The 121,896-nt window shown below is 34.7% G+C and overlaps 3 protein-coding genes and 1 pseudogene across 8 annotated transcripts; 2 read left to right on the forward strand and 2 right to left on the reverse strand.

Moving 5' to 3' along the window:
• Nucleotides 1-26,543: 26,543 nt before the first annotated feature.
• SHOC1 (shortage in chiasmata 1) lies at nt 26,544-83,454 on the forward strand. 5 transcript variants are annotated; one of them, XM_036238935.1, is made up of 28 exons: nt 26,544-26,591; nt 29,798-29,871; nt 32,145-32,268; nt 33,938-34,025; nt 37,893-38,077; nt 43,229-43,376; nt 43,579-43,702; nt 45,050-45,176; nt 46,088-46,204; nt 47,291-47,399; nt 50,349-50,443; nt 51,171-51,404; nt 54,775-55,188; nt 56,474-56,602; nt 57,522-57,698; nt 60,511-60,615; nt 63,372-63,550; nt 64,629-64,701; nt 67,213-67,282; nt 68,361-68,539; nt 70,223-70,340; nt 71,387-71,498; nt 72,854-72,975; nt 73,731-73,824; nt 77,440-77,571; nt 79,172-79,321; nt 79,975-80,938; nt 83,266-83,454. In XM_036238935.1, the coding sequence occupies exons 2-28, from the start codon at nt 29,827-29,829 to the stop codon at nt 83,364-83,366; spliced, it is 4,515 nt and encodes a 1,504-aa protein (XP_036094828.1). In that variant the 5' UTR covers nt 26,544-26,591; nt 29,798-29,826; the 3' UTR covers nt 83,367-83,454. The 5 variants fall into 5 exon arrangements, with proteins under 5 accessions (XP_036094828.1, XP_015985527.2, XP_015985524.2 ...); XM_016130041.2 differs by lacking the exon at nt 26,544-26,591 and adding an exon at nt 27,219-27,402; XM_016130038.2 differs by lacking the exon at nt 26,544-26,591 and adding an exon at nt 27,602-27,771.
• Nucleotides 83,455-87,640: 4,186 nt separating this feature from the next.
• On the reverse strand, nt 87,641-94,113 carry GNG10 (G protein subunit gamma 10). Of its 2 annotated transcripts, XM_016130043.2 has the most exons (3): nt 93,964-94,112; nt 89,651-89,782; nt 87,641-88,616 (listed from the first exon to the last, which is right to left on the reverse strand). In XM_016130043.2, the coding sequence occupies exons 1-2, from the start codon at nt 94,042-94,044 to the stop codon at nt 89,657-89,659; spliced, it is 207 nt and encodes a 68-aa protein (XP_015985529.1). In that variant the 5' UTR covers nt 94,045-94,112; the 3' UTR covers nt 87,641-88,616; nt 89,651-89,656. The 2 variants fall into 2 exon arrangements, with proteins under 2 accessions (XP_015985529.1, XP_036094829.1); XM_036238936.1 differs by lacking the exon at nt 87,641-88,616 and having other exon boundaries at nt 89,650-89,782; nt 93,964-94,113.
• Nucleotides 94,114-105,319: 11,206 nt separating this feature from the next.
• LOC107502630 (dnaJ homolog subfamily C member 25) lies at nt 105,320-121,546 on the reverse strand. Its single transcript, XM_016130042.2, has 4 exons — nt 121,160-121,546; nt 109,298-109,450; nt 107,472-107,942; nt 105,320-105,756 (listed from the first exon to the last, which is right to left on the reverse strand). The coding sequence occupies exons 1-4, from the start codon at nt 121,478-121,480 to the stop codon at nt 105,634-105,636; spliced, it is 1,068 nt and encodes a 355-aa protein (XP_015985528.1). The 5' UTR covers nt 121,481-121,546; the 3' UTR covers nt 105,320-105,633.
• Nucleotides 108,567-108,686, forward strand: LOC118600671 (annotated as a pseudogene).
• Nucleotides 121,547-121,896: the final 350 nt, after the last annotated feature.

The raw sequence follows: 121,896 nt of genomic DNA on the forward strand, positions 1-121,896 counted from the left end.
TTTACGTCCGATTGAATCTTTCTGTGTATTCTCTAGAAATTTCCCGTATGAAAATGTCAGTGAGGATGAAAGGAATATGTTTACATTCAGGAGAAAGATTTATCTGAGAGATAAACATCAGTAGGACTAATGTGAGGACTGACTGGGTAGAAACCAGAAGACTCATCACGAAGTCTGAAATCCAAGGTAGAGATGTATCAGGAGCTCCAAAACAAAAACAAACAAACAAATAAAACCCCTGGTCCCAGGCTGTTTCCAAGCAGAGGAACTGTTGTGGATGGTGATGTCCATTCTGTACCTCGTAAAGCCTGTGCCTCTCCATGCAGCCTGTGGTCCCACTCTGGCTTATAACTTCTGACCTTCTGACCTTCCCACAAGAGGACAACAATCAGAGAACACAGATATACTTCCAACGACATACAGAACTTTCGTGGGAATGAGAAAAAGGTGCCTGTCTTCTGCACCTCTAGTCTCATGGCTTAGTGAGCATGGGCCAGATTTTTGCTCTGACTCACCTCCACCAGGTACTCCTAGGCACGGCCCAACTTGCACAACCATACTGTGCAGTGGCTCTTTCTGTTCCTCCTTCCAAGAGCCCAGAGATTTGCATCCAACTGCCCACAGAATCTTACCGACTAAATCAGGTATGGGTACAGGAGAAGGTGTTACTCAAGCAGATGCAACTCTGATGGGAATGGCTCGATTTTAGTTGCAGTTCCTTCTGCTTATTTCTGAGTCAGAGTCTGACAAAAACCCACTTCACCTCCTGATGCTGGGGTCTTTCAGACTTTCCTAAATTTAAAGCTGGTATATTATTCTTAGCACTTTTTTATTGGAGCAGTGTCTGGTACACATAACTCAAAGGATGTCTGGTGCGTGAATGAAGGAAAAAGGAAAGAAGGAAAAGAGGAAGGGAGAGAGGAGTGGAGATGGAGAATCCTCTGTGACAAAGATCATGTCTAAGTGATGAAAAATGTAGAATTCCGGGATCAGCCTTTGACCACACTGTATTCAGACAGCTGATGCATGATTAATTGGGCTAAATAGTATGTCTAGGTGACAATGATCTATGTATGTCTCTCTCCCTACCCTTGGACCACAGGTGTGTAATTGCCAGACAATACTTTAGTGGATGTGTTTGGCATCTAAGAGATAAGAATATATCACTTAATAATATGCTTTATTTGCATGAGGCTTTGCTTAACTAGTGAGCACTTATGGCTTCCTGAAAGGTAGGTTCCTCCCTAACGCATGGGGCACTCTCAACTGCAGCATCAACCACTGAGTGGAGAGAATCCCTAGGATCAGTGCTGCCAGACCTGATGATGAGATATCTGGAAAACCCATTTCAGGGACAGAATAATATACTGAGAGAGTACAGAAGAGAGACTCTTTACAGAAGGTTGAAGTCAGGTCAATGGTAGTGTCCAGCCCTGAGGAAAAGGAGTGATGGCATTGTTGGCATGCCATTCTGGGGAAATCAGAGGGTTGGCTCTTGACAAAGCTCTAGTGCTTTGGCTTGCGCAGTGACAAAATTGAGTTCTTGCTCATCTCATCGTTGGCACTATCATAATCATTATCAACAATAAGACCAATGTCAGTAAATATTTATTGGGTGCCTTCTCTGTAAAATTGTCAACAGGATCTTTGGGCTTAGGTTCTGAAATCCCTGCTTTTCTTAAAAACCCTTAGAGACTTAAACATTAGAAAGATTATCAATTTAAGATTTAGAGATTAGTCTATGGCCATGCCACTCTGAACAAGCCCAATCCCGTCTGATCTTGGAAGCTAAGCAGAGTCAGGCCTGGTAAGTACTCCTGGATAGGAGACCACCTAGGAAGACCAGATACTGTACGTGTAAAAAATAAGAGATTGTAAGCTGACAAGGTCCTTGCAATCTGTGAGGTCAATCAAGGTTGCCTCGCCTAAAAAAAAAAATTTAGGGATTAAAGCAGGTGAGTTTCCATAGACTCTATGAATAACAAAGAAAACCTATGCCTCAAATTTAAAAGGTATAGAGAAAAGTAAGTCTCCCAATTCCTATTCTTTATGGGTAATTTTACCTGAGAACAAGAGGAGTATTCTAGTGAAACAATGAAAACTCTAGTCAAAATTTTTGCAATGATACATATTTTCTGGCCAGGGTTCTGTGTGTTAGGGGGTAAAATCCTAATAACTTGTTAACTGCTGTCCTGTCTGACAAGGAAGCAATACCACTGGCCTCGATGTTAGCTGATGTGAGAATTTGTGGTTGTAACTGACAGTGGGTAAAACTGAAATTCCAGTGTCAAAGCTAATACCAAAAAAGTACTCAGAAATCCCATGGCGATATGGCTCCTCTCAAGCCACACACCCAGTGGCTCCAGTATATACCCCTAATCATGTGTTTGAGTTGCACAGATTCTTCTTAATGGGAAAATGCAGAGGCTCAGGCCCAAAGAGTAAGAGTTCTTTCATGGTACAGCTCCTATATTTAAACTGTATTTTAATTTTGCTTTTACTGAAGTAATTTATGGATATGGAAACATATCGAATAGTTCTACTTATGATAAGAAATAATAGTCTCCCACACTACCCCCACTCAATTCCCAGTTCTGTTCTTAGGAGGCAGCCTCTTCTAAGCGTTTAGTACTTTTATTAGTTATCTCCATCATGTTATATTTACTTTCTTATTTCTCTGTTTCTTGATTTATCAATTTTAGGCCTTATCTATCAACTCCCATTTATGGAAGTTGAAGATTTGGTTCACCATTCCCTTGGATAATTCTATATTATTATTTTTAGTTCTTTTATTGATTGTATGTTTAAACGACATGCTTAAACCTCATTTCTTATTCCATCCACTTTTGACAGGGTCTCTTGACTCCCTACAAGAATTATATGAGAATGGTAATTCTCATACACTTTCTTCCCCTTTCCATGTGCCACCACTGTCAGCACATTTTAATTTGACTTCATCAAGTTATTGACATACATTCTGCCTGCAACTAAAAGCAAGACAACAACTACCTCTTCTTCTTCTTCTTCTTCTTCTTCTTCTTCTTCTTCTTCTTCTTCTTCTTCTTCTTCTTCTTCTTCTTCTTCTTCTTCTTCTTCTTCTTCTTCTTTGAGGTGAATTTAAAAGTTTCAAACCAATCAACAACATTTACATTAGTATGGTAGTGTAACTATTGTCCAGTGCTGGGCCAGGTGGCATATTAGGGTTACATTTTCTCCTCTAATGTCATGATCATCCAGCTGTTTAAAATAAATTATTCCTAAAATCAAGGTCAAATCAAGGCACCTATTTTCTTACACTATCAACCATGTAAAAAGCATACTACATTTTAACTTGTTTATTATTTGCCCAAAATCATATTTGCCTTATATTAATATTGCTACCCCAGCTTCTACAGGGTTAGTATTTAAATGACCTAATTCCATGCATCTATTTCCCTCTTTTCGGGGTAGTTTTTAGAGGTGTCTCTCAGACACATAGAGCTAGGTTTTTTTAAAACCAAATTTCATAATTTTCATATTTATTTAGGTGAGTTTAATTCATTTATATGTTTTGTAATTTTAACTTAATTCTACCATTTTAATTTATGTTTTATGTTTACTATTTTTTTCCTATATTTCTTAATTCTTCTGGAATTTCTAATGGCTTTTCTTTCTTCTCCATTTATTTGTATTTACATTTTCCTCAAATTTTCTAAGTTGTCAAAAATACTTTCTTTACTATCAGGTTCCCTTTATTTCTGTACACTTTCCTCCAGAAACTCTTAATTTCCAGCTCTTAATTTCTTAATAGTTGCTCTAAAGATTTGCTAATTAACTTTATCCAGGAAATTCTTTCTGCTACTTTCTTGAGAGTGGTACACTATTTTCTGGACTTCATGTCACAACTTTCTTGGTCTGTTCTTTAATTTTGTTGGGGTACATTCTCAAGTAAGTTCTAAGAATTGGTGTTTGGTAGGTAAAAGTTTAGTCTTTCTGTGAAAAGATATGTTTCTTCTCTTAACCTTGATTAATAGTTTGCTTAGTGTTATAGTTTGAAAATAATCTTTTTTCAGTACTTTAGAATTCTGGAAGGACTTTATATGGAGGGACATGTTTTGGAGGATGTCCCATGGACATTCAGGATCGGAAATGGGTGAGGAGTTCCTTAAGCCTTTGGAGGTCTTTGCATGTGGTTCAAGTGTCATTAGTGTTATACATTAGAAGGGGCCCATTTAGGATAACAAATGTCTCTGTGGGGAGTGTTCAGGATTTTGGATAGCCTGGAGAGGTTGGCTATGTTCATTTTAAAGCAAAGACAAAACATCTGGAGATGGGCTTCTCTGCCCTGGATTTAAGTGGCTGTTCCTGGTTAGAACAGTTCACCTCTGAAGTCTGCATTTTGAGGAGACAGCTCTGGATGGGGTGGGGTGGGGAGGTAGGGAGAGGGGTCATGATCAAGCTCAGGTACAGAGCATCTTTCATGCTTCCTGTACCAGACAGTGCCCAGTCATCACCAGGGCCGGACTGCAGAGATATTACAAGGCAGAGGGAGAGAGGAACAGAGAAATGTCTGTACTTTCATTTCCCTTGTTTGTGAGATAAGTTATTAAGTATTTGTTGGCCCATTGCCCACCGGACAGAAACAAAAAGCTGGGCCATTTTATATGACATGAGGTAAAACTCTAGATCCATCTCAGTTGCTTCACTCTCACTCCCTGAGGTTTAGCCTTCATGCTTCTAAGGTACCTTTAAAACCATCAACTCTCATTCCCGCATGATGTCATCGTGGAAGTTACCATCATTTGTCGGTGACTACGATAACCCTCTACCAGGGAGACAGAAGTAAAACTTCCAATAATACAGGGTGTGGGGAAGGCTTGGGATGGTGGGAGTTTTCATGGCTTGAAGATGGCATTACATAATGTGTTCTCTTTTACGATGTGATTTGGATAGAATAGGGGGTATAAATTGCCCTTAGACTAATCAACCCCAAGATATGCTGCATGCTTTCCATAATTTTGAGAAAGCCCTGTTTCAAGACTGTTGTTAACTTGTTAAGTAAGTATCATGTGGAAGCCTTGTCTGTTTATGTAGACCGGTAATCAACATGCAAGTCCTCGAACACAGATCTAATGGTAATCCAGTTCTTGTTATACTGCATTCAGGAATATCCCTGTTAATGAGTAGTACGAAGCTAATTTTTTGGAGTATATAAGGAGGATGTCCCAATAACAATAAGCAATGTAGTGTCGTGATTCACACTTGAGCTGTGAAGTCACATTTTCAGATTCTTCCTAGCTCTGTTACGTACTAACTGTGTGACCTGGAATAAGTTATCTGCCTTAACTAACCTTCAGTTTCCTTTTTTGCAAAATGTGACTAATAGTAGTACTTACCTCATAGATTTGTTGTGATGCCTAAGTGAGATCATCATGGAAAGTAATCAACACAGTGCCAGCATGGAATATGTATGTAATACAGATTCGTGATTATTAAGAGCTATTAGGTCGGGAGGCCCTTCTAGATCCTTATCATTAACCACTGGAAGATGATACTGGGAGGATTATCTAATAGTCCAAATAGTGTAAAGGTATTCTCGAAGGCTAAGGTATAACACAAGACCCAGAGAGCCATGTTTGCTTATTGCTTTAATTATAGCAATAAAGATCCAGTTCCATGAACACAGATATTCAGGGGTTGGTCCAGAGGTTGGCCATCAGTGAAACTGTGTGGCCATCTCAGATAGTGAGTCCAAAGAAGCTGCAGTAATCTTAAACCAAGCAGAACTCCCTGTTTCTCACAGAATAGCTTCAAGATTGCAACACATTTGAGGAGTGCTTTAGTTTTAGGGTTGGACAAGGCACTTAGCAATGTAATGGGAATACATTTTACAGTTATGCATAGTCATGAATGAAAAAAATCAAAGAATTTTCTCACAATTCAATTTACTTTAGCTCTGGAGTCCTTATTTCACTGATATTGGGAAACCAAACCCTGTAATCCAAAGTAATCTTGGTAACTTCAAATTTAAACTCAATCTTTTTTTATATAAATATATATATTTTCTTCCTTTGCTGCTTTCTGTCCCTTTTTAGTTTAAGTTCTGGATTATTTAGGCCCTGAGTGGTCTATCATCTTGATTTTGGGGCAGAGGAATATGGTTCACCATCATCAAACCACATGCTGGCTTTTGTTGAGAGAAACAACCCATCTCCCTTGTTCTGGTTGCCTGTTCCCACTATAACCATAGTAAAATGTCTGACTTGCGAAGTCACCAAAACGTCACAAGTCATTCTATAGCCTCCTTGTCCTGACCTCTCCAAGTCCTCTGGCTTCATTTTTAGTCATTTCTATCCAACTGCGGGCATGGGAACTTTTTTTTCCTCCTTGATTTGAAAAAATGTGGCAAAATATACATCACATCTAAACTTCCATTTTAACCATTTTTAAGTGTACAATTCAGTGGCATTATTGCATTATTGTGCAACTATATTGATGTGCAACTATCACCACTACTACCTCCACAAATTTTCCTTATCCCAAACTGAAACCCAATATCTATTACACAATAATTCCCTATTCTCCCCACTCCTGAGACCCTGGTAACCACTATTCTACTTTCTGTTTATTCAACTATTCTAAATATCTCATATAAGTGGAATCATACAGTATTTGCCCTTTTTACATCTAGCTATTCCACTTAGCATATTGTTTTATATGTTTATTACTATTTCAGCATGTATCCAAATTTTAATCCTTTTTAAGGCTAAATAATATTCTGGTGTATGTACATACCACATTTATTTATCTATTCATTTGTCAGTGGACATTTGGGTTGTTTCCACCTTTTGGCTATTGTAAATAATACTGCAATGAACACGGTGATATGGTTTGAGTTTGTGGATGAAAAAGGGGTTCTATGGAAAGTAATCTGATCCTAAATTCCTAAATGGACAAATCATAGTGGATAGTAACACCCCAGGCACAAAACTTCCATCGGAAAAAGGCTTATCTGTGCCTTAAATAAGCCTTGTTCATTGTTTCTGTGCATCTAGGTTAACACACCTTTGAAACACCTCTTTTCGGACTCCTTCTAAAGAGTGACCACCCTCAGGAGAGCACATAATCTCCATAACTATCCTGTGAACTGTTCCTCACCTTGCTTTCACCCACCTTCGTGTAATCTTCCTTACATTTCCTCAATTCCAAATGTATGAAAGGAGCTGCAAATTGTCATTCTTAGAAGCATTTGTCTCAATCTGTTGAGATTTTGCTTCCAGGCACACTCTCTGTTTGACTCGAATAAACTCTTATAAAAATTCTCTACAGGTTTGGATGTTTCTTATATTGACAAGTTCCTGCTTTTAATTCTTTTGGGTATATAGCTAGAAGTGAAATTGCTGGATCATATGCTAATTCTATGTTTAATTTTTTTTTGAGGAACTGTCAATCGTGGCAAAGGAATTTTGAAAGTTCTCTCATACCATGCACGGGTATGCAGAACTCCAAGAAGCCACCGCAGGCCCATCTACCTGGTTACCTCATTTAGCCAATGCTCCTCCTCCATTCAGATGCCTCTCTTAGAGGCTGAGCTTTCACCACAAGGTGTGCCATTTCACCAGGCAACACTCTGGGGAGTCTGATGATGGTTCTCCTGCTTCAAGAGCTCCCTAAATCTCAGCAGAATAGCTGATGTATTCCTTCAATATTCCTCTTGGAACTCAGCCTGAAAAGTGCAAAGGATAGAAACTAGATCCACAAAGCCAAGTTCCTTTCATGTTCCCTCCAGTTTTCTTTCTCCTGCCAAGCCCTAGGAATTTTATTTCCTTTTGGCTAGGAAAACTGCTCTTACATCATTCTATATTGTTCCAAAGTCTGATAATTATGGTATAAACTTATCTTGGGATTTTGACTTTTAATTTTCGAAGCCAAGTTTTTTAGCTTAAAAATACTTTTACTTTCAAACAGCCCAACTCTTGGAATTTAAAAGTCTGCTTGTAAGCCTATTATCTCTGCTATCAATTTCAAGAGCCTGACTTAGAATTCAAAGCCAAGAATTTGACTTTTTGTTCTTGGCTATATAATCCTTCCCTTCTAGGGCAGTACCTGTAGAAGCTATTGCTGCCACCCAATAACTTGTTCAAGAAGGCTGAGAAGAGGGTTGCTTGCTCAAGAAAATACAAGGGTCAATAATTTCAATATCTCAATAGCTGTTAGCTTGTCTGTAGCAGAGATAATGGATGCAAATCTGTTATTTGTAGTTTCTGGGGGGTATGAAACCAGTCAGCCAGAGAAGACCTCAGATAGTTTCTCAAAACCAGAGTATAATAGAACACTAGCGAGCTCATGGAGCTGAGAACTCAAATGAACAGGATATTAAAACATCCTGGGAGTATCCTGGTATTTGCCCAGGATCATCGAATGAGTCTGGGATGATCCTGGGCAAATATCAGCATTGAGACCTGGTAGTGATTGACTTTGACACAATCTCTATGGGCTGGCTAAATCGAAAGGGCCAGGAACAGGGTAACACACATAGCATGGAAATGAACCACCTTACATCCTAAAGTGTTCCTGATACCCCTATGTATAGCATCTTAGCCTATAAGTACCCCCAAAGGAACTCAGCAGGACCAGGTACTTCTGATGCACTTATCCTTTTATTAATCTAAAAGTACGTATGACAGATGACATAATTCTCTATACAGAAAACCCTAAAGACTCCATAAGAACACTACTAAAAACAAGCAAATACAGTAAAGTCCCTGGATACAAAATCAGTGTTCAAAAATCCATAGCTTTCCTATACTCTAATAATGAAGTGTCAGAAAAAGAAGTGGAAAAAAATAATTTCTTTTGCAATTGCATCAAAAAGAATAAAATACCTAAGAATAAATTTAACAAATCATGTGAAGGACCTATATAATGAAAACTACAAGACCTTATTTAAAAAAATCCATAAGATACAAAGAAATGGAAAGATATTCCGTGTTCTTAAGTTGGAAGAATCAACATAGTTAAAATGACCATATTACCTAAAGCATTATACAGATTTAATGCAATCCCCTTCAAAATCTCATTGGCATTTTTTAAAGAAATAGAACAAAAAATGATCAGATTCATATGGAAGCACAAAAGACCCTGAATAGCCAAAGTCATCCTGAGAAAAAAAGAACAAGCCTGGAGGCATCACTCTGCCTGACTTCAAATTATACCATATAGCAACAGTAACCAAAATGGCATGGTACTGGCAGCAAAACAGACACATGGACCAGTAGAATAGAATTGAGAGTCCAGAAATAAACCCATATTTTTATGGGCAAATAATTTTTAACAAAAATGCCAAAAATATACAGTGGAGAAAGAAAAGCCTCTTCAATAAATGGTGCTGGGAAAACTGAAAAGCTACCTGCAAAAGAATGAAATTAGACTGTTGTCTATCACCACACATCAAAATTAACTCAAAATGGCTTAAGGACCTGAATGCAAGACCTGAAACAATAAAATGCATAGAAGAAAACATAGGAACAAAACTCAAGGATCTTTAGCCTAAAGAGGATTTTATGAATTTGACCTCAAAGGCAAGGGAAGTAAACACCAGAATAAATGAATGGTACTACATCAAACTAAAAGCTTCTGCTCAGCAAAAGAAATTGTCAACAAGGTAAAGAGACAACCATTCAAATGGGAAAATATATTTGTAAGCAATGCCTCCGATAAGGGCCTAATATCCAAAATATACAAAGAACTCATACAATTCAATAACAACAAAAAAATAAACGATCCAATCAAAAAATGGGCAGAGGACCTGAACAGACACTTCTCCATTGAGGACATACAAAAGGCCAACAAATATATGAAAATATGGTCAACACCACTAGCTATTAGGGAAATGCAAATCAAAACCACAATGAGATACCATCTTACACCTGTTAGAATGGCTATAATCTACAAGACAAGTAATAACAAATGCTGGAGAGGATGTGGAGAAATAGGAACCCTCATACACTGCTGGTGGGACTGCAAATTGGTATGGCCACTATGGAAAGTGGTATGGAGGTTCCTCAAAAAACTAAGAATTGACCTACCATATGATCCAGCAATCCCGCTATTGGGTATTTATCCCAAAGACATGAAAACTCATATTCAAAAAGATATTTGCACACCCATATTCATAGCAGCATTATTCACAGTGGCCAGGACGTGAAAGCAACCAAAGTATCCTACAATAGATGATTGGCTAAAGAAGCTGTAGTACATATATACAACGGAATATCGCTCAGCCATAAGAATACGTGAAATAGTGCCATTTGCAACAACATGGATGGACCTTGAAATGATCACACTAAGCGAAATAAGCCATATAGAAAAGGTTGAAAATCACATGATATCACATACATGGGATATAAACCTAAAAGCAACAAATGAACAGGACAAACAAACAGAGACTCATGGACATGGACAATGGACTAGTGGTTACCAGAAGGGATGGGGGAGGGAAAAATAAAAAAATAAAATGTGTAAAAAATTATGTATATATAGTATGAAAAATAAATTTAAAAGATAAATAAATTATATTTTAGCTGTCAAAAAAATTTTTTTAATTGAAAAAAATAAAAGTACTTGTGACAGAGATGTCATTGCTTAGGAACACATTTTCTCAATAGATTTTGTGTGTGTGTGTGTGTGTAAGAGATAAAGATAGATGAGGAGGAAGGGAGGGAGGGAGGGGGAGAAGGAGGGACAGAGAGGGAGAAAGACAGTTTTAAATACAATTTGTTTTGTTTGTTTATTATACATACCAAGGAGCAACAACAAAGCCCACTCCAAATCCCACAGGCACAGCTACTAAAAAGAGCCATAAAATTGTTGACGATGTAAGAGAAAGAAACTTTCCTCTACCTCCAAGATTCTTTTAGCTGGTCTAATAATCAAATAGACATGAGACAGATTAGCAAGAGAAAACAACCAAATTTAATTACACATATATGTATAAGAACCCCACATACATAAGAGAGTCAGAGACCCCACATACATGAAAGGTTTTAAGACAGGAAAATTTGGGTATATATGACATTCTTAGTTAAGGATCACTTTGGGGCTTCAGAGGGGAGGAAGGTCATTGTAGGACAATAAGAAGGGCAGATGTTCAGCAATTAGAAGTTTGTCCTGCTCTATAGATAGTTCACAAAAGGTTATCTCTAATAATCACTCATTCGGCAAAGCCCCAAATTCAAATACTTCTAGGTAGTTAAGCGGGGCAGGGAGAAAAAAGTTTCTTTTGAACCTGCAGGTTCTTGATTGCCTTAGCTCAAAACAATCTGCATACTACAGAGGCACATTTTGGGTGATTCATTCTGAACCTCCACAAAGGTCAACAATCATTGATTGAACAAAGTGTTGTGATTTGAGATTCAGGGTTCATTGAATTCTAATCTTCATTTTTGCCCTTAACTAGATATGGCTTACCTAGGTCATGTCTCTTTCTGTGCTCATGTTCCTTCCTTCACTTGCAAAATGAGGTTAATTATAAGGATAATCTTACTCCCAAAGTGTTTCGTGGTTGTTGACTATTAACAAGCGAGTCTTTAGTACTAAGAACTATCAGCATCAACCAGCCATACTCTTTACTGATAATCGTGTGGGTGGGAATGTAAATATCACATATCAGTTTTTTTGCAAGGAATCCAGGTAAGGGTCACTCTCTTTTAACAAATGCCAGTTCAGAAGAAATAAGTGTTTCTGGCATAGTGCAGACATTTAGATACCTCTATAAATTCCCCTCTTAGAAATATATACTTTTAAATCTTAGGACCCAGAAAGGAAATGTACATTAATTTCACCATCTTCATAGTAGATATTTAATCTTTTCTATTCTTGTAATGTCTTCTTTGGCTTTGGTGAATCCTACAAGGCTCTTTGCTTCCAAACTTCGTGTGTGTAGAAAACAGGCCATAGAAACAGGGACCATTTTTCCCAAGCAGAAAGAGGAATATAATCCTCTTGTGCCTTGACACTGGTCACCTAGCGCCAATTTATGGTTCACAGGGTGACTAACATAGAAAAAAGCACCATTCCATGCCAGCACCCTACTGATATTTGTACATCCCTGATCTTTTCTATTTCCACAATAACGCTAAGAGTTATTTTACACTTGAAGAAAGTTAATATTAAAGCTTAAGAACCTTCTTTCTATGACTACATAGCTATAAAGTGGCAGAGAAGGAAGCTCAGGTTTTTCCTGAGATAATACATGAAAAGTGTTCAGAGCAGTCTCTGATTTACAGTAAATCCCATGTTAGCTCTTCTTTAAGTCATTAACTACAGTGTTTCTCAAAGAATGCCTCTTCTCTCTTCTGGCAATGATTCCCATGTGCCTGGGACAAATATGGAGACACTACTTGAAGGTGACTTCATTACCAGATCCCATTCATACCAGAAACTTGAGACCAAGTGTTTGTTCAATTTATAGGTAAGGATGCCCTGTTCCCCACTTTAAAAGCCAGTTTCCAAAACTTATTTGAGAGAACATCTTCCTCTCATATTCTGTCCTGCCTCTGACCTTTCTGTCTGATGTGAAGTTGCTGACCTTTTTTTGAAGTCCCCAGAGGCACATGGCCAGCCATCACAGGTTTACCTCTTTCTTTAATCTTATGAAGACATGACTATGTCTTGTGACATGGTCGGTTTATACATCTAAAGGATTTAGCACAGATGCACAAATTTATGAATAAGTAAGACTTGTTCTCTCTTTGCTTGAGGGAGAGATGAAAAGCCATGTGAATGCCACATAGTACTTTTACCACTGTTGGGGAAATTTCCTGGGGCTGAAAGACCAAAGGAAGAGACTGAGAATTCTGTCACTACATTGAGAGTTTATTAAGGGAACTTACAAAGGAGGTACAGAGGAATGTCCTAGATGGTGGCAAGACACCAGGGATATCTTCCATGCAGTATGGCAGATGCTAAGGGTTTATATAGGACAGGGCAGAATGGATGGGGTCCTGGAGCATGATCCACCCCAGACAAGGGAAAACAGCTATTATGCTTGCCCGGGGTGGGCAACAGCCTGTTCCAGGAACCAGCACAAACCAGCACACTAGGAGGTATAGGGGAAATGGCAATCAGACAGTCTTTGAGGGGACTTAGGGAGGCAATCTCTGTCCTGCCCTGGATCTAGCTGGCAGGTCTAGCAGCTCTCGGGCAGTAGTCACTTCATGGAATAGTCTTTCCTCCACAAACACACACACACAAATGATAATGATGTGATAATTACAATAGAGATGTTAGCTAACACTATGGAGAGAGTCATATTGCAATATATAAATGTATCAGAACACTATGTGTACACCTTAAACATACACAATGATATATGCCAATTATATCTCAATTTTTTTAAAAAAAGAATAGAGTACTTTATTGATCTACAAGCTACTCTGCATAAAACTTCATTCAATTTCTAATTAACATTCTAATACCGTTGACTTTTTATATAACATAATGGAAGCATAAAGTTCTTTCTCTAAAGAAAAACAGGAAATATAGGCTTATCTTTTACATAAATGCTGTTCCTCCTCAGCAGCCATACTGGTAGCCGCTTTGGAGTCTCCCCCAAACTACAGCTGTTTTGATGCTGGGTATAACTAGCTGTTGAAGTTCAAGTATGCATGAAACTAGTTTTAATGTTTTATTTGAATGTTGAATTCAGCTCAAATTCTAGTATACAAGAATGAGAAAAAGGTGGCTGGGGATGGATATTAGAGGAGATGTTAGGAAACCCAAGGGAAACGAGGAAGGAAAGTGAAAAGGTACATGCAGAGAGAGAAACTGTTCAGAAGTCCTGTTGCCTCCACTTTGCTAAAGCCTGAAAATGGTTACACAAAATGTGGTTTTATAATTAGGGTGACTATACTTTCTGGTTTGCCTGGGACAACCTCAGTTTTTTCCTGTTGCCCTAGATTGATGATTAATTTGCTTCTTTCATTCTCAAAAGTTTCGGAATTGGAAAAGAAATCATATGTTTACTCTATTTGTAATCTAGTCTCCAAAGTTCTGGTTTTATGTCAATACAGTATTATTTAACTATAAAGGATTTTATTTCGGCAAGTCAAGATTTTTATTCATGTCTAACCTTTCTCTCAAAAAGATATATGCAGCCCCATGTTCATTGCGGCATTATATACAATAGCCAAACGTGGAAACAACATAAGTGTACATCAATGAATAAATGGAAAAAGAAACTGTAGTATGTGTATGTACACACACACACACACACACACACACACACGAATATCACTCAGCTATAAAATGGAAGAAAATCTTGCCATTTGCAACAACATTGGCATTATGCTAAGTGAAATAAGTCAGACAGAGAAAGACAAGTACTATAAGATCTCATTTATATGTGGAATCTAAAAAACAAATAAAGCAAAACAAACTCATAGATATAGAGAACAGATGGTGGTTGCCAAAGGCAGGGGTGGGGGTGGGGGTGGGGTGAAATGTGTGGAGGATCAAAGGGTACAAACTTCCAGTTATAAAATAAATAAGTCATGAGATATAATGTAGAGCATGATGAATATAGTTAATCATACTGTATTGTATATTTGAAAGTTGATAAAAGAATAATAGATCTTGAAATTTCTCATCACAAGATAAAAATTATAACTATATGTGGTGATTGATGTTAACTAGATTTATTGAGGCAATTATTTCTCAATACATACAAGTGTTAAATTATTATGTTGTGTACTTGAAATTAATATAATGTTGTATGTCAATTATATCTCAATAAAAATCTATACATACACAAACCATAAGACCTAGCCATTCACTGCTATGTATTTACCCAAAATAAATGAAAATACATCCACACAAAGACTTCTACACAGACATTCAAAGCAGCTTTATTTGAAATAGCCAAAAACTGAAAATAAATGTCCATCAACAGGTGAAAACAAATGATGATATATCTTTTTTATTGAGATATAATTGACATATAACATTGTGTAAGCTTAAGATGTATAATGTATCTATTTGATATAGTTATATATTGCAACATGATCATCGCCATAGTTTTAGCTAAAAACTTCTGTCACATCGCATAATTATTATTATTTTTTGCAGCATTAAGATGTAGTCTCAGCAATTTTGCAGTACATAACACAGTATCGTTGACTATAATAATTATGCTGTGCATTAGACCCCCAGAATTTATTTATCTACTAGTTGTATTGGTAATAGAGAAAAAAGCGACTGTAGTAAATGTTAACTGAATGCACTTATATTTCAAGAATATCCTCATTCTCTTACTTTTGCTGGCCCTCCCCTTGTCTGCCAGTGTTAGCAGAGCATGTTATTAGGTTGAGTAGATCCAGGATGCATGGAGATGACAATTCTTTCTTATTCGATTTCATGAGGCTACACAAGAAACAGTTCACCTAATTAAGAGTGCCTTGAAAGCAATGTTTAGTACATTAACTTTAAAAACAAAAAGTACAGAGAACACAAAAGAATGCAAAAAAAAAAAATGTTGAGGAAATTTTATGTGGTTTTGGTTACTATTTTACCCTACCTATTCCAGCAGAAATTTGAGAAAGTGCACAAATAAAACTATAAATTAAGGATTGAAGACTTGCTAATTAAATTAGAGGACTTAGGCTAAATATAGTGGCTGCAACTGAAATTTCTCTCTGAAATGTTAAGCAGTTAGGTCCTAAAGGAAAACATTATAACTTACGTAGCCATTACTATGGAGTATCCCCTATATGTTTCCACGTAGAACTTCAGCTAGAATATTCGTGGCCTTTCTCTTCATTCCTCACCTACCCATAGGAGGAGTGGCTTAATTGATTAGTACATTTAGGAGAAGAAATGAGATGTGCATGGTACAGCAACTTCTAAGCTCTCCACAGAGAAGGTTAACACTAGCCTGTTCTCTGCCATATGATAAGAAGCTGTGTCTTCCAAGGACGCCTGAGGTTACCCAGTTTGGCTGTAACAGGATAGGGAAGTTTAATTTTAAGTTGATGTATGAGTAAGTCCAGTCTAAACATACATCAAAATCATGTCCTCCAATACAGCTTTTATCATACATAATTAGCTAACATTTTTACTTGAGGTCTGGTTCTTTGTCTATTTCTCAATTAATTTTGCCAGATTTTTGTGTCAGGCTTCCAGAAAACAGAAATAAATTGACTCTATCTCAAGAGCTCACAGGTTGGTAGGGGAGAAAAACAAGTTAACTAGCAATTACTAAACAGTATGATAAGTATTGTAATAGAGGTAAATACAGGGTATTGTGGATGTACACAAGAATAGCATCTTCTTAGCCTCAGGTAGGGAGGAGTCAGAGAAGGAGACCCAGATGTGACATGAGTTGCATCTTTAAAGAGAAGTAGGAGCTTCCTGGATCGAGAAGAAAGTAAGAAAATGTTCTAGGCAGGGGTGATCAAACAAAGTAGCAAAGTAGGATAATATTTGAAGGAAAATTATATAAAATATTTAAAGATTTACTCATTATTTAGTTATAAATCACGAGAGGCTCAGTCTTAATACACTGAATTATTTTTGCATTCCTGGAATAAAATCTAGTTGATCATGGTACATTTAACTATTAAAATGCAGTTGCATTCAATTTGCTAACATTATTTAGGATTTTTCATTTATTTCATTATTAAGATTTGCCTATCGTTTTTTCTTTTTTTCTGCTATTACTCACTAATTTGGTTTCATGGTGATGTTAGCCTTGTAGAATGAGTTATAAAGTTTTCCATCTTTTTCAATGTTACATAAATAACATTATCTCTAAAAGTTTTGAAAGTCCCCATATTTAAAAGCATCTTAACCTGGTGTATTTTTAAGAGGTAGAACTTTAGGAGCATTTGCTATTTCTTCTATTGTTGATCAGTTCAAGTTTTCTGCCACTTTTTGTATTATTTCCTAACTTATATTTCTTAGGTGATATCCTCGTTTGTCTAAATTTTCACTTTATTTACAGCTTAAACTTTGAGTAGTCTTACAATTTTTAAACTTCTTGAATATTTACATTCTTCTGTTAATTCTTCTTCTTCTTTTTTTTTTTTTGCATTTTCAGCTGTTTTTTCTTTCATCAGTTTTGCAAGAGTATTGTTTGTTCTGTTAGTACGTTCAAGGGACAAGCTGCTGATTTTCCTTATCTTACTTGACCTTTCAAAAGTATCAGACATGCATTTTCTGTTTCATCATTTGGCTCTAATTGACACAAAATTCTTAAAAAAGAAGCTATGGGAAATGACGGTAATTCATGAGAAAGGGGAGCCCTCTGGAGGCTGAAATTTCAAAGTTTAGTGTTTACTGAGATTGCCATAAGCAAAACCAATAAAAATAACAACCAATAAAAAGATAATAGAAAAAAACATCCCACTTGTAGTAACAGCATATGAAACAATAAGAAACATGAAATGCATATAATAATAGATAATGCTATATGGTACTTACTACATGCTAGATGCTGTTTTAAGAACTTTACATATACAAACACATTTAATCTTCATAATAACTCTGGGAGGCACTATCATTATCATCCCTTATTTTACAGAGGGGAAATGAAGTACACAAAGGTGAAGGAACAGGTTACATGGCTAGTAAATGGCATACCTGAATTTGGAATCCAGGCAGTTTGATTCTTGCACACGTGCTCTAAAGAACTAATGCTCTATTAAAGTGTTGCACATGTACATACAAATACACAGAAATTGTAAAATTATAAAACTACCGGGAGAAATGAGAGAAACCTTGAGTAAATGGAAAACCAAATCAGGTTTGCTGATTTTGAAGACTCTTTGTTAAAATATGTCAATTCTAAAATTATAATTTTTATTCCATCTTCGTCAGAATCCTAGTTTTTAAAAAAGTTGGATCTTGACAAAATATTTCTTATGTTTATTTGTAAGAATAAAAAATACTAGGAATTTTTCTTTTTTAAAAAAAAAACAATGATTAAATCTGCCACCTCGAAATTAAAACTTTAATAATTAAAACAGTATAAGTAAACCAACGAAGACAGCCCACGAGTGAACCATCAGTGGAACAAATTACAAATCTAGAAAGTTTATGTATTTATATTTATATAAGAATTCAGCATATGGGAGTATATGATAAAGATGTTACATTAAAATTAGAAGGGAAAATCAATAAATAACTCACTAAACTATATAAGAAAACTATTAAATTATAAATCTATTTCATGCCTTACATCCTTACACATAAACATGCACACACACACATATATACACATAATCTCAAAGATTCTAAATGCAAAGAATGACATGATAAAACAGTAGAAGAAAATATATTCTTTAGGACAGAGGTGGCCTTTCTAAACATGACTCTGAAAGCATAAATAGTAAGGAAGAGATAATAAATTTAGTTACATAAGAAAAAAAAATCAAAAAATTATTCTCTCAATTTTCTTCCTTCACACTGACTTTATATAACATATAAAAACTTGTTTGTTAAAGGTGTGTGGCACTGGTTTCTTAAGTGAATACTACAGACTTCAATCTAATGTTGCCTAAGATATTTTATCAGAATGGGAGGGTTTGTTTTCCTTCTGCCTAAAGGAACAATAAATACTATGTATGAGGATGAGTCATATTCTAAAGTGCTTTTATTCTTGGTGGCCAATAAATCTCTCATGATTCTCGACCTGGAAGTGTATGTTCTTAACAGACATTTACTCATTCATTCAGCATACATTCAATAACTACCAAGATCAAGATATAGAGCTGGGATACAGTGGAGAACAAAATTCTGAAGTCACAGGTGCAGAAAAATCCTCTTCTAGAGACAGAATTCTTGGGTTAGAGTCTTGATCATGCTAGAGCACTTCTGCTCTTTGGCAGGTCACTTGATCTCTCTGAGCCTCAGTTTCTTTATCTATTAATAAAGTATAATAATATCTTGGAGAATTGCTATGAATGTTAGAACCGAACAAACACGGATTTATTGAGCTCCTAATCTTTGCCAGATTCTTAACACATAGGAAAGAGTGTTTGCAAAATTCTACACAAAAATATGTTACTATCACAGAGTGAGTTTTCTGCTATATAAGAGGTATGAGTAAAGGAAGGACAAAAAAAGCATATGTGTGTGTGTGTGTGTGTATATATATATATATATATATATATATATATATATATATATATATTTGAGAGTGACAAAAGCTTCACCAGAAAAAAATAAATAAATAAAGGATCAGGGAAGATTAGGGAATTCAGCTGAGAAGGTATAAAATGTGGGTAGGTATTTAGACCTCTAGAAGTATGTGAGACAGATAACATAGAGAGTATAATATGAAGGGAGGCAAACAGAACAAAAAGCAGAGAGAGTACGCAGAGAACAACAGTACTTTAACTAAAGTGTAGGGTGGATGAAAGTCAGCAGTAACTGGCAAAAGTTTGGAGCCAAATCACAGAGTCCTGAAGGACAAAGTAAGGAGTTTAGACTTGATGCCTTCAGGAATGAAGAGTTCTGTAAAATATATGGACTTTGGCCTACAACTGACTTGGATTTTAATCCTAGCTCCTCACTTCCTAACAACATAGTATTGAAGAAGTCACTTAACCTCTCTAAGCCTCATTTCTCATCTATATGATAAAGGTACTAATACTAATTTAAATGAAGTTCTAAGCATAGTACTTTGTAAATACTTGATACTTGGTTTGGCATAGTTATTATGTATAGGCATTGGTTGACGACTAAAGGACTTTGATGAGTGTAGTGGATATAATTTAAATTCTACAGAACTATGTAGATTAAATTTGAGGCTAGGAGAGCAGTTAAGAGAAAATTACAGTAGTTTAGGAGTCCTAGGGATACAGAAAAGTTGAAAATCAGAAGAATCGAAATAAGTTTTAGAAAGAAAAACACATTATAGGGAAGAGAATGAAGATGAACATGAGAAGAAATAACCTAAGAACTAATTTGTGGAAGTGAGTAAGGATAAGACAAAGAATCTAGGGGAAATAATACTTCATCTTATTTCTTCTTTTTTTTTTTTTCCGTGATACAGAATGCATTTTTGTAGGCAGCATAAATGATTTAGGAAGTAAGATAGAGCATAAATATTGAAAGAAGACAATACTGGAGAAAAGAGGAATACTTATCCACAGAAAGAAGAGGGTAAAAAATGCCAAATGAGTCTACATAGACATTTTGAGATGAAAAATGAAGAAACACAATTTCCCATTCAAGAAGAATGTTAAGTCATCTGCAGGGAATGGGGTAAATTTTGTATATATGGCTAGAAAAATGTGGAGAGTGTGGAAATAGTTTAGTCTTTGGTTAGTTTAGATGAGGATTTTTCAGCCTTGGGCCTATTAATGCTTTAGTTTGGATTTTTTGTTTTTTATGGGAGATGGGGTGTTCCTCCTCATTTTAGGATGATTAGCAGGACCCTGGCTTATACCTAGTAGATGCCAGCAGCACCTTTTCCCCAGTTGTGACAATCAAAAATTTCTCCAGACATACCCAAAATACCCTGGGAGGCAAAATCACCTCCACTTGAGAACCACTGGTCTAGGTATTGTTTGAATATGATAAGGGGCTTAACCATATGGACGTTGTCTTGAGACTCTTTCTCACGTCTAGAACATTACTGGCACACATTAATTCTGTCTCTATTGGTATTGAAGGCTTAGCTGAAGCTGCATAGCATATATTAATAATAAAACCAATAAGCCTGAATTTTATGGTTTTATAATTTTCTTTAAAATTATGAAGAGTCCAGATGCAGAACAGGCAAGAGAAACCAGGAAGCTAGAGGCCAAAAGAGGGGAATTTTTAAAGGAGAAGTTGGCTATTAGTGTCTATTTTTCTTTTTTCTTTTCTTCCCATAAGAGACAATACAAGTTATCTAACCTGATATTAAATTTGCACATATCGAGCATATGGTAGGTGTTCAAATTTATTTTTTAAATTAATTTATATCCTGAAGTACAAGAAAATATCTAAATGAATTATCTAATCAATTATTTTTCTGTATCTCTAGAATTTATTTGTTAAAATAATAAAGCAGTACAGTCATGCGCTACTTAACAATGGGGACACACACTGAGAAATATGTCATTAGGCAATTTCTTCCTGCAAACGTCATAGAGTGTATTTATGCAACCCTCGATTATTATAGCCTGCTACTCACCTAGGCTATATGGTATAGCTTATTGTTCTTAGGCTACAAGCCTATCATGTTACTATACAAAACAACAGAAGATTAAATCAAGCACAAGAGAAAATGATGCAATCAAGAGCCACAATTTGTATGAGGCTGCTGCCGGCTTAACACAGATCATTATTTTACAGCAAACTTCTTTCATAAGTAGAAAGAGTATGCTCTACAAAAAGCGATAAAAAGTATAGTAAATACAAAATCAGTAACAGTCATATATTATTACTATCAAGTATTATGTACTGTACATAATCGTATGTGCTGTACTTTAATATGACTGGCAGCACAGTAAGTTTCTTTACACCAACATCACCACAAACATGTGAGTAATGCATTGCACTATGAGGCTATGATGGCTATGACATCACTAGGAAATAAGAATTTTTTGGCTCCATTATTATCTCATGGGACCACTATCACATAAGTGGTCCTTCACGGATCAACATGTTATGTGGCACATGATTGTATTTCCTTTTTATACTCTCATAACTCATGACAATTTCCTTAGGAAATAACTAGTTATTTATATAAACATCTTATTTTCCCTGCCACACTGACAGAGTAGAATCATTTGCTCTCCCCAGCTAGCATAGTTCTTTGCACATATTATGTGCTTAAAAATAATCAATGGATAAATCAATGAGTGAACAACTACATCTCACTGGATGGAAGTCAGAAGACCTGTCTTCTAGATCTACCTATGTAATTTTGGGCAAATTGCTTAACCTCACTGGACCATCAAATATGAGAGATGTTAAGTCAAGTGTTGCTCAAGAAAATATTAAAGTGTAGAGTTAGCCCTTCCATTTTGCCCAAGGAAATGGACTCTAGAACATAACTGTTCTTTGGGGGTACAGAGCCCAGTCTAAGCATGGATAAATTTTTTATCCTGGCCAAAAGCTTAGCTTAAGTGAATTTTTCAATGTGCGTAAAAGACCCATAAACATGTGAGGTATAAAATGGCTCAGAATCGGAAAAACATTGAGAGACTGAACATATGGAACAGAGAACAACCATACTGTTTATAAAGACAAATATTGCAGAAATAGGCTGCAATGACATCTGGCTTCTTTATTTGAAAAAAGGTAAACTATATAAATATGAAATGTTAGGTTTCTCTTCTATACTTGTGAAAAATTTCCTTACATGCTGATGCTACCACAACTCTTTTCTAGCATTATTATCGAGTTTAATTAGATTAAATATGTGTGTTAAAATGTTTGCTCTCAATCTATTAATGTAAAATAGTCCTTTACTGATCAAAAGATATTATGTGAGGCTACACCCATAAATTAGCAACTATAAGATGAGTTACTTTTGCAACACATTTGAGCAATATTATTTCATTCCATATATCTAGATTTTCTGCATGATCTGGTTCAGACTGCAATTTTGCAATTCTCTCTCAAGCTGATTATTTCCCATATTCATGCCATGCTCACTTTGACTGATGTCTATGTGTGTGTATGTGTGTGATAACTCATACACATTAATACTCCTGCTAAAACACTAAAAACTGACATGTAATAGACAATGCTAAAGAATTGTGATAGCCGTTATTTCAAAATAACCTAATGCCAGATTTTAAGAAGTGAATTAAATATTCATTTCAGAGCCTTCTCTTAATAAGGTATTGTGTTAGTTACAAATTACATAAAGATAATTAATACATGGTTCATCATCCACAATCTCAAGAAGATTGCAGTCTGGTGGGGGAGGCAGACATGAACAAAACAATTATAATGCAAAGCACAAAAACTGTACAAAATGGGATACTGACAAAAACTATTAGAGTGCCAACATGGTAACAACTAATTCTATCACTGGGAGCAGGAAACATCTGAACTAGACCTTATCGAATAAATAGGCTTTTATCATGTGATCAGAACACAAAATAAAACAGCAGTAACAAAGACTTGGAAGTAGAAGGGTCTGGGAGATGTTCAGAAGATGGCCAATTGTTCAGGATTTAAAAGTAAATAGCGTTGAGCGACTAGCTGTTCCATGCTAAGGATTTCAGATTTTATCCTGTATGTGATATAAAGATGAAAGAGTTTGAGCATGAGACTGATAGTCTCAGTTGTTTTAGAAATGTCATCCTGGTGACAGTATATAGAATTGTCTGAAGATATTGAAAAAATGATAAAAAAAAAAAAAAAAGAAGAGCAACTTCAGACAAGGATTTGTGAGCTTCTTAAAGGCAAAGATTTGTTTTCCTTATTTTTGCATCTTTATTAACTCGTATTGTGCCTGGCAATAAACATTAAACACTATTACTATGGCCTCAACAACACAGCATGGGAATACAACAATGAAGCTTAACATTACGAGATATTTCCACAAATGCGTGTAATTGATCTGGATAGTAGAGGGGTTCCCCTTGTTCACCCTTCCTTTATGGCTACTAAGTTTAGTTAATACTCAAGTGTGTCTAAACTTGTTTTATTTCAACATAGATTCAAAATAATAATGATGAAAATAATGATGAAATAGAAATGAATGGGAAAAGTAATAGTTCTAACATTCTCTTTATATGCATAATTTTAGAAATGATGCAGAAACATTAACTACTAAGAAAAAAATGCATGATTTAGATGTGGTAAAATTCACTATTGATATATAAAGAACATTACTTTAAGAAATTTCCAAAGATAAGCAGGGAGAAAATATTTGTAAAACATTTGGCAGGCCAAGAGTAAATATTCCTCTTAAAGAGAGTATGGGCTAGTTAATTTTGCCTGGGTTTGCAATTTTGTCTCATACTTTTTAGCTGTTTAATCTTGGGCAAGATACTTAAGTTCTCAATGTCCCTGTTTTTTCATCTGTAAACTGGGGTTTGGGAGATAGTATTTAGTTTATAAGTAGTTGCAAAGTGTTTAAAATAGTGCTTGGCACATAGTAAACACTCAATAAAAGTTAACTATTTTTAAATTATGCTTCTTAATGTGACAGAGATTACTATATATTTCTCCAAATCTGTTCTTTCCTTCTTATTTTAATAATAGAATCTCCAAGTTGTAACTATGCCCATGACTCTCTAGAATAAATACTGACTTTCTAGACTTTATTACACCTAAGAATTACCATGTGACTAGGTCCTGGCCAATCAGATATAAGCATAAGTGTCATATGACAGCTTATGGGAACCTTCCTGAAGAGACAACTAGATACTAACCTGTTCTTAAAATTAAACAGTATGAAATTGCTAAGGATTGGTGAGGATGCAAAGTAACAAGAACTCTCAAATATTGGTGGTGGGAGTGTAAATATGTACAGTACTTTGGGAAACAGTTTGGCATAATTGAATAAATGCGAATATAGGCATATTCAATAAGCCAGAAATTCATGCCTAAATCTGTATTCTAAAGAAACGTATATGTGTACTAGAATATGTATAAAAGGATATTGATAGCAGCATTATTTGTAATTGTCAAGAAACTATAATAATACAAAGGTCCATCAAAAATGAATGGATAAATTGAGGTATATTTATACAATAGTATACTACTCAACAAGAAATCGAATTAATAAATACACACACACACACACACACACACACACACACACACACACACACACAAATGTCCTTGACTAGAAGCAAGAATCAGCTAACACAAATAGTAAGATTCAAAGATAGGCAAAACTATATCATTTAGAAATGTATGCTTGGGTGAAACTTTTAAAAAGCATCAAGTCAGGATTATAGTAATCTCTAGGTCTAGGGGGAGACTTCCTCTAGAGAGAGTTGTGATTAGAAAGGTAAATAGAGCTTCAGAAATTCTTACAATGCTTTGTTTCTTCATTGTTTTGTTTCTTGAGTGGAGGTTGCATGAAATGTTTCTTTAAAATAATTTTTTAAACTATACACTGTTTTATGTACTTTTTATATGAATATTATATTTTACAATTTTAATTACAGATATATTAAAAAACATTGTGCCCTTGTCCTTTTTTCCTTCCTTCCTCCATCCTGCTGCCTGAAACACAGACACTGCAACCTGAGACCATGATAACAAGAATCGCAACATAAAAATACCAGAGTAATGAGCTGGAAGGTAAGTCCCTGAGGACTTTGTGGGGTGCAGCTGCCATATCAGCTCTGAAACTTTTACCTCTGTACTTCATTTACATGAATGAGAAATAAATTTTATATTATTTTGGAATTTTCCATTATATATAGCCAAACCCGATTATTTCATTCTAATATACCTATATACAAGATCTTCCAAAAGACAACCCGTTCAACAGAAAAATTGGCTAATCTCTTAAATCCATGAACATACATCGTACACACAAAGACACACATATATGTTATTATGCAATTACTTCATGGAAGAAGAAATCCATAGGGCTTATAAACATCCAAAAAGTGTGTAATCTCAGCAATAAGCAGCGAAAGGCAAATTAAAACGAGATAATATTTTTCACGCAGCCAATAAGCAAACACTTTTAAAAGCAATATATTCATTTCTATTGAGTATTCGGGATAATGGTTTCTCTCAGGTACTGTTAATGTAAATTGCTATAAATGTTGGAAGGTAAATTGACAATATCTATTACATTTGAAATGCTCTTACCATTTGAGCCATCAAAGCAACACAGATCTGTACCGTAGAAATAAAAGCAGTAATATTCAAAACCAATGTCCAAGAATTCTTATTGTGGCACGATTTGTCAAGATAAAAACCTAGAAACAATCTGTTAAATCCATTGGTAGAATGTTTAGATAAATTATGGCACGTTCTTTCTATGAAATATTATATAGCTGTTAAAAATGAATTTTATCTATATGTCTTGATCTAGAAGGTTACTCTTGATGTGTTGTTTGGTGAGGAAGGTAAGTTCCCATTTCTTATATAATTTGCCAAGCTATCTTATGCATTCATTTCTATAAAAATTTATGTGGCATGCAAGACATGAAAAAATACATTCCAAATCAACATCAGTTACTTGGGATTCAGGGTAGTAATGGAGATTACTTTCTCAGTATTCACTTTCGGATGGTTTTACTTGTTAATTATGAATATAACTATGTGTTACTTTTATTTTACATGATTTTAAAAGGTTTTAATAAAAGATATTCATCTAAGAATGCAGAATAATTAATGTACCTCAATGCCAGATGAATATCTTTGTAATTGATTATTGCCAAACAGGAAATTCATATCACTAAAACAAACTGCACAAACCTGTACAAATAAAGTAGGTAACTTAAGAGAATAATGTGGCTTAACCACTGACATTTCGTAATTCATATTTCACTAATAATTAACTTGAAAGGTAACCATATGTTAGTAAAATAAATGCAATCTTCTGAAAAGGAATTTAATGCTAAGCAATGTGATGGAAAGGAAGACAGGAGTTAATAAATACAAAGAAAAGGACAATTCTTCTTCCTTATCAGGTAGGACTGCAGATTCCCAGATGAGTGTGTTTGGAGGTGGCTATCAATTAAAGTATACAATTTTTGTGTTACAATTCTAATTTATCTTCCTACCCGTCCTCAAATCTTCTTCCACCATCAAGGTATGGCCAACATTTAGCCAAACACCTGAGTCATATTTGCCTCCTCTCTTTTGCTTTCCTCTTTCCCTGAATCTGTTTGGTTGCTAAATCGTCTCAGTTTTTTACCTCTGGAACGCTTCTGCCCTTGCCCTCCCTCTATCCCTGTGGAGTTTGGTCAGGATTAATTAATAACACTGGAGCTGCCACTACTAAACCTTTGCCTGGTTTTCCCGACCTTTCCCATCCAGCTCTTTCAAACTTCCCTCCCTTTTCTACCATCATGCTCCTTTGCACCGTGTGATCAAGGTTTTGACTACCCACAAGGACCACGGTGCTAACCAAGATCCACCTCCTGGCCCTCACATGCTTGGGCGTCCCAGGTTGTCGGCAACCATAGGGGGAAGCACCAGGAGCCCAAGGGGTGGGGCAGGGGCGGGGCTTCGCCTGGCTGGCCAATGGAAATGCTGATATCAGGGTCATAGGTCACATGTCCAGTGGGCGGGAATTTTCTCCGGCGAAGACCAGTAGGAGGCGGTTTTACCGCTGGTAAAAGCTCTGAGGGGCTGGAGAGACGGGAAATATTCTTGAGCTGAGGGGAAGGAAAGATCAGGGTGGCTTAGAGTATGTCGGCTCTGAAGCCTCTAGAAAACAGATTTATGTATCCCTGTGAGGGCAAGACCCCAAAACCAGCGTTCACCATGCCTAATTAGGTGAGAACGGAGGATGTGAAAAACAGAAAAGCCAATGGGGCTTCGATCCACTAACTTGCAGTTGTATGGCTTAAACAATAAGAAAATATGTGAACCTCCCTTCTTCTGCGATTTTACATTGTTGAAGTGTCGTTTTTATGCGAAGGAGTGAGGAAGGGGAGAAATTTGAGGCCTTAGGCTGGTGGAAAGAGATGGGAAGGCAGCCCGAAGATTCACACTAACTCATGTGTGGTCTTAAATAATTTTGAGGATTATATGCCATTGTATATATGTACACTCTAGATATATGTACAATTTTTATTTGTCAATTATACCTCAGTGAAACTGGGAGGAAAAAATCTTAGGATACCTTACTTTTCTGCCTTGTGGGTAAGTACCTGACCTTGTTATTTATGTGCATTTCTATTTTGGCCCAATAAATAACTAGGTCAGCAGGTAGCACAGGAGAAATAAAATCTTTAAAAACAAGTAAGGAAAAATATTACAAGAATTGTTGCAATTTTTAAATACCTTTTCTCTAAACATGATTTTGCTTGTTTTCCCCCTTTTCTTTGACTTTAGAAATAAGGCGAATTTATCTCTCTTTTTATCCATCCACCACTATAAGATGGATTCAAATATTTGTAATGCAATGAAATTAAATTGACAGATGAAAGAAATTCTATGAATGTATTTAACATGTATCTAATTTAAGTACTATATATTTAGATGAATTTAAAGATTAACTTCAATACAGCAGTAATTATTGTTTTAGGTAGTTGAGCATGATAAATACAAAGCTAATAGAAATATTAGGCTTCACAAGAAAGGAAAATTTGAGATATATGCTGACAAACTGGACAAACTAGGTAGAGTTGGTTTTTAACTTTTTGTAATGACTTCTAAAATGAAGCGCAATCAGATCATTCTTTTTTGTGAAAGCACAATATCAAGAAATGGAAATTGTAGAAGATATATTTGCTTTAAAGATAAGTGATACCTTGTATGGAAAAGGTAGGAAAGTACAATGATTGGAAATATTTCCAGAAGTGATTACCAGTAAAATAATGCTATGTCAGCATTGTTTAAGAGTGAAAGAGGGTGCCAACATTATGTATTCCTCACATTTGTTGACACTACAGACTCTAACAGTGTTCAAAATAATTCAGATAACTTATTGAATTTGTTTTCATTGGAAAGCTTATTGTAATATCCAAAATGTCTTGCAATTCATTAATCAAATACAATAGTTGTGTTCTATGTTAAGAACTTGGCTCTTAGTTTTTTTAATCCAGTATTTCAGTAGTTAAGAATGTTCACTTGATGATAAATGAAAATAGGAATAGATTCATAGCCAATTAATGTAGATTAATGAAACAGGTAAACCTCAAACAAATTTAAAATGATAATGAAACTAAGGCAAGACCATTTGGATTACAATAGATATTTCATTCACTAAATATTTATTGTATTTTGAATGATTTATCAAAATGCTGAGAACTATCCGATAACCTGGGCCCTGTCCTAGAGTAACTTTTCTAAACTGTAATTTTTATTTGCATTAATTCTCATTTGCATGAGAACCATCTTGGACTCATTTAGCATTCTAAATTTTAGTTATTGCTTCTTTCAATGAATTTGTTGATTTACTAATACTGACCCACTTACCTAGGAATAATATGCTATAGTTGTTTTATAACAAATGAGCTAATGATTAGAGAATTCTAACTTCAGGTTTTTTTATGTTCTAAGTAAGAGAGTAGAAGGTCCCAAATCATACTGCACTACTTCAGCAGTTTCGTTCTTGATTATTTCATTTCAAGGCTACTTAAGAAATATGGTTTTCCTGAGAAAACCACTCTACCAGTCTTGTGAACTGTAGCTTCTTTTGCAACAAAATGATCACATTAAATATATTTCAGTCCACCAAATAGAAGTTGTGTGTACTAAAGAATATGAAAAATATATTAATTTTATATCAATTATATCATTTTATATTAGATAAAATAATAAGGGTTATGTTTATAGTTACTTATTTATCATTTGGAGCCTTTAAAAATTATTTTTGTTTTTTTGGCTTCAATTTTATTGTGGTAAAATATACATAACATAAAATTCATCATTTTAACTATTTTAAAGTGTACAATTCAGTGGAATTTAATACACTTACACTGTTGTGCAACCATACACCATTATGTAGTTCTATAAGATTTGCATTGCTCTCAAAGGAAATCCTTTGGGAATTCTAAACAGTTACTTCCCATTCTACATCCACCCAGACTCTGGAAAACACTAATCTTATCTCTCTTGGATCCTTTTTTTAAATGAATGAAACAAAGTTTTGTGATTAAGAATGATTTTTTGCTCTTGGCTTTACTATTTCATCAACATTTAATTTTAATTTTTATATTTACAGATGTTGAAATTGGTACTTTCAAAGAAAAGATGTTTTCAACATTCAAATATTGTGCAATAGACTATTTATATGAGGTAGGATGTTACTGGATTATTACCTATTTACTAAGTACTATGATATAAAAAATGTTATCTGAATTTACTATATAATTATGATAACTTTGCAGTTGTCTAAGAGTAATTCTTAATCTAATTGCTTCAAGATTCATTTAAAATTGCCTCCTACTTTTAATATACCTCAAAAATGCCACTTTTGGAAGGAAATTATAAGCAATTTATCACGAAGTTAAAGTGTCAGCAGAAAAAAAATGGAAACTCTTAGAAAGTTTGAGCTGCTTTATGAAAAATCTTGAGTAATCTTTATTGACAATGTGGGGGAAAAGCAATTTCAGTTATCTTTATGATAAAATAACAATAACACCATGTATTCACCACTTATTATGGGCCAGATACTTTGCTTTTTTGCTGGATTATATCACTTGATAAGTTGATGAGTTATGTCATTTGATTGTCATAACTACTCCTTGAGGTGCATGCTATTATTACACAGGTTTTACAATTTTCAAGGAGGAAACTGATGTCTAGAGAAGTTGAATAGTTGTACAAAGCTGAGACTCAAGCCAGACCCATGGTTAAGAACTAATTGGAGTACTTATACAACAAACAGTTCACTGTTCTTATGATCTTACTTGACAAGTTAAATTTTAGTTCTCTTTATAACTTTGACCCTATCCACCAGGAAAAAAAATACTCCGATATCACTAACACTGTTATATTTTACAGAAAATAAGAAATACATATAGAGATCTTCAGGTTTTATTATTCCCTCATAAGTGAGGGAAGCAAATGTATCATTATAACATATATATAGTAGGGAATCAGAAGTCATTGTTACACAAATATATTTATGAATATATCGGCCACTTGAAAAACTAGTCTGTACTCAAACATCCTCAAACTTTTATCCTTGCAATGTTGTCTTAATTTCTTGCTCATGTACCACACCCCATGACACAGTACAAATATATTAATCAATGACAAATCTTATAAAAATACAGAATTTTTTAAAGTTCATGAAAAGTGTTGAAGAACTACCCAAATAATAGGTAAATCTATTATCAAATGAGGATCCTTCAAAATTAGATCAGTTAACAAACAAAAGAGAATAGTTTGAATATGAAGGGAGTCAGAGATGCCTTGGGAAATCCTTAGATATTGAATGCCTTGATTAAGTCTTCAAATATTTAATGCCTTGGTTAAATCCTCAAATATTTTCTAAAAATATCTTTATGATCAAAGGTGAAGTAATGACTAATATCGCGCATGTCATTATACAGATTGTGGGAAAATTATAAGCTAATTATAAACAAAATTTTGATAGGTATAAAATTTAATTTTTATAACTTTATTTTATTCTTTTAGGTAAACTACCAATCAAGCTGTTTTTCCTTATTGTGAACATTTGATCTTCATTTTACATAAATTACTTTAACTGATTTTTTTTTGTACCTTTTATTCTTGGATAAAAAGGACCTTTTATTCACTATGTCATAACACCTTCAGCAAACATAAAACCTCTGGAAATTACTTAGAAACAATTATTTATCTAAATACATAAAATAATGAATTTTGTGGGAAGTCGAGAGTCACTGAAAGAAGACTTTATAGAAGAGCTATTGCTTAGATGAGCCTTGAAAAATAAATAGGGTTTTGATAGCTAGAAAAGAATAGCAGGACATTTTTCAGAGGCACACTATAGGCAATGCTGTTGTTAAAGTGACTACTAAATGTTAAATGGAGTAGCGAGGAGACAAGTCTATTTTAAGAGAACAATTGGTATTAAAGAGTAATGGGAGATAGAGCAGGAAAGTAAAGGCATAATCAAATTATAGAGAACTTTGATTTACTGAACTGATTTAATATTCTTTTAAAGAAATAGTTGTATTTATTAGATTTTTAAAATTTAGAAACATTTTATGGTTGTCACAAGTGAAATAATGCAAAGACATAGGAAACAAAAGTTAAAACAACCATTTATACCAAGTTAAAAAAAGCACATTGCGAAATGGTATGTAAATGACGTGATCTCGTTTTTTGCCACATACACATTTTAGCCTAACCTAGAAAAAAACTCGATAGTAAAATACACCAAACTATTACTGATATTACTAGGGACCTTGACTTTCTCAGAATGCGGTTCTATGTTATTTGGTATTTTATAATGAGTATATGTTACCTTTAAATAAAAATTTTTAAAAAATAAAGAATTTCGATATTATGAATATTAATAAATATGTTAAATCTATTAAATATGTTAAAATATTTTATAATCTTACTTTTTTGCATAGAATGTAGTTAGAAAGAAGTTTTGCAGAGATTCTTTATTTCTTCGAATTCCTTCATGTTTATATCAAGATGGAAATTATCAAGCAGGAGTTGTTGATGATAAATTTAGGAGGCCATGGACAAGAGGTATGTTTTATTTTTACTTCTCAAAAATTTGTTTTAAAAATTCAGAGTTTAGCACAGTATTAAGAAAATTCAGTACCTTCTCATTAAATAAAATGCATTGCATTTATTCATTTTTATGACAGAATTGGGGTGACAAAGTAAGGAATTGAAAAGCTTATACTTGATATGAATAGAACAAATAAAAAATATATAGACGAAAAAGTCTTAACATAGTCTAACATTTGTAAACATTTGTTTTATTATAATATGATCTTGCTCAACTATAGAAGGGCTACTGTAAGTTTTAGTGATACACTGAATATAAAACTTTTTAAATGTATATGTACAAAATATTATCTTTTGCTTTTATCATGTCATGGATTTAAGAAAGAGGTAACCTCCACAGACGAGTCAAGTCTGTTAACATTTATTTAGCATGTATTGTGTACCAGTCACTGTTATGGGTGCTGAGGACACAGAAATGGTCCCTGCCCTCGGTGGGCTTTCAGACTGGTAAGGAAGATGCAGCAATAAAATCACTAAATATATAAACTAATATCTGGTATTTATAAATCTATAGAGAAGACACAATTGTGTAATGTTATGAAATTTCAGGAGTTGGGAGTACAATAGGCAGTTTCTGAGAGTATAAGGCTTTGCAGGCCATAATATGGCGTTTGCTTGTTTGTTTACATTATGGCCAATATGGTAGGTCATCGGGCAATTTAAAGAAAAGGAGTGACATAATCTGATTCATGCTTTAGAAAAAATCATTCTAGTTGTCTGAAGGATGGATGGGGTAGGGATTGGGGGGCAAGAGCAGAGACAGGAAAGTCAATCAGGAAGGCATTGTAGTGGTTCTAGATCTAGAATACTAGGTAAATCTACATGCTATATAAAAGATGAGAGTGGCTTGGACTGGGCTTATAATGATGAAGATGTAAGAAGTGGTTGAAATTAAGGTCCAGCCAACAGTGCAAGGGTTTAAAAAAAATAGAATAAAGAATTTCTTCTAAGTTTTCGACCTGAGAAACTGGGTGGATGGCAGTGCTATTAAGATAGGGAAAGGTTCATGGAGAAGCCAGTTTGTGGCTGGAGTCAATAGCCCTGCTTTGGCCAGGCTAAAATACCAATTAAGCATCTACATCAAGAAGGCAATTGGTAATACTAATCTTGAGCACAACTGGAGTTTCAAGTTGGAGTCATCAATTTGTAGATTGCACATAAACTCATAGAACTGGATGAAGTCACTGAGAGCATGAATATGGATAGAGCAGAGAACCTAGAATGGAGCTTTGGAACACTCCAACAGTTAAAAGGCTGACATAGAAGGAAAAACCACCTTAGAAGACAAGCGAGATAGGAAACCCAGATGAGTGGGGTGTTTTAGAATTCTAAAGAAGAAAGTATTTCAAGAAGGAAGAAGTAGTCAGAAGCATTCGTTCTTATTAAAAGGTCAAGTAAGATGAGGATAGTGAGTTGACCATTAGTTTGACTAAATGTAGGTCATCGATATTTAGGGGGGGAGGGTAATAATGAGAATGATTATTTAAATATTTGGAATCTTTATAAAAATTACATCGTGAACAAATAAAGATAATACTATAATGCCAGAGGTAAATATTTAGCTTCATTGGATTAAGAATAAAAGAAAATTCTAGAAGCTAATGTTTATCATTCTCCTTTCTAGTCTCAACTGTTTCAGTTCGGGGAATGAATGATAGCTCAATCTTGGACCAATGGAAAGCAAGTCTCTTTGTGGAGGAGTTCCTTGAGAAGTATGTGTCCTTAACCTCAAATTTTCCTTTATATCTTGGAGATAAACAGTAAGTGCTACAGACAACTAAAGAGAGAATATCCTTTCCTTTATATCTGCACAAATTTTGATCTTTTATCTGAAGAAAAAGCCCTAATCTGACCACAAAGGAGAGGTTAATAGAAGTGATTTACATCCTCTTTTTATCTTGCCCTCATCACATAATAACTGTTCCGTAAGCATTTGTGTTACAAAAACACACAGAAATAAAGTAAATATGTTATTATGCTTTTAGTCAATAAGTAAACTTTGTGTCTATAGAATGTCCTTCATAGTAAAATCAGCTTTTGCCCTGTACTATAAATGCAGATTTAAGGCTGTTTTCTAACATACTTTGTCAAAATGTTATTTATTATTAGTTCAGTCATTCATCAGATATTTACTGGATGTTACACTGTGTGCTGGATACAGGATACAAAAAATGAATAAGACACAATCCCTACTCTCAACACAAGAAAATGTAAAATATAGATTTATAAATAAATAAGTACAATACAATGTGGAAAGTACAATGACAGAGTTAGGAACACAAAGATAATATGAGGAACATTTGACCTATTCTACATTATTAATATAGATGTAAATTAGATATTTCAGTGCTAATGTAAATAATTTACTCTGTTGCTTTACTTCATGCAAAGAATGCTGATCAGGTGTAGGAAGGATTTAGTTATTCACATTTTCACGTTTTAGTGACTTGTTTTTTTGTTACACTTGAAAGAAACAACCAGTTTAAATGTGTCTAGACTCTAAATACGGAGAAATCCAATATACCATTTCATTTAGGAATTTAAAAGTCAGGTTAGGAAGGTAACATATAAACAGAAAAAATTAATATAAGAATTAAATTATAGGATGACCATAAGATCACAAGGCATAAGGCCAATGCAGAGTATCTGTTGCATGACTGAACTCGTCATCAGCGAGGAAGCAGAAAGGTATAGTGAAAAGAGAGCTCTGTACTGTGAATTAAAAGATATGGATTTCAAGTCTTGATTTGATAAGTCAAGTACTGATTACTTGACAAGTCATTTTATCTCTCACTTTCTTTATCAGTATAATGATAATGAATCAGTGCTCCTCAAACTTTAAGTACATATGAATCACCTGAAGATCTAATTAAAAATGGAGATTCTGATTAAGTCCATCAGTAATGGGACCTGAGATTCTGCACTTCTAATATGCTTCAACGTTTGCTGATGCTTCTGCTCCATGAACCTACATTGAGTAGCAAGATACAAGATGATCTCTAAGATCTCTTTTCATCCTATGAGTTAGATCGGTAGGGTTATCTATGCATTTGTAAGCAGGAGAGATCAGCTCCACAAAGAAGTAGGAATTGAGCTTGAGCTGGACATTGAAGGAGAAGACTAATGAGAGAAAACATTTCAGGCAAGAGAAACAGCATGTCTGAAGGCATGTATGAAAGAAATGGGAGGCCTTAAGGGAATGGACACCTGGTCATATCTGACTTTTCATTCGTTTTGCATTACTGATACATAGTTCATGGCAAAGAAGACACCTGGAATAAGATTTACTTGTCTCAGCCTTCCTGTAGCCAAACATAGCCAAGGTCTTCCCAATGTAATATAAGCAAAAGAGGCTTATGAGATTTCTGGTGAATATCCTTAAAAGAAAGTGACATGGTTTTCTTTTTACTTTTCTCCTTCTTGATGCTGGTATACAGATATAATGATTGGCTCCAGCAACCACCTTGGACTACACTGACAAAAATTAAATCTAGCAATGGCATAGTGGAACAAAAGGAGCCTCAGTTTCTAACAAAATTGTGGAACTGCCTTACTAGCTATGAACTTCTAACCTCTAGATTTTTTGTGTGTTTAAGCCACTATTAATTTTGTCTCATGTAGTAAAATTTAAATTTTTAATAAACTTTATTTTTTGTAGCAAATTTTGGTTCAGAGCAAAATTGAGCAGAAGGCACAGAGATTTCCCATATTGACATTTAATTCTAAATTATTGAGGAGCTACTACAGTTTTGTTACCTAATAGAACTTAAGAATAAACATTCTGATGATTAGCACTACCTAGATTTCCTAAACTTTGCTTTTCCAAATTCTCTATCTCACCTTTCTTTGTTTCTTGTTTCTATTTTTGTTACTTCTTAATATTGATTCTCAGGCCTTAATGCTTTTACTATTGTTGGTATACTTTGTTTTAACATATGTGGGCTTTTCTGCCATGTATTCCCAAAAAACCTGTGTTATACAAAATTGCACACCAAAAGTAACAGGACATACAGGAAAATTAGTTTCTGTAGTCCAAGCTATGTGACAGAGCACTACCACAAATAATAACTATTCTAATTTTTAAAAAACCGTCAGCATGTATTAAAAGACATTAAATTCCTAACAAATAAATATGTATTAGAGTAATGAAGCTAGCTTGATGGGTAGGCTAAAGGAAGGGTTGAGACTATTGAACTTGACAAGGCAAAATGCAAAAATATGAGGTAGAACCATGCAATAAGCTTCTGGCTACCAGGGCACTGCACATAGCCAAAGAGTGCAAGAGGAAGAACATATAATCATATTAAAATTCTCTATGCTTTCATGGCTTGCAGCACTCAGATAAATATAGTTGAATGCAGGATGTTGCACATATATTTCCTATGTGCCTCATAACAACTATGTGAGCTCAATATTCCTATCCCAATATTATATATGAAGATTAAGTAACTAGATCACAGTCATGCAACTAGTCAATAGTGGGAGCTAGTCTTCAAACCCTCAACCCCAGTCTGTCTGACTTAAAACCCTATACTTTTTTGTTTGGTTTGGTTTGTGTAACAGCTTTATAGAGAGATAATTTATATCCATATAATGCACCCATTTAAAATGTCCAATTCAATAGTTTTAGTATATTCACAGAGTTGTGCAACAATCACCACAATCAATTTTAGAGCATTTTCATCAACACAAAAAGAATCAATGTTCTTTTGAGTAATATGGACCTGAGTGAGTTGAAATATTTTTTCTTGTACTTTGTATTTTCTTCAAGAGTAAAGGAGAAACTTAAGAGATTTTCCTATGATTTTTAAGATATGGCATATTTATTTTTTCTCCAATTACACTAGGGAATTGTATCCATTTTGGTTCTTTAAGTCTGTATATGGAATTATTAAGGCTAAAATATTTAGGATATCAGAAAAAAAATGGTATATTAGGATATGTAGCTAAATTGCCAATAATATATTTATCTGTTGGAAAATTAATTGGAAATATCTCTTGTGAGTCCAAATATCCCAATAGTATAGACAATATAAAAGGTTGGATAATGATATGTAAGGAGCAATTTGGCGATGCATGGCAAAGTCTAAAAATTTGTATACCTTTGACTTCATCTTTTCCATTTTTGGGAAAAGTATTTTGAGAAAACAATTAGACGAGTACATAAAGATATTCCCTGCATTATAATAGCAAACAAGTTCAATAAATTTAAATTTTCAGCAATAGAGATTGGTTGGATATTGTTTTTTACCAAAACAATGGGATCCTGTTTATCCATTCAAAAATGAAGTGAATGTACATTAATTGACATATAAATATATTCATGCTTTACGTTTATCAGAGAAGAGAGGTTACAGAATACTGTGTACATGAATCCATTTTTGTTTAAAATTACTCAAAATAATTATAAAAATATATCATTTTAAAATTTATTTCTTCAGTGGTGGGGCTATGGGTAATTTTTCTCTGTATCTGTTGGAAGTTGGTATTAGTTTTTCTACAGTGAACATATACTATTTGTTAATAAAGATGTTTTAAAATAAAACATACATAAAATCAGTAATTTTGTAATGTCATAGAAAAACAGTTACAGGAATGGCGACTCGGATTAACTATGAATTTGAGGAAGTTGTTCCAAGTTCAAATCCAAATTCCCAAAATGACATTGAGGAAGCAACCTTACACACTCCTAAGGACTATAGTGAAGTTTTTACGCCCATCAGTTGTTTAGAAAAATGGCCATTACTTCAAGCAACAAACCAAGGTAAAACATTTATTTTCATTGTGATAAAATATTTCTAATATACATGTTTTCATTCCTGTGTGTTTTTTGGTTTATTGAATTTAATTTTTAAAATTTTATCACAGATATCTACCTGCAAAATTATAATTCTAAGCTTTGCCACATTAGGGAAATAGTCTTTCTTTTATATTAATTCCTTTTTTGTATATTAGGTTGTTCTTGATGTTTAAGTATGCTTGACCTCAAAATAGCCTCAGAGATTTGATCACAGTGTGCTCACAGCATATTGCTCTAATAATATTAACATCAGTGTACAGATCTGATGACATGGCTATCTGGTATAACTTTAAATTAATTGATTATTAAGTAATGCTTATATTTTATTTTCCAAAATATCCTAAAGGTTTTCAATTTCATCTAATTTATATCAAACCATAATTCGAAGTAGAGATGAAATAATATTATGTCAGGAAATTCACCCAGTTTTTACAAATGTACCATAACCAATAATTAAAAGTATTTTTATCCAAAACATATTCTGAATCTCTCATCATAATAGAAGGTGCTGAATTCTTCCAGCCATATAAAACTTGTTGAGGACTTTCGTGTATGTATAATAGCCTAGTCCCTTTTTAAATTAAAAATCTTGAGGTTTTATTATACAATTTCTATTATCATTTAGATGTGCTATAGCTTGAGCCTGAACAATAAATTAGTTCTTTTACTGCTCTTTTTATGTAGATACATAAATTGTATAAGATTTTTAGAGTTTACAAATAAGTGTGTGTTGATATATACATAGTTAAATCCCTCTTATAGTTTTGGAAGAAAGTAAGATAAAGTGATTGCATTAAAGTCCAAATTTGAGAATATGATATAGTAGGAAGAGCCTGAATTCAGAATCAGAAGCTTTGATTATAGTCCAGATCTACCATTAAAAAATAGTACAAGTTTGGGACAGTTTTTAAAATTTCATGGTTTTCAATTTTCTTCTATAATTTATTTTAATTTATTCTTTTAGTTTCTTATAAAAAATTGTGGGGATCAAATATATGTACATATAAAGAGATGGTTTGTAAAAAGAAATAGGTTACCCAAACATAATTATTATTATTAATGTTGCAAACTAGAAGCTGCTATTGGCAAATTTTATAATAGCTATCATCATCTAGAATTAGAAGCATCTTTATAAGTCACTGAATGAAAATAGGCTTGAGTTTCCCAAAGAAACAGATTCGTAGATACAAAGAACAAACTGATAGTTGCAAGATTGGAGGGGAGTTGAGAGGCTGGGTGAAAAAGGTGAAGGGATTGAGAAATACAAATTGGCAGTTACAAAAATACCATGGGGATGTATAATACAGCATAGGGAATATAGTCAATAATATTGTAATAACTATGTACGGTGCCAGGTGGGTACTAGATTTATGGGGGAGATTACTTTGTAAGTTATATAAATGTCTGATCACTATGTTGTACACCTGAAACTAATATGTCAACTATAATTGAAAAATAAAAACAAAAAATTTTAAAATACATATGAATTTTTAATATTTTATATTTCTTTATGAGTTCTGTGTCATTCGATTTCCTTCTTTTCTAAGACAGACCAATATTTCCTGGTATATATATATATATATGCCGCATTTTCCTTATCCATTGATCTGTCAACAGACACTTAGGTTGTTGTGAATGATGCTACAGAGAACATAAGAGTATAGATATCTCTTTCAGATAGTGATTTAATTGACCATATGTTTCTTCCTTTACAACATTTATATCTTTTTTGGTCTCACTGTGCCTACTGAGATTTCCAGTACATTGTTCAATAAAAGTAGTGATAATTGCCATATATGTCTTATTTCTGACAGTAAAGGAAAACTTTAGTGTTTTGCCAATAAAATGGTATAAATAGATAGTATCTCAATGTTTACTTCATTTTAAATGATGAATCATTTTCGATGTTTACATCATTCTCCATGGTGAAATGTTAGAAGAATTTACTAGGTTGAGGAAGCTTCCTTTTGTTCTGAGTTTGCTAAGAGCTTTTGATCATGAATGAGGATTGAATTTTATTAATCTTTTTCTATGACTGTTAAGATACTTACATGTTAAATATAGATGATCCCTTTACTAAAATATTAAAAAATCCTATAATCTAAACATAAATCATTTTGTATTATGATCACACTGTATATGCATTATATTATTTTTAAATGTTACCATTATCTTGGGAACATTTCACCATATACTTAAGTTTTCTTCAAAAGCATGGCTATTAATGACTGCAGTTTTAATCTTATTTATCATATATTTCCCAATTTGAGAGCACTAATGTTTTTAATTTTTAATGTGTACATATATGTGTGTTTCCATTTCCAATTATTTTCTTAAAGTGAATCCCTGACAGTGGAATCATTTGATATAACTTATGGTTTTTTTTAGCTGTATATTCGCTAGCATGGTAGGAAAATACCCTGTTTATGCCAGTCTTATCATCATTGGGTATATTATTACTGATGTCGTAGTAATATATTTATCCAATGTAATGGACAAAAAATTACTGTATGTTTACTTGAATTTTAAGAATTACTAGTGCCTAGTAGTCATTTATATATTTTTATTTTGTGAAATTATTCTCTTTTGTCTATTTTTCTATTTGTATATTTTACCTTTATATATCAGAAATATTGATAACCCCGAATATATTTAATTTGAGCTTAATTAGTCCTGTCAATGTTTTTCCTTTATAGTTTCTTTTCATCGCTTTTATACTTTGAAAATTCTTCCTTGAATTAGATAATTATTTATGCATACTTTCTTTTAACTGTTTAGTATACATTTAAAAATAAGAATAAAAAATATTTTTTCCAAATGTTTTAGCAGTTGTCCCAATATCATTTATGAAATAGTCTTTTCTTTCCCACTGATTAGAAATGCTGCTTACATCACATAGCAAATCCTTATCCACATTAGAGTTTGTTTCTGAATCTTCTATTATGTTCTTTGATTTGCCCATTTTTGTATCATTATCATACAATTTTAACTGTTGAATATAATTATGACATGTATTACTGGTCTCCTTTTTAATTTTTTTCTTACTCTTATATCTATAGTCTTCCAGATTCACTTTATAATCAGTTTTCTAAGTTCCAAAACAGACCTCTTGAGAAACTTAATATTACTGGGACCTTTTAGAATTTTTGCTATAGTCTTTTTGGCTAGGAAAGGGATTATCTTGCTTGCCTTTTAAAAAATTTTTTTAAATGATCCTCACTAAAGTTTTATGGTTGCCTCCATATACTTTCTGCACATTTCTGTTATATTTCTTCCTCAAATTTGTATATTCGTAGCCATCATGAGTGAGTTTTTCTATTAATTTTTGACTAGGTTTTTATGTATATTTGAAAACCATTGATTTTATAATTTCTCACCAGATACCTTAGTGAATGTCTTTGTTTTCATTTAGTTATCTCGCATTTTCTAGGTAGACAAAAATATCTGCAAAGAATAAGCTTATATTCTTTCCTATCAATAGACCTCTTTTTCCTACTCCTTTTCATAGTTAACTAGCCAAAATTTTTTTCCTCCTGACAGTTTAACACTCCTCTACAATAGAGGAAAAGTGTCCTTATCTGTGTTGGTACATATAATAGGAGTAAGCACTCCAGGAAATGGTGTATAGCCATACAAACATAAGGAAGTAGCGCCCTTGGTTAAAAACAAACAAAAACCTTTGTATAAGTATGAGGAACATCAATTGTGGTGTGATGCTGCCATCTAGTGGCATCATCTAAAAAGGGTGGTTAGAAAACAAGACAATCTGAACTCCCAGAAATACCAGAATTAGCTAGCCTGTTGGAAGAGAAGAAAGCTAGAGGGTCTGTGTTTAGAAGTTGAATGTGCAAATGGGAATAAAAACAAATGCCATTTGTGTTTTCACTATTAATATAACCATTAATATTTACAAAATAGATAAACAAATGAACCATCCTTAAATTTTCTCAGATAAGCCCTGCTTAGACATGACGCCTAGCTTTCTTTGGTGTTTCATGGGAAGCTCTGGGCCGCAAGATTAAGAATTTAACAGGTTAACAATCTCTTAACTAGGCTAGTTTGTATAACAATTTCTTTTTTGACGTTTCAAGTTAGCACCAGGCGAAGGGATGGTCCCTGTCTGCCTGCTTTATATCATATATTTATTAAGCACAGGCACACCAGTGATGTAGTTAGTTGGTCATGGGGACATCACTCCATGCTACCTCTCTCATGCCATTCTAAAATTACTTAACTGCAGCACCACTGCTTATCATAAGATGCCATTGCTCCCCTTCAAGGTGGATTTTGCTTTTGGGAGCTTGGCTTTCTGAGTAATTCCTCATCTGAGCTTACATTTTCCTTTCTCCCTTTCTACCCTAGAGCTTTTTGAAGAATGGAGCCAGGATTTATGTTCTCTCCCTTAGCTGAGAAACTATTAAAATCCTGACACAGCTAAGATACTAGAGTAACACAAACATGGTAGGATGGGGATAGAGAGGAGAAATTTATTCCAGTAAATTTCTGTTAGAGTAGTGTTTTCTAATATGTAAGATATAATCACACTTCTCAAGTAGAGATTTTGCTATGTAATTTTCATTGCAACTAATTTTATAACAAACGTGTTTGAAAACCTTTAGAATGCTAGGATGAGAATTGGTCTGACTTGTAGGTTTTGCAGACTATCTCCATTCCCTACATGTCAGAGTCTCTAGGGAGGAATTAAGAGGCAAAATGATGCAGAGAAGAAAAGATTAGAGTCATCAAAAGTCAAATGCTTTTATTTCTTTACAATTTCGTTTAAGCTATCCCTGGCTATTTTGAAGCATAAGACTACAAGAGATTTTTCTTCATTGATTAAATTAATTTTTGTTGAAAAATATGAGCCATTATAACTCTTTCAGGTTATTGTTTACTACTCAGTGTATTAAACCATATTAAAATTTATTGAGCTTTTATCTATATAACAATACTATGCTACATGCTTTATATGCACAGTACAAGAAAAAACTAAAGAATTAAAAATGTGTTTGAAACCTCAACTTTATCTAATGGCTGACTATAGTAACTATCTAGATCCTCTTATATAACTTTTAGATTTTTTCTTATTCATTTACATTTCTTTCATTTTTTCAGATTTGTCTATTGATGAAGAAATCATTTTTGCCTATAAAAGTCAGCTACCAACCTTGCATGCTCTATTGAGCAGGCTAAAACTGTTTTTGATAAAGGACCCCCTTTTAGATTTCAAAGAACAGGTCTTCACAGAAGCTATTTTTTTCAGGTACCTAATTTTCTAATGTTGTACATATTTTTAAGAGGAGAAAATATTCTTTGTATGCTCACAAGTCTAGATCTTATCAATATTTTGTCATTACTCTATCTCAACTCTAATTTTAATTTTTATGTATTTTGATTGGCTAAATTTAGTATGTAACTTGCTATTACTAAACATTAATGTAATGTGGCTTTTTTTTTTTTTTAAGTGAACGCTTCCCTTTTCAAGGAGATTTGAAAGGTCTTGTGAAAGAAGATTTTTACATGGATAAAGAGAACTTTTGTAAGGAGAAGCTAGAAGATACAGCAGATTTCAATGAAATACTGCTTTTGGTAAGATTTTTATAAAAGTGATAAAGCATACTTAAAATTTTTAGTAACATACATTGACAATCTTCTATTGTCAAATTGAAAAGACTTGATAATGGGTTGTATGTGTATCAGTTAAATCAAATTTACTTCTAAGATAGTGGTTCTAAAACTTAGCCATACATTGGAATTACTTGAGGAGTTTTAATAAAATACTTAAGCCTGGTTCCTACCTAGGTATAGTCTGATTTAATTGGTCTGGTGTGAAGCCCACATATAGGGAATTTTAAAACCTCTCCCATGATTTTAATCATTATACTTGGTATAGGACAGTAAGTGGTCATGTTCCAATTTAAAATTGGAGACTGGAGCTAGAAAGGTTGATTTGTGAGTCATAAAACAGATATACGACTTGAACTATAAAAGAAATTATCTCATTGAAGGAGTAAGAATAAGGATGGTCTGAGACTGCATTTTAGGTGCTGCCTAAAATGATTAATAAGGAAGACATCTTTGTATATTAAAGGTCAATCTTCTCAAAAGCAGCCCCCCTTTTTTAGCCTACAGTTCCAATAGCACGCAAAATTGTTTTATGATGTTAATAGGTAAAGAATTCTAGCAGTTGAGTGCAAATAATTTTTCACAGTTTAACAAGCTCAAAAAACTAGACTCATATAGATTAGATGCCTTTACAAAGTTACTTTAAACATTTTTGAAAACAATAGAAAATTTTATATATTTGGTGCTTTTCTTAAATCATTCAAAGAAGATTACATGTAGATTTCTTAAGTCATTTAAAGGGTTGCCTTACAATGAAAAATTTTACCACACGTGGTAAAAATATTAATTCACCTAGTAACTAGTAACACATTTTCTCCACTCTCTCTTCTTTCTTCCCCAGTTAACTCTGAGTTATGCACATAATACAGTCTTGTTGAGGAACCCAATTCTGTAAGAATGAAAGAGAAACATTCCAGGGAGTGCAGTGACGATCCATTCCATTCCATCTACTTCTTTTCACTTCTCCCCATTCACCATCTCTCGTCTGCTACAGTGATTATTTTTAATTAAGAATTTTTAAAATTTGTTATTAACCCAAAAGAAGATATTCTTGCATCTAGGGATATTGTATATCACTAATGTAATTGGTGCCATAAAGGACATCACTCAGAACATTGATCGTAATATAATACGTTTTGGGCTGCTACACTTCCCTTTTTTTTTTAATGTATGCATAGCATTAAAAATTTTGAATGTAGGTTTAGCTTTAAATTTGATATACCATTTAAACATAGAAATCTGTTTCTGAGTTCAGGAATCTTTATTTGGAAAACCTCACTAAAATTTTGTTTTACCTATGTATTATTTCAGCCATCAACTTTGTCTACAGGCTTCAAACAAGTTGATATTCCATCACTTTCAGAACTGAAGGAATTATTAAACTTAATGCCAGAAATAATAAATTATGTAGATGAAAACGAAAAGCTTTTCAAAAGAGGTGAGAATTAATTTAAAGATCTATTACTTGTAAAAACTGCCTAATAACATTTGTTATAAAAATTCTTGTTCGTTAAACTTTTTTCCGAACCTCTAGATTTTTTAAAAAGTATTCTGCAGGTTACATGGTGAAATCTTAGATTTACTATTGATGAGACTTTCTTCTCATTGTCTTGCTCTTTATACCCTTACAAGCTTAAAACATCTCTGAAATTAACCATTTCAAAATAATTACACAAATAAAGCTACGACACCTATGACTGTACTAATTTTCGAAAGTTGTTTTCTTATATACAATGACAAAGCACTAACAACTATGCTGACTTTAGTTAGGTATGAAAAAGCTCAGAGTAAAGTTATGATTCATGGAATCAGATGACTGGGAGTAATAATCTAAAATTTAAATGATTTCATCCCAGTTAGATTTAGTAAATCTTGTTGAATTCTTTTAAACGACAATTTGAGCTCAAATATTTAACTACCCTCTCATAAATTTTAGTTGAAATGATCAAAGCTATATAATATTAGGGAGGAATGAAGGGGGATTTATGATATCCACTGAGAACAGACATGCTACTTATCAATAGACCACAGGCTTAAAGGAATTCTTGCAGACAAGACTAAGTCAAGGAAATTACTGATCAGCCTAAAAGTCAAAACAAAGGAATGAAAAGCCAACCTGAGTAAGTTAATCAAATTCTTACCAGAACTTGAAAACATTCCACAACTTAATCTGTAAATAGAAAAGACAAGTGACCTTATGGGATGACTATGGTATTTACTACACTCCCAGCCTTCACTTAGTTTTGATGTACTCTAAGAGTCATTGCCACAGAAGAATGAACAAGATTACAAAAACTTTAATATAATAACACTTTGGCTGATAGTAGACTTTCTTCCTTTTCTTTTCAGATCTTACTACCAAGCATGGAATAGACATTGAGGATATAAACTGCAGCCCCACAGAGATTTTGGCCGTTCAAAGCAAATATGAACCAGAGCACAGTAAACCAGAGCACAGTGAACCAGGTGGAAGTTTTGAATAAATCATTGAGTTTATCAGCAGTTACGTATGTAGTATGTAAAAGTACAATGCATTCACATATAAAGTCTACATATTTAAAGTTTTCATATTTAAAATTTGATTATTGCAATCTAAGTTGTCATTTTTTTTCTCTTAGCTGTTCCTTTACATTTGTCACTATCATTAACTCATCCTTCTAGCATCAAAACTGAATAATATACTGAGAGAGTTACAAAGATCGAAGGGAAAAGTGGATAAAATAATTAATATTTAAAATAGAAATTTTATGACTCAGTAAAAAAATATTAAATTTCATCTCAGTATTAGCAACCTTGCTAATCCTTGTTACATTTTTGTAAATTTAACTTCTTAATCCCTCAAAGCAATCCTATCATCATTGCTAATATTATAATTCTATCATATTTGGAATCTTAGAATCATCTTTTTAGTGTAATGGCAAATCGTGATGCTTCTTAACTATGTTGATGGTACGATTAGTTGGTTACATTTACAATTGGATCACATTAATTATCTATTTGGAAACTTACCTCTTTATTTATGAAAGTGATAGAAACATACTGACCATATATGAATAAGTGAGGATCAGTTTGTCAAACCCACCATATAAATATAGAACTCTGTGCTAGGCTGCCTAGACTCCAGACTTATTAAGGTGCAGGATTACTTATTATTAATATCATTTACTTAACATCACCAATAGTTAGTTTGGAAATAAAAATAGTACTATCTCCTAAGTACTCACAACACAAGTTGTCAGAACTAAAAACATTGTTACACATAAAGCTCTTAGAATTTATCTCATATAGTAAACTCAATAAAACTTAATGGATTATCTTAAAAATCACCACTATCACAGTTGAGACACCATGTGATATGTGTATAATTCCTTACTTAGATGCAAATTTAAAACTGTTATTTTGTATTTCAAATAACCCAAGTTTTTCTCTTGAAAACTTTTGTTATAACATAATGATCAAACATAATAGTTGCTAATAAAAATTTCTAAATTATACTTAATTTTATTCAATATTTATGTAATATTGTAATTTTTAAATTTTTATGTATTCTAGAAGAGTTAGAAATGCCATTAACTTACCTACACCTAAAAAATGAATATTCTTCTGTGAACTCATTACGTACAGGACTTCAGACATTTCCATTTTCTCCTGTCTCTAAAATGTAAGTAAAGATTATATCTAGAGTTCAAATTGCAATTCAGATCAAGCAGTCTTTAATTAAATCTCTCCATGTAAAGGCAATTTCTAGGATACCTCTGTGAAAAAAATCTAAGAGGTAAAACAGTGTCTATAGTAAGCAGCTGGAGGGAATATATGAATAAAAATATACATACTTGTTTTTATCTGCATAAAGTAACTTTAGAAGGCCATAATAAGGAGTTAAGAGCCCTGAACTAGAGCCAGATTGCCTGGCTCAATCACTACCTAGCTCTGTGACCTTAGTTGCCCAGTGCCTCAGTTTCCTTACCTGTAATATTGGAATAATAACAGTTTATACCTCACAGGATTGTCATGAGGTCTTCTGAAAGATTTGTCATAGCTCTCTGACCAATAATAGTCAAGGATCACAGCACAGTGTGGACAGTGATTGACCAATAGATTTGGATATCAACTTACTCCTCTAGGAGTCCCAGGGATCACATCCTATCTCTAATAGAAGTCATCCACTGACCGTGTTTACCTCTGTCAATGTGATGTTGGTGTTGGGGGGACCAGACATGTAGAACTGAATATTGATCCACACATCTGTTCAATACTCCATTGTTACTGTACAGACTGGTCTATAATCTTCTCAGAATTGATATTGCAGAGCTGAATCATTGTATTCTAGTTTGAGCCAAAATTGCATAGCTTAATAACCCAGCATCTTTGCCCTCTGACAAGAGCCTTTGGTTGCTATCTGATACCATGTGGCATACATGTAACTTAATATTGTCTGCTATCCTGGAATAAAGTCACCCCATTCCTCTGCTTCTTATGCCACTTACAAAACTAGGAACATAACTAATACAGTCCTCTTCTTCCTTACTGCAATCCTGGAATTTAATGTGTCCTAAAATAACACATTTTTATGAAAATTACCCAAAAAAAAGTCTACAAGTCTTTAATAAATTATTCTTAGAGTGGACACTGTAGGAGCTATGTGCGAGGTTTTGAGTTCTTAGTTATGATTGGCTTATCTATCAGAGGGGAATGCTGTTGGGTACTGGAAGCAACTGGAACAACTCATCACTAGCTGCTCAGGCATCTGTTAGTGATCTCAGGAAGGTGTCAGTGTAAAATGGAGGAACCTGGCCTTGAGAGTCTTAATTATCTTCATCTCTGGCAAAGAATTATGTCATTCAGGGGATACATCTGTGACATACAGAACTACCATGAACTAGAACTGCCCATATGAGATGTCAGATCTAAAAACTGCATGAGACAAGTACAGAAACTATGTACAATTTGTTTAAATGTTTTTAATCCCTTTGCTAAGGTACAAGATGTTTATTTGCAAGACCCATACTGTCTTTTTTAGTGCTCTTTTAGCTTTTTATTTACTCCATACGCCCTAATCCATCTGTTAAGGCAGATTGGCAATCTGAGACAGAAATTAGCAGAAATTAGCATAATCTTGAATTTCAATCTGATATTAAAAATATTTACTTAAACAATAACAAACATTTTATTCACATAAGTTGTATATCTACTTATTGTTATAACTCAAATATCTAATGAGGCTTTGTGAAACTTAAGTCTTATCTAGGCAATGATTTGCCAAAGTTAGAACAGAAGACTTAAATTATCCAAGGTTCTAAGGCCATTGTTTCAACTTAAAGAATTCATCTTATCATTACTACATTCTCTAACAAGAGGTAAATCACTTCTATTTGATTCATGAATATAAAAACTTTAAAATCCTTATTTTAAAAATGGATTTATACCTCAGCTATGAAATTAAAAACAAAGAGAAAAAGTGATAAAATAAGAAAACAGAAGGGAAAAATACTATACAATGTCATTGTACTTTTAACTTACTTTTATGGCCCCAATTACTTTTGTTTTAGAAATTTCCATTAAGACTGAGAGTATTTATCTATATTACAGTCTCCTGTTGGACATGGCTTGCCTAAACATGTCCCTTTCCTTTCACTTTAAAAAATTGCCTACAGTCTGAGGTGTCCGGTTGCCAAAGAGACCTTGGGAAGGTCCAAGAATCATGAAGATTCTCAGATTTTGCCACCACATGCCAGACTTTTTTATTATGTGGGTAAATTGGATAGCTTAGACATAAAACTAAGGTTGCTACTGCCCAGAATCATCAATTTAACTAGCGTATGCTTGTGTGTTTCATATGTACAGAGAAACAGAATACAATCAATTCTCACTTAGGAAGGAGTGGGACTTTCGTGATCATAGATTAAGGGGGTTGTGAACTAATACTCTCTTTCCAAACAAGGCTAATCTTCATAGTTACTGATGAACTGTAATTAACACTGACTGTCTTGCATACTTCCTCTCTCTTCTTCCCCCAGAACCCTAAAATTTTCAAGAACACATATCACTCACACACCCACCAATACTGAAGGAGTGAACTAAACTTTAGGACCTGTCACTTCCTGAAAAGGTAGAGCAGACAGAAGAACTTTTTCATAGTTCTGACTCTCAGTCAGTAGAGGCTCCAGATTTTCTGTTTAGAATGGACTTGGGGACAGCAATTTTATATAAATTCGTGTGGAAGCTACTATTTGTTATGGAAAGTACAGTAATTTTACTTAAATTGTATTTTTATTTTGGATGACTTACAAGGTTGGTGCTGGCACAGTTTATAGAAAGAAGTGGAAAATCCTCCCAAATCAGCCTCTGGCTCCAGGTTCATGAAGGGATTTAGAGGTGGGGGTAACTTACAAGTAAGCAGGAGTAGTTAAGAAGACAAATTGCCAAATCTTCCAAGAGGAGGAGGAAGTAAGAACTCTTTACTTCCGCTAAGACATTTATAAAATAGAATTAATTTTTCATTTTCTTTTGAGTGCAAAAAATACTTAGAAAAATTCTTTTCTTAAAATTGTATTATGCAAAATGACTTGACAGTATTAATGTATTAAACTTTAACGTTTTTTTTTTTAAGTAATTTGCTTACTGCTGAAGAATCAGCTAACAGTTACTCTAGGATGTGGCAATTAGAAAGCTGCAGAAGCTTTTTGAAGTCATTTTTACTTCCAGGTAAAGATTAAATAATTTTGAATGCTAAATAAAATGTATAGATGAAAATGTACAATCAGTAGAAATGTAATCGTCAGTTTTATTATTCTTATTATCATTACTACTTTCATATAAAAAGTACAGTTCCAAAATTAGAATTTCAAAATTTATAATCCTAATTTTTGGTTGATGCTTATAATGCAGATAATAATGTTAAGTAGTTGTGCTGCTTCAGTTCCTCTATAAATTATAATAAGTCTCGAGGCTAAAAGTAATGAAGTAGAAAGCCCTGTACCACAATATCTAAGATGATAGTCATCATAAAATTCATCAACTATATCTTTTTATTTACATTCATTATAATGAATTAGAATTTCTGATTTAATAAATCTTACATTATTTCTTCAAAATGTTATCAAAGGCACTAATTTCATAAATACTAAGTCAAAAAAATAATTGTTCCATCTCCTACTAAATATTAGAATAACTTTGTCTTCATGATATTTGTAGAGATTGAAATAAATTTTTTATGTTACTACTATTGCTATAATATTTTGGACTTTTACAGATATTAGCATCTCGAAGATGAAATATCAGATATAACTTCAAGTTTTACTTTTTTTCCTAATGTGCAAAAATCTATTTTTGTATGAAATTTTCAGTGATTCTGTTTATTGCATTTTTTCATCTCTTTTGCCCTGTGGACTGTTTCAAACTATTTGTTTTTGGGGTTGTTGTTGTTTTTAAGTGCCAGGAACTGAAGAGCCCAATAGTCAATATTCAGTTACAGATTTGAAAAAGATACTTTCTATTGAAGAAGAAAGCCTTGTCATTACTCCTGTAAGCCCAGAGTGGTGGAAACAAGCAGGACTAAATCTGATAGTGACAGACACTTTGGAACATCTGACTACACATCATGATCTGTCTTCTGATGATACTAAATTGGAGATATTTTTGCCTACAAAAGTGTTTCAATTAGAATGTAAGTACATAATGGTAAACATCACTTGTGTGAACATTTTCAGCATGAAGTAGTGTTAGATTTTGGTTTTCCACCAGGTGCTTAGGAAAATGTAACTGAATTCCAGCATTCAATATTAGCTTCGGCTCTTCCTTGGAAAAATAATTTGACCAGCTAACCCTAAAATCTTTGTCTGCCCTAAAATTCAACAATCTCTTTAAAAAATTTCTAGCCATTTTCAATTAAAGTGACTTTGTTTCCTTTTATAAATGATTTATTGCCATCTCAGCTTTTGTTTACTCAGTCTAGTCACAAACAAGCACTGTTCTTTTTTGACCTGATAGCTGAACTCTGTTCAATAATATCTAGTAATCTGTCCTCAACAATAGAAAATCTTCCTTTGTTATCAAAAAGTTTACTCATTTAGCCTTTTCCACTTATGCAATTTAAGAAGGCAAAAATATCTTTTGAGTATTCATCTTTTGAGTTATTTTGGTTGATATAAGTGCCTTTATAGTAAATTGAACATGCGTAATCTGAATTATATATTTTTGAAGTATATATGCATTGTTTTAATTTTATATATATGTATTGTTTTAAAATCAGTTTATTGTAATAGTTACTAAATAATTAGATCTTAAAGGAGTTGGAAAAGTTTACTTTCAGTGTATTATAGAGTAAATAAGTATACTTAAAAATGGATTTTAGAAAGTATTGTGCAGGTTGGGAGACTGCTCTAAGGAGATAAGAACTGGAGAACGACTTGTTATCAGCAAGGGAAGACATAGAGCTTTGGATGTGGTAGCAGGAATAAATGAGCAGGCTATATCAAGCAAATGCATACCAGTCTATCCAAGGCCTAGATGATTACCCACGGTAGAAGAAGAATTTTCAAAGAGATTATGTTAGATTGCTGATGAAGAAAAGGAAAAGGAAGATTTTATGAGGCCTCCAGATATCCAGAATAATGTATTAGATCTATAAATTATGTAAAGTCTTTATTTTGATATATAACTATTTTTAAGTTAAAATAAAACCCGTTATTTACCTTAATATCCAATAGAACTATAATGATAGTTTAATTCTAAAGTCTAAAAAATAGTAACAGTATCAGGAGCCCATGGCCAAGTTGTGAGGGTAGGGGTGGTTAAAGAGAAAATAGTAGAGGAAAATAATCAGGAAAATGAAATAATAAACAGTTCCTATTTACCTGCTAAACATACCAAAATTTCTTCAGAAAATATCTCAGAGAAAATTGGTAGCACTCATATTTCTATTCAGCTCACTTATTATTGACCCATATGGTTTTCATTAGTTACCAACATTTAAAATTTGCAGGGTTGCACATAAATGATCTGTATTTTGAAATTGTCTTTAAGAATCCAAAAACCACACTCAGATTTTCATATGGCAACAATTGACCAGGGCCAATAACAGCGCACCAGTTTAGACCACACACCCTCCAGTTCACCATAGTTTTCAGCACACACAAATTGAAGCCAGGTGCTAGCTGGCATTTAGCATTGCTCTTGCACTTTTGTCTTAGATTTCGTATAGTTAAGAGGAAAGTAAAGTATTTCTTATACCAATATTTCTAATAAAAGCTAAAACAAAATAAAAAATTTTTCTAGACCATGTTTGGAAGTGAAAAATACAAAATTTATCCTTTCAAAGATTATGATTTAAGCACTGCCATATACTTCACTAATTTACATTATTTAGATAGCCCTATAGGTATTTTTTTCAAATAAACTTTACAAGGTATAGTAAAGTGCACCCATTCTAACTGTATAGTTTGATGCATTTTGTCAAATATATATACCTGTGAAACTACCACCACAATTAAGATACAGAATATTTCTAGCACCAAAAAGTTCCCTGTGTTCCTTTGTATTCTGCAGTGATGCTCCCTCCATCTCACCCCTCTCCTCTACCAAGGTAGCCCCTGACCCCAGGTAACCACTGGTCTATTTTCTGTCACTATATGTTTTTCTTATTATAGAATTTCATTTATGGAGTCTAACAGTATGAACTCTTTAGTGTCTGGCTTTGTCCACTCAACATTTTGAGATTCACTCATGATGTTGTGTATATCACTAGTTCATCTCTTTTTATGACTGAGGAATTTTTTATTATATAAATGTACCACTGTTTGTTTTTAAACTCTCCTGGATTTTTCCCCTAATTTTTACTATTATGAATAAAACTACTATGAATATTCTAGTACAAACCTTTTTGTAGACATGTTATCATTTCTCTTGAGTGAAAATATAGGAGTAGGATTGCTGTGTCTTATAGTAGGTGTATGTTTAACTTTATAAGAAATGACTAAATTGTTTTCCAAAGTGGCTGCATCATTGTGCATTCACACCAGCAATGTGTGAGAGTTACAGTTACTCTATATCTTGCCAACGCTTGTTGACAGTCTTAAATTTTAGCACTCTAATGGGTATGTTGTGGTATCTCATTGTGCTTTAATTTGTATTTTTCTGATAACTAATGATGCCAAGCATCTTTTTACATGCTCATTGGCCATTTGTATGTCTTTAAAAAATATATATATATATATATATATATATATATATATATATATGTATGTTTAGTAGCTTTCCTGAAATATAATTCACATACCATACAATGTACCCACTTGATGGTTTTGGCATATTCATGGAGTTGTGTAATTATCACCACAATCAATTTTAGAACATTTATACCATCCCTGCCAAAAGAAATCTTGTACCTGTTAGCAATCACTCTCCATTTTCCCCAGCTATGGAACTACTAATCTATTCTCTGTCTCTATAGATTGACCTATTTTGCACATTTCATGTAACTGGAATCATACAATATATAGTCTTTTGTGACTGGCTTCTTTCATATAGCATGTTTTCAAGTTCATTCATGTTGCAGCATGTATATATCTTATATGAAGTATTGTTCAAATATTTTGTTGAATTGTTAATTGGCTTTATTTTTAAATGTTATGTTATAAGAGTTTTTATACATTTTGGATCAGACCTTTTTAAAGTGTATGTATTACAAGTATTTTCTTTCAGTCTGTGGCTTGGTTGGTATGTAAGTTTTTGTCCCTTAGAGCAACTGTTACCTCCAAGGATATGACTTACAATAAGCCTATTGGCAATAAGCCTTTTCTGAAATTCTTTTTGCCTAGAAACCTAGCTTGATAGTGAGAAAAAGATACACTGGGTTTTTATTCTTTAAAAGAAAATGTATTTTATTCAGACCAAATATTGATTTTCAAAGCAGTAAACAAAGTACTCCTAAGGATCAAATTATATTAATAAAAACTCATAAAGATATCCTAATACTCTAGTAGAACACTTATTTAGGTATGGCAGTCATTTGGATATTTTTTATTTTTTGTTTTCAGCATGGCTAGACCAAACAAGTATTTCCTCACCTATTGAACTTATTAATGAGGAATCTATAAGTGATAATTTATCACTTCCACAAAAAAGTCCATCTCCAATAAAAGAAGTGCCAGACTTGTGTTTTTCTGATGAATACATCTCTCTTAGCAGTCCAACAAAACAAGAAAAAACAAAAATTGATCAAGAACTAGTTTATAGAACAATACAAAATAAAGAAAATAAAGATTACTTGGAACGTGATTGTACAGCACTATCTACTGAATCATCTCCCTCTTCAAAAATTGAAAAAGCATCTTATAAACATGGTAACAAACGGGAGAGTAATTTGGACCTTTTGAACGATTTTATGATGCTGCGAAATAAACAAACTTGCAACTCAGTGACTGAAGTCACAGACATTGATGAGAAAGATGGTGGGTAATTTAGTAATATTTTGGCATAGATATGATAGCTTCAAAGACTTCATGTATAATGTATTATAGAAAGTAAAAAAAATAAATCTCTTCCAGATAGAATATATTATTTTTCGAAAATCAAAGAAAACATCATTGATTCATGATATTTATTGTGTACGGAGATAGATGTGTATAGATATAGATATAGGTTTTCAAACAAATTAAAAGGTGCATTTGAGCTGATAAGAAAAGTCATTATTTGTAGAACTTGCTTTCTACAACTTGGCCATACAGAAACATAATATTTTTAACTTTTGTTGATCATTCTGTGTTCTTCTTTCTCTTGTAACTGACATTTCTATCTTAGTATTTTAACTTATATTTTTAATGTATATTTAAGAACATTTTGCCTAGTCGATTACTTACTACTCTTTTTTATCTTACAAAAGAGTTTCTGTTGTAACTGTTTTACATTCACTGCTTATAAACATATCAAAGGTAGTGTAAGGTGTCATAATATCATTTTACTTCTAGTAAAAAAAGAAAATCTGTGTTGTAGAATATGTTTGACACAGGTTACACAGATAAAATAAGTACAAAAATAATTTTTTAGTATAAAAATATTTATATGTAAGAGTTAGAGCATATTTAGGTCTTACTGTTCTATGTACTATTAATGTATCCAAGATCTTGCCCCTGAATCAATTATAAAATAAGACAAGAAGTAAAATATATACCAAAATATTACCTCTTTTACTAATAAAGACTAAGTTGGAAAAAGGGTCTTAGTTTGAGAGCCAAATGGCTTTCTAACTAAACACCAGAACTACACAGAGCTACCTACCTAGTTCCAGACTATGTTGGACTGGGACAGGATTCCCCTGGTGGTGGGAAGGGAGCTGATTAGGAAAGATTCATGACATAGAGAAGAAAGGGTATGTGGAAAGTCATAGAGAAATGAAGTAAAGTAGAACAGTACATTTTTTTAGGTGTTTAATCCTAAACTGTACTTGTTTAGTCCTTATAACAATATTCAAAGTAGGTATATTTTTCCATATTTTATATATTAGAAAACCGAGGTTAATGTCAGAACTGAGACTGAAACACTGATCTGATGCCACATTCTTTTCCTGATTACCACTCAGCTTCCTACCCTAGCACAATGTTGGATTCATAGACCTGAATAGTTCAACTTAATACTGATAGGTTTCAAAGAACTTTAACAATGGCGATCACAATAGAAGAAAGCGTTTAAGTAAAGCAACATTAAGTTTCTGCTGAACAATGCAAATTTCTTTATTAGAATTTCCAGATGAAGAAGAATATTCTTTGACTCTTCCAGAAGAAAGTCCTATTATTTGTACTAATAAAACTCTAGAGAAAATAAATCAAGAAAGGGGAACAGATAATGTCATTGAAATTCAAGCATCAGGTATGCTATATGCTTTTAAGATACAGTCAAATTAAGTAAATTTGAAAGTCTTTTCCCGGGTCTCTAGAATATGCCTCATTTTTCATGTATTTTCTTCTTTCTTTCAAGTTAGTTCCAAACCTGGAATGCTCTGTTTACTACCTCTGTTCCTCTTCATTGCCCTGCTCCAGTCCACTAAGTGTTATTTCTTCTTTCATTTAAACTGCTGCTTCTCTACTTTCATCAGAGAAGAGCAAACAATTCAGACTTTTGGCCCATACTAAAAAATTATCTGATAAAGTTTGCTCTCTCTGTTCCCTTACACACTATTAGGGTGATATAAATAAGTTATTATTGATTCCTAGACTAATTAAAATTTTTCCAGTATAAAGAATATTCTTTGGCTCCTAAAGAACAGCCTTCTTACAAACATCATGCTCATTATCAAAATCAATAAGGAAAGATGACACTAGTTCTTGAACATCTTTTCATTCTTTTGGTTCAATTTTGTTCATGACCTTTAGATGAATACACAAATCGTTAAACATTGATATTCTAGTGAAAACTAGAAACAACTTGTCATTGCTATAAGTTTGGTTGGCTTAGGATTGTAAGCTAATAGTCAAGGGAAGAGAGAAAAATATGATTCTATCTATGTGGTTCTTCATAGTTGCCATGCTGAGTTACTTTTTGAATAAATTCTTTCTAATAAACAAGGAAGCCTTAAAATTATACTAATTGTACAGGGGCAGCGTTTCATTTTTACTAGTTTATTTAGAATAAAAATCCTAAAATAAGCCTCTATACACACTCATGATTTTTAATTCAGTAGAGAATTTAGCTAAAGTTCAGATTTCCATGAAGTAACATGTTTAATTGGTTTGTCAAGAACACGACATCTCTATAAAAATATCGCCTTTCATGCTTTTATTTTTTGCAGATAGCCAGTGCAAAGCATACTGTATCCTAGAAGCAGCAGCTACTCCTATCTTAAAAAAGCTTGCATGCTTCTGTACTCTTCCTGTTGCTAATTGGAAATTTGCCACTGTTATCTTTGACCAAACAAGGTTTCTCTTAAAGGAACAAGAAAAAGTAATAAGTGATGCTCTTCACCAAGGTGAGTGTAAATAAAAATCATTATTGAAAAGGCTATAAACTTATGGATTATATATCATATTAGTAAAAATTTAATGTAGAAGATGCAGAAATTAGTTATGGGTGAAGAAGGCAAAACTGTAATTCAATATATGTCACCCACAGACCAATACTGGAGGATCAGCTAACTAAGGAGAAAAAGTTAAGAAATATCATCTGGCGTTGCTTCTAGTGGAGCTCCATTGACATCTATTACTTGGCAGATTCCTATTACAAAAACCAAATTAACCCTACTAATGATGGCACCTGAACCACCTAGTTTCCTCCCAAAAAAGAGAGAGATCAAAAAATAGATTAAAGTTGATTCTGGCCAAGATAGAATATCAGGAAATGGGTTTACCCTCCTGCCAGAAATACAGAAAAAAAAATGACAAAGACAAATACATAAAAACAGTTTTTAAGAGCTTAGACATAAAGCAATGAAGGACAGTGATTCCTGAGAAATAGGAGACAAATGAGTTGATCCCTGCCATTGCTCTAGCTTACCACCTTGAAAGAATCACCAGGCCATGGCAGAGATACCTGAAGAAGAGCACAGTGGACAATTTGAGTTAAGGAAAGAGAACTGAGAGGCCAGGGAGACCAAAGCAGCGAGAGTTCAAAGGGTAGAATATTAGAGAGCAGAGAGCTTTACACAGAGTCCTGGAGATCTGTAGAGAGTCTCCCTCGAGTATTCAGCAGAGCTGGTCATAGAGTATATGTCAGTTTGGGGAACTACCTGAGGGTATGGAAACAAACCCTCTGCAAGGATTGAGGGAATAGTACTCTGCATTCACACAGGGCAGAGAATAACGCCTGTTTCTACTAGCTAGACTAGAAAAACTCAAAATTTGTGGGATATTGAGTACAATACTTAGGAAAGTTTTGCCTCGCTAGTAGAGAATGGTTCCCCCTAAACTTAGCACTGCTCTGGACCTGCATAACAAGTCATAAAAACAGAACCCAAATGATTAAACTATTTTCAAGGATCTTAACTGCATCCCAGAACGAAGCTTAAGAGGATGTATATGAATAAAAAACTATCTAGTACCCAAAAAGGAAAAATTCACAATGTATGGCATCCAGTCAAAGATTATTACTGAGAGAAAGGAAAACATAACTCATAATAAGATAATCAATCAAAAACTCAGAACTGACAAAGATGTTAACATCACCAGAGAAAGACACTGAAACTTATTATAAGTGTATCCTATATGGTCAATAATTTAGAGACATGAAAAAGAAAAATCAAACTTCTAGAGACTACACTATAATGTATGAGATGAAAGATGCCCTGGATGGGGTTAATGAAAGATAAATACTGCAGAAGAAAAGAGTAGTTAACTTGAAGGCATAGCAATAGAAACTATCCAAAATAAAACACAAGTAAATAAAAGAATTTTAAAAATAAGAAAGAAAAGAGCATCAATGGGCTACGAAACTTCAAATAGCCTAGCGTACTATTAGAGTTCTCAAAGAAAAGGCAAAAAGGGGGTAAAAAAAACATTTGAAGAAATAATGACTGAAAGCTTTCCAAATTCAGTGAAAACTGCAAACCCACAGACCCAAGAAACTTAATGAACCCTAAGCACAAGAAGTACAATAAAGCTGCACCAACGTGTATCATAATCGAATTGTTCAAAACCAGTAATAAATAGAATTTTAGGAGCAGCCAGAAGGAACAAAATCATGTTGAATAAGAGGAACAAAGATAAGGATGATATTAGTTTTCTTGTCAGAAATAATGCAAGTGAAAATACAGTGGAGTAACATCTTTAAAATACTGAGGGGAAAAAAAAAGTCAACCTAGTTTGCTACACTAGACAAAAATATATTATAAAAATAAAGGTGAGATAAAGATGATTTCAGACATATAAAAATTGAAAGAACTCATCAGCTTCAGACATACACTGTAAGAAATATTCTCCTAAGGACAGAAGAAAAATGACATCAAATCTGGTTTCTCTGTTCTATTCTCTTCCCTTCCAGGTCTTGATTGATTTGTTTCCACAAGCCCTTCCAGGGGCTGGACATATACTACCCATACTGGTTTTCCTGTTGTCTCTTGATTTCCAAAAATCGATTAGATTGGAAATTTTCAAACATTTTAGCAGGAATCTGTTCAAATAAATATTTGATGGAATCCCACTGTATAAAACAGAGAAAAATAGAACTTCTCTGGTTAAATTGGGACAGTAGATCTAGAATCCTGTTTTCTTGGTTTACTTTTGCACACACCAAAATCCAATCTATCATCTTCGAAAAGCTCTGGAACTATATGGACACATTAATTAGACAATTGTGCTGCCCTATATATGCAGCTCTTGTTTGAGTCACTTCTTTAGACAAATATTCCTGTGTGTCCACCCCCATTTCAAGGTATTGCTTTATGTAATGATCTTCCATCTTTATTTTAACCAATTGCTTCATAACTGGAAATCATTGACCTTTTTTCCCACCAAGAGTAGAAATAATTGGATATTCTTTGGAAGCAACAAGAATATGAGCTCTAAGGTTAGCTGTCTGGGTCTGAATGCCACCTCCACCACTTATTCACAAATTGACCTGGGATAATAACTTAACCTCATAAAGACTATTTCCTCATCCATAGAATAAGGATCATAATAAACTTGCCTAGTAAGATTATTGTTATAGAATCAATGAAATAACCAGCTAATATACAACCTGGCACCTAGTAAGCACTCAATAATAAATGTTAGCTATTATTGTTAAGCGTTTGGATACATATTCTAAAATTCTAATGTATAATGTTTTTAATGTTTTTGCTTACTTAGATACAAATGATGAAAGAGAAACCACGTTCAAGCATGCTGCTCTCTTACACCTTCTGGTGTCGATTAGAGATGTCCTTTTGACATGTAGCTTGGACACAGCATTGGGTTTGTGGGGAAATTTTTTAATTTTCTTTTTCTTTATTGAAATAGTTCATCTGAAAATACTTTTACTTTTCTGAAAAAGATGCACTTTATAAGAAACCGTGTAACTTCTTTTACTTTCACATTAAACATTACATACATTTTGACATAATTACAATGGAATATACATTTTATTCTGTTTATACTCATTAAAAGAAATTAGCTGTAACAACTATCATTACCTACAATAATAGCTTTAGGTTTCTCTAATCTAGGCCTGAATTATAGAGCCCTAATGGCTTTAAGCAGTTTTGATGTGCATAATTATTATCATGCACTAATTTTTAATGTAAGATGACATTTTGCCATGTAGATTTTAGGTCTTCATTGGGTCTTCTCTGGCTTTGAATTTTTGCTAGATGAAATATAACTAAACTATATTTAGTTAAAATCTTCCACAATTTCCTTTTTAGTTGTGTGTGTAAATTGGGATATCAACTATGTGAATAATAAAAATAAGACTTTTCAATGTGTTGGAAATTTTTAAGATTTTGCAAATTTTTCTATCAAAATCATTAAAATATCTGTCTTATTTCATTACTGCTTCAGGGCCCTATTGCAGGATTATTTAGACTTGTTTAGAAATAGTATGCTTATAGGATTATGTTTTATAGAGTTTCTAGAACCTATTTAAAATACAAAGTGAAAATAATTTTTCTCTAATCTATGACCCAGATGTTTTCTCTTATCTATGACCCAGACAAATATTATTTCTCGAATCCAACTTTTTTATAAGTATTGAGTAGCAGTGAAAGTATTAGATTATCTGGCTATGCATTATAACTAAGTTACAGCTAGGCTGAGTATTAAAGCATATTAGTAAAAGCAGAATATCATAATCTAGAATATTTGAGCTTCCAGTGTCGTAGAAAGAATACAATTGTGACTCACTGCTGCTCAATACTTGTCAAAACCTTGAATTAGAGAAATAATATTTAAGGAGGATTACCTAAAGTACATTCACCTTTAAATATTCTACAATGTACCCTAGGATTAAGCGAAACCATGGAGAGCTACATACTTGGACCGAATTGTTTTTGCTCTTCAAAGAAATGCATTTAGTAAATCAAACTTTTATGTTACTATTTGGCTACCTTGAAGAATACTATAAAAGTAAAATCCCTGTTGAGAAACTAACTTCTCAAGCCCTGGGTACCAAGGCAGAATGAATAACCTAGCTGCCTCAAACATTTTTAGTGGAGGGCTTTCTCACTCCTCTAAACCTCTCCAAATCAAAGAGCAAGTTAGGTTGTTCTTTCTTTCTCTCTCCATAGTGGCAGAAGAAGAAAGATTCATGTGGGTTTAGCTGCCTGTCCTGCTCCCTTCCAGAATTTTGTATTTTCTCCCAGCCTCCAGTTTGCTTCCTTTTCTAAGTTATTAAACTGGAAGTTTCAAGGTTAAACATATAGAGTTTCACTTCTGGACTTTAAATCAGAAATAAATTCAGTATTGTGTAATGGGTACTGTAGTAGAGATATGTAGTAATGGCACAAAGAATGGAGACTGTTACCCTTAAGCTGAATATTAAAAAAATAATAATAATAAGTAGGAGTTTGCCAAGTAAATAAATTATGAAAGGATATTATTGGCAGAATTAAGAGCCAAGAAGAATGACCCAGTGAGTGTGCTGCAAACAGTTCCGTGGGGCTAAATTGAACAGTACAAGGGAGAAAAGAGTAAAAGCTAAGCCTGAAGAAGTAAGAAAGAGCCAAATCATGAAGACCCTTCTAAGCTACACAAAAGCATTTACACCTTATTCTGTCAATGATAGGAATCCATTGAAATAGGGATGCTACTGGATTAGGTTTGTCTTTCAGAAGGTTAAGTAATTATGGTGAGAAGAATCAGAGGAAGGTTTGGAGATTAGGAGACAGACCATAATAAGTCAATCTCTAAATTACTCATCGGTCTAGCTGTACTAATATAACATCTGGATTAATATGTGTATAAATATAAAAGATAAACATTAAATTTTGTCAATTTATTATTTCAATTTTGCATAACTATTCGTTGAACACCTGATAAGTTACTATGCCAGGTACTCTACTCTAGTAATTTACAAAACTCACTATGCAGTAGAATCACTGGGAGAACATTTTAAACAGAGAAATCCCTGGGACACAATCTTGATTTGCTGAATGTAGACCTTCAAGAATGGCCTCAGGATTCTGTGATTTAAAAATTGCTCTTGGTGAGTCTGAATTTTAGCGCTGCTATTATAGCAGCTATACAAATTAATTATGCATAAATACCATGGATTATATCCCAGGAGTTTATAAACTAATGAGGTTGTTAGGTAATGTACACAAATAACCAGAAATCACATACAAAAGCAGTATAGATAAAATACCATGAAAATTCCAGTGAAGTGGCATTTCCACAGAAATTGAATGCAAGTGTAGGTCCTGAGGTTTAGGAAGAAAGCAATAGCATATAACAAGCCAGAAAGCAGGAAAGCATGGAATATACTCTGAGAATATGTAGAGTATATCCAGGTTATATTGGTGTTATGTAGCTTAAAAAGAGGTATTTGGTACATATTTTTTGGCTTCACTCAATTTTCAGGTTTCTGTTAGTCCATATCTTTTATCAAAATCAGAAAAGGATTAAAGGAAATTTTAACTGTCTCTGTTATGATTCTTATTTCCTTTCAGGTTTTTACCATGGAGTTTCTCAAAGAACAAAAAGTCATGTTTTTTTCCCATTTTTGTTTTTAACAGGATATTTGTCAAATGCAAAGGACGTCTACAAAAGTATTTTAGGCTCTTATTTGGATGATATTTGGAGGCAGCTAGAGATTGTACAGTTCATTAGGGGGAAAAAGCCTGAAACTAACTACAAGATACAAGAATTACAATGTCAGATACTAAATTGGATGCAAAGTAAACAGCAAATTAAGGTAAATACTGGAATAGAGCAGATAATAGTAACTAGCATAAATAAGACTTGGATGTAAGGTAAATTTTAGCATTTAACTTTGAAATTATAAAATAGTCTATATTATTTGGTCCTTTGACCATTTTCTTCTTAAGTAAATAAAACAAAATCGGACCCAGAGGAAGGATGATCTGCATCATTATTTATATGTCTTGAATTTTAAAATACTTTAATTTTTATTACACACAGTTTTCTATGGATTGCTCCTCCAAATCTCAAAATCTTTGTCTGGTACTTATAAGTTCCTGAGCATATACCCAATAATAGAACTACAATAATTTATTTTTCGATACTGAGCCAGAATCTCATCTTATATAATTCTACCAAAAAAAGCATTTAGTTTTTGCCTTGGATTATATTGGAAATTTTTGCCCACCTCACCTCAAGCATATGAAAATTGCATTAATAAATATTTAAGAGAAAATGCTTTTTAAAATCTTTTCAAGCAGAAAAACATTTCAAATGCTTTACACTAAATCTGGTTACAAATTGGTCGTCTTTTTTCCTCTCTGTCCCTCCTATATTTTTATCCCCAAATCTATAGTTACTTTGTAACTTATTAACCATTAAAATAAATAAAACAGTCAGTAAGAAATTTAAAATTGAAATTGATTTGTTGTCCTCCTCAACTCCCCTCCCCCCCCCTGCAAAAAAAAAAACTAATGATAAACAGGAAGGTGTAGCAGCAAATTATTGTTTTTCTCCAACAAATTCACACTTGCCTGGAATGAATTTAGCACTAACAGTAAAGGCAGAGACAACTTATGTCTAGAGAGTATCACTTATAAGGGAATACTTGAAGGATGGTAAGAATGCCCTACTGCAAAATATTTTCCTCATTAATATTTGATCTTACTAAAATTTATTTCTTTGTTTTTAAGCATGATATCTTTAATACCACAAATTTTACTTTGAATCTTATTGTCATCAGTTTCATGTAACCAGTTAAGTTTGTTATTTTGTCACTGTAGCAAGACTATGAAAAAGAATAAATAATCATTCAGATATACATATATATATAATTCTTATTTTTTTATCAGGTGCTGATTATAATAAGAATGGACTCGGATGATGAAAAACATTTACTCATTGAAATCCTTAGCAAAATGGAAGGTAGGTAGTTTTAAATTATGCTTCATTTTATAACACGTGCTTGAACAGATAAAACTCTGTTGCTCTAACCAAGTTTTTAAGTTAAGATAAACTAACATACCATAAAATTCATCCTTTAAAAGTAAATAACTCAGTGAGATCTAACCAGTTTTTAAATCAATCTGGACTATAAGTCTGCAATATAAATATACTATAATGTACTTAAATGTAAATAAATGTACTTGCATATATATTATCAACTGACACCTTTTATTGAATACTACTAGTTGCTAAATAATATTGACTACTTATAACAGCTCTATGAATAGATTTTATTAACTCAATTTTTACAAAGAAATTAAAGTTCATAAAAGTGATGCGGCATGCCAAATCTCATAGGTAGTGAGATCAGAATTTGAAACTAGGTCCTTTTTACTACAGGATCATTCTTCAGTTCATCACTACTGCCCCCTCAGCAAATCCCTCTATCTCGTGTTGTGGAATTCATTGCTTATATGTAAACTTCTTCATCCCCTTGTCTTAAGTAAAACCCAGTTTTTCTCAAATGATACTGCTTTCACTGTATTTCTCTCATACAGAAGCTGACAATTTTCTCTCTATAGATAGGTAAGTAGGTATGTAGGTATTTAAGTATGTAGGTAAGTAAAAGATAGAGATAGATAGACAGACAGACAGACAGACAGACAGACACACCTCATAGAGATGAGAAGGCCATTTCTTTCTTTCTCCAAAACATTAATGTTTTTCCAAAACATTATTCCTCCTCCATCCTTTGAGGCTGTGCCATATTTTCATATCATTCTCTACCACTCGATCTTACCATAATCTAGTAAACACTTGAACATTCACCATCATCCATGGACAATTGTGCACTTAGCTCATGGTATTCTTTTTACTCCTACCATTATCCTAGATGTTTTTAATGTGAAAGATTCCCTGAACACCCTGACCTTATAGTTTCAGTGGCCTCCACAACAACAATGATATCGCTTCTTGGCCATGCCATCAACCTTATGATAATGTAAAACTGTCCTACCTCTGAATTTAAAATTCTGATCCATTGCTCTCTGTCTATAGACATCTCTAGCTCTTTCAGGATCTTCAGTAGCTTAGAGATCTATAATATGTCAATTCCTTTTTTGTCTCAGTTTTTTTTCCAGGCTTGGTGATGTGACCGTCACTTTAATCAATCATATCCTTCTATACTACCTTCCATTTAAACCTTAACTCAGGATCAATCAAGACGTTTAACCTCCCTACTGAGCTGCCGAGCATTATTGGAGAAAATTGAATAGATTAGTATCACTACGAACTCATGTTTTCTGAACTTTTATGGACTCTTGATACCTCTTAACAATCTTTCTATATGTTCTTAGTTCCCATTTCTATCCACCTAATGACTGTAGCACCAACCCCTACCATGCCACCCATCCTTTCATTTTTAGAAGGGAGTTATGTCCTCTAATATTTATTAATGAGTTTCCCTCTCTACCAACCTTACCAAACTTACCTTTTAGCATTTATTTAGAATAAATAGAATTTATTAAATAGAATTTATTCTATTCTTTTATTTTTTCCTCCTTTCTCTATAAAGGAGATGAATGTTCTTTCAAAATCCAATCTTTCACTTGTGTTGGATCCCATCTCTTCCTGCAGTTTCAAGCACTTTCTTCCATTAGTTATTTCCTAGCCCAACTTTCCTTCCTAATAACTCTTTCCCTTAATGTTTAAGCTCTTCAGTCTTAAAAATAAAATAAAATACCACCCTCAACCTGTGTCACCCTCTGTTTACTATTTCTCCACCCTTTATAAACTGCATCTTTTGCCATCTCCCAAAATATTTCTTTGCTTTAGTCCTACCAAACTATTCCCCATGTTGTTTCATATCTCCGTGCCTTTACACCTCCTCTTCTTGCTATCATAATGCTCTTCTCCCTTCCTTAGAAAGCTAACTCCTCCACATCCTTTAAAAATAAGTTAAAACATTTATTCAGGAAGCATTGATTTAAATGATTTTCCTCTGTACATTAGGGTATTATTGGCATACTTACCATCCTGGACTATAATAAATGATTCTGTTAATTTATTTTTCCTCACTAAAGTGTGGAGGATAAGGGGGATAAGGACCATGCCCTAATTTGTATTCCCAGCACCCACAAAAATGCCTGGAACATGGAAGTTACTTAATAAAGATTTATTGAATGAATGAATGCATGAATGAGCTAATAATGAGTGCCTCCCTATATGCCTAGTATAGACGGAGACTAGTGAAAAAGATTGAACTGAAATATATACAAATATTGCAACAAATATCTGCTTATTAGTACAGTTAGTAAAAGTTAACTATTAAATTACAGTAATATAAGAATTGTATGTTAAGCAATTTTGATTTCCTTTTTTGCAGATATTTAATTCATTTTTGTGGTAGTGAAGTACATGGTACACCTAAAAAAATACATATGAACATAACAATGAAAAAAACCTTTCTTGCATTACTCTTTTTTCCAACAGGTTTAACAGTGACTGTCTTACATTCAAACAAAAGAAAAGATTTTCTGGAATCCAAAGGTGTTTTAAATGGGTAAAAATGTATTTCTTTATCTATGGGGAGCAAATATATCAGTTCTACAGGGAAAGCACCATTTCTCCTAGAATTTAATTTTTAAAAAAGGTTTAATAAAATATTCAATTAATCAATGTCTCTACCCTCTTCCTGAAAAATGTTTTACATAGAGCACTTTAATTCAGTTTATTGCCTTTTGTTATATATAGTTATATAGAATTTTAGTCTAATCTTTCTTTAATATCCCCAAATTAACATTATTATTATTATTGTTAGTTCAGGATTGCCTATTTAGGCTTACTAGTTTTTAGCAGGTTTTTTTGCTCAAGATTGTTTCTTATATCTCCTTCCTTTGTTTTGGGTTCTCCTTCCTGAAGCACATCCTTTATACGTTCTTTCAGTAAGGGCTTGCTAATAATAAATTTAGTGTTGGCTTGTTTTTATTTTGCCTTATTTTATGTAGAAATTATTTACTTCTAATATTGGGATCTAAATAATAAAAAGAGAAGATGTAAATTGAATAGAGCTCATCAAAGCTAGACATAGATACCTTTTAACTTCTAGCTATCTAGAGCACTCTGGGTAGAAAGCAATGGTAGAAAATTTTAATTACAGTAAGTGCTATTATGTGAAATTTGTAGATGGGAAAGATAAAGTTGTGATATTTAAGGATCCATTTTTTTGTTGTTGTTAAATCACTTATAAAGCCTCCTAAGAAAAAAAATTAACCCATTTCACAGTTGTCATGTAATATTCTATTACATAGATTCTCAAAGATTAAAACCTTACATTCGTAAGAAAATGAGATTGATTTATCATGGTGATTTGTCTGTTACTGCCAGGACTCAGGTAATAAAATTAGGGTCCTTTGCATTTGAGGATAAAAATAATCACAGTATGACCATCAAAAAGAAAGGTAAAAAGAGATTAACACAATTGGAGAAGAAATCAATAGTAAATACACCAATACTTTTCCACAATAAGAAGGCATAGATTAGAGAAAAATAAAATAAGCCCAAAACAGTTATCTTTTAGCGTTCTGTGTAAGTAATGATACAAGTATAATTCCATTTTCTTGACTTTCTTTTTATTTCAGTAACAGTTCCTGTGTAGTTGTACCTAATGAATACATTGGAGCAGATTTCCCCTGGAGTAATTTCTCATTTGTCGTGGAATACAATTATGTAGAAAACTCTTGTTGGACTAAACACTGTGAAAAGTTGAATATTCCATACAGGGCTTTTAAAGTGATTCTTCCAGATACAGTTTTAAATAGTAAGAATATAAATTAAAATCCTTTTTTTGTTCCATTAGAATGAAAATTTTCTGTTTTCTGTTTCTGATCTATGGAAAGAGAGTAAGCTATGACGTTAGAAGACTTGAGTTCAAGCTCTAACCTTCCTTACCACCATCTATGTGACCTCAAGCAAGTCCTTTAACTATCTCTTACCTCATATTCCCCATTTGTAAAATAAGCCTTATTGATTATTTTTATCTTCATTTCTTTAACTTCTAAATTTTACTTGTTATAACGCAATTTTATGAATTTGATACTTTTATCCAATAGTATTTTACTGAATTTTAGAGAAAAAATGTGTAATAGTTGACTGATTCGGAAAACTTTTAATGTGCAACAGAAAATTATACAAACATACTTAGAAAAGAGTCTAAAACACTTTGTATATCCTTTGATTTCTTTGTGTTTCTCACTTTACATGATTAAAGTTGTGAATTCTCAGATCTTTTACATTAAAAAGCCTGTGGATTTTTAGTCTCAGCACATCTCTCTTTCAATATTTGCCATAAGTTACTTTCTATCTACTTCAAGTATGAGTGGGAAGTTTGAATTCTGAGATATTTGAACTCAATTCTAAAATACACTACAATTATTACTTTGATATATAAAATTAAATACAATTATTACTTTGATATGTAAAATTAAAAGTTAAGTTGATTAAATAATTGAAACACAGGTACAAGATAAAAGAAAGGCATCCTAATTTATATGTAGAGGTTTCTTCCATACCCCCAAAGATGAACTTAATTTATTCAACCAGTTCCTTATTTGGGGCTTTTATAGTGCTTCAACTTTCCACAATTACACTGCAAGATAAAGTAGTTTTTATCTTATATATCTTTCTATACTTGTTCTAAGAAAGAAGAATTCCAAGAAGTAAAATGAATTGCTGGGTTAAAGGTATACACACTTTTATATGTTGCCAAAATATTCTTCCAGAAATGCTAATCCCAATTAACATTTATGCAGAAAATGTGAGAGGATCCTTTTCCCCATATCTGTGCTATAATTAGGTATTTTTAGTTTTTTAAACCTTTGACATAATTATAGGCAGAAGGTATTTTATAGTGTTAATTTGCATATCTTTCATAACCCATGTCTTTTCATATGTGCACTGATCTTGGATAGCCATTCTTTTGTAAATATTGCCTATTTATGTCCTTTGTCCATTTATCTATTGAAGTATTTATTCTTTTCCTATTGATCTATATCATTCCCTATGGGTTATTTTGCATAATTTTAAATTTGTTTACACAGTAAAAGTTCAATATACTTAAGTGAATAAAGCAGATTTTAATATTCAGGTAGAATATAATCCTATTTTTTCTTTTCCTTTTTTTAAGTGAGTGTACATGTGTGCGTATAGACAAGCAATTACATAAAAAAAAGTCTGGAAGTATTTACTAACCTCTGTTTGTAGTATATAGTAGTTTTAGTAAAATCTGTTAACTCAATTTTATTTCTAAGTAGTAGGATAACATATGGTTTTTATTCTTAAGGCCTTTCTTTATTCTGATTTCTGATTTTTTACAATGAATATGTTTTATTTTTATACTACTCTTTGAACATATACACCTGTTATTCTCATGTTTAGTAAAAAATAAAAAGAGCTGGGGTATGAGGAAAAAGAGAAATATTTATAAGTTTTTTATCTTATTTAGGAAACACCTTGCTGGATAGTTTTGGTGGTTTTCTTTTGGAAATTCAGATTCCGTATGTGTTTTTTGCATCTGAAGGACTTCTTAATACTCCACAAATTCTTCAGTTGCTAGAGTCCAAGTAAGTTGTTGATTTAATAACTTTAGCAAAGGTGTATATATATGTACCTTTAGCAAAGGTGTATACATATATATACCTTTAACCATCCTAGTGTCTAAATATTATGTTGCCTTTGTTTCACTATCTCTCTCTGATTAAAGCCTGGAATTATATCACATAAGAATAGTTTTTCAGAAGGGTTACATTTCTCTCTCTAGTACACCACCATAATTATTGAATGTTATCTTTTTCGGTGATATATATTAATTTTGTGGAGGAAAAAATTCATTTTTGTTTAAATTTTATATTTTAATTTCATTTCTTTTGTTATCAGCACATAAGAATTTTTATGTGAGTTTTCTGTAAATTATATGGTCTTATCTTTGGGTCACTGATAATACTGAAAATGAGCATTCGTATTTAGAAGACTTTAAATAATGCCTCAGAAACAGGACTGTAAAGGTCTAAATGTAAAGTTTTTAGACTTCTAGTTCTAAGGTCATACCAACACTGAGCATTTTTAAATCATATAAAACATTTCATCATAGCACACGAGTTGTCATAGGAATCTTAGACATTAAGCTATATCACAAGGAAGGATAACGGTGCTATGACCTTAGTTAAGATGCAGACGTATTTTCTATACTTTTGTTTGTCTATTTAAGTCTGTGGGACATTCACGGAAAACTATGAACTAATGAAGGTAGTTAAAATCTAGGCCATTGTTAATGAAAAAAGAACAGAAAATTCTGATGAATGCAGAATGTTTTAGTCTTGTAACATGTTTTGGTTTCATGAATTATTATTTAAAGAGCTAGAATAAATTGGTCAAGACATAATAGTAGTAAGTACAGCAATATTTAACAAAATACCTAAGGAAACATATATCTCAAATAATTTGTTGTATATGCTGAGTAAATCATAATTTCATTCTTCAAATTTATAAAGTAGAATAGATTGATGTATGAAAGAAAAATAAGTTAATATGCAGGAAGACAATACAGCTTTTCTAAAAGAATTTTTCTTAGAAATTTCATTATATCATCCCAAGTTATTATATTTTACAGATATAATATCACGCTAGTGGAGAGATGCTGCAGTGAGTCATTGAAACTCTTTGGTGGTACAGAGTATTATGTACTGATGACAATTGATGAACACACTGCTGTAATTTTGCAGGTAAAACTATATAGTAAAAAATATAAATCAAATTTAGTGAAATATACATAACCATGCAATATATTATTAGCTTTCCTGTAGAAAACTTAACTATAATCTATTAGTGAGTTCTTCCAAAACTTTGCAAATGGGTCACAAGTGCCAAAATCACCACTGTGTAAAAAGACCAAGCTTCCTTGATGCTTTATGATTTTTAACATACTTTAAGAAGACAAAGCAAATATAGAATATTTTGATATTGTATATTGACCTATTTTAAATACACTTATGGAATAAGTAAAGTGTTAAAAAGTTTAAAAACTAAATTCTAGTCACTATGTTTCTTAAAAGGCAGTAGTATATTAATTCATGATTGGTTATATGAGATTTCCTCTAAGGTAAGTAGGGACTGCCTGTAAATAAGCTGGTTTTCAAAATGAGAGAAATTCTCTTAAAAAATCCATATAGTTTAGAAATTAAGATATATAAATTCTTGACTTAATCTACCTGATACATTTGTTTGATTGGAGTACAAATTACAAAGAAACTATTTTAATAGGGTGGGATTGGGGAGCAGAAAGCAGTTTGATGGCATGGAGTATAAAATTAATGGCAAATATTATGGTAAGGTAGAAGTCTGACTGATGAACAAATGTTAACAATATAAGAATTATATGATGGACACACAAAGCTCACTTGGAGGAGTTCTTAAGAGGTATTGTGTCTTGAATATTTAAGGTTCTTAAAAAAAAACATTATTTGGGGGAAATGTTATTTGTGAAAACTGTTTTAATCCATAGTTACGTAAGTAACTGTTAGAGCAAGACAGTTCCTGAATTATGCAAAAATTGTGTTAAAGGAAAAAGAGAATTCTATACCATTAGGTAGAGATGATGTATTATTGAATTGTATACTTAAAAATTGTTTGATATTATTAACCAATGTCACCCTAACAATTTTAATTTAAAAAAAGAGATTCCTAGAAATCCATTAACTGCTGCTTTCTCATCTTCTTTAAATAAGTATTCAGAGCAAATTATCCCATGAGATTTTAAACATATTTTCTGTTGCCTTTAGAAGTAGCCAAATCCCTGTCTACAAAGGACTTTGCCCAAATAGGGGCACTCTGTAGGCTGCTTTCTTTATATCTAGGGCTCTGGGACATTTATGAGCCTTTTTTGCTGAAGTTATCACCAGCTGTATTACATCTAGTATAGCTTTCCCCTACTACTTAATTTTTTCATAAAATGAAAGTCCACACCCATGCTTCTTCTCAAGTTATAACATATACGATAGATTCTTGAAATATGATAGTAATAATTCCATAACAACTATTCAACCTAGTGAATTTTTTTATTTTATTTATTTTCCGGTAGGACCTAAAAGAATTGAATTGTGAGAAGGCATCAGACAATATCATTATGAGACTGATGGCATTATCATTCCAGTACAGCTATTGTTGGATAATTTTATATATCAAAAATACATTAAACTCGGAGTAAGTAAACATTTCTTCACCCAAAGTCACTTTTATATTTTTTAACTTATTCAGTCCTCTGCCGTGAACAGAAGTAGCAATGCAAATTTTACCCTGGCTCATCTAGTTTTTTAAAGTCAGCGAATAACTAGGTCAGGGAAGAAATAAAAAGAGAGATCAAGAGATACAGGGAAGGTCAGGTAAAGTTAGCGATCCTCAAGGTAGAGGAAACCCATAGGAAAACAAATCAGAATGTCCCCTGGACATTCTGTGAAAGTCATCGTCCCCTCTCTACCTCCCTAAGAATTGCTGCTTTACGTGTCTCACGTCTTATTACTTTTTAATTCTGGACTTCTCTTTTAAAAGTTAAGTCACTCTTAAATCACTTGTCTCTAAAATATTATTAAATACAGCAACTAAATAGCACTTTGCTATACTTTATTTTACTAAGGTGCATTATTGAATAATTACTCCCCCCCCCCCAAAAAAAAAATCCATGCAAGGCACTGGCCAGTAAGGGGATAGGTTAAATTTCTCCCCTTCCTCTCCCCACCCCCCACTTCAGCATTCCCTAGATTGAACGATCTTATTAAAGAAAAGAGGTGGAAATGTGTTTTTGAAAAGTGTTAAGTAGACAAATAACTATGAGTCTGCGACACTAGTATTATCTTAGCCAGGTTATTCTAATAACATTATGAAATGTGAAAAAAGTGAATTTTTAGTAAGTATAACCAGATATCCAATGAGTGGAAGTGTAGTAATAAAATTCTTTTTAGGTACCATCTTACGGAAAAGACACTTTATCACCTAGCACTGATTTATGCAGCTTTGGTTTCATTTGGGCTAAAATCAGAAGAACTGGATATAAAGGTATTCTTTTCTAATATGTTTGTTCATAAATATTTTTCATAAGCCAAAATTATACTAAAATTCATGTGCCCTGTGAGAAAAAAAGATTAAATGGGCAAACTAAAAACTGCTTAACAGCCAAATAAAGAACAGTTTTCAAATTAATGCATATTCTTTCCACCTAAACTTCTGTACTAAAAGCCTTTAGTTTAATGAACTTAAAATCATATTTTATCTCTTAATTACTACTTGCATTTTTGAAACATAGAAGGATATGAATAAAAATAATATCCCTTGATTAAAATACTCACTTATGAAAGATTACTAAGTTTTTATCTGCTGTAAAATGTAAATCTTGTGACATATCAATAGACTAATATTTTTGTAATCTCTCATCAGTCTCCTTTCTTAGCTCTTTTTTTCAGTGGCCCTTGCTCTGAAATTTAGACATTCCTCTGATCTGGTGGCTCAGTACTTTTCTGTTATCACTTCATGTTCTTCATTGATAAACTCAGCCATTCCCATTTCTGAGTATAATCCTTAAAATTTTTTCCTGAGTTTTCTTAAGGTCTGTGCCTATATTCTAGCTTTCTACTGGCAGTCTCCACAGGAATATCCCACAGGCATCTCAGACTCTGTATGTCTAAAATACAACATCTCATCTTCCCCCAAACTTATTTATGGCATTACTATTCTAATCTAATTAATAGCTAAATCCTCCTTTGAACTCTGCAGTGTCTCTAGAATATGTGTCTACTTTCTATTCCTACTGCTATTTCCCTAAATTCAGGCCTTCATCACCTCTCACTTGGAGTTTTAATGTAGCTTCTTAAGTAATCTCATTTCTACTCTTTCCACTCCTGTGTATAATATACATTAACACCAATTACTTACATTTCTGAGAGATAGCTATGAATATTCACTCTCTAGATTGTACACTTCTGAAGGAATGAAAACATATTTACTCATTTTTGTATTCCTGGCACCCAGCACAGTACAAGTAGGTACAGTGCAAGTGCCAAAACATACAAGGGTCTTGATAAATATTTGTTGTTAAGTTAAATTTTCTTGCTCAAAAGACCTTCCTTAGCTTCCTACTTTACTCAAAATAGAGTTCAAACAGAGCCGGATTCAAACTCCTCCACAATTTGGTCCCCAGTGATTCTTCCTTTAGTGTCATTCTACTCACCATTTCCTGAATATACCCCAACACTACTACCTCTCAGCCCCTGCACAAATATGTCATTCTGGCCTGTCTTCCCCCAGGAATACTATCTCAATCCTCTTACTGCCAAGCCTTCATAGTTCTGTCTTTTTTTGCCCAATTTATACACTACCTCCTTTAATAAAATTTCCACAGTTATACTATCAGGATAAATCTCTCCTCCTCCCATTCTCCCAGTAATATTTTGCACCTTTCTTATAGTATGAGGTATTTATTCATACATCCTCCACCCTGAAAGGTAAGAACTAGGTGCTTTTTCTTTGTAAAGCTTGTAGCATCTAGCACAGTACTTGTATGCATCAAAAATATTCAAAAAAAAGTCTACTAAATAGAATTAAATCAAAGCACAACCTGTCAAGAAAATCAACAAATGATCTATTTGAAATTGAATCTAGATTATTTTGGTCTGTGATATGATAAATATTAAACATAGAAATAAAATTTTTAGAAAAATTATCTAAATAAATGAATGGCAAATGTAAATTTGTCTCATTTATCCATTTGAGTGAAGTTTCACCAATTAATCAGCCTCTTTTCTTCCCAGCTCATGGTAAGCAGTTATATGCAAAATATGCTTTACAGAATCATTTTATTTCTCTGTACACTGAGTACATGATATCAGTGAGTGATATTGTATTCAGTTACAGTGACGTGGCTCATAGAGGACATGTTCCAAAGAAGACATTTGGGGATGAAACAGGAGGTACTGCCCAGGCACAATCCATTCCAAACAAAAGTTTGATCCCACCTGAATCAAACTATTCTAAAGACTTTTCAAGTTTTACATAATAATCTAAAAAGCTGGTTATTTTTTTTCCATAGAATTTGAGAAACAGCTATATATCAATTTACTCTACTTACCCTTATATCACCAATACTCAAACCTCCCATTCTTCTGACTGATGACATGATTATATTAAAGGGGATTCCTTAGATTTATATCATTTTAGAATATTTTGTTTCTTTACTTTACTTAGTAATATGGTTTTTGGCCTTTTCAAGTGTATCAGAATGGAGTTTTTATTCTCAGGCACCCGAACAGCCTAGCCACAAAGGAAGTATTAGGAAGTTTAAGTACATTTTCATAATTTAAAAGAAAATACTAGTAGTGTTATGCTATATTTTATTCTAATTTCAAAAAAAAATGTTCTATGAATTTTTTATGAACGTTCTTTGCAAAAAAAATGCACAGATACACATATATGCAAAAATTTGAAAACAATGTTTGGGGATTCCTGGAACCACCAGAGTCCAGCCATAAACTCTGCTCTGTCTAAGAAAGTAATATTAATTAAACTATCATAACATTGTGGCTTTTAAAAGTAAAATTTATATTCAAATAGAAGTGGCAGATATTCTCAAAAGATCCAAAACTTGGCAATAAAATAAATTTGTATTCAAATAGTGCATTTCTGTGCAGTCTATATCTATTTAACACAATTTAAAGGAAATCCTTTAGAATATATATACTTCCAGGTATATACTAATAGTTTTATATTTAAAATTCTTATGAAGAGAAAACTATTATAATTATTTTGTGAGGTTTGTATAGTCTTTTAAAAAAATTTTCTACTATAGGACAGGATATTCATATTTCTAAGATATGATTGTTTAAGGAGGCATTTCTCTATCCACATTAAGCTGCTAATCCATGAACTATCCTTCAACCGAATCTAAAGGAAGATAAATATAGAAATTAAAGAGGAAGAGAAAGACTGGCATTTCAGAAGAGAAAACAGCATTAAGAGAAATACAAGTAACAGACAAGAAGTAGGAGAAATTAAATTCTTTTTAGAGTTTAGTTTAATACACTCCCCTACACACACACGTTTTTGGCAGGGATATCTCAGTATTAAATAAGCTAAGAGAGAATGAGCAATTCTAAAAATACAGAGGAAACCTACTCTAAATCAAAACCTTATTTTTTTTTAATACAGCTTCAAATTCATCTGTAAATAGCCTTTTTTTTAAACTTTGTTTTTGAAAAATACTGCACTATATTTTTCAAGTTCTTATTTTAGTTGAAGACTATTAGGTTTAATGTAGAAAAAGCAAACTATTAAATATTACTAGTGATATCCAAATTGCTTTTCCGATATAGATGAAATATGACACCAAATATATTTAAAGTATTTTATTAATAAACGTCAAATGGAAGTGAAGAAAAACAATTTAGTTCCAAAAATTGGAAACTTCAAGGATATCACTTAAAGAAGAAAAGAAAATTGCTTACCTTTACAAATAAAATATCCTGGATTTCACATAAACAAATTAATAAACGATATCTAAAATAGTGCTCAAAGATTAGAATCTGCTGTGCTTTTTTCTTTTAATTATAAACAATTTTTGAATGATATATTTTGATTTTTAATATTTTCTATAGTCTAACATTAAAAATGTATTTCTTTTAGCTTATAATGTCTCCAGGAGTGGAAGAGACTGCATTAATAATTCGACAAATTGCTGACCGCAGTTTAATGACCTCAAAGAGAGATCCTCATGAATGGTTGGATAAATCCTGGCTTGAAGTTTCACCATCTAAGGTTTATTTACTAAATAAATAAGTTACATCTTTCAAAGCAGATATAAGTACATATATTTGAATCCCCTTTCTGGTAGCATATTTTTGTTTCCTAATGCTTACATGAACATATATAATAATAATCATAATGCACATTTACTTAGATCACTTTCCAGAATCATTTGTATTTTTCAATTTCACAGAACTATTTTATTGGGATTTTTTATAATGAACTTTCAAATCTAAGTTATTATAGGATCTAATGATTTTAATACCTAATATTTTAAAAAACATAACTATTTTTCTAATTCCTAAATCTAAACATTTAAGAATAGTCAATTTATTAAAATAGCAAAATTTTATTAATCCATGATTTGTCAGTAATTCAATTACATAATTAAAACTGAGTAAAGTTATAATACCTCTTTAAGTACTTGCAAGTTTAAATAGTTAATTTTTAGAAATTCCTTTTGTTTGAGCATATTTCCAAGTTCTCATACAAATGCAGTGTTTATATTGCCTTTATTTTAAAAATATATTCAAATCATGACAAAGCTCTCGCTCTTTATGTACTAATATGGAATAGTTTCCAAGATAGATTATTAAGTGAAAAATAAAAGTTGTAGCACAGAGCATGCAATAAACTACTATTTGTGTAAAACAAGGGGAAATTAATATCTATATGAATTTGTAAATTAATAAAATATCTCTGAAAGGATATCGAGAAATGATAACATTGGTTACCTCTAGAGAGGAGAACTGGGGTAAAGGGGTGGGAAAGACTTTTCACCTTTTAGTACCTTTAAAATTTTGAACCATGTGACTATTTTACCCATTTAAAAACTAAAATTACAAAATGAATAAATAAAATGAAATATTTACATATATTAAATCACAGAACTTTTACATGCCTAAACAATACATAATACTATCAGCAAGCATGGGTATAATTAACTGTGATGTATGTGTGGTGTGTATGTATGGTGTGTGTGTGTGTGTGTTTTCTTCCTACCAAGACATGTCCATTCTGCTCACATGTCTGTCATTTGATAAACATCAAAGAGGATGCAAAAAGCTGGTGTAACCCAGGAAAATATGGAATATGACAATAGTAGAGATGGCTGTTATGTTTCTAGACTTTTATGAGAATGAGATCTCTCTGAAAACATACATTTTTAGACTTCAGGATCAATTCTGGTCAATAAAATTTCTTCCTATACTCTTTACAACAAGGCTTTCCTGATATCATGACATCACTTAAATATCATAAACATGGTTCATCTTAATCAAAGGGTGATAATATATGGTCTACAAAAGGAGAGCCAAAGAAATCTTGAGGTCCTAAACCAAGAAAATCGACCCTTAGATAAAACAATTGTCATTTGAAGAATGGATGAGTGAAATTAAACTGAAGTGTACTGAATTTGTACAGTTCTTAATTCTGAGAATGTACAAATCTTTACTGCCAAAGAAGTTTCTTTCCCTCCTGGCCATACTTTTCCCAGACATTTCAAATTGAGTGTAGGTGCAATTACAAAAGTTCTAATCTGATAGAATGGGTAGAATAAAATTAGTCACTTTCAAAAGACCACTGGCTTATTATTGCTCAAACTCTTTTCTAGGAAGAAACGTACTTACTTGACTTTCCATGTATTAACCCATTGGTGGCTCAGCTCATGTTAAATAAAGGACCTTCACTACATTGGATATTATTAGCGACTCTTCATGAACTTCAGGAACTCCTACCTGAAGTTCCAGAAAAAGTGTTAAAGGTTAGTTATTAGAGGTCTATATGCTTATATTAGCTTATTTCCTTTCCATTTGAGTATGTATTTTTCCCATAGGGTTTTCAAAATGAAAGTATCCAAGTGTAATTGTTTGGGACTTCACATAGCAAAGAAATAATTCCCTTGAACTAATTTTATATAAAATTTTCATTTGCTGTCAATCATATTATATGTTTTAAAGCTCTTATAGAGATAATTCAGTACAGTCAGTTTATCACACATTAAATCATTTTGAAGTATGATTTTGGCCACAAATATTCAATTATACACACTCCATTCATATGTGTTTACATGATCTCTTCCCAACAATTCTGACACCCTTCATTATAATAATAGTTAAAGAGAACTTTAGCCTTATTGATAAAATTTTTAAATTTTTATCGAGGAAATGGTATTTATGTAACTAAAAATTCTATTACAAGTGATTAGAAAATAGATGCAAATTACAATATGTTTTTCTTTTAACAGAGCCTAATTATGTTATGTTTTTATTACATGGGTTAATATAATACCTATGAAGGAACTACTTACTTATATTTTGCCTCCTTTCCATGTAGATAAGCATTATTATTTATATTTACTTGAATGATGTTCATATTGTATTTGTGTTGTATTAAATCATTTTTAATTTTTTTTAGCATTTTTGTGGCACCACTTCCTTATTCAAGATTAGTTCTTCTTCCATAACAAAATCACCTCAAATTTCATCTCCTCAAGAAAATAGGAATCCGATTAGTAACTTCACTTCTCAGAGTTCAGCTTCTGACGCTTCAGAATCTGTTATTCAAGAAAATAATGAATATTACCAGTATTCGGACTTAAGAGAGACAGTGCAGGAAGACACAAACACCACTTCAAATTATAATTCTTCCCTTATGGAACTAAGGGAAATGCCGGGTATTTTACCACCTATAACTTCTTACAGTCAGACTAGATACTGGAGAGACTCCAATTATAACCCTAACATAGTACAAAATAGTCCTTTTCTGGTTAATACAGAATCAGGGAACTCGGCCGGCAACTCCTTTCTAAACCAGCATGATTCACAATCAGATGTCTTTTCTCTGGGTCTAACACAAATGAATTGTGAAACCAGAACATCATCAACTGACATTCAGAAGGGTATTGCCCCTAATTTTATAAATTATCAGAAAAAGGGAACATATGAAGCAAGAAGACCTATAAATAAAGAGGTATCTGCCCCTATCTTCTCACTAGAAGGCTCTCAATCGCCTCTTCATTGGAACTTTAAGAAAAATGTATGGGAACAACAGAAACACCCATTCAACTTACAATATGGTGCAGAGCAGACTACATGTGACAAATGGTACTCTCAGAAAGATAATTTGTTCACTAACCAGCAAAAATGTCTGTTGGATGAGTTAGAAGGCTTCATGTGTGAAAGTTCAAACGCTGGAACTAAAAAGAGTTTCCGGAAAGAATTACCATCTGTTCCCAGTTTGGATTTATTTTATGCCTCTGATTCTAATGTAAATCAAAAAGAATACAACAGTCTTTGTTTCTACCAAAGAACTGGAAAATGTTTAGGACAGAAAAGGCGCTCTGAATCTTCAACCTCAGGAGACAAGAAATCATTAACAGGTAACACAATTCAACAGTTGATAACTATGCTTAGATGTAATTTAAAAAGATATAACCACCTCCAAATTAACAACAAAAAAAAAAACACCTTTAATTATTACACTTAAAGAATTGTCAACACCTTTGGGTCGAAGAAAATTAAATTCTAATTACAGACTTCTAAGAAAATAAATGCAAAGAAAATATTAAGTTCTTGTAGCTTTAAATGAATTAAGCATTCAGCTTAAGTTAAAAATAAAAACACAGAACAAATCTAAATAAAGCAGAAGGCTAAAATCAACAAAGATTAAACAGAGATCGGTAAATTAGAAAATTAACTTATTTGTCAGGGAGGGATATTTAATGGGCTAAAATTTAAGAGCGTATTATACACCAGGTGCCATTCTAGGTTCTAATGTGGATTATTTAATTCTGACAATTCTATTAAATAGATACTAGTATTAGCTCAATTGTACAACTGATATTTCTGAACATTTAATGATGTCAGTTTTTAAAAGGACAATTTTATTTTCTCATTTTTGGTAATTATACCTTTCCTTTCTGTATCATTTTCTTATTGCATTGACCTGAGCATCTGGAACAAAATATTAAGCTTTAATGGTCATACAAAGGTGACTTTGCCATGATAGGAAAAAAAGAAAAAAGAAAGAAAGGGAGAAGCTTAGGCTTCAAAGCTCCTGTTTTGCATAGGCCTTTGTGAGGCCTAAGAGAGAACCAGAAATTCATGTGTATTCTTTGTTTCATTAAAAGAAGACCTCTCAATTTGTATAAGATCCAGGACTCAACAAAATTTGGATTTGGTCCCATTTAATTGTCATAATTTATTTTGTTCCTGACTTTAATGAGAAGTATTCTATCTCTAGTTCTATAAGAAATTTAGTGAGGAATAGATGCTAAATTTTATCCAGACTCTTTTTGGGCACCTCTTTGGGGAAAAACAAACATATTTTCTCCATTGACCTATTAATGCCAAGGATTAGATTTACGAATTTACTAATATTAAACCATTTTTGTCATTTCTGTGGTAAACCTAATTGGCTTTGAGGAGTGATTCTTTTAATATGCTGTTAAACATGGTTGCTTAATATTTGTAATTTTTTTATCCACATTCTTACTGAGATTAATCAAATGTATTATTTGTGCTCTGTCACATTTTGACATGAAGGTTATTCCAGCTTCATAAATGAATTGATTGAAAATTCCATATTTTTTACACCCTGGAACGAATTAAGCATGACAATTACTAAATATTCTTGAACATATGGCCTCCAATGTATAAGATAATTCTCCCATTTTCTCAAGATATTTCAGAAAATATTTCTAATAAATTTTAATATTTAGGTTTTTAGGAATATAGATGGAATAGTCTAATATATACCCATATTTTATTTCATTAATTTAGTGAGAAATCTATTTTTAAGCATATAAATAATATTGGTTAGAAATATTGAAAAATATATTTTTAAAATGTTTTAAACATTTTCCACTTTCCAATTATTTTCATAAATACTTTCATTCAGACAGTTCATATAAATCTTTGATGTTAGCGTCTTCATTATCACTATGGCACCTTTGACTTTTTACCTGTTGTTTTCATCACACATCATTACCTGCAAATATGTTTACAATATAACACATTTTGAATTCATATGGATGCAGCCCTAGAATATGTATCCAAAGCATTGGCATATATCAAGATAATTTCCATTTGTCCTGTAGGTGTATATTTGTGATCTCTATGATAAAATTATCTACGACATTGCTTTTTAAATTTACTTATAATAACATCCAACTCTCGCAATTACGGGATTATATCTGCAGGAATACTAAAATGGTTTTAAATATTTTAGCCTCCTTTTTTATTGACTAACTCAATTGACCTCATAAGTATTCAACTCTAGGATATTTCAGGCGCTAATATCTATCATATCATGCAAGATGAGGTCATACATGATCACCACATATCATGTAACAGAGTTCAGGATAAATTCTATAATATTACAGATATATAGGTGAAGGAACAGGCTTAATAAAGGAAAACTTAAAAACAGAAGTCTTAAAGTACAGGGAAATTTAATTATTTGTGCAAAGCATGAGCATACAAATATGTATATATAATTCTAATTAATACTAGGCCATTAAGTACAGGTGCATTTATGCTAAAAAATTCAATTTTTAATGGTTATCGTTTTGTCCCAGTTTGGAAATTTTTAAATTTTGTAGATAGATAATGAAGAAACAGGATCCACTTAGATAGCTGGAATGAAAATAGCTACACTTTATTATTATCTGTAATAATATGGTTTTCTTTTTTCTCTTTTGAACAGATTTCATGAGCTCACAACTACCGCAATGCAAAAAACGACGTCTCGTGTATGAAAAAGTCCCTGGGAGAGCTGATGGACAAACTCGTCTGAGGTTTTTTTGAAAGAGAAAGAATAGTGCTACATGCCACATTCCATTGTTTTTGATGATCACCCAGTAACAAAATGATTTACATTTGGTCATACATTAAAGGAAATGCAATTGTTCTGAGGTGGTCTTAGTTTTCTATATTTAATTTTTGTAATATATATTCTGCCCTATAGTTTGTACCTTTGTAAGTAAAATATTCTAATTGGCATAATAATTGTCATAATATCTAAATATCTCCAGATTCACTTTAACACTGCAAGCCTTTTTAAATTTTTTTTAAGAAATAGAAAACCTTATTTGTGTGTGTGTGTGTGTGTGTGTGTGTGTATATAAAAGGGTTATTTAATTGTCTTCCAAAGGGCCTACTGCCTCCCATCTTTCCCCCAGCCTCCATCTTAGTCTGATGCTTTGAGTCAAGAAGTCAGGATCACCAGTCAACCTCCACCACCAAGAAAGTTAAAATCTAGGGCAAAATTAAAGTTAAAGAACTTCCACTTTTAAGTATCTTCATGGACAAAATTTTAAAACCAATTACTAAGAGAAATAATTAGCAACCCACATAATAGAAAACAGGTTTATATTCCTGATATACTAAGAATGCCTACAAATTGGTAGGAAAAAGACAACCTAACGAAAGAATGTACAAAATACATGAATAGATATTTCACAGAAGAAACAAAAATAGCCAATAAACATTTGAAACAATATACAGCTTCATTATTTATTAGGCAAATGCAGATTAAAACAAGTTGCTATTTTCACCTATCAGAGCAGCAAAATTTTTGAAAGTTCAAAATGTCCAGAGGACATTCGGACATTACCTTACTTGACTTCTCTTTGGCAGTTAATACTGTTAATCACGCCCTCCTTTTTGAAACATGCTCAACTTGACTTCACACCACCTCTTCTGCTTTCCTCTTTCTAGTCTCCTCTTTCTACTACAGTTTTATTTATAGGATGTTTGTTTTTGCTTGTGTATATAAGGGGTGGAGACTTTAAAGAGAAACTACTTATGGAAACCTAATTGGGATTTCTGTTCCAAAGTTTTGGCAGGATGCTCCTAAGATAAGGCTAAGGCTTCCCAGCTCACAGAATTCCTTTACCCCATCTTTAATCAGCTTCCAGGGGAGTTTCTTCACAGGCCATACACTCTGGCAAGTCCTTTGGCTGAACTTGCAACACCTGCCTCCTGCTGCCTCACCAAATGTTGTGGAAGCATCCGACTCATGCTGTTTCTCTTTGAGGCTTGCTGATAAAGTAAGTGAGCTCAGCTTCAGCAGAGCACTCCCAGGGAGCAATTGTCACAGGACAGGTTGAGCTGGTCCAAGCCTGAAGTGTCTGGATCAGCCCTTCTTTGCAGGGCGCCAAAAGTGTCAGGTCAGCCTCCAAAACCCTCTACCAAACACCCCGGTCACACAGAATTGTTGGAACAGCCCCCACTTCCCAGGCTGGCTTTTGCAATGGAAACTTCATGTTTGTGTGTGTGTGTGTGTGTGTGTGTGTGTGTTGTCTGAGAGCATGTCCCTGTGACATTTTTGATATCCTAAGGGGAGTTACTTGCACTTAGATTCATTGCTGATGATAGTGATGCTCACCTCTGAGGGCTCACGAGAGGCCCCAAGTTCCTAGGCCCCACCCCAAATTGTAGGCCTCACCAGAACATCAGCTGTCTCTTCCAATCGTGGATGGGCATGAAACTCCTTCCCTGTCCACTGATACTCAGTGTACAACTGGGGATCAACCAGGGTGTCCCACCCCTTGCCTCTCACAGTAGGATCCTAGATATTCTCCCCAAATAATGAGTCCTACCCTAAAACAAGGGATCCAACAAATGGAGTAGCCTCGGTTGGAGGGGGTGGAGAGTGTAAACTGTATCAATCCAAAATCGGGGCTGAAAAAAATACATTTTTCTGTCTTTTGCTTTTTTAGTCATGATTTTTACCATACAACAGTTAATTCAATATCTAATATTTATTTAAATTCCTTATTTAAATTACTTAAACTTCATTTGATATAGTCAAGTATACACACTTTTTCTTTTTTGATTTCTGGGTTTCCTACCTTGCTTAGGAAAACCTGTTATTCTAAAGTTGTATAATTATTCTACTTTTTCTTCTAATACTTTTGTACTACCTTTCTTTAGCTCATGGATTTTTTTACATACTGTAATACAGGCCCAATTTTATTTTCTTCCAAATGGAGAGACAATGTCAGGACCATTTAAGTAAACCATATTTCCCCACTGGGTAGGAAAAAAGTCAAGTCTATTTCTTAACTATAATCATCCAATCATCTATTTGGCTATTCCTGTATCACAATAATATTATTTACTTTGGGTTTTCTTTTTTTTTTTTTTTAAATCATATTGTTTTGATTCGACAGCTTTAAAGTTTTAATAACTAGTAAGGCAAGTTTCACCCTCCCTTGTTTTACACACACACACCCACGCACACACAGTTTTAAAACCTATTCTTGGACACTTTTGATTTTGCCTTATGAACTTTTATATATTTTAACCAGTTTTCCTAAAAAAAAAAAAATTAGATAGGAATTCCACTAAAGTTATATGAAATTAAGATTTCATTTTAGCTGAAAGAAACTGGACTTTGGGTGAACATACAACAGAATATACAGATGTCAAATGATAATGTACACCTGAAAATTATGATTGTATTAATGTTACCCCCAATAAACTTATTTTTTTAAAAAAAAATGCATTTTAATAAAATCGTGTTAATATCCTGTAATTTATGTAGGCCCTGTTCTATAAACATCAATAAAACCTTTTGTGACTTGCACCATTAATTTATTCTCAAGTATTTTTATCATTTTGTCACTACAAATGGCACGTGAGTTTCCATTTCTGTTTCTAAGTAGCTGTTGTCATCATATAGATAAGGCTAACCTTCTAACTATACTTTGTATCTTGCCAGCCTCTCAAATTATTACAAATTCAAGTTTTTCTTTTACTAGAATCTCATGAGTTTTCGGGGTATATAGTTATATGACCCATAAATACAGATATAGCTCCTAAAATGCTTATACCATTTCCTTTTTTCATCTTACTGCATGAGCTAAGAATTCCAAAGCAATGCCACGTAGCGGTGATAAAAAGTGCTCTTGTTCCTAATATGCTATGCTGAATGTTTCCACTTTTCATTATGCAGTATAAAATTTGCTGTTTTGACAAACTGTCTTAATCATCTTTAATTTCCTTCTATTCCTATTTCACTAATCCATTTAGTTTTATTCAGAACAGCTACTGAATGTTATTGACTTGTCAGCATAGATTCTTTTCTGTAAGCCATTTATGTAATGCATTACATTGATAGATTTCCTTGTATTGAATTAACTTTGTATTTTCTCTTGATATACTATTGAATTTGATTTCTTATATTTAGGGCACTTAACATCTGTATTCATAAGTAAGCTGTCTACAGTTTTCTTACACTATCTTATCAAGATTTTGCCAAAGGTAAAAAGTAAAATAAAGAGAAGTTTTTGTGGTTTTTTTGACATTAAAAAACTATCCATAACTAATGTATACAAATTGATGATAAGTATATACCTATGAAACCACCCTCACGATCTATACCATGAACCAGTCTATCACCTCCAAAAGATTCCTCCTGTCCTTGTGTGTGTGTATGTTAAGGACACTAAACATTAAATCTATATACCCTTAGCAAATTTTTAAGTATATAACACAGTATGTTAAGTATAGGCACTACACTGTATAGCAGATCTCTAGGACTAAATTCTTGTAAGCCAAAATTGTCTTTTTAATGGACCTTTTAAAAAAATGGATATTGTTGTTAAGATGAACAATGGAACATGTTTCAATGCTGATAGAAAGGATCCAATAAAGAAACTGAAGATAAAGGAGAGAAGGGATAATTAGTAATGTGACATTTCCGAGAAGGTGAAACAGATTCAGAGACCAAATAGAGCGGTTAGAAAGGGATACCTGAATTCTGATTGCTTGAAAGGGATTCAGATTGCTTAAATTTGGAAGTTTCGTGGCCAGAAGTTAAAGGAGTTCTCATCTAATGGCTGTTATTTTCTCTACTGAAACACTACTTATACTCAAAAGATATTTTCATGTAATTATGGGTTTATACATAGGTATTTCAAGAGCAGATGTCAGTAACTGAGATATTTATCTATTTTTTACAAAATTCTGCAAGTACTTATAAACAAAAATTTCACCTCCTAGCGCTCAATCTCACAAGCAAACAGAAATCCATAAAGCCTTAGAACAAAATCAGATACAAAATGTCGCTGTCATAGAAAAGGATGAATTAAGCAAAAATTTTATTTTCGAGCTCTTCAAAGATTATTACAAACACAAATAAAATATCCTGTGAAAAGTGTTCCAAATAAAATCAAAGGCACATCATCAAAGTAAAAAACATTTATGACATTAAGAATTCATTTAATTTGTAAGATTTTCGCATTGCTTTGTTTTTAATCATTTGTAATCTTCTGTAAGTCACATTTTAAACATATTTTTAAAGACAGGAAATAATTCGGTATTTTTTTAAAGTACGACCACAACTATAAAGTAGAAGAACTTAAGACAAAGATCAACTCTGCTTCATACACAGGGTGGTGCACTCTAACGCATGACACAACATTGATCTTTCCAAACGAGTTTGCTAAGAAACAGAAAGCTCCCATGATTAGTGTTAAAAATTAAACAACCTTCCCATCTAGAAAAATCAAGACATCATTTGATTAATAAAGCCTAGTCTTCCCCCAATTTTACACTGGCTTATCTTCATTTGGAAATAATAAATTCATGAGAAAAAAAAAATTTGTTATGGTGCAAAAATCTTAGGAACAACTAATTACAAATATTCAGGGTTTGTTTTTTTAATAACAAAAATGTTTTCCTTCCCCAAATGTAAACATCCAGTAAATAAAACGTATATAATATTCCTGGTATAGAAACACTAGTAATTCACTTATAAAAGAGGAACATTTTGGTATATTTGATAGTAACATTTTTGTTTGTCTTAAGTATAAAGCACTTCACCAAACAAACCAGGCCATTTTTATTTAAAAGTCTACTCCCTTACACAATTTCCTCATTTGAGTAGAAACTCATCAATTTCTATAGAATTTTGGCTATAGGACCAGGCCACGGGAAGGGTCTGAAATATCTCAGTTATTTGGTTAGAGAAAAAATGTTTTTTTCTTGAGATTGGAGGCAGTCATTCATTACTTTGCACTTGAAAGGATTCCTCAGCGAACTTCTTTCCTACAGGAAAGAAAATTTAGTAAATTTTCACCTTCATGAAATTCATAAATAAAATTAGTCATTTCATATAGCACTTTAGTATTCTCAAAGTAGAGAGTAGCAAGTTAATTTTTAAAAATCCAAATAACACCATTGAAGGAGTAGTACTCATAAAAGTGCTTTGTAAAAAGAAAAATGCTATGCCAGCATAAAACTTACTTTAATACCATAAATTTGGACATTTTCCATCAAAAGGGACAATAGTACCTGATAGTATAATTACTTTCTTCTTTTTAATGTGAATAATTTCTTTCACATGTATGTGAAAAAGGACCTAAGATGATTACCTACTGAATGAAAACCTCTTAGAACACATAATGTGAAGCATGTTGACCCCAAAAGACTCTAATAATCAATCTATGCTCTGAACTCATTCAAAAAGGAAAAAAAGTGAAAATGTGAATGAGGCTCCATACAATGCATTAGAATGATGAAATTTGTAATATGCCACCAAAGAGATGTTTTCATTTCAATAATCAGCTTTTAAAGCTCTTTTAACTGGACTCATGCTTTTTCCCCAGTAGCTATGTTAAAGCTTCCTCCATTAAAACAGATATATTCTGAAAGCCATTAGGAAAGAAACCACAGCTGTTGGTGGGAGCAAGCCTCCACCTCTGGGAGTCCTTAGTCCCAAGAGTAGCAAGGCAGTTGATAGCACCAAGGAGCAAATGACAACTCTGGGATAATCTAAGGAGAAGGTAGGATTAACTTCAAGAAATTACCACCAGCCAACTCAGTTAAAGAGTTCAAGTACATAAGGATATTAACACCTTACGAGTTAGTGCCAAAGAGGATTGAGAGATGCTATCCTAATTAGATGTAATCCACAGGCAAGGTAAATATAGACTAGCAACCCTTCAGGGACAACTGTGCATTTTGCCTCCTTTAATTTTAATTCCCCCAAGAATAATATTCAAAACACAGTTGCCCAAATCCTTTGGGCAGCCCTGTGCTAATGCCATGGCCCCAAGCCGGCACTGTGCATCATTACTCACCAGTCCTCAGAGTAAAGCACAGGACCGGGGCTCCCGGAAGGGGTTGCTTCCAGCTGGAACGCCGACCAGCAGGGCGTCCTTGCAGGCATTCTGCATGCAGTACTGCTGAAGCTCCGCCGCCGCCTGAGAGACCTGAAACGAAAGGACCACCGCCTGACATGCTGCTCACAGCCTAAGCCAGCAGCCACTGGACGTTCGGAAAAATTATCGTACTGCCTGATCGCATTTGTTTTTAATTTTTATTTTTTTGATCACACTTTTTGTGACCCCCGAAAGTCTCTTTTTGGCTGAAAGTTCTAATAACTGAACTCTAAAGAGGAAAGGTTACAATTTCTATGAACTCCGATTTAGGATATTTTTGGTTTAGCTGCTTAATCAACAAAGAAACTAAAAAGCTGTATATTTGACCCATTTCAAATCCTAGTTTTGAGGCTAAATAGCTTATTCTAGTACTCCCTTTACAAGTTTTCACTTATAAAGCATGCATTGATATGTCCTGTGAGCAAACTGTCTTAATGTTTACAAGGCTGGACCTTATCCTTGCTCCAAACAAGTGACAGAGTTCTTCCACCATGCTTTTGAGGCAGGACAGCTTATCAACTGAGAATGCAGCCTCTGGAACCAAACTACCTTGACTCAAATTGTTTCTTAACTTCTCAGTGAAATGTATTTAGTAATAAATAGTACCTACCTCATTGGGTTGATCTGACAATTAGGTGAGTTAACTTACGTAAAGCACAATGCTGACACATACTTAGCAATATGTTTGTAGCAGACTGCAAAATGGTCACAATATTTTGCAGCTCCTCCCACCAAGAGGTAGACTCTATTTACCCACTTCTTGAACCTGGGCTTGTCTTATGACTTGCTTTGACCAGGAGAATGTAGTAGAAATAATGGGCAAGTTCCAAGCGTAGGCCTTAAGAGCCTTTGCAGTTAGTTACCTCTCTTGCTGTGATTAGAATCCTAAAATCACCATCTAATGAGCCCAAGCTAATCAACTGGAGGTCTTGTGGAAGAGACCCAGTCACCTAACCCCAGCCACCGGTTACCTAGCAACCTCCAGACACATGAATGAGGCCGTCCTAAATCACTCAGCCACCAGCCAACCCTCCATTTGACTGCAGATGCATGGAAGAGCCGGGCAAAGATAAGAGGAACTATGCAATTGAACCCAGCGCAAATTCTTGACCTAAGAATTGTGAGTCAATAAATGTTGTTTTAAGCCACTAACTTTTGGAGAAGTTAATTAGGCAGTACTGATACAACATTATGCTGCCTTTCTTCTTAACCTCGTCTGATGCCTCTACACATGGAAGCTTTCCTCACTTTCCATTCTCCTTGCATTGAAAGATGTTTCGTGTAAAAACTCAACTATATTGTACAAAAATGATTCCAATTGCTGTTCTTGTACTACCACTTTGTGTTAATTTTCCAAGCTTCCAAAGAACCAGAAAATCAACTACTTATGTTACAGTTACTCTCTAGTTTCTAGACAGTATGTAATAATAGAGTGTTATGTAATATAAATGCATAATATTGTCAGAGTAATGTTTAAATTTACTTTTCCCTCAAGAGAAGTTTTTACATTTTCACATTAATTATAACTGGAACTAAGGGTTATGTAGAAGTTATTAATTAAAAAAAAATCTGGAACCAATTATGCTTATGCTTACTATCTCTGCATCAGAGGGGAAGAAGACTGTCCCCCAAGACCCCTTGGAAAATGGGACTAACCGGACCCTGGCCTAAAGAACATGTCAAAAAGATAAGGTGAGAGGATACGCAGAGAAAATAGGAGTAAAAGTAGTCAGCATTGCTCTAGCATTTTGGACTGGAAGAATGAGTCCAAACACTTGGAAGCTGTCACCCACTAATGGAGGTGGGATAATGTCCACCCAATTTTAATGACTTTCCTTGGTTTGAACCCATGCTCACCCAGCAACTTCTGAAAGGCTTCTTCAAAGCATAGAAGGGGTCCTTGGAAATATACCAGGCATTCCAATCATTAGGAAGGAATGCCTTCCATCATATGCTTGAAAATTGGTGTCCAGGTTTATTCACCAGTTAGCAAGTCTGTTAAAGAGAAGACATCTCTGAATGTGCTGAGAACATCCATCATTGAGTCCTGAAATATGACCAGACCTTGGATTGTTGTGACTCCCTAAGGTAATGCCTATGAACCATGCTGTCATGAGGATACCCCTCGACTAAGTTTATTATCTGTGTGACCTTAAACAATTCACCCAAATTCTCCAGGTCTCAGTTTCATCACCTATAATTATTTTTAAATGTAGGTAACAATATCTTCACAGGATAGGCAGGCATCTGGTTCACTTTTCCTTTCTACTTCAAGTCTCAAAATCATCTTGAACACTTTCAACAACCCTGGTTTCAGTTCTCTGACATCCTCTCCTCATATAACCCTCTCCTCAATGCCGATAGTTACAGCCAATATCTGTAACTGCTCCACATCTGAATTTACATTCCAGCATCCTGCTTTCTGATCACAGTCTCTCCTACCCATCCAGGGTGCTGCTTCCTATTCTCACTGCACCTGCTCTTTGATCTCAGGAAGAACATCCCCTGCCTTCTGTCCAGCCCATTAAGAGCCTGGCTCTGTTCCATCTCTATGCAGCCTAGGCTCAACCTCTTTCTGGGCAGACCCTCAAACTCCTTGCCCTCCATTCCCACTTCCATCTTTCTGGCATATCTCCCCTGCTAACTCTCTACTTGAATCAGCTACCATTCACCTAAGGCGCTCAGGTTCCTAGCTGGCCAAATGCTGCTGGAGGGGAAAAAAAACATCGCAAGGAGAACAGTCTTCAATCTCACAGTAGCTGGATCTTCAGAATCACAAGGTGTCTACGAATGCACCTGCTAAGGGTTCCGCTCCATTCTCAACAGCACTTTTTCACCCACCCTCATTTCTGTTGCTGCTAGTAGCTCCCTTTCCCCGGCCCTAAGAAGACAACTTGGCCTTCTATTTCACAAAGAAAATTGTCATCATACAAGTCCTTAAGCCCCAATCTAAAAATATCTATCTTTATACATATTCTAAGTCATTTCTTCCTGTCTCAGAAGGTGCCCATCCGATGCAATGCCCCTATTGAGACACCTTGTCTCCTCTCCCCTTAAATCTCCTTCTCCATTTATTCCTTCTCCTCAACCTCAAAACATGGCTTTTCGCATAAAAAAAAAAAATTGTTTCCTCTTGAAAACCAGACTTTTATAAAAAATCTGCCTACCTTACTACAATCTAGATTCTGCTCCTAGTACTACATATGTCACTGAAACTTCTGCATTCCATACTCTTGTTTTATAATCTTCACATCACTTATCACCTGAAATTATTTTCATTGGTTAATGTGTGTGTGGTTTATCTTCCCCACTACAATCGTCGTGTTCTCAGGACCTAGGATAGTGCCAGAAAAGGCACTGCTGAGGTACATGGACTATGGCAATAGTGTTCACACATACACACATCCTACGAATAATGCTATACTTGTTGCTAAAAATAATTAAGCAACGGGTGCTTTTTAATCAACAGACTGAACACTGGACACGTTGACTAAGTTTCAAATTCTGGAAAACCCCTCCTTCCTTGCTTCGGCAACCTTGCTTTCTCTCGGTTCTCCTCAGCCTGGGCTCCATGCTCTGGTCTCTTTACTAAGACACTTTTTTCACCCCTATCTATTCTAATTACCTCTCTCTGCCTTGTTCTCTGAGCTTCAGGCCATGCAGCTAAATACCTTCTGAACATCTCAAAGTCCACGTATCCAAAACTGACCTCACGCCCTTCCCCCGAATCCGCTCTCCCTTCTCCGTGCTGCAGCAAACGGCAGCGCCATCCATTCTGTCACGGCTCCAGAAACCCGGGCGTCGTCTTTCTCCTCCCTCTCAACCCGTGGCTAAGGCCTGTCCATTCATTCAGTCGCCCCGGCGCCTCTGGACTCCATCATCGCGCCGCAGCCGCGCCCAGGCCACCAGCGCGTCGCCCGCACGACTGGCCTGGTCGCGTCCGCCCCCGAGTCACTGTCCACACCACTGAAAAAGAAACCCCCCTGGGACTCTGGGTCCCGCTCCGGCCCCCGCGGCGACTGGCCGGCGTCGCCGGGCCTCCGTCCCCTCGGGCGCACGTGCGCGCCCCTCCCGGGCTGGGTCCGGTTCGGCCCTGCGCGGGCTCCCGCCCCGCGAGGCGGCGCAGCGAGCCCGGGCCGGGCGCGTCCGAGCCCCGCGCCGTCCCGCCCGCCGCCTCCCCCCAGCGCGGGCGTCTCCGCGCGCCGAGGAAAGGGCGCCCCCGCCCGCCTCACCTTGATCCTCTCCACGCCGGCCTCCAGCTTGAGCTGCTCCACCAGGCGCTGCAAGGCGTTCACACTGGCCCCGGAAGACATGGCGGCGGCGCTGCGCTCCGAGGGCGGTGCGCGGGGCTGGCCGAGCCGCGAGGCCCGGAGCGCGGGCGCCGCCTCGGGGCGGGGAAGCCGTTGCGCCCGCCCCGCCGCGCCCCGCGCTCGCCGGCGCCGCGCCGCAGCCACACTTCGCGGGTCCCGAGCTGACTGACGCCAGTCTCAAGTCTTTCTGCATTGTAAAGATGGGCGAGGCCAGCACCTACACCTGTCACCGGAGCCGCGTCGTGGGGCGCGGACAGGGGCGCGCGGTTCCACCTCGAAGCTTCTAGGGTGATGAGGAGGTATGGAGTGTGGAGATGGAGGAGGCAAAGACGCCTTCCTGATGAATCAGACTGGGATTCCGTGTGGCCAGAGCCACGGTGGGAAATGAATTGGAGAAATCGCGGGCTGGACCTTGACGGCTTCTATGCCATGTAAAGATAGGCTGGACGAGGTAGAGGACAATTGGTAGGATTCCCAGGACACAGGTTGATAAATTGGCCTGTTACTGTTTCTTGGGAATCCTATCAGTAGATTGGGTAGGGTAGGGTAGGGTAGGGGGTAGGGGGTAGGGGGTAGGGGGTAGGGTAGGGTGAGTAAAACCCCAGATCCTGACGTCTTTGCGGAACATTAGAAGAAAATTAAATTCAGCCCTGTCACCCCCATCTCATCAGTTAGCTGTAACTATTGTTTCTATTATGCTGCGTTTTGTTTTTTTATTGTGTGCATTTGTTTTACAAAACTGGCATCACTATTATATGTAAAATATATATTATAGCGTGTTTTTTTTTTCACTTAAAGTATGATTATTTCCTTATTCTTGTACACTTTTGTTTGTCAGAACCCATTTAATGCAAAAAGGTAATATGGTTGACCCTTGAACAAGAGGAATGGATGTTAGGGGCGCCACCCCCCTCAGTGGAAAAGCCACGCCTAGTGGGTGCTGTGCTGCACCACCCAGCTTTCTCAGAGGCCTGAGGCACTCATTATCCCAGCTATTGGGAGTAGCAGCAGCTGAAGCATCTTGCTTAGTCCCTCTGTGGGAACTGCCCTTCCTAAGATAGCCATTCAGACCAAGGTCACGCCTCCCAGTGTCAGCCCAGTGACTGATGTGGGGTGTATAAGAACTGAACCCCAACCCCTTTGCCTCAAGTTGGGACAACACTGAAGGAGGAATCCAACTCCAGAGCTCCCTGCTGGGGTCATCTGAGGCTTTCATGGCAACCACATCACAGTTCAGCTCCTCCCTGTGCCCAATCCCCACTCCCTGGACACCATAGAGACTGAAACTGGGAAATAGTTCCCCAAAGGAAAACCAGAGGGAGTAAGGAGCAGTCCAAAAACGATGTTCTATGACTATTATTTTTAATGACTGCATGGTATTCCATTGTACAGTTGGATAATATTATTTACCTACAGCCCTATTTTTTTTTTTTAACACTATGAGGACCACCATAAGCATACAGCTTTGGGCATGTCTGCTTTATTTCCTTAAGATACACTCCTAAAAATAGAACTGATGGGTCAAAGAATGTAAATGGTTTTCTAAACTTTTCCCTACTTGAGCCTCAGGAAGGTGGTAGCAATTTATATTCCTGCCCAGCAGGAGGCTACATAGTTCTTCGCATCCTCACAACTCTCTATTGTGGTTTTTTAACGATCTAATAGATGAAAGATAGTATTTCAAGTCTTTTAGAAACCTTAACTGTTGAGCCTGTGCATTTATTCTGTTCATTTTGTGGGCTACATGTTGAGTCTTTGGGGTGTTAAAATTTTCTTATCTAATGACAGGAGCAGATTTGCAAATTTTATTATCCTCTCTAGTGGCAAGTTCCCTCACCACAAAGAATTTAACATATATTCTAGTCAAAAGATGAAAGTATATGCTGGAAACATCACTAGAATAGTAAAACAGAATAGAATGGCGTGTGGCAAAAAGATGTGGCAAAAACTCAGAGCGTAGATATAGACTGGAAGGACTGGGAAAAACTCCTCATAGATGGTGAGACTTAGACCTTGAAAAATGTGTCCTGCGGATGGCACAGAGGAATAAGGATAGCATTCCAACAAGGAGGAGTGCAGGCTATGTTCACATGGAATGAATGAATGAATGAACGAACAAACGAACGAAGCTTAGTGAGTACTGGAAGATACAAAGCTGTTAAGACCAGAAGTCACAAAAAACCTCAAAAGAAACAAAGAGAAATTTGTGGAAACAGTACGGTAGGCACAAGGTAAGATATTTGAGGAATGCTGACCTCGGATAATACAAAATGAACTGAAGTTGGGGAGATAATGTAACTTCGATAATAGTTTTTGTTTTGTCTCTCTTTGGTGGAGAGTGTGGCTGGGATGAGGCCCTAGATAGGATTGTAAAGGTAGGAATGGAGGGGAACGATCTCAAAAAATTACATCAACAGTACTTCATGGCCTATGAAATGCCAAGGAAGGGGAGCAGAGGGTTCTGAAGCAGAGAGTGAGCTAGAACTGGTGCCTCTAACAAAAATTAGGAAACGAGAGTAAGTTTGAGGGGGGAGTTGAGATCAAGGGTGAGTGGCTGAGGAGAAAGTCTTCACCTGTACTATGTGCCTCTAGGCCATTGAAATGTTTACTGGCAAGGTTGTTGATATGGAAGATGGCTGCACAACAAAATGACAGCTGAAGAAATGAGAAGATTATCTCTAATTAGAAAAGGCAGCTTTGGGGATGCCCACAGTGAGGGACACATAATGTAATACGTGTGTGTCAGCCATTGTTAAGGGTGGAAAATTTTCAAATGGCCAACTTCTGCTTCCATTGTTTAATGTTAAACAGGGTGTAGTTCTAGGAGATATTCTGTGCAAAGATATGCTAATGTTAAGGGTGTAGTTATCCTGTGTAAAGATATGTTAATGGCCAGCCTCTGCTTCTGTAAACCTGCTTGCTTGCTAGAGGGGGTTTTGGGGCTTTTTAAGCTATCCCTTCTGGAGGCTGGGGGCTGATTCTCTAGTGGGGAGAGTCAGTCCCCGGCTGGCTAATAAAGGCTCATAATTAATCTCAGTTGGCTCCGTGGGTCTTAAATTTGATCTCACCACAATGAACAACCAAAGCGACTCCATCTTAAGCACAGGCCAGTTCCTGGAAAAGCTGCAGATAGCAAAATGATCACCCCACCCTGGACTCAGCCAATCAGAGCAACTGTGGAAAGTAACTCTCCAAATTCCCCGCCTTGTTCCTTGGTGCCATCACCCAGCCAATCCTGCTAAGCGACAAGCTCGTTGTACCAATCCTGTAACGCCAAGACATCGCTCCCCATGCTTACGATTTTTCCCTTCAAATACCCCTGAAGCCCCATGTTCAGGACCGCCTCCTACTCACTGCTGCGTTGTTGGTGTGCGGACTGCGGTCCGGACTCGAGTCTGAAATAAACTCCCTCTTGCTCTTGCTTCGGTGTCGGCTTCTTGGTGGTTCTTGGAGATACAAGCCGGGGCATAACAACACCACCATGAAGTAGCAGGAAAGGTCTAGGGGTTTGCCCCATCTTCATCCTTCATGCCTGTACACAGCCCTCTCCCCGACCTACCTCTGGATGATCAATTGTGCTGTTTTTGGAGAGGACTGGTCTGGCTTTGAAACAAACAACCAGATTTTAGCATATAGCCTCCCACAGGGATCCACAGACAAGGTGGATGCCACTTGTGAGGGCTGCCCAGCTGTGCTTTTGTTTTATGCTTTACCAAAATGTCTTCTCATCCATTATTTTTGCATCATGGAACTTCAGAGTAGAAAGAGACCTTCAAATTGTTAAGGGTGAAAAATCTTCAAAGTGAGCCAACTAGCTAAGTCAGCTAAAGGGAAGAAATATCTTTAGATACCAGAAGTTGTCCTACTTGCTTGAGTGTGGGTTTAGGAAATGTATTGTCTAGGATATGAAGATGGCCAGTGTCTGCTTCTATAATCTGCTCACTTATTAACCAGAGTATAGTATGAGGTGATGTGTTTGTATTGCATTAATGGTCGACTTCTGCTTCTGTAAACTGCTTACTTGTTTAATGTAGTTTTAGGCTTTGTAAGCTGCCTCTTTTGAAATTGTAAGAGTGAAGACTTGGCAGTAAATCAGTAACAAGGAGGTGATTCCTTGAGGCACCAAAGTCCCAGGAAGAGGCACAACATTCCAAGATACAGATAACAAGACTGTCTACCAGGCTATGTTTGATCTAGCAATTCCCCAGATACATTTATCTTTGTAAAGGACATTAACGGTTAACTTCTGCTTTCTGTAATTTCCTTACTCTCTCTTTGTTCTAAGATGTAGTCCGAGGCTTTATAAAACTACCTCAAACAAAGACCCAGGGCTGATCTCCTCTAACCCTGCGTGGTAGAGAGTCAGTCGCTGGCTGGCTAATAAAGGCTCATAATTAATCTTGATTGGTCCATGGGTCTTAGATTTGAACACACCACAACAAAATAATATCATCCATCCTCAATTTTAGAGATGAGAAAACTTAAGCCATGGTATGGCTGATGAGTTTAAACAATGGTCACCTTGGTAAGCCTCATAAAGTCACCTTTAAAGGTAATGGCATGTTATACTACCGTGGAAACAAGGACGTGTAGGATCTTATGTAATTGACAAGCATTGGTTTAGATATGTATGGTGTGCTTTGCTATGGTAACGTGGTGATTGATTATGGTATTGGTTTGCCTATCTGCTTTTCAAAAAGATGGTCAGCTACTACTGGATGCCTGCCAGTGTACGGTTCCAGTTTAATTAGAAATGATAGGGGAAAAAGGCCTCTGCTTTTCGGATTTAATTACCCAAAGGGGCCACAAGTGAACCCGCCTCCACCTTCTCCCCAGTCTTTTTCTCCTTACGGGGAGAAGGAGCTTTCCAGTCGGACCATTCACTGGAAAAGATGCTATGTCCCTGCTCCCGCCAGGTATAATGTGACTGGAACAGATCGATACATCTTGGACTGGTCTGGAGGAGAATGGGGCAATATAGGAGGACATGGAGCGCGTACCAGCTGGACAGTGGGACTATGGTGGACACATACAGAATTTCCTCAAACTTATATTTGGAAGTTGGGTGCAGCCATGGGAGAACTACGCCCTGTGGGATGGATCCCTCGGATAGTGGACACAAACATAAGTGCGTGTGTAACCCCACCGCATGTATTGATGATTGGTGGAATTAATGTAACTATGAGAGGTAGAAATTTCTATGTCACATGTAATGATTGCATTTTAACTATTTCTTTTGTTCCGGAAGGAACTATTGTAATGGTCTTTCATCAACCCTCTTTTGTAATGTTACCTATTAACACATCGGGACCCTGGTATGCAGATGGAGGTTTAGAGGTGTTAGAAGAAATCACTAAGGCTTTAAGTAGACAGAAAAGAGTAATAGGATTGATCATTGCTGGAATTACCGCTCTCGTGTCGCTTATAGCTACTACTGGCTACTGCTGCTGTCGCTTTATCTCAAACTGTTCAAACTGCTCGTTATGTTAATAATTTGTCTAAAAATGTTACAGTGGCTTTAGGGACCCAGGAAAATATTGATAACAAGTTAGAACAGAAGCTTGATGCTTTATACAGTTTAGTTATGTATTTAGGAGATGAAATCCAAGGTTTAAAAGTGAGATTTCATTTAGAATGCCATGCAGCATATCAGTAGATTTGTGTCATTTCAAAAATTTATAATGAGAGTCAACATGGATGGGATCGCGTGCGCTCTCCTCTCCAAGGTGTCTAGCACGATGCTAACACATCCCTAGATTTAGCACAGCTGCATAGAGAAATCCAGGGGCTGCAGGATGCGGGACCCCTTCAGTTTGATGCAGCTGAGGCTTCAAAATTCTTACACCTGAAAAGCTTTCTACCATCCTGGTCTCCTTTGGGTCATTTGCTTATCTCGGCTTTAGCCTTGGGCCTTTGCATAATTATAGGCCTATGTCTGCTCCCACCTTTGATGAAATACTTCTTCAATTCTCTGCTGAAGATTAGTGCAGAGATGCATGGTCTCAGGCTCCAGGCTCAGGTTTGAGCTATAAAATAATTATACATCTCCCATTTGCAGAGGCTGGTAGTCAAAGACGGGTAAGAATCCTTTAGGGAGGGAGGGACCAACCTAAGACAAGGCATGATTGCAAGACTTTCACGTGCCAATGACGGGTAAGACCCAGGCCTGTGAAGGGTCGCCTAAGACAGGCACAGTCTATCTGCACCATAGCTGAGAAAGCTTTGGCATTTTAAATAATAAAAAATGGGGAGATGTCTGGAGCCATTTTGAGAAGCCATTGTGGGGCACTGAAGAAGTCACGTAGCTAAAAGCCATGGTATGTCTGATGAGTTTAATACAATGGTCACCTTGGTAAGCCTCATAAAGTCACCTTTTAAGGTAATGGAATGTTATACTACCATGGAAACAAGGACGTGTAGGATCTTATGTAATTGACAAGCATTGGTTTAGATATGTATGGTGTGCTTTGCTATGGTAACGTGGTGATTGATTATGGTATTCAAAAATCACATTAAAAGCCTATGCTAAATAAACTCGGGGCTGCAGCTCTGACTGTATGCCCTCCCGGAAAGATCTTTTCTGTCTTCTCTTTTTTCCCTTAGGCTTCACCCTCCTCTTTCAGGTACTGATACCTGAATGGGTATTGTGCTAATGAGTGACGCTTCCATTTTGTATTTTCACCAGCAATGAATGAGACTTCCTGTTACTCCACATCCTTGTAAACTCCTGTAAGAATTAAGCCCTTAGGTCAGCATCAAACAGATGAAAATAATGCGGAACCCTCCCATCAGCCCCGTGAAACCAGATAAACCAGATAGAACAAAGACTGGCACCAGGACCTGATGCAATGATTAATTGCTAGCTCTAACCAATCAGTAGAGCCCACAACCTAAAATCCCTTAGCCACCATGACTAATGAATTTTCCCCTGTATAACCTATATCCTAGACGCCAGGTCTTTGAGCATTACCTCACCAGTCTCTGGGCTTGGAGCCATTTCCTTAAATAAACTTTTACTTTCTTTGCTGCAAACCCCTCTTCATGTCTTATTTGGCTTTGATGCAAGCTGGCAAAACAAACCCCGTTTATTTCAATAACAGGAGTGGGAGAAAAAGACTTTCTTTTGAGCTTTCAAGAGAAATCCTGCTCGCCTGGAGCGCTGGTCTGTTGCCACAGACGCAGTTCTTTTCGCGAGCTCTTAAGAGGTGAGGCATGGGGGGACAAAGTACGCTTTCCACTTCGCCCCAGCGAAAATGCACAGATCAGCATATTGTTTCAAGGAATCTGTTACACATTTATTTTTTAAGATAAATTGATTTCCACTGTTTCTAAGAATCTCAGTACCTTTTTAAAATGTCAGTGTCCTTTCATGTCCCTGTTGTGATCTATTAATTCTTCACTCCTCTGACATGTATTTTTGTTACCTTCTTACTGACAGTGGGTTATTTTTCCAGAAAAGGAGCTTTAACTCGCTCTTCTCCATAAAAATACATAATGGGAAGGTGTTTCTTTCTGCCAATGTTATGCCAAAATGGCAATATATATCTTCGGTTTTCTAAAATGATTTAAAAAAAAAAAAAAAAAGGAAAACACATTAACAGCTGTATGTAATGTGACACAGTATAATGTACCATAAAAAAATTATTTCACTTCCTTATTCCCATTGCATTATTTTTAGGACTTAGAATAAAGAAACAAGAACTAAAGATTCACAAGCAGGCTTGTAGATTCAGCTTCTCCAGAGAGATTTTCCCCAGCATTTTTGATTGAGACTTGGAGGCAGTGGAACTTAGGGCTCCTTGATTTCCTTTTGAGCAACCATTCCAAGCATGCCTCTTTATTTCATTAAAAGTGTCTCTTCAGTAAATGTAGGCTTTCAACTAGTGAGTGGCTGATTATTATTCTGTTGTCTCTGAAGGTTTCTTTCCTGAGTTGTCATCTGGGCCACTTCACCTTGTATCCCAAAGGCAAGAAGGGGCAGGCAGCTGCTTTTAAAATGCACAGTTCCAACCCTAAGGGGCATTACTTTTTCTACTCTAGCAGGTACCCTGCACAAGGTAAGGAATTTAAATACCTATTAACAGAATAAAGAAACAATGGGTTTGTAATCATCAGTAAACACTCTATTACCATGGATTTTAATAAATGAGAATGACCCCTGTTCTCTCTGAAGGCAAGGAAACTCATTTATTGAGCATTTATTATATGCCAGCACATTCCCCTCATCTTGTTTCTCATAATAATTCTGTGAAATAGTATCACTGCTATTAAGGATGAAAAAACAAAGTTTAGTGGTTAACCTGCCCAAAGTCAACCTACAAGTCAGTTGCAGAGCCAGAAACCAAACCATGGTCTATCTGGCTGCACCCTTCTTGAGGTTGCACCCTTGGACACCCTTCTTGAGGTTATGAGAGACTGCTGAATGAGAAATTTTTCAATCCCATAATGAAACTGGGAGGAGTCTGTAATAAATCTTAGGTCACTGACCTAAGACCATGTGATCCATTCCACACACAATTGTCAAGGATATTTTGAATCCTTTAAGTACTAAGAAGATGACTAAAGTGTTCAACTAAATGTGTAGGCTTTTTAATTAAATACCCATAACATTTCTCAATTGCAGGCAATCTAATGTTCTTCAGACCCTAAACCTATGTGAATTTGCAGGCTTATAGAATTTTAAATCCCAATTAAAAAGTCCCCTCATTTCACAGTTGAGAAAACTGAAAAGGTTAAATAACTTGTTTAGCAAAATTTACTTAGTTATTAGATTCTAGATTTGGCCTTAGCCAATATTTAAAAGGAAAGAGTATCACATTTTGCAAATAAGATAACATTTCATCCACACGCAACTAGTTTGTATCAACACCAACATTTATCTGCACAATTATAGCTCAACAAAGACCATGTCTCATTTAATGTCTTAAAGTAACTACATCTATAAGAATGTCTAATAAAAGCCATTTCTAACTTCCACAGATTTTTCAGTATGAGGACAGCAGATTTGTTCATAACACTAGCTGATGATAGCTTAGCTGTGGCTTGCAAGCTAAATTATTTTCAAAGTTTGGGTGTTAAAAGTGTATTGCCCTTTCAGTCTTAAAAAAAAAAAAAAAAGCCTCAAAAAATGAACTATGATTTTCTAAACAAATTCAATAGTACTAAAACACTTGTTAATTCTCTAATCTCATCTATTTTTTCATGGAACATCTTAAAATCCCATACACCAACTGTAGTGTTTAAGATTCAGGTACATACCTAACAGATGTATTATGAAACGGCAGCCTGTGATTTGTAGAACTTGGATAATTCATCAAGAAATAAGACCAATGAGAAAAGGGTTAGTAGTTGAATCTGTTATGAAGTCATTAGACATGAATATAACCCTATGAGTAATTTTAGCACAGATCTCAATTATATGAAATAATAATATATAGCAGTGAACAGCTATGTGCTATAAACTCCTGAATGCCAAGCAAAAAGGGAATGGTGACAGTCCTAAAATGAAGCAAAAGAAAATTCTTCTAGCGTGTGGGGTCATGGGGTCCACTACTCAGGATTTTATTCCAAATGTTTCTAAAATGCAGAAATTTTTGGTTTTTTGGTAAGGGATGGCCCAACATACTTGAATGACACTTGTGACAACTAATAGCCCTTCCTTCACTCTAGAATATTGAAGCCTATTTTGTTGAGGGAAGGGCAGAGAAGAATCATAGTCCTTATATTAAGAGAGCCCATTCATCTTGACCCATGCAATAGCGTGATTCCAAAGACCAACCAAATTTTTATGTGAGCAAGCTACAGGGATAATTCCAGAAATGAGATTCTAGAAAATCAGGAATACAGCAATCTAGCAAAGAAGCAAAATAACATCTAAAGATACATTGTTTTCAACCAGCTAACCTTAATGAATGTTACCATATCTGGTCTTCTTATTTTTCCCTATCGCTAGGTAAAAAATGCCTAGGATACCAGAAATTTCTTTGAAATTTTAACAAAGGGACAAGTGCTTGTATTTCTTTTGGTCCTTATAACATATGCCACACACTTCTGTTCTTAGATAAATACTACTGTGTGTTAAAGAGATGATAATGAATTCTAAGACAGGGGTTGCCAGCTCTACAGACAACCACAGCACCCTTGAAAGACACTGATCTATGTTTAAGATTGGATGCAATAAAACACCTTAATCTAAAGTTTATAAAAATATAAATATCATTTCAGAATTTCAGAGCTGCAAAAGGGCCCTAGTGATAATCTGGTCAAACTCCTCCCATGACTTTCTAATGAAGCAACTCATTAATAACTCAAAGATCAGATAACTCACCTTGGGTCTTTGTCTACAGTAGCAAGGCTGGAACTCTTGCCTCTTTGTACATGTCACATATTTGGGCTGAGCTCCTGAAAGGACTAGTTTACTTTAGCTAGAAACAGACTCTATATATCTACTATGTATACTAATCTTTTAAAATTCTATAATAAAAAGCCATATGTTAATCTTTGATTTAAAATCTCATACCAACAAACTTGTGATATATTGCAATCATTTTATTAATATGAAGCAATGGGATAAGTCCTTTACAGGAGTATTGATTCACTACCATGAATGTGTATGGATACTTTAGGGCAGTATCATACTTGTCTCAAATTATGTGTGAAGTACTTTCACTTCCACATGTATAAAACATAAATACTTCACTGCTTGAAAAGACAGCACACAGCCAGGCACCTCTTCTTCCTGGCTTAAATGCATGTAAGTGCACTCACGTACAATGGATTTTTCACCACTCAAGGACTTTATAATATACGAACGACTTTTCAGAACACTATTTCTGCTCCATCATTTTTTTAAATTGAAGTAGGGGGAAAGCAATACTATGGTACAAAAGACCTTTTTACAAGGTCTCTTCTGGAAAAGTGTCTGAGAATAGTTACCTAGTCCTATAATGACTGTCATCAAGATCATCCTACAAGGACATGAAGGTAGATTCACTCTCCTGGAGAGTTTCTGATCTTACTAAGAATATTATGACTAGGGAGAAAGACTCTCCTAGAGAGATATTTTAAACATATTTCAATCCTAGAATGACTATAATGGAGATGACATCATAGTTGAAATCATTTTGCTGGCTTGTGTCTAGAAAGACACTCAGAATAATGTAATTAAATGCTGTTATAATTTTTTATGTTTTGCGAAAATATTAGAGATCATGAAAGCAGAAAATGGAGCACTATAACAAAGAATAAACAAACACTTGAAGAATACACTTAACACGTAAAAATTTTAAATGGTGTCTAATAAATTTTCATGTCAAATCTTTTAACTAAACATATAAAATTTTTAAATGGCAACTAATAAATCTTCATGTCAAATCTTTTAACAAAATCCACAAATAGATTATAAAAATTGAACAATCATAAATGTCTGATGTATAAAGTTTTAAGGTAAAGTTTAAATTTCATCATTATTCTGTTTAATCAAATACTTGAGGAATTTTAGTTACTGCTGAGGAGCAGCTGATACATTTCTAAAATAACTCGGTTATGAAAATATCATGACTAAGTTTTGGCATTGTAGCATCTCAGCAATCTTTAGTCTTCCACAAATGTTAACCGTCCCGGCCCTTCGTTCTTCATCCATCTCCTGTATCGCTTCCATCTAGGGTCATTTGCCAATTTTTTCTTTAACTCTTCTTTTTGTTCCTGTTTGTAGACCTGTGAGAATAAATGACGTTAATTGACTTTACAGTCCAAAGGGAAACACTTGTCATTAGCTTAACGGCATAGTTACATTTTTCAAATATGGGTTTAGGTAAAAGTTTCCAATGAATGTACTGGTTTGTCTTCTGAAGACCATGCACCTGAAAATACGAAGCCAGGAAATGCTTTAACATTCAGTGTTAAATAAAAAAGAACAATTTGTTCAAGGACTAATAGTTTTTTTGTCACCAATTTCTGTAACCTGGGAATACATTTTTTTTTCCATTGATATCATATATAAGCCAAGTTTAAACATTTCCTCTCTATGATTCATGTCCAATATTAAAGAATCATACTTTATTTAGCATGGTACTGTTATAAATTTAACTGATGATTTTCAGTATTTGTTGATCCTAACCAAGGAACAAAATGACATTATATATACATTTGTTTCTGAATGTAATTTTATCTTCAGAGATAATGATTGGTTTTTCGAAATGTTTTATTAAAGTTCCCAAAGAAGGTTAAATAAACCACATAGGTAAATAACAGAGAACATATGCATTTCTATAACTTTTAGTGGATGTCAGCTAAAGCTAAATGGACAAATTTTCATAACCAGTTAAAGTCACATCAAATTTCAGAAAGAAATGTTTTTACTTCTAAATTTTAGGTAATAATCACTAAGATAACCTCATATAATAACATGATAATTCAGCTCAGAATACTACTCTATGAAAGACAGAGGTTTTGTGGATTAGGCAGCTTAACCTACCTAAAACTTTTTCAAACGATTTAGGAGCAAAACAGTATGTTGCCCTCCATTTTTACGTTATTTATAAGCAGGCTGAATATAATTACTTGCCAAAACATTCTAGCAATTCATAGTAAGTTAAGTTACAGAAATATAATTCGGACTGAAACTTTACTTTTAGTAAAATCTATTTAGGATACCACGTATAAAAAGGAATGCCTATGAAACTGAAAAAACTATACCTCAGCTTTCTTAAGAAGGATTCAGTGTCCTTTATTCTTACATTTACTATATTAACCAATTAATTTTACCCAAAACCTAAAATAATACTATGGTCACATTACTAATTCCTTTAGGTCTTTGTCTAAGCAGCTGATCACCTCGAAGTAATTGCTGTAGCTGACAATGAAGAGTATAGCATTTATTAAAATGCCCAAAGTTTAGAGGCATTTTAGTAAGTCAATTTAATTTAAAATATAAGTAACTTTTCATACATATGTTGCTATTTGGAAGATTCCGTGCTCATTTTATTTTGAAATGAAGTTATTTCAACGAAATTTCCATCTCTTACTCCTTCTGTTTTTTAAAGTTCTGTGGCTAAGTTTATGTGACTGGAAGGAAATTTGGAGAAGAGCAAATTTTAGTTAGTGCAATTAATAGAAAGTTGTAGACACCCTTGCAAACATATATTCCTACTGTAGTTTAACACAACAAATTAGACCATTCTTAAATATGTCAGCATTTTTATCACCAATTAAAAAAATTAAAGTTCATCTTAAAAAGACAAATTACAGGTTCAAGACCCACTGTCCCACTATAAAATACAGTCATACTTTCAATAAAAGTAAGATCTTTATTCATTATTTAGCTCTTGGACTTCAGAAATTTGAGCATACTTCTGGGATCCCTTATCATACACCCAACTTTACCTTGGTAAGGAAGATGATACTAAAATCACAGCAGATTAATTACTCACTTCATAATTCTCCTTTATCCAGAGCTCCCGTTTCAGAAAAGTTTCTTTCTGATGGTCTTCTAGACTATCAAACTGAGACTTTGACATCTTCATAGATTTACGTATGATATATAGTCTTTCTTCTTCCCCATATTCTTTGCCTTTGATATTAAAATTATAGATCCAACGGCAATACCAGACTATATATGAGCACAGGTGAAGGGGAGCTAACAGAATTTGAAACAGGAGAAGATCACGTATCTGGGGCTTCTGATAGCCACCCTTTATATCTATTTTACTTTTGATAATATTCTTTATAATGTTCTCCTCCTCATCACGAATTTCTTCTTTGGACTTTTTATTTCTGCCCTTCTCTTTGGCTTTTCTGAGCAACCCCTGCTGCTTGGCAATCTCCATGGCTTGGATACGGTACTTGGGCACTGTGGCCAGGTAGCCGATTGCTTTATCGTAGCTATTCCACCAGCTGAAAAACTAGAATATTTAACAAAGAAAAATGGGTCATTTTTATTAGCAAAATTCATCTTGGGGAATACCACCACCACTACCCTCCTTCCCCTGCAGAAAACTATTCTGATTAAAAACAAGGACCTCAATCATCTTAGTAAGTAAAAGATACAATTGAATGCCCCTGTGTACCAGGCTAGATAAGTCAGGTAAGCCCTGAGCTGATCCAAAAAGCCATTAAGTCAAACAGGGATACTGAAGATCAGAGAATAGATTGATGGAATCACCAAAAAATCATATATGTATTACTAGGATATTACATTATATGAAACAGGAAAGTAAAATTATCCCTGCTCTCTTCTTTGAAAGGTTACTTCTATAAAAGCTGATACATTTAAAATATACAAACTTAGTTTTCAATAGGAATCATTTTTGTTGTACAAATTGAATCTCATTTCTGGAAATTAAACTAGAGAAGCAATTTTCAAACCAGCAAATTGTTCCACTCTAGTCACCTGCCATGTTCTTTTCCTCTAAAGGAGTTTATGATAGGTGTGGTTAGTTTAAGGATAATGGTAGGAAAAACTCGTTTCAGGCCGAAGGTAAATTTTTGTGACATTTTTTATAACAACATAAAAGGCTGTAGCTCTGGTCTATGGCCATGCCACCCTGAACACGCCCCATCTCGTCTGATCTGGGAAGCTAAGCAGAGCCGGGCCTGGTTAGTACTTGGATGGGGAGACCACCTAGGAAGACCAGGTGCCATAGGCATTTAAAAAAAAAAAAAAAAAGGCTGCAGCTCGCTATTCATTTATTTAATTATTTAATTATTTATTTTTTATAAAATTTTATTTTTTTATTTTCGGCTGTAGCTCTTTTAATCTATTTGAGTAGTGTTCAATCTGAGCAAAAGCACCCTTAGCAGGCATATGAAATGGATGGCGGAATGTACTGCTACAATGATAGCGAGCACTACCTGACAGGTGCCAAGATTTGTTAGGCCACATTAAGTAGTTCAGATTCTTCCTAAGTTTAATGGGAAATTATTGAAAAGTTCTACGAAAGTAAATGGTATGATCAGGATGACATCCACTCTGGCTGTTAAATGGAAAATACTCTAAAGGAGGCAATCGGAAAAAGATCCATTGTTGGGTTATTTTGGTAGTTATATAATAACCTTCATCATCAATTTCTTGGATTTCCCACTGATACAGATTCAATATTACCAACTGGTTAAATAAAGAAGTATTTTTCTAATGTAAAAAAAATTCATCTCAACTAGAAGCGAAATTTTACAAAAAGGTACTTCTAGTTCAGTTTTAATGATTAGCACCTGGCACTCAAACACATACGTGTAGACACACATATCCAACAATACACACCTGAAACAATGAAATAGCACACACGCTGAACAAAATCACAATTCTAACATCCACTTTAGGGGCTAAGCGCCTGCTGTAGTAGTGATAGTAATGACTGTAGTATTCTTCTGGGTGATCCAGCATGTAGTCATAATCTTTTCGTGTTTCTTCATCCTGTAAAATAACAAAATATCCCATTTCATAGACATTTCATCAAATGGCCTTGGTTTAAAATCTGTTAAGTCAAACCTAGAATTTTATAATTATGTTAGGTTAATCTGAGTAAAAGAACTGAAACTGTCAAAATCAAAAAATTGTCCATCACTCTTCGGAGGCACACATAAATTTGTTTCCAGAACTTTAACGTTAACTATAAAGCATAATAAAAACATCTTAAAGTCTTGACTATTTGTTAGTCCCCTAGAAAAATAAAAAACACTTTAAGAACAACGATGTCTTTTTTGGCCAGTGTTGCTCTAATAAGGACATCATCCATCATGTTCTTATACCTTATGAGCACACTGACACCTACTCTCAATATCTGTTGATAGGGAAAAAATGTTTATCTCTATTGCACTTATTCAGTCATTTTCCAGCCTCATGTAGAAAGTTTTCTGTTGAAAGCGATGATTAAGATGGCAAAAAGCAGACGAAGGCAGTCTGTGCCTACAAAACTGAATAATGTTCATCTCAAAGAAATATTTATGCAGCATAATGGTCAGTCTGGCTTTGTGGGAAGTGTTTAGCCTCTGAGCCTCACTGTCATTTGTAAAATAGAGATAATACCTGCTCTACTAATTTTACGGAGTTGTTTTGAATATAAAATGACATACAGGATACAAAAATGTGTTACAAATACATAGTAGTTTACTATTATAACACATTGTCACAGCCCACTTCATGAATAAGTTAAAATATACATAATCATACAAACATTGAAAAAAATTATAGCATTTTGAAATGCTACTCTGAATGTTCACAAATAAAACACTTCTTAAAACCTTCTCTAACTTTAATCGATTTCCAACAGGGATAAATGCCACTCTTTTACTGAGCTACAGAGGTTGAAGAGCTACTAAACTAGGTTATGATTTGCTTTTCATTGCAGAGGAAACCTATTTTGTCTTGTGTCCAAAAAATGTTAAAAGACTAAAACCACAACAAATTCTTTACTCTCTGTGATTATGAAAACAAAAATCTTTTTTCATCTAGAGAATTTTTTAAGATAAATTATTCAACATGCATAAAGTTACAGATTCTTAGCCAATGGCATTTTAAAATTTACACCTAGTACTTTGCTACCATAGGGGTTCTGGGTCTGTTCAGGGCCTTCTCCTGAGTCTTCCAACATGCGGTTCTGTAGATTTAAAGTAAGTTTGCTAATAACAAAAATCTTCCTTATACCTGTTAAAATCATTATATATTTTTAAGTAAGAATCCTGAATTTGAGTAAGTGCAGTCTCAGTGACAATTCTCTTATATTCATTATTCAAAATGTTTTTAACCTCTGACTGAAATTTAAAAGTAAAAAAACAATTTAAAGGTAAACTATTATCTAGTATAGGTACATGTAAATACATTTACAGTCTATTCTATGGCACTATACAGAGGGCCAATATGAGAACTGCATTCTATAAGAAGGGCTGAACTCAGGCTATTATTTTCAAATTCTCTCCTTCCTTTTATGTTCATTTCTGTCAAAAAAGATTTTCTTGTAGCAATTGCTACATACCTCAACTGTCAATCCATATTCCTCTATAAGTCATTATCATATTCTAGAGCTTCTAACCTAAAAGGGTTAAAACTTTATAGGTCATAATGATAGCTGTGAAAACTAAAGTCCATGTCTCTTGATGTATCTCATTTTGAGTACTTCAGGACACCCTCTGAGAATTTTTCCATTCTCCTTCCTTTTTTTTTTTTTTTTTTTTGTTTTGCTTTGGGGCTAATTTCATAGAAGTACTCTTCTTGTGACTTTTAACTCAGCCTCCCAATCTTGGCAGATGCCCTTTGAAATGTATTTCTTCAAAGATGATTATTCTCCTTGCTCCAACTAGATTACATGTAATTTTGAAACTGACTGCCACAGAGTTCAATTCCTACAGACCTCCAGCATCACTATCTAGGGGGAGCCCTTTCCCCAGCCTGACTGTACCCTGCTGGTTGAAGTATATACAACAAGATCTTTGAGTGTCATTGACATCTGCTATGTGAATGTCATGCCTCCAATGGCTACCCTTCTTTGTTCTCTTAGTGAAGATCACGATTCACAGAATGCAGATATTCCTCCTCAAGCATTTCACCCAGATCTTCCCCCAAGGTCACCATCTTCTCACTGGTCCCTAGATTTGTGATGTCATCAAGTTCTGTGCTCCTCTAACAGGACAGTCACCTAAAGCTCCAGCAACTCCAAAATCTACCCCTTGTGTCTAGCCTCTCTACTGCATCCAGAGGCTACAGAGTCTAATCAGAGCCCTCTAATGAGTCCTCAGACTACCTAATTTCTACAAAAGGCTTGAGGGTCAAATCTGACTTCTCTTAGGATGGTTTCCTTTTCCTTGGGGTCACCATAAATTTATGACCCTGTTTTGGTCATGATTAGAGATAAGAAGGCTGGCATTTAATCAGCCAGAATCTTTGTTACAGCATTTAATCAGCCAGAATATTTACTCGGGTTTATAGCTTTCTCTCTAGAATGAAGAAAATGGTTTTAGGCTCAGGCACACATAATATACTTTAGAAGGTGTTCAAGGTTTGCACAAATTAGAGAATTAGGAGCTTTCAACAGCCTAAGTCAAAATCCTACTAGTAAAAATCAACCTAGTAAGAACACAAAAAATATTAGCAAAAAAGAAAAAACAGACTGGGACCCAATTAAAGAGCTACAGGTACATACTTAAAAACTACATATTTATTTTTTTCTCCTATCCATCTTGTAACTAAGATAGTCCCACACACACACATACACACACACAAATGTTTTTACTTCCACTGCTTCCCCATAGCTAACAAGGTTAAGTCAAAATTTCCTTGGCAACCAACAAGGCCTCCATCACTGGCCCTATCTTACCTAGCAACATCTCATCAGTCTCCCCTCTTTTGTCCACAGCAAACATTCAGAGAGTAATTTCAGGAATTGTGTCCTTCCAATACCTGTACGAGACAGCTCTCGCACACCTGTCTTTGAACACAGAATTCTTTCTAACTCAGATGCCCATCCCTTTCTTTCAACCTCATGAGCTCCTACTAATCCTTTAGCACACAAATGTTACTGCTTCAGATAGTCCGACCGCCCTTATTACACACAGTACCTATTTATTATAGCACTTATCACATTGTAATCACCAGTTTTTTTTCTCCTTGATGAGAACTTCTGGAAGATAGGTAGGGTAACTCATTAATCTCTGTATATCCAAGGCCTAGCACAATGCCTGGCAATCAGTAAACGTCATTTTAAAGATGAGTGGAATTTTGTAAAGGCTCTCCCTCACTACAAACATCTCTCCTGCACACAGGTCTCTGTCTCACCAGAAAGGCTGGGTGGGTGACTATGTCACAAAAACTTCAGCTTACCAAAAATGATTGCCTGATGCATAGCTTATAAAAGTATGCTACTGTGGCTTAAATAGCTTAAACCTTAAAACAGTTTAATATCTTACCTTTCAATAAGGTAGCACTTTTTCTTTCAGCAATTTTGTGGATCTTAAGGTCTCAGGGTCAGGAAGAGTCCAACTTCTTTCCAAAACCAAAACCTTTATACTCGTTTCTTCCTCCTCTCTGTCCAGAGCCTTGACAAGCAGGACAATAAGCTCCTTGTTTCTAATCTCTACAGGAAAAAATGGTGCTTCTGCTGGTGTCCGTTCCACTCCCAATCCTCTTGGACACATGCAGGAGGACTGGAACATAACCACCAATATCTAGATCAAAAGTGAACAAAAGGAAACCCACAAGCAAAGAAAGCACGGAACCCTTACTTCTCTTACGAAAATGATCATTTCCCCCCTCCCCAGAGGCAAAAATATATTACATTCTTGCCCTTGGAAGAAATAATGAATAAATTACATAATTTGATACTGCAGCCAGTTTTACATTTAAAATTTTCCATCACACAGATAGTAGAAACCATTTTAGGATGTTAACGGCCAGGAAACAATAACGTATGAAAACATAGTCATATTTTGTTCATTCTTAAAAACACATATCAATCCTGTTTTTTAAATAACTATACACATACAAATGATCCTTTAAAAAAATAACATCTGTTACCCTAAATTTTTTTCCAGGCCATTACATCCTACTAAAAAGGAAGAAAATTAACTGCTATCAGTCTCATTCCTTTTTTGGTTCCCTGCCCACCAGTCACTAATGCAACTGTCTTCTCAGTCTACATGTGATCTCAACAACTTCCATGATTTGCAGTATCATAAATATATTAGCGACACTCACACCTGTTTTTCCTGTGTCCTCCTATTTTCAAAGATCTGATCATTTCCTAAATATAACAAAAATATCTCAAATTCAACATGCTCAAAGCCCAAATCTGTTCTTCTGTATTTCAGTAAATAGAATAATTATCACCATCAACTTGGTTACCTGAGTTTTTAAAAACTTTAGTCATTTTCAATTCACTGAATAATTATGTAAGACATTAAGCCTTGTATTGAGCTCAAAAGATGATAAACAGACAAATAAGATGAGGTCCTGGCCTCAAGAACTCTCCCCTCCAGAAGAATCTAGCAAGACAAGCACAATTTGATGTGCTGTGGAACAAAGGACTGACTGACCCACTCTGCCTGAAACCACTGGTCATGGGATTCACAAAAGAGATGAAATGAAATGATCACTTGCTGGATCTTGGAAAGTAAGTAAGATGTGGTAAAACTTGTTCCAGGCAAAGGGAACGGGAAGTGTTAAGGTACAAAAGAATCAACGAATATAATGGATTCAAGTGAAGCTTGAGTACTGAGGAAATTTAGGAAGAAAGGAATAGTAAATGTGGTCAGGAAGATAGATTTGGATAAGAACTATAAAGGATTTTCTATGCCACACAAAATGTTAGGGTGCTATTGTCTCTGCTATTCAAAAATGAAACGTTTTAAAATATGAGACTAGTAGAATTGAGTAGAAGTATATATTTTTGAAGATAACTGATAGTATTGTAAAGAATGGAATGAAGGAGAAACAGGCTTTAGAGACTAAGTAGAATAGAACTTAGTGATTAAAGAAATAAAAGCATCACATTGAGCATAATAGTGAAGTTTTTAATTATAGTTACTGTGTGGACCATGTTACTCTAAGATAAAGAACAGAGAGAGGCTCAGGGATTATTTATTCCGATAGGAAGGGTACCCCTTTGTCTCTGAAGTCTATTATAACTTTGTAGAGACAGAAGTAACTTATAGAAAACTGGAAGTAATGCAAATAATTCCTGTTCACAGAAAGATATAGTGTGTCTAGTGTAATACAACTGATTATTGCCTTATTATACTGGTCAGTTTTATAGTCAGGTCAGTAGCATTCCTTGTCGGAATATAACTGTATGGTACTTTTTCTCTTTTATACCAGTTTTAATATCTTACTGGTTCCCTCATTAATGAGTTAAATAAAATTTCTGATACGTGTTCATTTTGTATTTGTGTGAGAGTTGTGATTATATCCTCTTTTAAAATTTATGCTTTAACAAAGATAACAAGACTGATTTCAGACATGTTTAATGTGCTACAGGTGAGGACTATTGAAAATATAAACCTAAAGAATATACAGATTTTAGAGTTGTCAAGGATTTAGCTGAGTTTCACAAGGAAGAGCTTAGAAAATAAAGAGTACCCAAAAGATAGAGCTCTAAGGAAAAGCAATGCTTAAGGTATAGTCAGAGGAAAGGGAGACTATAAAGACTGACGAGAAGTGGCTAGAAAACAGGAGAAATAGGAGAGAATTACATCAAGGGAGAACATCGTAAAGAACTACATGATCGACAACATCGAATGCCACAAGTCGTTCCAGGAAGAAGAAATGAAGAGCAGCCCTCAGACCTGACGCCTGGAACACCACTGTTCACCTTAACGGTTCTAGCGTGTGTGCTGAGGTACACAGCAGTCTACGACAGCATGACTGAAAGGGAGATGAGGAAGCAAAGGCAGTCAGCAGTGAAGAAAGAAAGTGCGACCACAGCTTTAACAGAAATTAAGTGAAAGGAACGTAAAATGAACCAACTAAGAGACTCTTAAGTTACCAATGAGGAATGAGGTTCCAGAAGAAGATGGCAGAAATAAAATCAGTTAGTCACTGATACCTTCCTGCCTTTCCCAACCATCTTCAATAATTGTTCCTAGAATTTTCTTTCTAAATTGTGCTATTTCTCCACTTCGAAACCTCTGATAACTATTAATACATAAAATTCAAACTCCTGAACATAGCTTAAAGGGTTGTTCATCATGTGATCCCAAACTATGTTCCCAAAACGCTCTCCTTACAATGTACCAGAAAGGCTTCTTACCTAGAAGTAGCAGATCGCCTGAAGTCTATGAAAAAATGAAATAAGGGTCTCAGCGCTATGAATATCTCACAATGTTCTGTTGACCCATGATAAATCTGTACAAGCTAAATTAATATGTCAAGTGCTTGAGAGGAGACCACACTTTGTGGAATGTTAATCCCTTTTCTAATAAACTTTCCTTTTGATTCTAATACATATATATGTGTGTGTGTATATATACACATACACATATACATATATACATATATATACACACACATACAATATGTCAACTGCTCAGTTTCTGGCTTGAATTATATCAACTCAGTAGTTTTTGTTAATCAAAAGCTCTGATTGGTTGTGGATAATATGTCACAGCACTAGAATTAAACACATCTGGTATATAATCAACCTTGGCCATAGTAGGGAATAACAGCTGCAATGAAGGGATCCATATAAGATAAACAACACTTTGGGTTCACAGCAGAAATAGCAAATGTGGCACATAAAGTCCCACACCCTTCTTCTGAGCCCATGAGAAAATCACACTATCAGACACATCGTCTTTCCCAGTAAACCCAGACAAGGCCTCTAAACCTTCACAAGTGTTCCAGGGACTCATAGCAAATCAGAGTTGGCATGTGAAATGAAAACCATCTGCTATCAAGTTTATTTAATTTAGCTGTTTATCAGCATCACAACTGTTATAAAGTTTTATATCATTTCTATTATTTTTATGAATATCCAATTATTATAAACAAATGATTAAAATCTGGATCGATGCTGGAAAAGAAAAATAGTTATACTAATAAGTGCAGTTAAATTTTCCCCCAAAAACAAAGAGTCCCTGGGAGAAATATGATAAAAATAATCCTTGTTGGAGAAAACACTCATTACCATGCCGCCTCATCAAACTACACCTCAGTCCTGGGATAAGCCGTTTTCGTTGATCAAGTTTTTCCTCTACCAGAAATGTCCCTTCACCATTAACCTTGGTGACTATTCAAAGAGTACACTCTTCTCCAAACCCCCAAGAATAATTGTGTCCTCTCAGTGCTGTAATATAATCTACACATTTGTATTATGTAACTTAAATAAATAATAACCAAACAATAATATCTGTCTTTCCTTGTTATATTAAAAGCTTAATGGCAGGAACTGTGCCCTTTTCACTGTTAGGATCTCCTCCCCCAGCACCCATGTCAGTACTAGTTAGAGAATGGGGGAATATACTAAGAATAATAAACAGCAACATAAAAGGGCAGAGTTCAGAACCCCTCTTTTTGCCAAGTTCTTCCTACGTGGGTGGTGGGTGCTGAAGCCCTACCACATCGATCAGACTGATTCCAAAAAAAAAAAAGAAAGAAAGAAAGAAAGAAAGAAAGAAACAGGTGTTGTGACTTCCCTGCCAAGATGAGGCTAGAATAGAAGGTGCTCTCTACACATCCCTTAGCTTCTGAATAACCTTTATGCCAGTAATACTGCCAAGGCCTTTTCTATGTTCTTCTCTGTGGTCTTGCAAAATGCAGTCAAATGCAATTTTGACTAGGCATTTCGACTACTATTTTCTCATTTTCTACCAACCATAGTTTCACGTGCATCCTTTCCACCTATTATTCCCTCATCTTCTTATGTATGCCCTTTCTTATTTTATTGATTTCATCCAATTCTTATCTATATTCAAGAATGATTAATGTTCTCACTTAAAAACCTTCAAAACACAATTTTTCCTTTAAAATAGAAGTGCAATTTTTCTCTCATGCAGGAATATTTCATTTATACCCAACCAATCTACTTCATACATCCATACATTTCTTTAAAACTACAATTAATTTGACGTAAAATGCCAAAGTAGGCTTCATATAACAATGTCAAAACACCAGAAATCCACTTTTGATTTTCATTCTATCTGAATCTATTTCCAGAGACAAGTTCTTACTCAACAAACATTATCTCATGTGCCAGACACTGTGCTAGGTCCCAAGGTTATACATACAAAAAAATGAGGAGTGTGATTTAGTGGAAAGGGGAGAAGGGTCACTCAATATTTACAGTGCAGTGTGATAAGTGCTATATCCACATAAAACGACCCAATGTTGACGCAGCAAGTGAGTGTCCGTTTACTTAACTTCCAAAGTCCATGATTCCCTGGATCCCCAGTAGTCAAATACACTAAATAATATTTCATCATCTTCATTCATATCATAAAGCGAATATAAAGCAGTGTGTGAAATCATAATGGTTTGAAGTCCTTTTTATGGTTTTCCTCAATCTCTCCATGCAGACAGAACCTTTGTTGTTAAAATAACAATGACCAAGTGTGATATCTCCTTGTCTTACCAAATGTATTTAAATCACATTAGTGTACTTATTTTTTAACAACCACCATCTTGACCAAGACAAGATAAATCTTACACAGATTTTCCCATTTGGTGATATATTTATTAACAACATTCAGAGATCCTTGGTTATTAGAGGCTTTGTTAGAACACCACTGTACAATTATAAGTATATAATACAGCTTCTTATACATGTTAAAAATAGTAAAGAGACTCGAACAGACCAATAATAAGATAAATTAAGAAGGTTATGAAAAAATTATAGGGGAGAAAAAACTCCTAGCTCCAGTGAACTTACAACTAAATGAATTCTGATTTCAAGAAAGAAACAATTTCTGTTAGATACACTGTTTCAGAGATGGAATCTACCTATGCACTCTGCAAAGCAAATACAAAGTCAACATTTTCCTCCATATGCCAGCATAACTAAACATGATTGCTAAGGGCATAGTCTTTCCAACCTCCTCCCTCTTTTTTGGCTGGCTCTGTAGATAAGTACACCTCTCACACAGTTTACTGTTATGCTTTATGGAGAAAGATACCGTGTCCAACAAAAACTGCAAACAGAAATGAAATGTGGTCCCAGGTCTGTGGTCACTGCCTCCAAAAGATGACATGTGGAATTCTAGATAGGCTTCTGCACCTCATCTTTTTCTGGAGCCACCAGAACCCATCAACTTCTCCCACTATTCTAACTGACCTAATATTAGCAAAGGCCACAAAGACCTCTTATCCCTCACAAGTTCTTTCCAGCCTACAGATTTAATCCATGCAAAACAGTTATATCCCCATGGCCTCAAGGGAATAATTTGGAAGTCTGAGGCCATTCGAATCGGATGACCCAGTTCATTAGATCTTTGCATTACCCAATAATGATATTCTCTGGCAACTTTTTCACAATCTCCCATTATGACAGAAATAAAATCAGACTACCCTCTTTGTTTTTAATAACTTCTTCCACACACAGAAAGTCAAAGTCTTTTTCCTTATTCCAGGAGAGGGATCTGCATGAAATTGTTTAAAAAGTTTGCTGAGGTGTTTCAATTAGAAGTAGAATCCATGTCTATTTCTACCAATTTAAAATGGGGGTTTTCATAGAACTCAGCTAAGTCTGATTTTGAAGGGTCCAAACTATCCCCAGACAGCCTTTTTCTCTCATGGATAATTTCCATTCTCTTGCAATACTGAGTGTAGCTGGGGAAACTATAGAACTCTCCTGTACTCCCTACATCGGTGCAACTCCATATTCACATCTCCTGTTTGGAGGCATTTGTAGCTACAACAAATCTATGGAAATCAAAAGTAAGTGTTACTTTCTCCAGACATACTAGTTTTTAACTGCCCAAAAAGTTCCTTATTCTTGAGTGGATAAACTATTTTATTAGCTGAGCAAGTAGTGCTAAACTTTAGGGGTAGAAACCTTCAGAGGCAACTATTACAAATCCACCAGGTTGGCCTCTGAATTTATCTCTTCAAGAAAATGGCAAGAATAGAGTTCTGGGGTTCCTACCAGGAAGAATTTCTCTGTCTGCTTCTTGGCACTTGTTTTACTAAAATGCTCACCATCCTCATGCCAAGTCTACCCATCTCCAACCATAGCAGAAGGCACAGTTGCTAGTGTTTCTGCTGCTCTTCCTTCTGGAAGTTCTCCACCTGTCCAGCGCTTCTTTATATGCCACCAGGGCTTTGGAGGACCACCAGCAGGCCTTCTGGTTGTGTTTGGACCACTTTCTTTCCTCATTGCACGAAAACACAAATTGGAGCTTCAGATGCTGGGCTACCCTGGATGGAGAAGTTCTTTCCTATTTTCCTGAAGTCTTTCCTAAATAATTCTTTATCCTAAATAATAGGCAACTAAGCTGTCTGGCCTCAGCACCCTCCCAGCCCCCCACCCACCCATTCCTCAGTTAATTGCCAATAAAAATTACAATCCTATCAATGCTAGTGACAACTCAGTCAACTAGTCACTTTATGACTCCATATTATTCAAACCGCTCTGAGAAGCATGAATGAAGAATCCTTAACTCCTTGACTCATAATTTTCAGCTCTGGAAAGCTAATCTGGAAAAATAATCCATGGTTAAATTATAGTATACCCATTCAAAGTAGTCATTAAAAGCAGACTATATCGTAACATGAAAAACTTGGCCTCAAAAAAAAAAAAAAAAAAGGCTAGACAGAAATACCTTACAACTACAATTGATGTTCATTAGCATGATGGGGCCCTTGAAGCAGTAAACTTCCATCAAATATGATTTCTAATTTGTGATTTCTTATATGTTTTGCTGATTTTTGCAGTAGTAGAAGAAAACAAGATCTGGCTAAATCTTATCCCCACAGTTCTCAATAAAGCTTTTTGAAAAATGACTACATACATACTCAAAATATTTCCTGCTAGAAATTCTGTCTTGAACACCAAGTCATTAAGCATTTATTTGCCGGTCCTGCGTATGGGGTTTCTCATACTTATTTAATCCTCATTTAAAAAAAAACCCTGTGAAGAGGTATCATGACTTCAATTTTGCCTATGAAGAAACAGTTACTCAGACATATTAAGTCACTATCCAAGGTCATACTGGGGTATCAGAGCCAAGAGTCAAACATCCGGTCTTTCCACTGGTTGGTTGTTCATTGTTCTTTTTAGTGTTTTTTCTAGATCCTTAAACCCACAATTAAATGTTACAATTAATATCATCCCTAGAAACCAAGTTTCTGTCATGTAAAACTGGCGCTCTCACATTGTCACTCAATACTGAATACCTTTCCTGCGTTCTACCACAGATCCGAGCAATAATCGCTCTGTTTTCCGAATGTGGGCTGCACGTTATTAAAATGCTTCCGCTAAATCGTAAATGCCCAACATATGTTGTTATATGCCTTGCATAACATGGGCTCGAGGAGGTTCCTATTTTTTGTCAATGGGCTGTGTGGGCTTCTACACGGGGCCACGTGGGAAGGCGCGAGCATCCCAAGGGTGGTGGTGGCGCCCGGCACTGGGATCACAGACCTCGCTTCGCCGTTCGCTTCCCGGACGGGTCCTTGCACCCCACCCGCGGCCCCAGGCCTCACCTTGAGAGTCTCGTAAGCGGTGGCCACCAGCAGGAAGGCCTCCTCCGCGCTCTGCGGCGTGCGCCCGGGGCCCTCGTCGCCAGGCTCGGGACGGTAGCGGTCGGGGTGGTAGCGCCGGGCTAGCTGCCGGTAGGCCCGCGCGATCTCCGCTTTGCCGGCCGTGCGGCTCACACCCAGCACCTCGTAGCAGTCGCGCGTGCCGCAGTAGAGCCCCTCCACCAGGGCCCCCGCGGGCCGCGCCAGCAGCAAGGGGGGCAGCAGCACCAACCAGCGCCGGCTCGCAGCCCCAGCTCCCCAGCGCGGACCGAGCGGCGCCCCCATCCCGGCCTCGGCCGCAGCTCTGCCGCCCCCGCCGCTCTCCCGCACTTGGCGGCGCGCGGAGCTCAGCCGCGGGGCCCAGTTCCACGTCAGCTACAGGCGCCTCCGCGCAGGCGCACGGCTCGCTGTGCTGCAGCAGCCGCCTCCTTCGCGACAGTTGCTAGGGCGAAGGACGCCTTAGCCACCCGGCCGCTTCTGGTACGTGGCTGAGCACCTTCCTAAACCCAGTGGCCAGAGGATTTGTCTCTTAGTCGGACCTAAAAGAGCAATTAACCAGTGTGTGCAGAGCGCTTTACCGTCCACAATGCCCTTCCCACGCGATCTTTTCGACATCATGATTTTACCTGCTGCAATTGGGAGTCTGGTTCTCTTGCCGTTTGGTTATCAGGTTTTGAAAGCCGGGTCTGCAGCCTCAAACG

Source organism: Rousettus aegyptiacus, unplaced genomic scaffold, assembly GCF_014176215.1.
Source record: "Rousettus aegyptiacus isolate mRouAeg1 unplaced genomic scaffold, mRouAeg1.p scaffold_m13_p_3, whole genome shotgun sequence".
In the NCBI taxonomy this organism is placed as follows: Eukaryota; Metazoa; Chordata; class Mammalia; order Chiroptera; family Pteropodidae; genus Rousettus; species Rousettus aegyptiacus.

What these genes read in the sequence shown, in the direction of transcription:
- SHOC1 (XM_016130037.2), top strand. Translation starts at nt 29,710, where the DNA reads ATGAAACAAAGTTTTGTGATTAAGAATGATTTTTTGCTCTTGGCTTTA. An exon ending in TTTTCTCCTGTCTCTAAAAT is followed by an intron (nt 47,400 to 50,348) that starts GTAAGTAAAGAT and finishes TTTTTTTTTAAG; the next exon opens with TAATTTGCTTACTGCTGAAG. An exon ending in CTTCAGTTGCTAGAGTCCAA is followed by an intron (nt 70,341 to 71,386) that starts GTAAGTTGTTGA and finishes TATATTTTACAG; the next exon opens with ATATAATATCACGCTAGTGG.
- LOC107502630 (XM_016130042.2), bottom strand. Translation starts at nt 121,480, where the DNA reads ATGGGGGCGCCGCTCGGTCCGCGCTGGGGAGCTGGGGCTGCGAGCCGG. An exon ending in CCGCTTACGAGACTCTCAAG is followed by an intron (nt 109,451 to 121,159) that starts GTGAGGCCTGGG and finishes GTTATTTTACAG; the next exon opens with GATGAAGAAACACGAAAAGA. An exon ending in GGATAAAGGAGAATTATGAA is followed by an intron (nt 105,757 to 107,471) that starts GTGAGTAATTAA and finishes TTATTCTCACAG; the next exon opens with GTCTACAAACAGGAACAAAA.
- GNG10 (XM_016130043.2), bottom strand. Translation starts at nt 94,044, where the DNA reads ATGTCTTCCGGGGCCAGTGTGAACGCCTTGCAGCGCCTGGTGGAGCAG. An exon ending in CCGGCGTGGAGAGGATCAAG is followed by an intron (nt 89,783 to 93,963) that starts GTGAGGCGGGCG and finishes CTTTCGTTTCAG; the next exon opens with GTCTCTCAGGCGGCGGCGGA.